Source organism: Eubalaena glacialis, chromosome 17 (assembly GCF_028564815.1).
Source record: "Eubalaena glacialis isolate mEubGla1 chromosome 17, mEubGla1.1.hap2.+ XY, whole genome shotgun sequence".
In the NCBI taxonomy this organism is placed as follows: Eukaryota; Metazoa; Chordata; class Mammalia; order Artiodactyla; family Balaenidae; genus Eubalaena; species Eubalaena glacialis.
Window position 1 is genome coordinate 1,358,165 of NC_083732.1, and position 144,179 is coordinate 1,502,343.

The 144,179-nt window shown below is 39.5% G+C and overlaps 1 pseudogene; it reads left to right on the forward strand.

Annotated features, from left to right (window-relative positions):
- Positions 1-31,738: 31,738 nt before the first annotated feature.
- On the forward strand, positions 31,739-31,808 carry LOC133077511 (U4 spliceosomal RNA; annotated as a pseudogene).
- Positions 31,809-144,179: the final 112,371 nt, after the last annotated feature.

Consider the following 144,179-nt stretch of genomic DNA (forward strand, 5'->3'; position numbering starts at 1 on the left):
AACAAATAAAGAAGAAAAATAGTATGAATTGATGAACATGAGAGCTACTCTATTTATCACACTTCAAATAGTGTTATGATAAAGTAAGCTATATACAGATTCTCAAATTAGCAATATTCAAAAATGTTGTAAAGGTATTGATACTGTCTTGTGCCTTCCTTTGATTTTTTGTAATTTTACTATTTTGAGACAAAATGACAAAGACATGAAGCACTCAAGAGTGTTCTTGCAAAATTGCTCTTGTCAGTCTGTGGCTGTTTTTCAAATTAAGAGACTTTTACAAGATATTTTATAGAGATAAGCCAGTCCATGCCATGTAGAGTTATAGACTTCATTTAGCGATATTGAATTCTATAGGCAATAAAAGTAGAAGATCACCCATGAAGCCGTATATAAATGATAGAGCTCTCTGAAAGACGTTTGCGTGTGTGTGTACGTATGTGAAGTGCCCACTCATCAGAGACTATAGCGATCTATCCCTGAGGAATGCTTGTTCTTTATATGTTAATTTCCAACTCACAAACAGCAAATGTTTATGAAAATCCATCTGTTCCTTTAAAGTCATCGCTTAAATTGTAAGATTTAAAGTTGTACATATTATCTAGCAGAAGATTGATTTTCAGAAATACTTACAATCTAAAACAGGTTAATCCTTTCTGAAAGAACACTTTTACCTAGTTTGAAATCTTTTCAAAGTTGTATTCAAAATAATTGAGAAACTTTTAAAATAAAGCTCTTTTTTTTCATATCAAATATACTATCCTCCTACTCAAGATGGTTTATGATACACACATTTTTAGCATGTTTCTCCCTCAATGTTTTATTGGAATAAATGACTACATATAAAAATAAAATTTAACTTATTTCACCGCTTTAAAACTAGGAGGAGGGCTACCAGCAGACTAGAGCAGTGAAGAATTAATGGACCCAATAAAACCAGTGAGAAAGAAAAGACATAAAAATAAGTTCACATTTAGTAAAGTCAGGAAATAGTATCAAGAAATGAAGCAGCAGAGTGTGAGAACCTGGGGGGAAGGCAGCCATGCTCCACTGGTCAGCGGACAAGGGAAGGGGCAAAGTGAAAAGTGCGTCCAGTCTTGTGGCAGGACAGAGATGGGGAGATTTCCCTGGATTGTCCCTACCGGCCTAATGTAATTATGGGTGTCCTTACGGTGGAAGGAGAAAGGACAGGAGAGTCAGGGGAGAGGTGATGACAAAGGCGGAGTCACGTGACCCTAAACTTGGTGGCCTCCAGAAACTGGAAAGGGTAAAAGACACTTTTTCCCTCGGCCCGCAGAAGGAACTCCCTCTGCCAACACCTTGATTTTAGCTCCATGAAACCCATTTCAGACTTCTGATCTCCAGAACTGTAAAATAGTAAGAGATAATAAATTTGCCTTGTTTTAAACTACTAAATATGCAGTAATTTTGTATAGCACCAATAAGAAACTAACACAAATCTCAAAAAAAAAAAAAAAAGGGAGCAAGAAAGGAATTTTTAATCTTTGCACTTGAGCAACAAAAGCATGGTTGAAGTTGGAGTCCTAACCCTAGAAAGTTCCATGTGTTTTGGTTTTGGTTTGTTTGGTTTGATCAGAGAAGCAGGATAGAGCTCTACTTATTTGAGGCATGTTTCGGTTGCCCGGACCAAAGATAATATCCTACTATTGCAAATCCAACCCTCCTACTCCACCTCCAGAGTTTAAAGAGGACACCAAGGCCCTGCATTAAAAGAAAACAACAATGTCTTTTTTGGAGGTAGCAAATAAGCCCAGATATCAGAGTTGTTCTTTAAGAAGTCTAGATTGGATCTGGTGTCTAGACTCTGGCCCAGAGCCATATGTGCAGAAAACGAACAACATGTAAGAGGCAACAAACACCAAGTCCAAGGCAGATCTCATTTCAAAGAAAACAGAATTAACGAAGGAGATCAATGAAAACAAAATTAAAGTTTTCCCCACACTCAGTTAAGATCATTACACTTGAGGATTTTTGTACTTCTGTTTCCTTTTTCCTGGAATCCTCTTGTTCCTCACCCTGATGTAGCAAAGTCTCTCATTTCATCTGGGTTTCAAATTCTACTTCTCAGAGAGGATATCCCGAGTATGGTAATAATAATGAAAAACCTCCTTGGCGGGGGAGGCAGCCCCTAGAAGGGGGGAGGCACTTCTCAGGAGCAGGGGCGGGTTTTGGACCAAGAGGGACATGAGGCACCCCCGTGATGGGGGAGGAGGAGGCCTCTGGGGTCCAGCACAGGCAAGTTCTCCCTCCCGGGGGATGACGGGAGAAAAAAACAAAAACCAAAAAACTTCCTTGTTAGATTTTTTTCTGTCAATCTGTCTTATTATTTTTTTAATTTGTTACTCTCCTCAACAAACTAGGAATAGAGGGAAACTTCTTCTACTTGTAAAAGGACATCTACAAAAAACCACAGCATACCTAATGGTGAAAGAAGTACATGTACTTAATGATGAAAAACAAGATAATTTCCCTGTGAGATCAGGAACAAGGCAAGGATGCCCCCTCACCTCTCCTATTCAGTGTTACATTGTAATTTTTAGATGGTTCAGTAAGACAAAAAAAAAAAAGGCAAGGGAAGGTACACAGATTGTGAAGGAAGATGTAAAACTGGATCTGTTCACAGATGATGTCATTGTCTATGTGGAAAATCCCAAAGACATAAAAAACTCTTGGAACTCATTAAGCAATTACAGCAAGGTTGCAGGATACAAGGTTAATATAGAAAATTCAATTGGTTTCCTGTACACCAGCAGTGAACAGTTGGAATCTGATTAAAAACACACACAATTGACCTGAGCACCAAGAAACGCTTAAGTGTAAATCTACCAAAACATGTCCAAGATCTAGATGTGGAAAGCTGAAAACTCTGATGAAAGAAATCAAGAATGATTTAAATAAGTGGAAAGATGTTCCAAGTTCATAAACAGGACTTCTCAATATTTTTAAGATATCAGTTCTTCCCAACTTGATCTAGAGATTCAATGCAACCCCAATCAAATTCCCACCAAGTGACTTTGGGATATTGACAAACTGATTCTAAAGTTTATATGGGAAGGGAAAATACCCAGAATAAGCAATGTAATAATTTGAATAGAATTGCAGTTGCTACTTTGCAGGTGTTCAATATTTGTTAAATATGTCATCATACTTCTAGTGAAATGACCGTAGTCATACAGGACTATTTTATTTTGCAACTTATAGATTTTGGGGCTAAGTTGAAAAAACAAGTATTTAGGGTCCAGATTGAGTGATGTCACTCTTCTCAGGCCCTGACCCCACTCCAAATGGTGGTGTTAATAAGGGCTAATTGCATAGGCTTTGATACATGGACCAAACAGAGAAACTCTAAAACAGAAAGACAGTGAAAATGATACGTCAAGATAAAGGATAAACTCTTAACTGACTAATAATCCCTATAATATTGAGAATTTCTACTTTTCTAGGGGAAAAAAAACACAAACTCTTCTGGATTTGCATTTAGTTGTTATTTAAACTTATTAACTGCTTCTCTTACTTGCTGTCCAAGCCTTCTCAATAATTTAATGCATCAAAAAACTTACATAATTTAAAAATTTGATTTATTATTTGAAAATGCATATTTCTCTCAAAGTCCAATATATTTCCCACAAACATTTTCTTAAATCAGACACAGTTGTAGTGATACAGTTGCAGATCGTTATCTTGTATTCATACTTTTTCTTACTAATAATGCTTCTCCCAGGCTCATGCTTTTTTGCTTTATTATATCACTGGACCAAGGAGCATTAACACAGCAGCCTGGAGAACATCAGTTAACAGGCTGTGTCTGTACTGAAAAAAAGAACTACTACCTACAGGGTCATAAGAGTGTGGTTTACAATAACATATTTTGGGTTGTATTGAAAGATATTGTAGAAATCTAAATAGACTTAAGAGTTGACAGCAACATTTTAGTTCACAGGTTTAGAGTTTTAGTGTAGTGTTTCTTAATGATAATCACACTCACCAGCTCAGTGGAGTTAAGAATCTGTGACAGAAGAAGACACTTCAAGGAACTAGCAATGACAATAAGGACCGTTACTAATATTTACTTAACCTGAACTTAACCTGGACAAGGCATTATTCTACATGATTTCCATACACTGACTATTTAATTTTCACAGTAACCCTATGGGATAAGTTATTTTTCTCCCTATTTTGCATAAGAAAACCAAGGTCCAGAGAATTTCGCAAGTTTCCTCAATGTTACAAAGCCAGTAAGTGGATAAGCCAAGATTGAAACGAGGCACCTTGAGTTTGCATTAAATGCTCTCAACATTCACACCATTCTTGGAAGTTTCTAAATACGATAAATGATGGCTGTGATCATTTGAAGTGGAAAAGAAGTAAGAGTAACACCAAATATACAGTAAACATTAAAATATTGTTACCATTATATAAGAAAGTGTGGTCTAAGATGACAGAATTGGAGTTTATAGTGATGTGTGGTTTACAGCCCAGACAACCAAAAACACCCACATGCTAACAGCAGCTGTGTTTGATGGTAGTTTATTGTACTATAAAGATGGAAACCAAAGTATTTTAAGAGCCATAGTGAAATTCCCATTGGCTAAGGTGTCATCCAGAATATTTTACAAGTGTGAATGCTTGTTGCCAAGGCAGAGTTATTTTAAAGGTAAATTAAAAGGATGGAACTCTTCAGATAGATTTTATAGGCAAATGCTAACCAAGAGCTGGAAAAATGAAAATATTTTCCTGATTTCAGAAATGTGTAGAAAGAAATCAAGCGAAGCAAAAAGATGACTGTATCAGTCAGGGCTCTCTGGAGAAACAGGCCAATAGAGAATATAATCGACACACACAGATGCGAGAGACTTACGTTGAGGAATTGGCTCACGTGGTCATGGGGGCTGGCAAGTTTGAAACTCACAGGTCGGGGTGGAAGCGCAAGCTTAGGAGAGCAGTCGTGACATAGGACGTTCTCTTCTCCAGGAAATCTCAGTATTTGCCTTCAAGGCCTTTCAACTGATTGGATGAGGCCCAGCCTCCTCACTGAGGATAATCTTTTATTTAATGTCAATTGATTGTAGTTATTATTACCCACGGCGACAACACACCTCCACAGCAACACCTAGGTTAGTGTTTGATTAAGTACCCGGGTAACCTAGCTTAGCCGGGTTAACACATAAAACTAACCATCACAAGTTCTAAACATACACGACAGTCCATGGATTCGTGATTAAACTGTGGTGGAAATAAAATAATGACTGGAATGGTCTAAACACCTCCAAAAAGGTGACAGTGTAACAGAAAATAAACTATGTACCAGAGAAAGAAATGAGGATGAATCTGAAGTTTGCACAATGGATGGAGAGAAGGGTAGAAGTGAGTCAAGTCCTGGAGAAAGACTGGAAACAAATAAGAAATTTTATTATCATTTAGAAAGAGATTTTATAATCAAGTGTTTGATTAATGAGATCTGCCCCTCAGCGAGAGAACAGCCTGTCGAATGCCTGGGTGGCTCAGGTTTTTCTGTATCAGAAGCATTTTTATGATATTTACTGCCTTCATAATTGATGTGCACTGTATAAAAATAACTACAATAATTTTACGCTCACATACAAAATGACAAGTTTGACAGTTATCTGTAAGATTGAGAAAATATAGATACTTTCGGGATTGAAAACAAAGAACAGAAGACTCAAGCCTAGTCTTTTTGTTAGGAATAATCCACACTACCCACTTTCTTATGACAGGATATCTGGTGGTTGTCATTTCTTTACAGGTCTCAGTGGAAAGATTTTAGTATTAGCACTATGTAAAAATTGTCTATAAAATAAAAACAAAATTAAACCCTCAAGAAATAAGTGAAGGAAGGAGCCTAGGCTCAGCCTTCCTGGTTATCACCTCCAGTTTATTCCTCACCACCTCTGTGACCTTGGACTCATTACTCAACTGTTCTGTACTGCAGTTTCCTCATCTGTAAATCTGGGATAAAGGCGTTTACTTCACAGAGTGGCTGTGAAGATGTAATGAGTCCATACCTAGCACACTCTAAAAGACCCTGGTGTCATCTGTGCTGTGTCAGGATTAGTAAGTATTGTTAATCTGAAGTAGTATTAGGAGGTTGAATTGATAAACCACATGTTAAAACAAAGGAAACACGCCAACCAGCCAACCACTCATCCACCTTCAGTGTCTCTGTTCTGGACTTTTCCTACACATGGAATCACACAACACGTGGTCTCTGTGATTGGCTTCTTTCACCTGCCATGATGTTTTCAAGATTCATCTATGATGTGGCACGTATCAGCATTTCATCCCTTTTCATGGCTGAAACATATTCCACTCTATGTATGTATTGATATCATATATTTTATTTACCTGTCCATCAGTTCATGAATATTTGGGTTGTTTCCACTCTGCAGCTCTCATGAACAATGCTGCTATGAATATTCACAAACAAGTGTTTAGGTGGGCCTGTGTGTTCATTCTCTCGGGTATATGACTGGGAGCAGAATTGCTGGGTCAGATCATAACTCTATGTTTAACATTTTGAGGAAATAAAACACTGTTTTCCAAGGTGGCTGCATCACTTACAATCTCACCACCATGTAAGTGTGTTCCAATTATTCCACAAACTTGTTATTAAGTATATTTTTTTAAACTTTTATCCCTTCTAGTTGGTGCAAAGTGGTATCTCATTTTTGTATTGAAATACACTTTCCTCATGACTAATGATGTTGAGTGTCTTTTCATCTGCTCATTGGCCATTCGTAGATCTTCCAAGAACTGTTTATTCAAACCCATCTTCCAATATATTTGGATTTTATCCTTTTATCGTTGAGTTATAAGAATTCTAAAAAAGGTGATTTGGACTATTTTTTCCAGTGTTCTTTGCCTTTATGGAGGAGAGGATTATTGGAGGTCTTACTTCCCTCTTTCTACTGATGCCACTTTGTCTCTTACTTTTGAATAATGTAAACACTAGAAGAAACGGCCCCGTGAGCACTAAGTGTCAGTGGTGCAAATGTACCGGCAGAGATGACTCTGTGTCCGTCACAGATCTTTCTGACTAGACGTGCATGGAGAGAGAAGTAGCAGTGCAGCCACCCTACTGCTCCAGGAGACAAGGGAACACACAGAGGGCCACCACGGGAAAGGCACCCACGGAGCCGGAGCCGCTGACGGCTCAGCCCTGTCAGGACCGTCTGGAGAGAAGGGGCTTTGAATTGATGTTTCAGTCGGATTGTGAGTTTAAGGTGAAGTGATCAAAATCAAAGACAACAACAAATGCCTGAGTTTGGAAATCTAAGGTCTCTTCTCCACTGGGCAGTGCAATGATCATCACACACGCCGGTGTTCTCGGTCCACAGCCTGAACCGAGAGGAGCCGCGGTCGGTAGCATTGTTGGGGAAAGAATGACAGTGCATCGCTGGAACAAATTCTCGAAGCAGCAAGAAAATGACTAGCATTATGTCATCTGCTTCAGCCCCAGTTATCTGGGTCCATCTGTGGACATTTTCAAATAAGAACAAATTCCTTTTCTTGGTGATACGTTAAGTCACTTCTCAGAGAATTTAGGTCGTTTGGCTCAGGGCTGAGGAAAAATGATCGTGGCATTCATTTTTAGAACTCAGTCTTAACTCACTTCAAACACCAGCAGAAAAATTAGACCTTCTCCGGAGACAGATGATAAAGACTAGGCTTGTCTACATGCACAATGATAAAGAAATTTTCTATGAATAGAGAAATCTTGTATGTACATAGTGTCTGAGCCACTTTTCAACACTGCCTCAAAATAAACTCTATCAAGTGATTTTGCAAACTCCATTCCAGGTAACAACAAAAATAACTAATATTCATTGTGCCTTTGACCTCTCCTGAGCCCTGAGCTGATTGCTTTGCCTATATTATTTCCTTTCACAGTCATATAAATTCTTCAAGGCTGATATTTCTTATTCAGATTTTATATATGGTGGTTCTTAAGTCTATAAAGGATAAGTGATCTGAGCAGACAATAAATATTCAATAATAGAATAAGGACTTGAATCCCAATCGTTTCTTTGTTACTCCGTGTTCCCCAAATTTCTGCTTTACTGTGGAGCACATCCTTGCCCCTGACATCATCTGTGAATGAAAACATGGTAAAGCAATTCTTTCCCAAAATAGTTACAGAGAAAAATATTCACCAGTATCTGCAGTCACCGAGTTTCCTAATCTAAGTGGCCGTGCCTACTATGTAGGACAGGACGTAGATCCCGTGTCCCGTGAGACGTGTGAGCCGGGCAGGGGCTGGATTCAATCTGGGTCACATTCCTGATCTGTATTTAGTAAAACACTCATCGCACAGGTGTGCCATCAAGATTAAAGAAGCAAATAAAGATGTATTCTGACATATTCTAGCTAGTTATCAATAAATGTTAAATTTTCTTATACTATAGCAGACTGGAGGAGCCTCTGAACTAATTCACTATAGAGGCTGAGGGATATAATTTAGACATGGGATGCCTTGGAAAAATTTATGAAGTTTATTTCATTTATCTGGGAAATAGTTGCTAACCTTATAACAACTCTGTCATTATGGCATGTATCTGAGTCTTTTTGACAATGATTCTTTCACTTCAAGAAATATTATTTGTAAAAATGGGATTTGGGGATTGCATTGAATAAAATAACTCTTTTAATGCATTCTTGATGCCTTAAAAGGGACTTGCATGGAAAAGGAGAAAGTAAACCTGACAGAGTATCCTTCTGAATGTCAGTGTACTCTTTGTATTGATTAAAAATTAGAACTTTGTATTATGATTAAAATTGAAAATGGGAGGAAGGTTTTAGAAGCATTTTGATTTATTCTACTTTTTCAGAGCTAAGATACCAAGATTTACCAACTTTTCCTTTCCAGAAATGCCTTATAAGATATAATTATAAAAAATTAAAGTGAGTGAGATACACAGTTTTGGAACAATACCCCTGTCCTTTGAAACATTCTTCCAAGTAGACAATCGGTCCGGCCCCAAACAGTCAATCGCTGTCTGAGATCAAGGACGTAGCGTGATCTGGGGAGGATGCCCAGCAGTGAGGATGCCTGGCAGTGAGGATGCCCGGCAGTGAGTCGGTGAGCTGAGCATCCACAGAGCACAAAGGCTGTCTTCTGAACTCTGGTGAGAATGTGGACCTGTCACAGGCTCAAGACTGTCCTCATTTCGGTGATGATCATCCCCTAAAAAAGGCTGCAAAGGAAATACAATGCAACGTGTAGGTATGTGACAAGACTCCCTGACGTCTCCTGTATTTTTCGTAGATGTGCTTCCAAATTCATTGACCAACACAGACAATTATACACGAGGAATGAGATAATGTGGAATTTTTAGCAGTTTCTCTATTAAATCACCAGACTAGGTAAAACACCATGCTAGCACTTAAAAAGTGTAACTACTGCCATATACGACATGTCACATTTTATTTTTGACTGTGCCATTTGACTACAGCAAGCCTAGTCACACCCACCAGTGGTAGTTTAGGGCTGCCTTTCAAAGATAAGAACATTCTTAAATAGATGTATATGATTTTGACTGATCCTTTAAACATGTACATTCTAAGAATGTCTACCTTACTACTGCTATATTTTCAGAAATTGGAAAAATTCCTGACACTCAATAATCAGTACAAATTTGTTGATTGACAAACTGGCTTTATGCCACTAATGATTCAGTAACTTCTTAAATTAACACATTGATCTAACTCACCTTTGTTTTGCTCTTTTGACCCATGGAAATTTAATTTAGAGGATGGTCTGTAGCGAAGAGATGAATGTCCTGAGTGCGACAGGCCTTAGGACCCGGTCCTTGCTAACGATTTCTAAATCTGTTCTACCTTCTGCCCAGTGCCGCTGTCCTAGCTTTTGTTAGTTTTGTTTTAATCTCTCATTTGGACTATGAAAGTACCCAGATAACTAATCTTATTTGACCTCAGGTTGTCTCCCAACCAAACTTTCTTCTATGAGCTTCTACAAGTTTCTTTTAAACTCTCATTGTTCTGCTCCAAAACCCTCTGTTTAGTCTAATTCCCTCAGTGAGGCATCCAAAGTTGTTTATAATGTGACACCCACCTACACAGAGCTTCTCTCATTATCAGACTTCATTCCCTTGTCCTGAATTCTGTGTTCTATCCGTACATCATCACTTGCAAATTTGCCCATTTTAGAGTATTTTTCTGAAAATCCTTCATGGATATTGCTGGTGTTGATTGCTTCTCATTGATAAAGTTCAAAAATTACTTCCTGCTTCAAGCCTCCCATGAATATTTGCTTAGAATTATTTACTCACCCGTCCCTCTAGAGTGAAAAAGACCAACAACCTCATGTAAGCCTTTTATGGCCTTTCTTGCCTGCATTGATTCATAAAAGTTGGAAATACATATATTATATTAAATATAGTAATGTATTAAACATTTAACATATTAAATATGTATATTAATCAATTTATATTAATTTGTGTTAATGAAGATTCAATATCATATTATATTAAACATATATTACATATTATATATTTATATAATATATATTTCTAACATTTATGTATATAAAATCTTACTAGGAAATGGAAATCATGGATTTTAAATCCAGGTCTGCTATTTACTGCTGTGAAAACTTGGGCACGATACAAGCTTTGAGTAGATCGTATCAGTTAACCACCTTATATATAAATGGTCCAGATACCCCAGTGGAAAGGCAGAGGTGTCACTCTGGATAAAAAGCTAAGAAGTAGCTGCGCACTGCCTACAGGGAGCCTTTTAGACAAAGACACAAAGATGTTAAAAGTAAAAGGATAAGAAAGACATATCTTAATCAAAGGCGCACCAGAGTGAATGCATTACTGTCAGAGAGGTAGATTTACCAGCAATACACATAACACAGACTATAAATACCAGATACCTCTTCCTTTAGTGCCAACCATGGCAGCAGGCTGAATCTGGCCCATGGCCTGTTTTTGTACAGCCCCCAAGATGAACATGATTTTACATGTTAACGGGTTGGTTGTTTTTAAAAAGAAAGTACAGTAGAGGCCTTTGTTGCCTGCAAAGCCTAAAATATTTCTGGCTTACCTTTTACAGAAAAAGCTTACCACCCTCTGCCTTAGAGCAAAAGAAGCCAAACAGACGAGGAAAGGAAACAAAAACATTCAAGCAGAGCTGCACGTGAGGACCATGAAAGTGTGGTTTCTGGTTTTTAGTCTAAGTGCAGCTCAATAGCGTGTGAAAAAGTAAGCCAAAGACACAGTAGAAGGCTCGCCTCTCACTCCATTGATTCTGTTGGCCAAAGGAAGTAGTTACAAATAATATATAAAAATTCCCAGTCCTTAGACCTGGGAACAGCAGAAATAGGGGTGAGTCCAATTTGACTTTCTACCTGTTGCCCTCGCTATCTCGACCGTCCCAGCCCCCCTTCCAATTCCTCCTGGGACATGTCGGGTCTCTACAACCCTGTCTCTGCATCCGCTTTGGGGAAACCCAGACTGAGACCCTCATATTCCTTAATTCAGCCCCGGCCATCAAAGAGAAACCAAAGCCAGAGGTTTGTAGTCTCAGGTAGCAGTTGTTGTTAAATATTGTCACTGAGATGCCCGGAAGAACAGGCAACACTGACACTGATGCTCTGAAACCCAGAGGCTGAGAGCCTGTTGCATCTTGTTATATGAAATTGGGTTAACATCATTTTATATACTTATTACCAGAAAAGTTGAGTTGTCTACAGTTATCCATTATCTTTGCATATTATAACTGATTTCCTGACTTGGTTCATGGAAGCTAGGGCTTTATTTTACTCTTTATCATATAAAACCTGTTTGACTTAACTTATTTAAATAATGATCTGTTTAAATAATATTTTTAGGTTTTTATTTTTGCCTAAAATATCATACCATGTAGCAAATATCATACCATGTAGGTGGTTAAAGGAATTAAAATAAATAAAGGGGTTAAAGGAAAAAACAATAAGTATTTGCTAATGAATAGCCCTGACACTCAAAAACCTTCATTATTATTATTATTGTTGTCATTGTTGTGATATTTTTGTTGTTGTTATTATTACTACTGAGTTTTCTTCATGTATAGCCAAATTGGAGTTAATACCAGACTAATAGAATTTATGAAATAACAGACAAAGCCAACAGGAAACAGTTTATAAGGGCTTAAAAACATATTTAACAATTTGTATTGCATTAATTAATGTGTATTTGTAAAGACCACATGACTAGAACATTGGCTACTGTTGTTGATAAAATAGATTTCTGGAATGAGAACAAGGGATGATTTCTCATCCTTCAGTAATGTTTTAGGCAGAACTGTTGCTAAGATGGTACTTTTAGTTGGGCACGTATATCAACCAGTATATATGTGTATATATATATATATACACACTCTCACTTTTCCAATGGCCTAGCTCTGTGCACATGCCTCCAGATAATATCCAGTGCCTGATAATCAATTAAACATTTACATTTGCCAAATTAATAACAGAAATAAATAGGAGACATAGATGAACCGGACCCCTCAGGTTCCCTCAATATACAAAACAGGTTCAGCCATAATGCAAATATTTCTTTGCAAACTAAAGATTTTGGAGACAAAAAGTTTGTGGGCTGAACGACTTGCGTTACAGAGATGAACTGGATTTGCAGCATCTACGTATGAAAGTGCCTCATTGCCTTTACAGCCTGTCCTCTTAGTTTTCGTCTGCTGGGGCTCCTTCAGGAACAATATGAGATCCTTAAAAATCAGGACAAAAAAGTGAAGCAGGAGGTCTGGGAACATGAAGAATGTGACAGTGTGACCAGGCGATGCTCCATCAAAATGAGGACCGTGAAGAAGGGTTTCTAATGGCTCCCTGCACAGACTTATGCGGTGACATAAAGTTCAAATGCCAAAGTGAAGATAAAAATTAGTCATTTCTCTAGTACTACTGCAACATTCATCTTATTGCATTTTGGTTTTACATTTCTGTATCCTCCACCGGATTTTGAGCTATTTGAGGACAAGCTCTGTGTGATCTTTTCACTCCTGTTTTTTTGTCCTGGTCATGCATTTCTAGTGAAACTAAAATTCATGAATTAAAGCTTCATAACCTGGTTACATCTACTTAACATTTAGAAGAATATGCAAACACACACAGGGCCTACAGATTCTTCATGAGGGGATGAACCTTGGCTGTTGCATTCTATCAGAGCAATCAGGTTTTACCAGCCCCAGTAACTACTCAGCTTAGACACTCTTGCATCCAACTCTTCATATTCTGCATGATTAGGAAGCAGCTGTTTCTAGCCCTTCTCTGATAGCAACTGTCAGCTGCAGATGGGATATTGATGAGCTCGGAAAATGACAGATTGCTAAATGCCAGCGACGGAAGACCACAGGGAGAAGTCTTGGAGACATACAATATCTATATTTTACATCTGAACCTTATAATTGGTTTATTTCTGCCAGATTTCAGCAAGTGGGCTTACAATTTCTTTTAGAATAAAACCAAATATGTGAATAAGCATATATGCAGTAATACCCCATGCTCTTTCTGTATCAAGATCAAATACTGAAAATCAAATGACTTGTTTAAAATAGAGTGAATTATTAATGAACAGATTTGTCAGATTCCTAACTCTACAGCTTCCTTTAATATTATAAAGCTATTCAAAATTAGTCAATGCATCATGAAGGTTTATACATCATGACTCCAGTCTAACTTCTAAATCAAGGAAGAGAATGCTTACGAGAGTTTTTCTTTAGAAAGTTACTTAATTTTGCCACTAAGAAGTATATGATATACAGAGGGAAGAGAAACTCTGGGACAGATATATGCTTGTTCTGATAATTATAAAAGCATCAATTGAGTATTTGATTTCAAATCATGTGTGAATTATTTAATTAACACTGAATTTCAAATTCAGGAAATATGAACTTAACAGAAACAATGATCTGTAAGTGCTAATTCCCCACAAGTTATATAATTTGATTTTTTTTTCTAGAGAGACCCAATGGCTTATTACACATGAAGTTAGAGAAGAAATAAAATAAAGTGGATAACATTCAACTTATAGATATGATAGTATGGGCAATATTTAATCAAAGCTGTTTAAGCTAAATCCCTGATTGTTTTTGTATCACTATATGAATTAATAATTTTGGAAACAAATGTGTTCAAAATCAATCACGGAAAAAATCAGAGCACAGTAACAGAAACCCTCTCCAAAAATAAACAGTTACACACAATACATTTTGGTTATCTTGAAAATGGAGAGAACAGTAGGGGAATTTATGTAAAAGGACACTACGACATACAGGGGACTGTTGTTAATAGATATTCATCATGTTAGACAATTTATTCAGTAATTCTATATTCGATTTTAATCATTGCAATCTCCTTCTCATTAGATTAAGTAGCATTCTTTTTCTACAATTTCCTGTGCATAATGAAACCTTTAAATAACTTTATAATATGCAAACAGAATTTGCTGTCCCCCAGACACTTCCACAATTCCAAACATTTCCATTACATTATCACAACATTTCCATAAGAATAGAAACTTGGCATTATCAGAAATTAAACTGGTATTACTAAGTTTTCCTTCTCATGGTGAGCAGATAGGTCTTTACTAGCTTTGTGTTTTGAGATTTGTTTTCTGTCAGAGTCAAAAATGAAGCAGGTATCTTAAAATTAAGCTGCTCATTTTTCTATCTCATATCATCATTTAAAAATAATGGTCATGCACAAATGAACCTATCTACAAAACAAAAACAGACTCACAGACATAGAGAACAGACTTGTGGTTGCCAAAGGGGAGGGATGGAGTAGGACTTTGGTGTTAGCAGGTGCAAGCTATTACATATAGGATGGATAAACAACAAGGTCCTACTGTATAGCACAGGGAACTATATTCAATATCCTGTGATGAACCATAATGGGAAAGAATATGAAAAGAATATATATATGTATAACGAGTCACTTTGTTGTACAGCAGAAATTAAACACAACGTTGTACATCAACTATACTTCAATAAAATTTTTTTAAAAAGAAGATAAAACAAAAATAAACAAATAAACAGATCCTAAAGAAAAAAAAATAATGGTCATAGAATAAAAATCTAGTTTTTAATGAGGTCTTTCTTAGACCATGAAATTCTACACTCACTCTTTCCCACTGAAATGACTTGTTCTCACTAAACTAGAACAAGCTCACCTATATATTTTTTTCAGATTAGACAAGATACTTCCTGACTTCGAGGACAAAACATCAATGGAACCAATCCAGAAAAAGGGTTCTCGTGGTCCAGGCCTCCTTGTTATACAACAACAACAAAAACTGGTGTTTATCTTCTCCCCTTAAGCTCAGGGGTCAGCAGCTCAATACATGAGGGCAGTCCTGGTCGTAAACCCGACTGCATTTGCACAGAACTGTAGACTTAGCCTGTCCCCTCCTGCCTTAAATCCTGGTGCTTGCTTCTCTTCCTTACTAGTAAATGCCCTCTGTGACATTTTCCCCCCAGAAAAGGGCACTTTCTTCTGCATTAAAATCCTGTTCAGGCAGATATCCTTTCTCATTGATGGTTTTCTTAATGGCATCTGGGAACCCGTCTGCTGTCTCTTGTGGACAGAAGGTGCTTCTCCTGTTATCGTGACATTTTTTAAGCGAAACCTCTTTCTAAAATCATCAACCCATCCTGTGCTGGCATTCCGTTCTCCAGCTTTAGACCCTTCATCTTCTTTTGCTTTAAGTTGTCATATAATGGCTTCACTTTATTGGAATCATATTAGAATCTACAGGTAAGTCTTTCTTACAGCCATCCTGCACCCACATAAAAGCTGCAAGTTCAATATGAGATAAAAAGGTATTTCACCAAAAGTGCAAGGTTTTTGCATCTGCTGGCATAGTTGCAGTGACAATTTCTCAAATTCCCTTTTCTTTTTGGACAATGGTCCTTACACTGGATTCATTTATCTTGAAGTGGCAGTACCTGCAGCTGCAGACCTCAAACCACGGTGCATATCAAGCAATTGAACTTTTTCTTGTCTTGTGCTGACTTTTTTCTGCTTCTTGGGAGAACTCTCAGCATCATTACTGGCACTTTGTGTGGTTTGCATGGTGTTATTCAAGGTTGACGGTATTGCTCTAAACACAATGGAAAATATGCAAGAATCAAGAGAGAGCACCTTTTACTGCGATATGCAATTTACTGGAGAGACAACTGCTCACCTGGTTTAAACAGATACTCGCACACCTGAGCTCACTGCAATAGCAACAGGAGGGGCTAGAGAATTATGACAGTAGCACAGTATGAACTACAGCTAAATGTAGGCAGTTACGACCTAAAACTGCAACTCTACGTTGGTTTACATCTCTCTGCATTGCAAGTCATCATGCAGGGTCTGTAAGTGTGTGTGTGTGTGTGTGCAAATTTTGATAAATTTTAACTTTTAAAATAGAATTGTGTATATTCTGTGGTAGCAAATGATAAAATAGACTAGTATCCACATGTATTTTATGCATTCATGACAAAATTTTTCTTAATTTTTTGGACATTTCTAGGCTATATATTTTGTCTGCTAGTTTTTTAAATTCCCACAAGTCTCAAAATTTTTTTCCAATATATTTAATGAAAAAAATCCACATAAAAGTGGACCTGTACAGTTCAACCCTGTGCTGTTCAAAAGTCAACTCTACATGTTAGAAATATAGGGAATTGAGTGTGGGGTTTGTGAGAACTCTGTATAGCATCTTTACAACTTTTCTGTACATCTAAAACTGTTCTAAAATAAAAGGTTTCAAAAAACATCTAGCAAAGCCTTTAGGCTGCACCCTTAGAGACTGTGCTTAGCGTTGGATCCCTGAATTTTCCGGGCCAGGTTGTTATAGGACAATTCTCATTATTATAGACAATTCTCAATTGTTATAGAACAATTCTCATTGTTATAGACAATTCTCAATTGTTATAGAACAATTCTCATTGTTCAGTGTCAACTATCAGGGTCACAGAATCTTGCCCCGTGGGATCCTGTCCTGTCAAACTCTTGTGACTCTTCCTGCAAGTGATGGTCAGAGCTAGTAAAAGAAAAGAGAACTTGAACTCTATAAACTTATATTGAAGGTTTTCTGAATTGCTCATGTGGGACTAGTCGCAAAAACAAGAAATAAACTGTTGCACTCAGTTGCTGAGATTCTGGGGTTGTTTTTCACAGTACAGCTTGATGAATCTTGACCAGTCCATTGGATGCATTGTGACATGGGAACACATGCACCACGGTAACAAGAATAGCTGTGGGTGGGTGAAGGGGATGTTAAGTCATGTCCATTTTGGAGATTTTCTGTATTATGTTTATGGAACATGCAAAATGATATTTCCAATAAGCATGTGACCATTCTGGTATGGAGTTTAGAGAGAAGTTTACACTGGAGAGAAAGGATTTGGGGTCTCTGTGTAAATTGCAAATATGTATATATATATATGTAAGTTGAAAGAAAAAGAATCTTCAGGAAAGGCATTTTTCCATCAGAACCAGCCAGAGTGGAGGGAGAGGTTGTGTGTGTAGGAGAGAAAAGAGACACGTGACAATGCTGGTCCTCCCCACCCCCAAAGGTGGTCCAAGCATGGCCCTAGGGGCTTGGCATTCACATGTCTATCAAGCCTTTGAATGGATCGACCAGGTTCATTTCCCCGAGACAAGTTGGACTACGGATACAAAACTCTGTTTTTCATTTTCTACTCCATTTCTCAACTTAGCAAATAGAAGCACTTTTCTAAATGCTTTTTTCTAAAATTTCACATTATCACCACAGGTACAGGAAATTAAAGTGTAGAAATAGTGAATTTCTGAGTACCTTATTAAAAGATAGGAGAGTAAATCTCTAAAATTCTTCATGGAACTTGTGGGGGAAGAAATTAATCAGCAACATGGAAGGAGTAGGATTCAATGTTTTCCAAAACTTTGCCCTTGTGTTCGATCTTGCTACAGACTTGCTGAGCTGGTGGTTAGAAATGTGTCTCTCAATTTAAAGTTGTCTTCTTCCAGATAAATGAAAATTGCTTCAAGTTTTAACGAGATCTTTTGTAACTATAAATGGAAACATAGTCCTGTACATTTTTAAAAGCCTGAAATGAAAATGAAATTGAAATTCCTATATTATAGATTTATAGCACCGCTTTGCTGATAATAATATTCAGTACATTTTTATTCACTCTACTTTTGGAAGTCTAATATGGTCTTTGTCTATTTACAAATATTTTCATAACAGTAAAATTCAAATAATATATACAACATCATTGGTTTATATAAAGTATTTTATATTGTTCTGTAAGATAGAAAGTTATTTTTATATTACCTGTTTTCAGAATAGTATCACAGTCTTTCTTTCAGAGCAGGACATGCTGGAGAAATGCTTACTACCATAAGAAATGACAACTCAGATATTTATCTTCATGGAAGATAAATGGGAAAGCTCATTCATTTAAACATTCATGCTGACAACTGATTTAAGACATGAGCAATGTAAATAATTCTTCCTCTATGCTTATGAGCACTTGGCTGAAGCCTTCCTGTAATAAAAGATTAAGAGGAGAAGAAAATTAATTATGTATGTACGTATGTATGTATGTATGAGAGTCCCATAAAGATATGACTCAGAAGGCAGCCAGATGACTGAGGCTTAGGTACCATCCGATCTAAGGAAAGGGATGGGGTCTGGGGATTCAAAGCAGGAAAGCAATTCCTGGGGAGGCGGGGAGGGGAGGTGTTAGTGAGACAAAGGTGCCCCAAGTGCAGACAGGCCTCTCAGGTGAAAGAGTTACCTCTGTGGCTCTTACCTCTTGGTACTCGCCGCTTTCTAATTTAATTTCCTTTATAATTATAGATTTCCCTTGCAAAAGGGGAACTTCTCTGTTTCCAGAGTTTCTCCTGTGTCTGCACTTTCTTAAAATTAATCAGCTCAAAATAACCCTCGTGTCCAGCAGTTATGTTTTGGGGTGGCTTATTCTCCTCCCCTTCACAGTGTACTGTCTTCTGTCTCCGGAACATTTTTGTCTTGAGTGTGGTAGATAGTGGTATATGGTAAGTTCACCCTATGGAGTTTCACCGTCTAATGTGATTAAATATTTTTAAAATGTTAAACTTTGGATCACAATCCAATTAACTATTACTTTCCAGATATATGAGGAAATACTGGAGTACTTAAACTTTCCATAAGTGATCAATGGAGAACAATTTTATGGAAAAATTAAGAAAGATTTAAAGTCTAATTAGAAACATTTCATTCATTAACATTTTCTATCTTTAGGTTATAAGAAAACCACTGATATTTGTTTCTTAAAATAATGTAATTTTCCATGTTATGCAAACTCAACCAGATAGAATTTCCTTTGTGTTTTAACACCTCCTGGCAGAAACCTTCAGAATTTTTAAAGAACTGATCTCACTCTTGCAATTTTATTTTTGGAATAGAATGGTCTTACGGAAATGTGTCCTAATGATATTCTGTCTAAATATAGCAACGAGGACAGAAATGAGCCTACAGAGAAATACGACCAAGTATGTTATAAAAAAAGATCCCTAAGTCTCATTTAAACACTTTAACAGAATTATTTTCTTTCCTCCTTTCATAAATCTTTATTACAATTAATTAATGTGTTTTAGACAACTGCTTCGTCAGAAGTACTGAGGTGACTTATGTCATAATCTATACCTAATTAGGAAATAAAATATACATTGCCGTCAATGTACAGAGTGGAGCTATAAATAGAAGAATGACCTCTTATCTACATGTTATGGATGCTCTAATGTAAGATATAATAGATACAACTTTTTAGCTGAGAATTAAATATGATGTGCATAATTCTATCTTGAATTTATTCCCTTGATTTTCTTACACATTTCAAAGATTGTGACAATCACATGACTATTTGTGTAAGTGGCATGACATTGACAAAGCTGTACAAAACTATAATTATTTTTCTTTTTAATCATCCAAAGGAATCAACTATTTAGGTTCTAGTAGGAGAACGAGTTTGCAAAACCAGTTGTTATCTTTTACACTACATTACTGATGAGAATAAAAGCAGAAGCCAAGAGGAAGAAGGACAACTGGGTGGCCCTGTTCTAGCGAGACGGTAAACACTGTAGTGGTCTGGAACTCTTTTCATATTTGGAGGTCAAAATTGCTCTAGAACACTTTTTTTCACATGTAAATCCAATTGTTTTTGCAATTTTCAAGATTTACTTCATGTAAACGTTTGGAAATCTGAAGATCTTAGCTCTTAGCACCTACCAGCAAAATGCCATGTTCAAGGGGGCGTGGAGCGTGGGTTGTGACAGCACACAGCACAGTGGGTCCAGCTTGGGTACGGGGTGCACTAGCTTGGCTCTGGGTGACCCCTGACAACATCACCCTCAGATTCCACCAGTGACAAAGGGCAGAGGATTCAGACCGTATCACCCCATGTGGTAGCTGGGAAAGAACTGTCCAAGCCTCCAAGTCTAGCTGGATCGGGTTTAAGAAAAAGAATCAAATCCTTATTGTGTTTAGGGTCGTGAAAAAAAATGAGAAGAATTGTGGAGGCCCAGGCTCTAATGCTGTAGGGGTGTTGAGAGTTTAGGGCTTAGTCCATAAATCTTCATGCTTCGCGCTGTTGCCTGGAGTTTGCTACATGTAGGAATCTCAGAGCTGCTCCTACAAGGAAGGACTCGATTCCTTCCCATCAGGATTCTCTCAGGAAGTAGCTCTTCTCTCTCTCTCTTCCCCAGTCTCTCTCAGCATCCTTCTCCAGAGGTGTTTGTCACTGCACGTGAAGCCTGAGTCATTTCTGCTTGAATTCTCTTCTGACCCTAAAATGACAGGGAGAAGAAAAAATAAGCTAGCCTCCCCGAGTCTCCAGCACTCACTGGTCCTCTAGGTGGCCCTTGCATGGCATGATTTTTGATTCAGGTAGGTGAGCTTTCTAGTAATTGGATGGATAAAAGAATTTTGCTGGAAGAGGAAAAAGCAGTGAAAATATTTTATGAATGTCTTTGGTATCCCCCCAAAAGCTATCTATTTCTTATCTTCTCTGACTTACAAGGAGACTAATTGATGATCCGGGATGAAAGTCTCCTGGAGTGTTTATGGATGAATTTCTCCTTTCAGAGCCCCCAGCAGTCCCAGAAGCAACTAAGGCAAAACTGATGTCAGATATTCAGGATCCTGAGAAAAAAAGGCAAATTGCATTTCAATACTGGCTTCAACATCAGCTAAAGTGCCTTATTAGAAAAATACCCTGTCCACACAGAATTTAGGATTTAACATATATCATTAATCAAATTAATGTTCTCTAGAAGTTGGCTTGAATTTTTCTAATGGATAGTAAAGAAAATGTAAAAGCTATTTCTTATCACCTTAATGTCTATTAACTGAAGGAGTAAGACAATTTGAGTCAATACGTAAGATTCTTTTGAAGCTGTTAGGTTAATCGTGGTTGCTGTGGCTTTATTAACCCATAGTCTAATCTTATTTACATATAAATGAACGTCTGTTCTAAGCTGCTTTAGTACCAAAACAACTGCTGGGGAGGAGGGAAGAGAGTCATCCCTGGAGTCGGGAGTTCTCACCTGTTTCCTCTGAACAGAGATTGAACCTGGTGTGGAACAAGGTACAACCATTATTGCTCAGCTTCCAGCACCAGAAAATGGAAAACTAAACCTGTATTTTACACAGCATTTTCAAACTGACCCCATGGAACCCCTCAGGGTTAATGTGAGGGATGAAGTAGGGAAGAGAGGGGGGAGCGTGGAGAGATAAAGGTTAGAGGGATACAGGAAGCTGAGGAGGGAGAAAGGGGGGAAGAAGAAAGGATGGAAGGAAAATCAAATACAGAAACATAATGGCTGAGTTACTGAAAACAAAGATAAAGAAATAATGTTAAGATCAGTCAGAGAAAAAAGACACATTACATACAGACATAAAATGATGCATATTTTAGTTGACTTCGTAGAGGACGTTCTCCAGTAGTTTTCCAATAAAAGGAGTTTGGGAGATGAAAAAAAATCAATAGAAACTATAAATGCCAGGCAATGGAATAACATCTTTAAAGTATTAAAGGAAAAAAAATCTGAATTCTATATGCATTAAAAGTGCACTTCAGTAGTGAGCGTTAAATAAAGACATTTTCTGATAAGCAAAAACTGATATCTTTTCAATGGTAAAATATGTTTTTAGGATTGAAAGAAATGGATTTATAGGAAGACAAAAGACCACCGGAGATATTGAAAATTTAGTAAATGTCAAAGATGTGCGGTTTTTTTTCCCTTTTAAAAGATATCTGACTATTTAAAGCATGAAACAACAGCACTGTATGCTGCCAGTTACAACGCATATAGAAGCAGAAGATACGCCAAATAGAATTCAGTATGGAGAATGGAATTGTGTTGTTGGAAAATTGTAACGGACAGGAGATTGAAGTATCAAATATGAAATTTGGGGTGTGAGGTGGTAACACAAGGTAGCCTGTAATCAGGAAAAATGTATGTGGTTTGCAGCAGGTCTCCCTTTAGAGCAAATACCGCTCACTGCCTGATCTACAAATGCTGCAGGCTTGACAAAACACAGATGCTGCTGAGATGAGAAAGTTCTCTTTGGAGGATGCACGAGTCCTGGGTCAGCTGATGGCTCAGTGTGATCAAGGTATCCACGCGGCACCTCTCTACGGGCATTTTAGAGCAGAAAGTATTTTCCGATCAACACTGATGCTTTGAGACACAGAGACTTAATCACAGACAGGCACAGCTCACGTTGACTGTGCTGTCAGGGTCATCGCTGCTGCAGCTGCTGGTGTATTCGAAGCTAGTCTCTCCAGGACCGTGCTGGCCCATGAGAAGGCCCTCTGGATTCCACAGAGGATGGCAAACGTCTAATTGCTGGCGTGGGCAAAATGGATTCCACTGAGCCACTGGACAGTCGTAGAGCTACAAGGAACTTATAGAGAAGTCAGAATCCACATCAAGAAACATGGTGGCAACACTACCACAGTAGCATCTGTGCCAATTTCTGTCTAAAATGGTATTGTCTAAAACACGCTGATGCCAACGCTAAGCCTTGGTTCAAGGGTGGCAAGTCACCCACGCGGGGGGCGGAGCCTGTAGCCCCGCACTGTCTCACTCAGTAGCCAGACCGCCTGCAGGGCTGGGAATCAGCCGGCGTGGATGTCTCCCGTGGTGACGTATCACAGGCTCCCTACAGGCTGCGTGGGGCTGAACCGGTGGCTTTTGTGTGTTCAACGCTGAAGCTTCCCAGAGAATTGCTTAGACAACAGATTGAAGTGCAGGAGTCTCCCCCAATCTAGTTCTGAGGTGCCCTCTGCTGAAGCCTGGAGATGAGAATTTGATATTTCAAGGTTAACTGAAAGTTCAGGGCAGGAATCCAGGTGTTTTCACCTGTGTCTATGTGAAGGGGAGGAATAACCCCTAAGAATTGCTTTAAATATTGAGTGAAAGGCCAGGGGAGTTGTCTGTCACTGGTAATACATGGCTTAGGACAAAAAAGCAAGAGTAACTTATGATCTTATGTGAGCTATGATCGGAGGACTTTCCAAAGTTCCATCACGGTAATGGCCGTATGTTGCCTGTAGAATTTTATTTTGTGTAGTTCTGTCAACATTGAGTGAATTTGTTGGTATAACTACTTCAACTTAGTTTGCCTGTTCTCAAACCCATTTTTCCATTTACAAGTGATGTAATGTAGTTTGTTGAAATAAAAGAACCTGGAGTTTAAAGTATTGAGAAGCGGCCTGCTTTTAAGAGTTAATTGTATCTGGTTTCTAGGAAAAAGAAAGATGGTGGAAATTGAAAGAAAAAAAACAGTAAAGGGAATAATAGACAAACAGTTATTCATTATTAAAGATTTTAACAAACTTCCATCAGCAAGCATTGGGAAAAGTGGCTGAAATATAACCTGAAGTTACGGCAGACTTGAAGAACACTATCAATCATCTTGACCTGATTTATATTTATAAAGCACTTCACCCATCAACTTTATATATACATTAGCTAGAAGTAGAACATTCACCAAGAGAAATAAAATGCTTGGCTATAAAGCTCTGTAACTTTCAAAGTTCTGAAATACTTTTTCTGGTAGCTTTTCAACAATCTTATTAAGGTATAATTGACATACATTAAATTGTCCATATTTAAATTTTACAGTTTGATATTTTAACATATGTATATACCCATAAAATTATCCCCTAATAAAAATAATGAACACTACCATCTTTCTCAAAAGTTTCTCTGTAACCCTTGCAATTCTTCCCTCCCAGCTGTCCTCGTTCCCCTCAAGCCCGGTCCAGGCGACCGAGAGACTTGCTTTTGCCACTGCAGGTTAGTTAGCATCTTCTAGAATTGATTATACATCCCTGATGCTGCCTGTATCAATACTTCATTCTTTTTTATTGGCAAGTACTATTCTATTGTGGGATATACCACAATCTTTTTATCCATTAATCTATTGAAGGGTATTTTGGTTGTTTCTAGTTTTGAGCTGTGGACATTTATCTGCAAAACATGTAGGAACTTATACTTTTATTTCTCTTGGGTGAATAATTAGGAGTGGGATGGTGGGTCATAGGGTATGTGCATGTTATCATCTTAGGAAACTGACAGGCTGTTTGCCATTTACCTTCCATGTGTGAGAATCTCAGTTGCTTCACATTCTTGCCAGTGTGTAGTCTGGTCTCCTTTTAAACTTAGACTCTCTATTAGGTGAGTCGTGGAATGCCACTGTGGTTTTCATTTGCATTTTCTTAGTACCCACCTATGTTGAACATCTTTTATGCACATATTTGCCATTCAAATATTTTCTTTTGTGAATTGTCTGTTCAAACATTTTGTCCAATATTTTACTTGGCTGCTTGCTTTCTTAAGTTTGAGTGGGCTTTTTGTTTTTTTTACATTTTGATAATAAGCCTTCTATCATATATATGAGCTGCAAGTATATTCTTTCTATGTGTGGCTTGTCTTTCATTCTTTTAAAAGTATCTTTGAAACAACAGGAAATTTAAAATTCTAATTAAGTCCAATTCATCATTTCCTTTTATGCATTGTGCTTTTGGTATTAAATAAAGTATTTGATTAACTCAAGCTTGCTAAGATTTTCTGTTTTCTTCAAGTATTTTACCTCTTTAGGTTTTGCCTTTAGATCTATAAGCCATGTTGAGTTAAATTTTTTTTTTAATATTTATTTATTTATTTATTTTTATTTTTGCCTGCATCGGGTCTTAGTTGCGGCATGTGGGCTCCAGAGTGCATGGGCTCTGTAGTTGTGGCACGCAGGCTCTCTAGTTGTGGCTCGCCTGCTCAGTAGTTGCGGCACTTGGGCTTAGTTCCCCCGCAGCATGTGGGATCTTAGTTCCCTGACCGGTGATCAAACCCGCATCCGCTGCATTGGAAGGTGGATTCTTAACCACTGGACCACCAGGGAAGTCCCTGAGTTAATGTTTTAACTGGTGTTAAGAATACATTTTTTTGCATATGGATATCCAATTATTTCAATACTATTTGTCGAAAATGATATAATTTCTCCAACTAATTGCCTTTGCACCTTTACTGAAAATAATTAGACTATGTTTATATAGCATGTTTCCATATTCATATTCTTTTCATATAGAATCATGCTAATATTGCAATAAAATAATTAAAAAGAGCAGAAATCAGTAAAATAAAACTCAGGAACTGAATTGAGAAAACAAAAAGGTTGTTATTTGAAAATATTGATCAAATTAATAAACACCTAGCAAGAATAATGCAAACACAAAGAGATAAAACACAAATATTCCAAAAATCAAGAATGAAACAGGGATATCCCCCAAATTCCTGGAGAAACTAGAAGAATAATAAGGAAATATTAGAATAGTTATATATTAATACCTTTGATCATTTAAATAAAATTGACAAATGGCTTTAAAAATGGGAAATCTTAACAGCCCTTTATCTAGTAAATAAAATGAATTTTTAATTTAAAAGCTTCCCACAAAAAAGTCTAGGTCCAGACATACTGAATGCAATCAAACATTTTCAGAAAAATAAATAACAATTTTATGCAAACCCTGTCAGAATGGATGAGTTGGTGAGCCTGTGCTCTCCAGGCCTCTGAGTGCAGGCGGGGCAGTGGACTCGGGGCCCCAGTACCACACCATGGGGTCCACTGATGATGTGCACAACTCTGGTCCCATGGGCTCTTCCAACCAGTCACCCTGCAGCTGAGCTGGCTGGTTGCTGTGGGATACTTGTTGCTAGGAGACTCGGGGATGCCTGAGAACTCACATGGGGTGGGTGCTTCCCTCAACGTTCTGTCCCTTTTCACTCTGTTCTGATTGCTCCCCCAGTCTCTTGCAGTTCCTTCACCATTTTCTCTGACATTTCCCCACATAAACCGTGTGCTTAATCCTTTCTACTTCTTGCCTCGAAGAAACTAAAGAAAATGGATGGCACTAGGAGTGGTCTGAGAAAACAAGTGGTTTTCAGTCCAATTGCCCCATCAAAGGAGACAGAGCTGCTCTCACAGCCTGGGGCAGGAAGGAGTGTGTGTGGACACCTCCTGGTCATCTCTTGACCCATTTTAACTGGAAACTGACATCTCCACCTAACTTGGACCCATATCAAGCTGATCAAGGGATCAGCTTCTGAGACCTGCCCAGATGGTAGATGAAGTTGAGGAGACTTAGAATGAAAGCGGAGGAGGAGAGGATGACAGCCAATAGCAGCCCTAGCACCAGTTGCAGTGACTGGACATAATGGGACCCATCACCTCCATCTGCTGGTTCCCTCTGAAAGAGATGCACAGCAGCCATGTAGATGCTGCCTGCGCTGGTGATGCTACCTGCCATGATGCTGCTGCCTTTCTTTCTATATATTAGCAAGAAACTAGCAGAAACTGAAAATTTAAAATAACACTATTTACAATAGCCTCAAAGATATTAAATATTTAGACTAAATTCGACAAAAATGCCAGACCTGTCGATTGACAAATTTAAAAAAAAAAAATGCTAAGAGACAGCAAAAGAGGCTCAAACGAATGGGAGATTCCCTTTGTACACAGACGAAGAGATCCAATACTGTTAAGATGTCAGTTCTCTCCAAAATGATATATATTCAATGCTACCCCAGTCAAAATGCCAGGCATGTTTTGTTGAAGCTGATTCTAAAATTTATATGGAAACGCAGAGGATCTAGAATAGCCGTAACAACTTTGCATAAAAAAGAAAAAAATTGGAGAAATTATACTAATTGGAGGATTTCAAGGGTTATTGCAAATCTACAATAATTAAGACAGTGTGGTATAGAATGAAGATAGACTAATAATTCAACAAAACACAATAGAGAGTCCAAAAATAAACACACACATGTGTTCAATTAATTTTCAGAAAGGCTGTGAGGACAGTTCCAATTCTAGGACATTCTCTACAAATGTGTCAGAATCATCATCTATCCCTGTGCAAACACTATGAACTTTAATTCATATATTGCATCACACTCAAAAATTAACTCAAATAAATCATAGCCTAAATGTGAAACCTATGAGAAAACACAGAAGACAATCTTTGTGAATTTGAGTTGAACAAAGATTTCTTAGTTTTGGTATTGAAACGCAATCCATATGAGAAAAATATGATAAATTAAACTTTTTCAAAGTTAAAAACTTCTGCTGTTCAAAATGCACTATTAAGAGAAACTAAAGGCAAGCCACGGACAGATAAAATGTTTTCAAATTACGTACCTGTTACAGAAATTGTATTCAGAATAGATAAAGATCTTTCAAAACTCAATACTAAGAAAACAAACAACCCAGTTTCTAAAAAAGGGGCAGAAGCTTTGAGAAGGTACTTGATAAAGATATTTGAATGGTAAATAAGCACATGAGGAGATGCTCAATATTATTAGCCATTAGGGAAATGTGAATTAAAACGGCACTGAGACATCACCGCACACCATTTAGAATGGGTTAAAATTAACATGACTGCCCACACCAGGTCAAAGGAGGATGACGGGGTGCAACTGAAATTCTCATACACTCTTGTTGGGAAATGAGAACACAGTCGTTTTGGAAGACAGTTTAGCAATTTCATAAAATGTTGAACACACACCTGTCGTAGCGGATTGGATGGCGGCCCCCCAAAACATATGTCCCCATCCTAATCCCAGGAACTGGTGAATATGACCTTACAAGGCAAAATCCTCAGGACCTGGAGGAACTAAGGTTACTCAGGACCTTGAGGAACGGAGCACGTCCTGGGTAACCCAGGAGGGTCGCGGCTGATGTCAGCATCCTTAGGAGACGGAAGCAGGGAGGAGGAAGAAGGACCGCGGAAGCAGAGACTGGGGGTGTGGACGCAGGGCACGGGATGCTGAGGGACAGCAGGAGTGGGAGGGGCCAGAAGGGTCCTCCCCAGAGCCTCTGAGACGCCTCGACTTTGCACTTCCAGCCTGAGAACTCTGAGAAAGTACATTTTTGTTGTTTTAAGGCACTGGCTCTCTGGGGGTTTGTTACAGCTGCCCTAGGAAAGTAAGCCACCTACCACGGGAGCCAGCCACCCACTCTTATGTATTTTCCCAAGAGAAATGGAAGTCCAGAGCCACAAAAGGTCTTGTATGTGAATGTTCAGAGCAGCTTTATTGAAAGTCATCATGACAATGAGAATTTTGGGGGTGATAAGTGTGTTCATCATCGTGATGGTGATGATGAACTCACGGTGTTTACTTATGTCAAAATTTAGGAAATTGTCCTGTTTATCACATGTCAAAATATCAGAGTAAAGCTGTTTACAGATATTTTTAAAAATCTCAAAATACAACATCTTAGTTTTGTGAATAAATTACAGATAAAAACAGGGAGAATAGTAATGGGGTATGTGTCCTGGATGTAATAATAATACATAGTATAAAATTGTTTGTTTTGTTAACAAATTAGTACATTAAGTTCTTTAGAAATATATGTCCCAGCTTTGGGTGCAGGAATCTTTGATCTCCTCCCACTAAGTCATTAAACTTTTATGCTTGCCTAGCTTATCTCTACTTTAATTTCTATTGCAGGAAATAAAGAAGGACGAGACCACTGAATTTTATTTAGAACGAATACAGGGACACTGGTAAAGAAATGCAAAATGCTGCAGAAATGTTTCTGTTGTGGCTAGTTTCCTGCTCATCCACTGAATGATGGTTGTAAAGAGTATCTACAATGGAAAAGAAAACGTACTTCAGTTTGATATTATACTTTTTCAAACCACTAAACATCCTGATATTAATCAGTATGTAACTGAATAAAATATTCATAAACATTCAAAACTAATCTATCCCATAGTGTATGAAACAAAAAAAAGACAAAATTAAACAAGAAAACAACTTTTGTATGAATAACCTTCAAGAATTATCCATGCTTAAAGAAGATGTGGCACATATATACAATGGAATATTACTCAGCCACAAAAGGAAATGAAATTGAGTTATTTGTAGTGAGGTGGATGGACCTAGAGTCTGTCATACAGAGTGAAGTAAGTCAGAAAGAGAAAAACAAATACCGTATGCTAACACATATATATGGAATCTTAAAAAAAAAAAAAAATGGTTCTGAAGAACCTAGGGGCAGGACAGGAATAAAGACGCAGACGTAGAGAATGGATTTGAGGACACGGGGAGGGGGAAGGGTAAGCTGGGACGAAGTGAGAGAGTGGCATGGACATATATACACTACCAAATGTAAAATAGATAGCTAGTGGAAAGCAGCCGCATAGCACAGGGAGATCAGCTGGGTGCTTTGTGACCACCTAGAGGGGTGGGATAGGGAGGAGGGAAAGGAGACACAAGAGGGAGGAGATATGGGGATGTATGTATATGTATAGGTGATTCACTTTGTTATAAAGCAGAAATTAAATTAACACACCATTGTAAAGCAATTATACCCCAATAAAGATGTTAAAAAAAAAAAAGAATTATCCATGCTTAAGTAAAGTGGTGTATATATATGATTACACAGACTCTTGTTTACTTTCCTGTTCTTGTAAACTCATTTTACTAATACTGCCTGCAATTGGGATTAGAAAGATGTTTGGAAAAGATTAAGAGGTTAATATTTGCAAATCTCCTTAATGGCATAAAATGTCATATAAATGCTAATTTTCTTGGGTATTTACTAATTCTAAAGCAAATCTCAATAACTCCTTGCATTTTAAAAAAGCTTCTTAACACAGAAATTCAGTGCACATTTTCAACATTAATGGAATCTGCAAGTGTGCCTAAGAGTAGAAAATGAGTGTATTAAACCCGTTCTCGCAGTGCCTGGAGCACGCTGTGTAGCTAACAAGGCAGCTTTGGGGATTATTAATCCCTATAAGTTATAAATGTATCATTCACTATGTCGGTAAAGGAACGTACTTATTTATGCTCTAGAAAATCAGAATGATTAATGCACCGTCCTCGACTGCAGAACTAGACTTTGCATGATCTTGATTTATTATTTTATTCTGTGATATAGTTTATGTTAGTGGTTAGGCAGAAATTTAGACTTCATTGATTCAAGCCATTCCATTGGTGTTATTTTTATAAAGTTACTTGCTTTTGGTGATGTTTACTTGTTTAATTCATTACTAAAAAAGTAAGTGGATATATTTTGTGCATGTGTATGTATTACATTGTGTGTATTATGTAATATCCACAAGGCACAATGTGCTGAAAATAAGCCTTTTCCTATTCCCTGTTCCCTAATCATGGCTTCCTTTCTCCTCTGATTCCCCATACAAATGGTCATTTGCTGCACACTTGGTTCTCCACTTTGGTTGTGTGCCTGACAATGTATCTTGTGTATCTTTCCTTATTACCATATACAGAACAGCCTCATTCTTTTTAAGTGGCATTATATGGATCGTAACATAATTTATTTAATTAGTTCCTGATTGATGGGCATTAATGTTGTTTCACATAATTTGCCAGCACCGCAATGCAGCCAAGAATATCCTGTGTGTAGGTGCTTTTTCTGCATGCTTCAGCGTTTCTGGGCTATAAATACCTAGGAGTTCTGCTAGCTTGTCTGTCTTGGGTTTTGATGGCTCTGACCAACCCCCAAGAAACTAGAGAGGAAAAGGGAGTGAACTGAGAAACATATGGAAAACTGGAGGTGTTTCTTTGGCCTGAAAGAGAAGGCAGCCCGTGGCCGTGGGTGGAGGGTCAGACGGGAACAGCCTGGGGGGCCTGAGCCCTCATCCCTGGCAGGGCCTGGGGACAAGCAGTGCCCTTCTCCACACCTGCTGGAAGCCTGGGCCTGGGTCTGTGTTCAACCACTGTCCCCATGATGTTTTGAAAGCATAACTACTGTGCAGATGGATAGACCTGTGGTTGCCAAATACAGATACTGCCACGGAAATACCTCTGCTCTACACATGCCTCAGTTTTAAGTCTGACACTTCTTCGTATCACGATGAATTGCACCTTAGGACCCTTTCCTGCCAGCAAAATGAGGACGTGTTCCGATAACACTGAACCTCACAATGGAAAGAGTCAGGGTCCCGCCTCTTTTTTCCCCCAAATGTTCCTAGAACCACCTTCCGGTATGCTATGTCCACCATCCCTGCTCTGCCCCCTAAGGGCTCTTAGGCAAAGCAGCTCTGCCCAGGGGTGAAGACCTGTGCCATCCTACCCAACTCAAATCCGCAAAATTAAAGGTGAACACACAAGTGTGACTCTTCTTCAAGCTTTGTGCAGTGGCAGGATAGTAGCCAGTGAGGTTTATCCGAGGTGCGATTATTGCTAATTGAAAAGACAGGAATCAAGGAAGAAACAAAAAGAGACAGACAGAGAGAGAGAGAAGGAAGCAAAGGGGGAGGTGAAGGAGGTGAGGGGGGAGGGAGGGAGAATTCCAAGGTGATTTTCTCCTTCTACAGATTCAGAGAAACGTAGGACACCTTTGGTAAACTCTCTACCAATCTTTTCTAGCCCTGGAGGAACTTTGTACAGAAGTTTCATGCTGATTCTGAAAATGTACTTCTTCTTGTTCTCTTTGGTCTACTTTTATATCCTATAATTTGAGTATTCACTTAATTACATATAAAGTAGATGTTTTCATAGTGAATTCAAAGTCCATCATACAAAGAACATAACCCAAACTGAGAAGGTCACAGAGGGCTTCTCTTGGCACAAATAAAAATTGACCCAGTCATGCATTTGACAGAGAGAGGCATCACTGATAAAGGTCTTTGCTCCAAAGATCATGGGACAAAGAAATTCAGCCGGAGCGGTGGGGAGGAGGCGTTTCCTACCCCAGAGACGACAGCTGCCCAGAGAGGAGAAAGGCAGCTGATGGCCACGATGCTGGGAAGATTCAGCAGCCCCACAAGTGAGCGCGTCTCGTCCGAAATGGGTGAGGCTTGGAACCAAAGAAGCACACACCTTTGTTTAGATCTTTCTGACAGGTTTTCACTTATCAGCTCTCCAGGGTGGCGTTGACTGGTTTTCCAGCGTCCCAGCCCAGCCCGGCTCTTCAGTGTCGTGCGTGCCTGTTCCCAGTCAGCTGGCTGTACCGGATTCCTCTCCATTTACTAGGTTCTGTGCAGTTGTTGTACACCTCAAGGGGTGGCTTGAATACCTATCCATATTTTATGGTTTTCCCCACAAATACTAGAGGTCTTTCTAAAACTGAGATAAAACAAATGACCTTTGGCTGTTTTTTGTTTTTTTTTTTTTTTGGTGAAAAGGATAAATACTGAGGATTATGGTGACCTCTGACATTGATGTAGAGATTGTTTTTAATGAGAGAGGTACAGCATCCTGCCTTAGTTATTACTCCTGGCATCTCAGTAAATGAGTTAAACTGAAATCTTCATTTGAAATGAAGGTGGGAAATCTGAATTGTACAGATTAGCAATTAGTGCAAACTCATGCAGCAAATTGGTGAAACAGCTGAAATTCAAACCGGGCTCTGAATAAAACCACTTTGAATTTCCCAATAAGTTACATAAGCTGCACAAATAAAGAACACGTAGATATTCTTTATGTAGATAGATAGATAGGTAGATAGATGATAGGTAGTTTGAGAGATAGATAACAGATGTTGGAAACAGGCAGATGAGAGGTAGATACATAGATGATAGATAGATAGATAACATAAAATAGATAGATGGATAGATGGATAGATAGATAGATAGATAACATAAGATAGATGGATAGATAGATAGATAGATAGATAGATAGATAGATAGAAGATATATACAGAGACAGAGAGAGAGAGAGAGAGGGAGAGAGAAAGAGAGAAAGATAGTGTAACAAATTCAGCTGTGGTAGTCCTCGTTACTAACGTGAATTATAAAAGTGGATCTCAGGTAGTTTGCCCTGTGATTTAGCTCTAAGGAGAATTAAATCTCTACTAAACAGTGACGTGCATGAGTTCCTCAATGCCAGCATCTGCAATTATTTTTCTCTTTTTTGTTTTAACCCTATATTTTCAAATATTCCATGAGAACTAAAAAATCAACTATAAGTAATTCAGGATTTTCTTTGTGGCATATTAAACCCACAAAGACAGTACAATCATTTTAAGTTTCGTAATAACTATATTCAAAAGTACTAATTTTGTTCTAAGTTACATTTTAACGTGTAGAATTTTCATTATTATTCCGTGGTTATATTTCAAATATTCTTCTTGATTCTGTTAACTCAAGGTGACTTAATAAAATGCTATTTAGGTTCAAACCTCTTGAATTTGTTCAGTTTTACTTTGTTGTTAATGTTTAATTTTATTGCATCTTTTCACCACTTCCTTGGCTATGTTCACTGTTTCCCCACCCACCACCTTCGACAACCAAAAATTAATTTTCTGTTCCTGAGTTCAGTTTTTTTAGATTTCACACATAAGCATTATGGCCCTGAACACTGATTCTTTGGAATCTGTTGAGAGTCCCTATGTTCTATAACAGCCATAGAGATATTCTTGTAAATATTCCATTCTGCTCAAAAAGAATATGTGTTCTCCGAAATCTAATAGCTTGAATATAATATTCATCTTACTTAGTCTCCAATATCTCTAATGGTGGTTTGCCCAACTGATGTCTTTCTTGTAAGGGTGAGTTAACATCATCATGAATTTATTATTTGTCTATTTCCTCCTATATTTCTTTTCGATGGTGTTTGATATATTTTTAGGCTATATTTTTAGGTGGATATGTGTTTAAGACAGGCCACCTGTGATTTAGTATACACACACACACGTCTCTACCTTGTTTCTAATGACAAGGATCATTATAAAAAACATTTTATTGTTTTAAAGATTTCAGTTATATAGTGTTCTAGGAAGAAGCTGGTACCATACATGCAGAAACTGTTTTCTCATATGTACCACGTTGAATAACTCAGTCTCTTTTAATGACAAATATTTTAAAGCCAGGCTCCATTTTTGCAACTATAGCCACAAGTAGGATTTCAGATGTTCCGTAGTTCTTGACTGCTAAAATTTTCACTTCCAGGTACTTAAAGATGTGAGATGGGTGATGTTTTCTTGTAACCAGGTTTTGATTTAATAAAAGATTTACCAAATGTTTTTCTACCAATATAAGTAAATAAAGCAATAAAACTCCTGTTTTCACAAAAGTCTTATTTCCAGGAAGAAGAAATAAAATGAGCATTGTGAAATTAGATTCAATAAATGTTGTTCTACAATAAAGTCTTTTTACTGAGGCTTGTGTGAGACCTCCAGACACTTGTCAAACCTGCCACCCTAAGTATCACCAGCATGACCTGCAGATGAGACACAGCTGAGGTTATGATTCTATTTCCTGCCGTAAAGGAGAACACCATCCCACAGAGCGTGGTGAGAGCCTCAGAGTGGGAAGGTTAAGTGCAGAATTCATTGAGAATTGAAAGTCTGATTTACAGCACACCCTTCACAGGGGTCACTTGATTAGGGTTGGGTAAGGACCATGATACTACAGTCGAGGATTGGTGGAAACAGAAAAGCCAGGTCTCTGAGATGAGAGATTCAAAGTCTTAAAAGGCACAAATTGCCTACTGATGCTTCCCTTGAAGAGTTTTATGGGTCTTGCTGCAAGTTACTGGAATGAACAGTCAAACCATTTGCTAGAGTTACGGTTTCTGGAAAGAAGTGCCGTTGAAGACAGTCTAACAGCAAAGTCACACCAATGCAAAGTAAGTTGTGTGCAGGCTGAGTGTACGAGGGGATGGTTTACATCTCCAAGTTTGCTCCCTTACTACCCTCTATATTCATGTCTTTTCATGACAATCTACCTGGAATTCATTTCAGACAATATTAAACCCACTCATCCACCACTTTGGTTCTTTCGTGACACAGGAGATCTTAACTTCAATCAGCAAGTTTCCCTTTGAACTTATGCTTAGAGACCCATGACTTCTATGTGCCTGGTCACCAGAGCCACACACGGAAGTACCCCTAGACTAAGACACGTGTGAGGGCGTCGTCTTTTTATTCTTCTTCTTGGTGCAGATCCCCTGCTGCACACCTGGGGCTCTCGTACACCTGTCCCTTTATTACCGAGTCCAAGCTCGCTCCGCTCGCTGCACGACAGGCCAATAAATCGGAGACGAGGTGTTGAGGCAAGGAACACAACTTTATTCAGAAAGCCTGCGACCAAGAAGATGGCAGACTAAAGTCTCAAAATACCATCTTCTCGGGGTTTGGATGCCAGTTTCTTTGATAGCACAGAGAGGGGGAGGAGATGAGGATGCAAAGTAAAAAGGCCGTAAGTTTTGCAAGTATCCCCTGGAATGGCCAGCCTCGGGGAGGGGATGTGTTAGTTTCTTCTTTCTTGCAGCCATCCACAGGTGGACAAGGTCTGGATGTTTCCCTGAACAAAGGCACTTTGGTTTAACATTCAGGCAGAGGGCCAGGGTTCCCCGAGGCAGGCCATTCTGTAGAGACAGTATCCTCTCAGTGAACAAAAACAGCGGAGAGTGAAACTTAAAGTAAAAGAAACAGATCCAACATGGAGTCAGATTTGGCTCTTCCCTGTTACCCCTTCACTTGCCCCTGATACTCTGACCTCATGCGGGTTCCCCATGTGACCTCCTCTCCTCACTCAGAGCCCACGTCCCAGGACCCACCAGTGACCCCTCTTCTCTCCCCTGAACTTCCCACGTTTATGCCTCGATTTGCTCCTTTGATCTCCCGTGTTTCATTGTCCACCATGTGTTCTCTTCCATTGTAATCCAGATACACCCACCATATCCATATAAAATCCAGGATAATTATCATCTGTTTTTTCACCCTAATTCTCTGGATCCTGAGGCTTATCTCACACTTTGAACAAGTGCTGATTTAAGAAAGACGTTATCAGCAGATCAGATGAAGTTTTTAGTGGGGGAGACTAGTGTGTTTAGAGTTTTTGTGTTTTTAGTGCTGTTGAAATGAAACATTTGGCTTAAAAAACTTTTCAGCTTTTCAACTAGTCACACTATTCTGTCAATAAATATCAGATGTAAGTGTGACCATTTCCTTATTCAGCTTTTACACTTTCTACTTAATAAAATCCCAAAACACATTGTTGGGGTTCTTAAATCCATCATTCTGAATTGCTCAGAAAGTAATGTAGGGCTTCCCTGATGGCGCAGTGGTTAAGAATCCACCTGCCAATGCAGGGGACACGGGTTCAAGCCCTGGCCCGGGAATATCCCACATGCCGTGGAGCAACGAAGCCCGTGCACCACAACTACTGAGCCTGTGCTCTAGAGCCTGTGAGCCACAACTACTGAGCCCGTGAGCCACCATTACTGAAGCCCGCGCACCTAGAGCCCGTGCTCTGCAACGAGAGAGGCGACCACAATGAGAAGCCCGTGCACCACAAAAGAGTGGCCCCCGCTCACTACAACTAGAGAAAGCCCCACACACAACAACGACAACCCAAAGCAGCCAAAAATAAATAAAATAAATTTTTTAAAAAGAAATTAATGTAAATATTTTATTTTTATAGAGAAGACAGGAAAAATTGTTCCTTATACTCTGCATCAAGAAGGTGTTGATTCATAAAAGAGTTCAGGTTTATGGGAGCTGCATGCAACTTAGCTCCTCTGACCCCCATGGCAGCCAAGTGGAGAAGGTCAAGGCCATGATGATCTCTTCATGTGACAACTCCACACACAAATACAGCTTGGCACCTGAGCCACTAAGTGATTCGCCCAAATTCCCACAATAAATATTTCCCAAATGAGGACTGTATAATAAATACTTGTTTAACAAATTAAACACTGTACAGGATCAGGACCGTATATTCTTCTCATTGGAAAACTGTTCTCCAAGTTTCAAGAATTTCCCTTCACAGGCAAAAAAATCCAAAGGAGGAATATAATCTATGTTTCAGGATTTAGATTACTTTGAGAGGCTTAGAAGATGTTTGGAGAAGAATATTTTCCCCTCAATTTAATATGGCTTGGTTTCTTCAAATATACTCAAGTGTATATATATATATACACATAATTTCTCTTTGTTAGATGAATGGCTCCATTAACATCCTAAATATTAGGCAAATGTCTTCAATTCTGTGAAATTGTAATGAATAAAACAATTAAGCTCTTTAATCTGCTGCCAAGCCAGAATGTAACATAAGATTTTTTTAAATTCTACCATTGTTTACTGTCATGCATCTATGTGTCTTCACGTCTAATTGCTATTGCCTCATTCAGAATGCATTACTCACTTTATGTCCGGACATAATCAGCCTGGCATTTTCCCCGGATGTGCTGGGTCACATTAAAAAACAATGATAGCAACTCTGTGATAAATATTTGATATTCCAGGATCATGTATTCATAGCATTGATCCAAAAAGCTGTTATAAAAATAAACTTATGCCTCCAAAAGTATATCACTTACAGTTTCAAAAGAGTAGCCATTATCCCCCATCCATTTATTATTTATAGTAGCTGTGTGCACACCACTCTGAAATTACTAGAAGGTAAGTGCAACCGTTAATGACTCAAGATGCTTAAAAATATCTCTGCAGAAGTTAAACCACTTAAGTGTTTTTTCCTTGAAAACTTGTAAATATATCTTTAGAGTAAGATTGATTATGTGTAGCTAAAATTGTGGATTATGATAAAGAAATGGCATCACCTATCAACATCACAATGCAGAGGCGGTATTAAGAGTGCCAGCCGTGGAAGAGAAGCCGTGTGTCTCCAGAGGATGACCTGGCATCACCTGTGGTTCCACAGAGGAAAGGTCTGGCGGGCATTTGAGGATGAGGAAGCTGGCACCAGGCGGGGAACTCGCCCGGCCGCCTGCACCGCCCTCCTGCCAGGGAACCTGCTGGTCCTGACACAGAAAAGCCGCCTGTGCAGGAAATGAAACAGGCACCCAGGAACGTACTAGTGGATCTGACACTTTGGGGCCTGGTGAGAGTGAAACTTGTGGTCCAAAGGGGAAAAAAGCTGGTTTTCAGTTCACCAGAATTATCACCCGTTTCTTCCCAGGGATCTGCCCCCGGGTCACCTGTGGGCAGGGTTGTCAGGGAGGGAGGGGGAAGGACACAGGCAGAGAAGGCGCCGGGCCTGGGCTGTGTCTGATGGAAGCAGTGCCTGGCGTTAAGGCGTTATTTCTGCTTGTCCCCTCCTCGCCCCCCCCCCCATTCAACTAATCTGCTTCCCGAGCATCTACTGGATATCAAAGTCGCGACTCAGCCACCAAAGGAAAGGGACCAAGGAGGCTCTCACTCAGGTTTATGCCTCCACCCTAATTTTATGTCTAATAACGTTATCTTTTACTCACAGAGCAAATGTCTTATTGATTCTCTTGAGCAATTTTCGGCCTTGAGTTTCCTTCACCGGTTTCTACAGATGAGTCTGAACATAAAGTCGTTATGACTCAGGCCGCGTGGGACTGGATGGGGCTCTGATGCTCAGACGTGATCCACGGGAAGTAAAGTCATCTCAGCAGACAGAGAAAGAGAAATATCACATGATACCACTTATACGTGGAATCTAAAAAAATGATACAGCTGAACTTACTTACAAAACAGAAACAGACTTACAGACACAGAAAACAAATTTATGGTACCAAAGGGGAAAAGGGATGAGAGAGGGCTAAATTAGGAAGTTAGGGTGAACGTACACACCCTACTGCACATAAAATAGACAACAAGGACCATCTGTACAGCACAGGGAACTCTGCTCAATATTATGTAACAACCTAAATAGGAAAAGAATTTGAAAAAGAATAGATACGTGTATATGTATAACTGAATCACTTTGTTGTACACCTGAAACACAACATTGTAAATCAACTATACTCCAATATAAAATAAATTTTTTTTTAATTTAAAAAAATAAAATGATCTCTTCTTCCCTGAGTCCCTGTGAAATGGTCATAACAAAGCTCCAGGTACCAGGTATGCTGCTGTCAATATTTGTTAATACATTTGGAGAGCGCAAATTCTGTTCTGACCGGTTCCCGAGACTGTGTTTGGGTGTCTCCTCTGAGATCTCAGGACTGCCTCCACTTCGTGTAGGATGTGCTGCTCTTTCTGTATCACAAAGTAAAGTTCCTGGGCGGCCAGGGCCACCCAGCAATGTGTGACTCACGACCCTCCCGTCCCACCTCACTTCTCTCAGGCCACTGCGGCCCCTTTTCCCTTTGCACCTAATCTTCTTTCTTCCAGGGAAACGTTTCTCTAACCTTGTTGTATGTGTGTCCTCATTTTTACTCTTAGCTCAGAGGCGTCTAGAGAAGCTCTCCAAAGACGCCCAGGCTGCAGCCCATTTCAGATGACTCACTAATACTTAGCATCAACTTGTTTACTTGACTTTGCTTCCCTCTCCCATGAGGATACAAGCACCATCACTGCAGAAGCATATTTGTCTTATAATCCCTGCAAGACTGTCTCTTTATTCAACTGGGTGCTGGGCTTTTATCACTGAGAGAGATCTTGACGGACTTATTTCTTTCAGTCTGGAATCTAGGACAGGGCCTGTCCCGTTCTTCGCACTCTCTTTAGTCTTATCCGTTGCTTTATGAAAGCTGCCCTATCCTTGCTGGAGTTCATTTCTCTCTTGCAGTGTGTTTTTAGAAATGGCCTATGTTTGCCGCACACACAAGGACTCTCACTCTTTCCAGCCACGTTTCCAAGCTTATAGAAAGAATATCCTCACAGCAGGTGGGCGGCCTTGCTCTGGTTATTTCAGCAACAGATTACCCCGTGTTTCCACGCTGCGTAGACACACCTGCTGCTTCCAGTCTGTGGTAGCTGCTCCTTTTCTACCCTCTGAACCCTCCCTAAGCCAGTGCTGCATATTTGCACTTACATAGCAATGAATCTGTCATCTTTTCATGTGATATATTCTTGTCATTGACCGGGGATGAGTTTAAAGACATACCCAAAGAAGGAATTTTTATTCTTTAGGGAATTGTCATTGCCTTATATAAATGTTCCTTTATTTTGAACTGAGATAATGAAATTAATGGAGAGACACTGTATTTATTTATATTTTTAATACCACAACCATATATTTAAATCATATTTTAAAAGATATACAGTAAAATACCTTTTTGACTAATTGAAGGATGCAAAATAAGGTCCAACAAACCAAACAAATACCAATCAATTACGCCTATATTACTTCAACTCTTTTATTCTACTTATTTTTCCCCAGAAAAAGGCGTGTGTGTGTGTGTATGTGTGTGTGTGTGTATGTGTGTGTGTGTGTGTGTGTGTGGCGTGTTTTGCTTTACTATACGTCTAATGCTCCAGTATATCAATGCACCACGTTTCATTTACCCATCTGCATAGTGGCCAACTCTTTACTAGTTGATCACTTACTTCTTTACTTTTTTGTTCTTATTGCTGCAACAAACAGCCTCTGGATTCCCGTGCACCCTCATCCTTCCGCAGGGTGGCTCTAAGGTAGACACTAGAATTATAACTGTGGAGTTTTAGGATATGTCCAGTTTCAGTTTTACTGCCTTCTTCCAAATTGTCCTTCAAAGTGATATTCCAATTTACACCACAGGCAGAAATACCCATTTTTTCCCTTTACTATCACCAACAATTACTATTCTTAAGGGGTTCATTTATGTCAACAATAGAAAATGTTGGCTCATTACAATCTTACTGTCTAATATTCTGTGTATAATGAAATTGAGCAACTTTTTACTATTGTATCTGCCGTTTGAGAGCCGTTCTCTGTGAACTGCCTCTTCATAACGCTTGTCCAGTTCTCAGCTTCTTTTTATTTGATTGTTTCTAATTAACTTGAAATGCTATAAGACAGACTTATGATTATTTTGAAGTGTTTGTGTTACTGTTTTGTCTTTAATGCATGTTTCTGTGTATAGACAAATTTCATATATTTAGTGTGTATGTATATGGTATATTTAACCCTTTTCAATGTAGTTCTATATATAGGGAATTCAATTGGTCCCAAATGATTTATTGGCGATTCTGTTTCTTTGAATATATCCTCATTCCTGCTGCAGCAGACGGGGTTGTTAAATCACTCACATACTTTGAATGCAGCTTATCCAGAACGGGTGGAGTATTTGGCTGCATAATCCTAGTGGGATCAAAGCTAAGAAAAAAACAGAGCTGCAAAATAGTAATGACAACGATAGTGCTGATAATAGTTCTTTGAAGCAATCCTATTGCTAGAGCTGGCGTTGGTACTTTTACTCTCATTCTTTGATTTCTGAGGTTGGGAGAGGACCCCCCCCTTGGCCCTGCCCCTGCTCCACCTGCACCAGGTGTGGCACGGAGCAGCTCCACCCCCTGGCCCCCAAAGAGCCTGCTTTCTCTCTGTCCAGGGTGAGCTCACAGGTCCAGATAAGGTAACACAAGCAGAGCACCGAGAAGGGTCCTGGCACCGAGGGCTCGGTCACGCCGGCTTTCTGGCTGCGGCTATGACGGAAGTGGAAGAAGCAGCACCGGGTTCTGACCTTTGTAAAGAAAATCGGGATCCAGCAGAGATCATGACCTCTGAGTATCAGAGGGAAAGAGTAAACTTGTCAGTAACGAAAATAAATCGCGGTGGTATTCTTATATGTTACATTCATTCGAGAATCCCTTTTCATTCAGTAACTTTACGAAGTCATGGAATTTTTCGAGTCTATTTTATTGACCCCTTACCTTTGCGTTTGACAGACTGACCTGACGGATGACTCCCTGCATTGAAGGAACGAGCTTCACACCTTGGCTGTCTGGAGAAGCACGGGGAGCATTTTGGACTAAATGAAAATGGTGCAGTTACGGTAAGCTTCGAATAAAATTTAAAAAACAACTGGGGAAAATTATGAAAGCTAATTAGAAGAAAGAGCTACAGAGTAAGAGGGGTGAATGCTCAGTCTGACATTGGCTGGTGGGTCAGAGTCGGGTTGCACCTGAAAACCTTCTCAAGATAGAAAAGGAAGCTGCCGAAGAGAAAAACTGCTTTTCCTAGCAGGACACTAAGTGCCCTGTGCCTTGGCAACAGTGCTCTGTGTGCCACGGGAGCAGATGCTTTCGTCAGAAAGGCCTTCCAGTTACAAATCACATGCTCCTGTGTTTTAAAGAACCCCGAGCCGGCTTCGTGGGCTCGTGTGGGGAAAAGGAAATAGAAGTTTGCTTAACTTACCCTTCAGCCTAATGATTCAAGGGCCACAAGCCTGGACTCATAAGCTCTGCAAATGAGAGAGAATCAAATATACAGTGTACAATAAAGATAAATGGACATGATGCTAATTTTCTCCAGTTTTACCAATGTCACTTGTCAAAGGCAGATATAATATTTGTAGGTTTAGCAATGGCAGAGTCATTAATTTTCTGCAGGTAATTTATATATACTAGTTAAACAGAGAAAAAAAGCTATTATTTTCTTTGATGAAAAATCTCCTAAAGTCAATATTATACCCTTTACAAAATTAAATTAAAAAATTTGAATGAGCCAAGTTCAAACATGGAATGGAATATTACTGCTCATATTAAGTAGAGCTGTAATCGTCTTTTCCACCAATTAATAGACACACAAAAATACTTGTATCTGACATGCCTGCGTACTGTCACTGACCGTTAATTTTGAGAGTCTGACAACTACTGAAGACCCTGGTCTCTATAGGGTCTTTAGCACAGACATTATTATCCCAAGACGTGGATTGTGTCTGTGCAAGAGAAAAAGTCTGCCTCCTCAATTCAAATTAAAATCCCTCACACACCATTTAACTGCATGATAGACTTAGGAGTAATACAGTAAATTTTGGTGTGGTTTGGTAGTCCAGTATGCTATAAATTGTTGTGAATCGTGTTTTCAGTTAATAAGACAAGAATGCTTTATGCAACTGATACAGATCGAATGTAGTAGTAAATGTAAGTGGGTAGCATTTACACTCACACACCTGTACGTACACACCCACGAGAATCAAACCACAAGGAACTTGAAGTCCTTTTGAAAAGACAAAAGATACGTAATTTTCAAGTATTGAAAGAATCAAATAATCAATTTGATACTGTTTTTTCTATACGATTTCATTTAGGTTTGACCTTCAAACAAAATAGTAAAGAATCTACTACCAACACTTTATGTATGAAAAATATTATTTCATTGAAAATACAATCAAATAGCAGATGTCTAAAATAGATGCATCGTCTGTTTTATTTACTTATATTTCCATTTTAATCTCTGTAGCGTAACCAGTTACCTTCTGGTTGTGAGGATTATCAAGAAACCCAATTTTAGTCATGATTCATTTTGGTTCTTCTTGCTAAAGGTATTAGTTTTGAAGAGATGTGTGCCAGCCCTGGCCATGTCATGAAAATCAGTATTTCACCTTCTAATGTACAATTTTTGGTGTCGTGGCATGTCAGGATCACAAAACCTGTCTCCTACTTCTGCTCCAGATCATCACAGGCCCCCAGTCCCTGGGCTGGGAAGGAGGGTACAACCTGCAGAGGCGGGGACACACCTGTCAGGGATGCGGGGATGGCAGTACCCGCATGGCTGGACTTCTGTTGTGCTCTGACACTGGCACTTGCTACTCTCTGTCCTCGAGTTCATCTCTCAGCATCTGTAAACTTCAGTTATTTTCATCTGTGGATCTGAAATGACCCCCACCTGCTCTCTTCTCAGGGGTGTGACCATCAGAGCACAGACATCGATGTTACTGAGATTAGTCTGTCCTTCTCAGCAGACTGTGACCCTCAAATATGCACAGCATGTGTGTGGAGCATACATGTTGAATTGTCAACTCATTAAAACTTGAGTCATATGGGAGAGTGAACTAAAATATCTTCAGATGATGTAAGGTCGTCAATTTAGTTTAGAACAGGAATGCCCACCAGACATCTAAGTGGAAGAGTAGAATTTTCTCAGTAAGCAATTGTATTTGTGTGCCTGTGAGTGTGGGGGAGGGGGGGAGGATTTCTGTATATATATTTTTAATTTTCAGAACTCGAGGCAGACATTGGAGAGTTTTTTGCTTGTAAATGATGATGAGAGCCATTGAATGATTTGAGAGAAAGACATGGCACAGAACCTTGAAAAGCATGAACAGTTATGGGATAGATGAAGAGAAAAATATGTGCAGGAATGATAAAATATAATGTAATCAGAAACAATGAATAATTAGAGTTTTGCATGAAAAGACTGGTCTGCAATGTTGAATTTTGCTGGCGTTGTATCAGTGAGGACAAGCCAGGCTGTGCTGTGGTAACAAACAGCCCCAAAGCTCAGTGGTGTAAACAGCAGGTGCAATATTCCAGAAACCAAGGACTGCGATTGTAAGAATCGTGTCCATCACGTGAACTGGTGTGTGAAATACTGACCTGTCCTCACAATGTTCAAACTTACCTTCATGGAGCACGGTATGCTGTATACTTGTTCGATTTCTTGCAGTTACTTTTAAAAGTTGTCTTCATGTCTGTTTCGACAATATTTAGAAAGTTATTGCAAGTGTGTTTATCGGCTCTTATTCTGTTGTCAATAAGACCATTTTATCGTTACATTTTCTTCCTGGCAATTTTGGTATATGACCCAATTCAACTTTTCATTGAAGATAAATATATCAGATCAAATTATATTGATTAATTCTAAGGTTTTTAAACAATTCTTTTAAGGTATTTGGGACAACAGTGATCATCTACAACTTATAATTGTGCCTCCTTTCTGATGGATATGCCTTTTATTTCTATGTCATAATCTATTGTATTGCCTGAAATTCTAGGCCAGTATTAAATCATTATTTTGATAGAATGTATATGCTTATTCTGATAGTTATTAGAATGTCTCCATTAGTTCAGTTAATTTTTAAGTATCAGTTTGAGGATGTATCATTCTATCCTTGGTAGTCATGCTTTTTTAATCAACATGAGTTTCAACCTCCATTAAGTTCTTTCAGGAGCTGTTGAGATATCCATAGTTTTTGTTTATTTTAATTTTAATTTTACTTTATTTTACTTGTTACAGTTTACTTTTTTTATTGAAGTACAGTTGCTGTACAATATTATATAATTTATAGGTGTCCAATACAGTGATTTGATTCACAATTCTTAAAGTTTATATGCCATTTATAGTTATTATAAAATATTGGCTATATTCCCGGTGTTGTACAATATATCCCTGTAGATTATTTTGTTTGTACCTAATAGTTTGTACCTCTTAATCCCCTACCCCTATTCTGCCCCTCCCCACGTCCCTCAGTTTTTTTAATCCTTTGATTTATTGAAGTCACATCACATTTCTTTCCCGTTAATTTTTCAACCTGAGGACAATATTTCTTTGTATATGAATATTTAAAAATTAGTGTTTCAATCTCCTTTGCTAGTGGGAAGTTTACATTATTAACAATTTTCTTTAGCGACAAGCAGGAGTTACAGTATCTTATTCTGTCTTCTTGGTTGTTTCCTCAGCATTTATTACTGTCATTGACAATGCAGACTAGATTTTATTGCCTTCAGCTCATCTCTGATGGTTTATATACATGTAAACACTTCTCATAGTTCTAAATTCTAATATTATTTAAATATGTATTACTCAAACTTTACATATAGACATGTATCTTTTTGTAATTTCTTAGAATTTTTTGAATATGAACCAAAACTCTCTTCCTCTCTGAAATACAAGAAATAATTTTGGGGCTCCTCTCAATCTCCCAAATTCCTTAAATTCTACTTTTTATTGACAGAGATTTTTAGATTCCTTCCCCAACCCCCATCTCTCCTTCTTTCTCTCTCATTCTAAAGATGCCCTTTTCAGATTTAACTTTGACTTTTACCTCCCAAGTTTTCTTTAATAGCTAAAATTATGTATTCAATATCTTCCAAGTGTATTAACAGAAACAGTTTTTGTCAACATGTCACTACAATTGTCAGGATATAAGATGATTCAAAATAAATGTCTCATATCCAATTTTATAAAAACACTTACATAATAATGACATTCATTATTACTATGACATTTGTGCTGCTTGGTTCACCACAAGAGGGTAGCATTTTTGCACAGCTGAGTAAAAAATGAAATTTACAAGTTGACAAATAGTATAAGGAAGTATTATGTTAAAACCAGAAAGGGGTCCTTTGGTCAAGAATTTTGGGAAACACTGGAGGAAGCAAAGTTAAACAGGATACTTCATTGTGGAACTTCTTAAACCCCTTATATACCAAGGTGAGTCTTCAGGAAAAAAAATAGACCACAGTGCTTGCCAACTCTATTTAGATGTACTTTTTTTTTTTTTTTTTTTAACAGAACATCTTGAAGGAACAATGTGCTGTGGAATCCACTTAAAATAATTAAAACAAACATTTTTGTTGATATTTAGCTATTTTTGTTATTGACTATCAGTTTTTAACCAAGTTCTCATTATTGAATCCTTAACATTTATTGACTTTTAATAGCCATTATTTTAATCATTTTAAGAGTTTAATTTTTATTTTCGGAATGTTACGTTTGAAAATGAATTTCAACAAGACTGAATTTTTGAGAGACTACCTTTCTATAACTGCAACTTATTATTACAATCTTTTTGGCACTAAATTTCTGTGTTTTTTGGTCACAGATTTGTTGGCAAAAATACTTTTTCCTTTTCCTAGTGATTAGGGTTCTGCAAATTAACTGACAATAGACAGATTAAGAGGAGAAAAGACAAAGTTTGCTCGGCAATGAGTAACTCACAGAATAGCCCAAGTGTAAGGTTTATGTATTGAATTAACAAAAGAGGGGGATAAGGACTTCAGTGGGACAGTATGAAGGTTCTGGTGGGCTTTCTGATACTAACGGGCAGCTGATTTCACAATTCCGGATGTGAAGGGTCAGTCTTTCCCCAAATCACGAAACTCCCTCAGAGGGGGGGTCAATGGCAGCTGTATTTTCATCAGATTCTTCTTAAGTTTAAAGTTTCTTTCTGTAGCTGCTGATTGTTTAGATGTTTTTACTTTAATTTTAATCCCACTTTGATGGGTTATAAATCCCTTTGGGTTTCAGATTCTTGTTCTTTTTATTTTTTTAATGACTCACATGGCATAAAAGGAACCAATAATGAATCACTTTGCTGTACATCTGAAACTAACACAACATTGTTAATCACCTATACTCCAATATAAAATAAAAAGTTTAAAAAATTGCATGTCAACTATACATAAATATAAATGCATACATATGCTGGTTCAGAGGGTAAATTTTGTTATGCGTATTTTACCACAGTAAAAAAAAAAAAAGGAACCAGTAATGAAATGAAATAAACACATGCCAAAAGAAGAACAAATGCAGGACTGAATAAGTCCCTAACAAGTTCACAGTTGATCTCGGTAGATTTACCTCGTCAGACTGAGTTCTGGGTGGAGATGGATTGCCTTGGATGTACCAAAGACTCTTCTGCCCGCATCAGTGGGTTTGAGACAGCTGTTCTGCCCTCACTGCCAGGTGCCTTGACATGAGGAAGATGTTATCCGTCCTGGAAAATCCAGGCAGTTTGCTGTTGTCACCCCCACCCAACACTGAGGTGCCTCTGCAAATCCCATCCTCAGAGTCCGAAGAGCTTCGTTCCTCGGTCCCTGCTATGGTGGCAGAATTCTAACATGCTCCCAGGATAACTGTGCCCTAGTGTACACGCCCTGGTAATTTCCTAACAGTGTGTGTAGGCAGGATTCATAAATAATATGGATCCCACACCTATGGTTATGTTCCATTGTTTGGCGGAAGGGATCCTGCAGATATAATTAAGGTCCTGTATCAGTTGACTTTGAATTAATCAAAATGAGATTATCCTGGATGGGACTGACCTAATCACACGAGCCCTTAAAGGAGGTTGAAGATAGACTCTCCTGCTGGTTTGGGAAAAACAAACAGCCGGGTTGTGAGAGGGAGGGGCATGTGGCTAGGGCCTGGGGGCAGTCCGGGGAGATGAGAGGGGTTCCTGGGCTACAGTCGCATGAAAACAAGGACACAACTGCAAGGCGAGGGATTCCGCCAACAGCCAGCAAGTCAGAGAAGACCCCAAGACTGAAGGAGGTTCCCCGGTCCACCAACAGCTTGGTTTCAGGTAAGACCCTGAGGAGTTGCCTCAGCGAAGCCTCGTCCAGACCTCAGACCCAGGAGAGCTCTGGGGTGATACATGTGTGTGTCTTGAGAGGTGGGGTCTGTGGTGATTTGTAACAGCGATGGACACGGAACACACTTGCTCTGACATGGTCACTGAGAACTCCTTGTGTGGCTGCACTCACTTACCCTTGAATCCTCCAAAATGTAGCTTTCAAAGTCAGATTGTGTCCGCACCTAATTGCCGTGGTTGGGGGTTATAGGGAGGCCAGATGCTGACATTTATTGTTACAGATTTTCAGTCACTAACCAGTGACACCACAGGGTTGAGTTTTCTCTTTTCTTTTTCTCCCAACTGTTTTCTTCCCACTTAAGATGGTGATTATCTCATTTGTTACCCATCATTTTCCTGAATGTGAGCAAAGTGAGGGCAGGACGAGACATAGTCCCTCTGCATTTCTGTTTCCACTGTGGTGCTTGTGCACACCTGTGTGGGTCTTTGTATGTGTGTGTATTTCTGTTTTTATAGATAATCCATGTAACCACTTTAGCTTGTTTATTATTAGTGTTTACATGCTATACCATTTTTCCATTTTTAAATTTTTGAATGCATCTTTGTCTTTACATGTAAAATGAAATGCTTTATGCCACACTTCTATCCATCCTGACAACCTTGCCTTTCAGCCTGGTCTGTAGGATGTCTGCATTTAAAAGTTATTGCTGGGGCTTCCCTGGTGGCGCAGTGGTTAAGAATATGCCTGCCAATGCAGGGGACACGGGTTCGAGCCCTGGTCCGGGAAGATCCCACATGCCACGGAGCAACTAAGCCCGTGCGCCACGACTACTGAGCCTGCGCTCTAGAGCCCACAAGCCACAACTACTGAGTCCACGCACCTAGAGCCCGTGCTCCACAGCAAAAGAAACCACCGCAATGAGAAGCCCGTGCACCGCAACGAAGAGTAGCCCCCGCTCGCCACAACTAGAGAAAGCCCATGCGCAGCAACAAAGACCCAACACAGCCAAAAAAAAGTTATTGCTGTCATTGGCTTCATATAAACCATTTTGACATTTGCATTTTATTTGTCCCAGGTGCACTTTGCTTCCGTTTTTCTCTTTGGAATAATAAGTTTTGTCTCCACTATTGGAATGCTACCTAAACCTCTCTTTTGTCTGTTCTCTGGGGTAACCCTAGTTTTTACAACAGGTGATTTAACTGATTATGTTTTACTTTCACCTAACATTTCATGGTATCATGATTTAATGTATAATGTAAGAACTTTTTAACAGCAGATTATTCGATTTCCCACCCCTGTTTTTTGTGCTACTATTATCATACATTTTACTTTTCAGTTAATACAAAGTCCACAATACATTTCATTTATTTTTGCCTTAAATATTTGACCATCACTTTAAAAAATAAGAAAATATTTTTCTTTATATTTACTTATATAGTCAACATTTTCAGCCCTTTTAATTGTTTTTGTGTTTTTCGTTTTGTTTTGTTTTTGTTTTAATATATTCAAGGTTTTATACAAAAGCATTTTCTTCTGCTTGAAGGCCTTTCTGTAGCGCCTTAATTCCCTCAACTTTGTTTTCTGAAAAATGTTTTTCTTTTTTCTATTTTTCAAAGATATTTTCACATGGCATAGATCTAAATGACAGATTTTTTCCTTGTGGTACTTTAGAGCTGCCATTTCATTGTCATCAGGCTTCTATTGTTTCTGCTAATAACTTTGTAAATATTGTTACATTCGTCCTTCTACATGTGATGGATATTTTTCTTCTAGCTGTCTTTAGTTTTTTTCTCTTTATTACTGGTTTTCAGAAAATTAATTACAGTGTGTCTTGATATGTGTTCTTTTTTTGTCTTTTGAATTTTGATGAGCTGTGATTTCATAGTTTTCATCAAATTTGGACAATTTTCTATCATTTTATCTGCACATTTTTTTCAGCACTTCCTGCCCTCTGCTGGGACTCCAGTTCCACACGTCACTGAGTCCCTGTTCATTTTTAAATTTACTAATCCTCTAAGCTTTTCTTTTTCAGTATCTAATCTGTTGTCCCTTAAAGTACATTTTTCTTTACTTCAAATATTGTACTATTTATCTCTAGACATTTTATTTAACATCTTCAGTCTCTCTTCTCATTATGTTCATATTTTTCTTTAAACTTTTGAGCATTTAAACAATATTTATTACAGCTATTTTTAAATCCTTATCTTCTAGTTCCATCTTGCTTGTCCTTTATTTAGTTATTTATTTTTTGTTTCTATTAATTGCTTTCTCTCCTGCTTCTGGGTCATGGATCCTGCTGCTTGGAATGTCTAGTCATTTTTTATTGGATGTGGGACTTTTTGTTTTTTTTAATTTTGAGTCCTTTCTTTGTTGTATTTACTTACAGAGTGTTTAACTTGTTCTGGCCTGCCGCCGTTAAGTCACTCGTGTAACAGCTAAATGTTTTTCAGGCAAGCTATTAAGCTAAATCGAAAATAGTCTTTAGGCCTGCTAAGCACTACTACTAAGTATAAGCCTTCCGGTTTCTACTAAAAGTTCCCCGTATTCAGTGAGGTTTCTCCACTCTGTTTGGTGGGAGTTGAATTTTTTTCAGCCTTTTGTGAGCTCTAAAAATTGTTCACCTACTAGATCCTTGGTTATGCTTCCTTTGACAGATTTTTCTCTGCCAAGACTTGTCATTTTCCTCTCCACATTTACAGACTGGGATTCAGCCGGGGACTTAAAGGGCACCCCATGGGGGCTGCTGGAGTTTTCTCTGCAGAGCCTCCTTTTCCCCTTCACTTTATCCCACAAAAGCTGGACACCTTGGGCTCCACGGAATGTCATCTCTACTCCTCAGCTCAGAAGGAATGCTCCCTTTTTAAATCTCTGTCTGCCATTCTGTCTAGACAGAAATCTGTCCTTGTGATGGTTAATTCCTTTCTCTTTGGAAGCACAGGTCTGTACTGTTTGTGGTCTTAATATCCAAAAACAGTAATTTCATATAACTTGTCTAATTTTATGCTTTTGTGAGATGGCAAGTCAAAACATTTACTCTTTCACAGACAGAAACAAATTATTATCTTTTTATTTATTTTCTTCCTAATGTCAAAATAATGAGGGAATATTTATTTCATATTTACTCTCAACAGGGCAATGTTTTGTGTTTTATATGTTTCAAAGTTATTTAATATTATTTTCTCCATTTTCCAAACAAAATGACAAAACTTAGGCGTATAGCGCTTAAGTGCATTTTCTCTAGACCACATGATAAGAAAAAGTGGTGCCCCAGGATCTGATCCAAGGCAATCTGACTCCAGGGCCTTTACTCTGTCCCTCTGCTTACGTTTATGTAAATTCCTGTCATATTATATATATTTAAATCCCATAGCTACCCTCTGAGGTTTATGAAGCAGAAGTATATAACATTATGCCCGTTTTAAAAACAAGTAAACTAAGCCTCAGAGTGATTTAGGGAATGTGTTATGTGAGTGGCTTGACTTTCAAGAGACTGACCTTTGTCATCCTCTGGTCACAACCTTTTTTTTCAGCTACCAGCCTGGTCCCCATTCCTCACTGAAGCTGCTGGTCACCAACATCAAGGACTTCAGTTCCCTGCCTTCGTCCCAATCTCGAAATCCCAGGGAAATAGTGGGGTGATGATGTGGTTAGTCCAGAGATGCCTTATTGGTTCCCTAAACTTTTCCTACACTTTTATAATAGAGACTTCATTAAATTGCAGCTGAGGGTGACTTTTGTATCCTGCTGGGGGCTCTGACGGACAGATCAGACCAAAACCCAACAAGAAGCAAGTAGAATAACCTTTAGCAGTTTCCCAGAACTCGGCAAGGGATTGTGGTCATGAGTCCAGCTTGTGTGGGAGAAGAATCCGTATGTTTCAGGGTATAAACCACAAGCTGCAGGTGTACAGAGATCTCCAGCCTGCGAGGAAGAGCTGGTAATTCCAAGGCTTATCTTCAGACCTACCAGGTGACCAGGGCATCAGTCATAACTAGCGAAATGAGAATCTCAAAACATGGAATAAAACTGAACAACTGCGCTAGGTGAAAGAAAAGCAACAGCAAACATATAAACAAAATAAAACTCAAATCACTGAAAGCAGAAAATCACTGAGGGACTGAATAGGCAAACATTGAGAAGGGCAGAGTAAGAGATGCCCTGTGTCAGTAGCAGGATTTGGGGACTTGGCTCAACTGTGTTGATATTGGGGCAAGCAGGGTGGTCCTGGGACTGCCCCAGTTTCTTCAGTTTGTAATGTTCATGCCCACATCATAACGGCACTCCGTTTCACTCTCAACATCACTCTAAAACAAACAAACAAACAAACAAAACGTCACTCTGTATTTAATGATTGATTCCCAGGTCCTGTGTGTTTCTTGTTCTCAAGAGAGAGACAGTTACTGGTTCAGGCTGGTCGGTTCTCTGGACCATCAAGTGTCAGAAGGACAAGGTCAGAGAGCAGGGGTTTAGTCCTTGGACATTCAGAAGCCACTCTAACCAGTGGTGACCATGGCTTTGCAAGCCACCACAGAAATATTAAATGTTATCCTTCGGTAGACAGTACTGAAGACACATTGAGCATGAGTGCGGTGTGATCCAATTCTGATTCTGAGAAGCTCCCATAGTAGTTGGGGGATGACGGATTGCTGCATGGAGAGACCCCTGCAAGGAGAAGAAGACAGCACAGAAATTTGGGGATGAGATCAAACAAGTCTACCTTTAGAAACTGGAAACAGAGAGAAAGAAAGCAGAAATATATTTGAACAAAATCAGCAATATTTTGAATGTAAGGATGAAAGACGTGGAGAGAGGCAGTCAGATGCAACTCTAGGTTTCCAGGCTAAATGACTGAGTGCATATTTGTACCACGAAGACCAATAAAGTGAGAGGAGACACATCTCAGGGCAAAAGAAAACATGCTCGGTATTGGACATGATAGAACTGAATGTTTTAGTAGACTTCAAGTTTTAGCTCAGGGAGAATTAGACCAGGTAAGAGCATAGTTCCCACCCCACAGTAAGAAAGAAGCTGGACTACATACAATTGATGACCAACTCAAAGACCAGGCTGCAGAGCAAACAAATAACAGGTAAGGTGGAGAGAGGCTGGTTCCTGCAGAGGGAAATGCAGCGTATCACATAGGCAGACATGCTGCTGAGCGTCATGTCAGCCAGTGGGAAGACTGGCCTGGACGTTTTTCATAAATCGCTCAACACTGAGTGAACACGTTAACCCCCTGGCTGTAGACACTGGGTAGCTCTTCCCCGGGGAAGCCTGGGAGGAGCTGGGCCCTGGAGGGTCACAGAGAATCCCAAGCAGCTCCGCCCAGCGTGCAGGCTGAGGGGAGACAGAGCAGCTACTGCCGGGTCTCCTCCATCCACCACTGAGACCTCTGCCTCCAGCGAGCAGGGAAAGGCTTAATTCATGGGAGATGCACAAGAAAAGCTAGAGCCTGAGGATCACGGGTGAAGACGCACCGCCCAGGGGGGAGGGAAGAGAGCAGAAACAGTCACTCGTCCGGCCTGACATCCAGAGAAGGGGCAGGGATGCGTGCCAGCGCCACACCCCGTTTCACAGCATCTGCGAAGACACGGGCTTAATCGGAACATTGGAAACAACCCCTGCGCCTCCCCTCCCACTGTCCCCGTCAGTACGGACACAAAGAGCAGCTGAGAGGGCTGGACCGTCCCCCTGGGGAGCAGGGCAAAGGGAGACCCGCAGCCCGGTGGAAGGACCCACAGGCAAACCAGGAGCAAACACTGGGAAAACCTGCTGTGGGAGTAGCTTCTTCCACGGACAAGATAGCAGCAGGGCAGCCTGCCAGCTCCGGTGCCGGACCCCGCCCCGGCCCGCTGCTGGTGCGCTGGCACAGCTCCCATGCTGCGGTCCTCGCAGAAGGAACGGCTCCCTCATCTGCGAGCCTGAAAACAGTAAACCCCTCAGCATCGACGGTCCTGCATCCCACGCATGGCTTTCAACCCAAAATAATGCGGCACATCCCAAGAGAAGACAAACGTACACTCTGAAGACAAAGCAGTTCCAAAATCAGAATTAAATAACACAGATGGTGAAAAAACAGAGAGGGAGTTTAAAATAACGGTGGTTATGATGCAAAGGCTCTAATGGAGAAGGTAGAGCGTACGCAAGATCAAATAAAGGTAACTTGAATTATGAAAACGAGAGGAATGATTGAAATGAAATGTTCGGAACAAAGTTTTAAACATAGAAATAAAGAATGCCTTTAATAAGCTTATCAGGAGACTCTACACAGTTCAGGAAATAATCAGTTAACTTGAAGGCAGGTTAATACAATTTTACAAACTAAAATGCAAAGGACAAAAAAGAATGAGAAAAGAGAGAGAGAGAGAGAACCCAAGAGCCATGAAACAATATTAACAGTTTAACAAATAGGATTCTTAGCTGGAGAAGAGGGAAAGAATAAAGCATAAGAAATAGATAAGGAAAAAATGGCTCAGGAATTGAAAATTAGTGACAGACACCAAATCCCAGAAGCTCAGAAAACATCAAAAAGGATAAGTACAAAACAAACCACACTCTCTCCAAGGCATATTATATTTAAACTTCTGCAAATTAAAGACGAAGAGAAAATCTTGAAGGGGAGCTGGTGGAGGAGTGGGCATTACCACTGGGGTTATTATTTTCAGAGGAAGGAAGATACAAATTATGGGAGACGTCTCTTCAGAAAACCATGTGAAGAAATAAAGACATCCTCAGGCAAACAAAATGAGAGCATTGATTGCCAACAGACATATTCTATAAGAAGACTTAAAGGGATTTCTTCAGGAGGAAGCAGTAAGAAAAAGGGGTACAAACGCTTCAGTGACTGCTGGAAGTTCAGGAAGACGGGGTGCTTGATGACAAAGATACAGAGTGGACTTTTGAGGGTGATGGCACTGAGTGGTACCCAGGTGATGCAGATGTACATCACAAGCAGAGAACATTACTGCAGGTAGTTTTTTAAATAATCAACCAGAATGTTGGGATTTTGACTAGATATCTTTTTTTTAATTAATTAATTAATTTTTGGCTGCGTTGGGTCTTCGTTGTTGCGCAGGCTTTCTCTAGTTATGGAGAGTGGGGGCTACTCTTCATTGCGGTGTGCAGGCTCTAGGCACGTGGGCTTCGGTAGTTGTGGCACGTGGGCTCAGTAGTTGTGGCTCATGGGCTCTAGAGCGCAGGCTCAATAGTTGTGGTGCACAGGCTTAGTTGCTCCGCGGCATGTGGGATCTTCCCGGACCAGGGATCGAACCCGTGTCCCCTGCATTGGCAGGCGGATTCTTAAACACTGCGCCACAAGGGAAGTCCCTGGACTAGATATCTTAAGGCTAAAGTAAAAGAAAAAAATGTGTACATAGGCTGTGCACTCAACTCTATTTGGTAGAGTCCCATACTACTTTACCCTGTAGAACACATAAGTCAATACAGTACAGAGGATGGGATCCCAGTTTTTCAGTGTCAGAGAAACAAGTTTAAAAAGAACAAAGAGGGAAGAGATGCTAGAAGGAGCCCTGTGGAACTGGATTAGAGTCAGATGTATCAGTATGAACCCATGTTTATCTTAATATGTAAAAAGACAGATAGATACAAAAATAATTACAGACATATGTGGGTTAGTATACATGCCTATACTTTTAGCTCTGTCACTGTTTAAGCCCAAAGAAGTGACACCACAGAAAAAATTAAAACTCCTAGAGCCCAGTTACTGTTTTCTAATGCCATTCTTCAGTTAAAACAAAGAGGGATCCTTGGAGAAATGCTGATTCTAAGACCAGGGAAGGCAAAATAGAAGATGTGCCTGGAGCATGTTATACTGCAAGAAATTCAGGAGATGCCAAAAAATAACAGCAGGTGATGGGGCCACACCAAAAGGACACAGAATCAATATGAAAGAGCCCTCAATGGCCAATGCTCTACGAATTTGAGCAACAAAATAAATGATGATATTAGATTACAACCCAAAGGGTAAAATAAATATTCTTGAGTCCATACTGATATGAATAAATGATTGAATAAATAAATGAGGGAGAAGGGACAAGTTTTCCTTACAGGAGAATTGTAAATATTAACTTTGGAAGGAATAAGAGAAATAGAAAATCACTATTAGAAGCCCATCATCATAACAGCTGCAGCCAAGATCGACTAATAAATGCTAACACTGGCCGGCAAACCCTTAAGGAGAAAAAGGGTAGCTGGGTAGTATCAAAGCATCTCCCTCAAATGTGTATTGTGTATTGCATATTGGGGTGGTTTTAACATAGGTAAACAGATTCTTTGATGTCGCTCTTTCCAGGAGGTGGGTCTTAATCCACCTTGGCTATGGCTGGAGATAATGACTCACTTCTAAGGAATAATGTCAGGAAAGAAGAAAAAATTACTAACTTTACAATGGAGGAACCAGGAGATGCCACGTCAGCCAAGTGTGTGTCCAGCGCAACAAGCAATAACTCATGCTGGCACCACACCCCTGAAAGCATGTAGGATCCTTGACCTTTGTGGTACGCGTCCCAAAGTTTATAACCCCGGTCCAACTGTGAAAAACATAAGACACATCAAATCGAGGGGTATGCTTCAAATTATTTTGCCAATACTCTTCACAAGTATCTTCATGAAAAACATGAAAATTTTTTGAAAAAACTGCTTTGCTGAGTCTGCTAATATATCATTACATACTGCCCGTTGACAGTGAGGTCTGATAACAAATTCTGCTTCTTTAATGTCTTGAGATGAAAAAAGGGAGGCCTTACACCCTGAAGCGTTTATAAGGAGCACAGAAAAAAGTCTAGTTAATGAATTCCTGGAAAGTGTAAAAATAGGGATAGTGAGCAAATATATTTTCCTTACATAGGTATTAGTTTTGTGATAATTAAAAATTAAATTATCTGGCTAAAATTTTCCATTCTTCACCAGTGCATTTAATTTGTTTTTATAGTTATAGAATATGAAAGAGGTTGGTGTTGATTTTCCTTAAATAATAGCGTAGTTCTCTACTCTCAGGTTAATCCTATGGGACTTTGTAAGTAGGTAACAAATTGAACCTGAGGGAGCAAATTTGAACCTAATATTACAAATAGTCTTAAGAAATTAGTCCTATAATTATGAAACTTCCAGAGAATGAAATAAAATTTTAATGCATAAACCGTAATTCTGCACAGACAATAATTCTATAAAATTAAGCCTATTATTGGTCTGTCTATAAGACCTTAACTGGAGCCTGAAAAACTTTTCATAGAATAAACAAAGCCTTCATGAGTACACAAAATCTGTGATTGTTCATAGCATCCACATAAGTAATAGCCACGTCACCATTCTTGAAGTCGCAAAGTTAAGGAGATGGGAACCAGAATAGTAGTTTCCGGTGGTTAGGAATGGTGCATGAGAAAGGGGTGCTTCTAACCACAAAGGGGCAACAAGAGGGAGAGGTAAGTGGTGACGGAATAATTCTGTGTGTTGCTTGTGGTGGTGGTTACACAAATCCATACATGTGATAAAACGGCACAGAACTACCACGCACGTTCTACCAATGTCAGTTTCCTGATTTTGATATCGTAATTATGTAAGATGTGGCCATCGGGAGAAACTGGGTAAACGTGTACAAGACCTCTCTGTATAAGATTGCAATGTCTGTGAATCTATACATATTCCAAAATAAAAATATCAAAAAATAACCTAATCTGCACATTGCCACAGTTTTAAATTTTATCATTGATGACAACTTTCACACACTGAGTACAGAAAATGAAGCCTTTTTTAATCAGCGGGTATTTGTATAATGTTGATATCTATCATCCTGTTTCTTCTTTGTTTCAATTCTTTCATTCCACAGATAAATGGAGAGTTCAAGGCATGACATTCAAAATTGTTATTGGCTAAACAATATTGGTTTAGTGAAAATCCAACTTTGAGTACCTACTTAGAGCAGCGACCAGCAACAGATACACGAGGAGACCCTCACGTCCTTGAGATTCAGGGTGTCTCCTGCTTACAGCGCTTTCAGCTCAGATCAGCCACGTGTCAGGGGCTCAAAAGCAGGGTGCGGGCAGCGGCTGCCACCCTGGACAAAACAGATGAGACCCTCCATGAATGTTGCCACCTTCCCCTGGCAAATGTTTCATGTCTGATTAAGAATAGCTACGTTTCTTCAGAAAGGATGATAAGCACTTAGCTTCTGCATCACAGCCCATGCCCGGCAGGCATGGGTCACAGCCCTCTTCCTGCTGGGCCAGGGTTTGGTCTTAGAACCTTCTCGACTCCCCTGCAGCAAGTTGTATGGAGGAGAGACCTTCCCGTGAGGCAAGAGGAGCAGCCTGAGGACCCTCTCCCTCCCCGGCCTTGAACGGGCTGGAGACCTGCCCGCAGGGTCAAGTCTCCCAACGCCGTGCAGAAGGATGCTTTAACTACGATTGGTTCAGACAGCTGTCTGTTCCCATTCTTTTCTCCTCTCTCACGCTTCCCTCCATGTTGGATGTTGCAGAGGCCAGCGGCTTCCAGGGGAGCTAGAGGAGCAGAGTCTGGGCTTCCTGGGACATGTTTATATGATTCGGTCACTTCCACTGATAGCCTTTGGTGGACTCTGCCATTAGAGTGTGAAGTACGTGAAGACCCACGTTTCATACAACGCAAGTGTAAATCATGAGAGAGAAATTGCGCTCCATCACGCTGGAGGAAAATCTGAGTTACCAGTCGGTTCCCTCCATGTGCAGAAGGATAGTGCAAAGTCGTGGTCATATGAGAAAACAGTGAGAGTGTCTGCAGTGAAAAGTTGTAGGAGGACATAGAGGTATATCAGGCCCTTCATGAATAAATACTTATTCTACTTCTCTGGACTTGGATGTTTCTACTGGTTAGCTTTTTAAAATTTGTAATTTGTTATGATTTCCTTTTTATTCTAAGTAGATATTCACTTTTCGATTTACCTTTGTAATCTCAATTTTGCTTCATTTTCCTTAGTGAAGGCCCTCCAAAGTGCATAAGCCACAAAACCTAGATCTCTCCCACTGTCCATGTAAAATATTAAATTTGCAGTATCTCTTTCAGTACGTTTTTAACCAAAACTTTACTGTGGAGAAACAGACAGACAAACCAAAAGAGCTCTTGCCATTAGTCACTAATCACAATTCGTTTCTGGATTTTTCTCTCTATTAAAATTGCCTTTGTGACTAATAGAAATGTCCACAGTTATTTAGAAAGAAGTAAAAGGGTGTCTAGAGTTGCAGTGTGTCTTCATGATTGTACTCATGCTGTAGCAGCTAATGAGCTCAGACAGTGGTGAGCTGGTCAATGGTCTCCTATAAAAAAACCTTAATGTGTAACGTGAGCAGATTTCCATCGTGCAGATTCTCCCATGTGGCAGCCCCCAAGCTGTAAGCTTAATCAGCTTTCTGCTTTCCGGAGAACTGCTTGTCTCTTTCTAGGTATGCACTCCTGACTCTGTGGTTTTGAGCGTAAAAAAGGAAATGGCTGGAGGCCAGTTTCGTTCCAGGAGCCTGCTCTGGATCTAAAGAGCCCCTGGTTGTTCCCCAGAAGAAGGATGTGCTGCCCTGAAGGGAAAGTCTGTAACTCCAAAGAATGGCCCATAAGGCATGCTGACGCATAGACAGGTGGCGACAGGATTATGTGGAAAACAAGGTTTACTGATTTATTGCCTTCTTTCTGTTCCTTAACTAACCTATATATGTGATCATGTTCTTTGAATAAACTTGCCTTGCAACCATCAGTTGTCTTGGCCCTTCTGATCCCATACTGGTGCTTTTCAGTTCCTTACCCCTCACCGCCAGGAACTCCCAGCTTTCTGCAGCCGGTCTGCGGCACTCCCACAAGGGCCCATTGTGCGTGCTAGCTATCGAGTGAGCTCTTGACTCTCCGTGGTCTGGTCCAGCTCCAGGACACCAGCGCTGTCGGGCTTCATGGAAACTGCTGTTTGCAATGATGGAGAGACAGAATGATCAAGTCCCTTACCGCCAGCATCCCTGCAATCATCCCCACTTGCATCTGTAGGGCCCACACTCACTGGCTGGCCTTCAGTTTATGTCTCTGTTCTGTGTACAACATAAGAAAGTCAAAAATAGTAAATTCCTTTGAACAGCTGAATAGGAAAAATCCTCTTTGAGTGTGGAATATCCACGTTACAACGTGTGTGGTCACAGGTAGTAAATCCCCCCCGAACCGCTTGTGCTTCAGCTGAGAAAACACATCTCCCACCGCAGGCAGCCTGGAGACCACCCCACCTTTGAGCACCACGATTGTCTGGACACCAAACATCAATTAAATATTTATTTTATTATTTTTTTCCAGTCATTTTTTAAAATTGAAGTGTAGTTGATTGACAATGTTGTGCTAATTTCTGCTGTACAGCAAAGTGATTCACTTATACATATATATATATATTCTTTTTTTTAATATTCTGTTCCATTATGGTTTAGAGTAGAAAGCGAGTCAGTGATTTCCAATCCATAAGGAAACTTGAAACTAGAGGTGGTACATAGAAAGTACATAAGCACACATAAATATTTGCACCCTAAATTCAAAGCATTGTATGAGGACTGTTGACATTTTCTGTGGATCAGTTTATGTCCAGCACAAATGGCCTTTCCTCTCCATTCTTACCACACTGTTTGCAGCACTCACGGAGTCTAAGTCAGCTCCCTAAATTGTTTTCCTGTCTCTGATCTCCCACTTGCTTCCACCCCTGAGTACGGCATCCTCCAGACCTCCAGAGGGATGTGAGATGATTTCATGCCATGACCTCAGTTAAAATTCTTAAGGAATTCTCTTCTGAAATATGTAGATTGAACAGCTAATCATTGTAGAAAAAGCCTCAATAATCCAGCCCTAAATTTCCTTTTCAGTTTCTCTTCTAAGTTCTCAGTCATATAACTGTATGCTTCACTTAAACAGAATTACCGCTAACTTAAAAAAAAAAAGCAAAGAGTTGTCACTGATATCTCTGTGCTTTTACCTGTCTTCCCCTTAACCTTTCCAGCCTATAGAACTCATCCTACTGTGACCGAGTATAATACCTCACAAAGCATTTCTGAGCGAACGTAGTTAAAACTTTCTCTCTCCTCGTTTGCACTGTGTGCTCCCCAATCCTTTATAGTTACCGTGTAAGGACAATTTCACCATTTAATGAGGTATTTGAATTCCTCTGCACTGAACGCTAGTACCGCGTAGGTCATGTCTATTCATATTTTATGCCCATCACCCAGGTGTCCTGGTCAGTAAATATTGGCCAAATGAGTCAATGAATGTTGAATATGCCTGGCTGTCGACGTGACTTATACATTTCGCTCTAAAACAATATGTAAAAATGACCCTAAGCAATGAATCCAAGGCCAATAAATGGTGATTTAAGCTAGGACATGTTATTTATCTCTTCCAGGACTGATGTCTTTGCTTCTTTTTATCTACATTGTGATTCATTTATATGCAATCATATGTTCTATAAATCTTACTAGATCTCTGAAGTTCATGCATTGTATCAGATCATGGTCTCCAACTTTGAATATTTTCACTGTTTGTCCTTACGGAAACAGAATTCAAATTGTCTCTTAAGAACGCTTAACTTTGAAGAGGAAAATACTTCTTGTGTTATTAGAAGATCATTATTAGAAATACAGTAGCTTTCGTTAATCAGTCTCAGATCTTTTATGAATGAACAACTGTCCCTGCCCGTCAAATTTTTATGATCCAATCATTTCATAACTTTGAAAATTTAAACTTGACCACCAATACACACACACACACAAATTTTGGTATAAATTTAAGGTCGCTTCTTATACTAATTTTAAGGGATAGTTAAATTATTTCACAGCATAAATTTATTATTTGTTTCTGGGAAAATTATGATTCCCATTCCATCATTTTGAGAGCAGGTAGATGCTTTGGGATAGATTGCTAGTGCACATGTCTACTTATCAAAGAAGGAACACTGACTAACGCATCAGAGTTGAGAGCAAATCCAACGTCCTTCAGTGATTTTTGGAAATAAACACAGAAATTTAAAAGTATAAGGTAATATAGAAAGTCAGGAGGCAAAGATTCACTTAGTTAAAGATACAAAACCACAAAATAATTCAAAGGACATCAGAGGCTTCAAGAGACAATATGAAAAGAGGATTTGTAAACACACTTTACAGTGTTGACTCACTTGATATTAGTTCCTAGATTACTTTCCATGAGATGACATATGCTTCGTAGTTTTAAATAGAGTGCATTCATGGTCTCTGATAATTACGTTGGATGCATTCTCTGTTTCAATTGTATTTTAAATGATCAAAGTCCAATTTTTCCCCATGTGACTGGCAGGACTTTTCCATCCCTTCCTCAGTCTGGACCAGGCACTTGAGCTCCTCCACTGTTTTCACTTCCACTGAGTTTGCTCACGTCTCTGTTGTGGCTCCTACACATTCTACTGTAATTTATCTCTCTGCAATTTATACTTCTCTCTTCACCACTGGAATGTAAGGCTCTTTAAGCTTAGGGATTGGACGTCAATTTACAAAACAAAAAAAAAACAATCCTCGCTCTCTCTGTGTTGTTACCATGCTGGTGCTTGGTTCTCAGTAACTCTGTAATGAGGAGCCAATTAGCAAGTACCTTGTCACTTCCTGGAAGCAAAGTCCAGACTGAACACTGCAAAGGCCACATGTGGTCAACACTCAGCTTTGCACTGGAAGTGAAAACGACACAAGTTAGCCGCTAGAAACCCTGAATACAACGTCCCAGGCACAGTTGAATGCCAGGCTCACATTTACACCCTAATGGTGTTAGACATTCTTCTAAAAAAATGTCACTTCTGGTTTGTGTTAAGCTGCATATAGTAGAAAAGCACGGAGCTGGAAAGGGTTTGAATACTAGGAAACCTACCAGAAAGCAAGATCAGCAGAGCATGTTCCCTCGAGGTCACCGCAGTTTGAGGCATAAAAATGTGAAACACAAAGTGAGCCCTACACACACCTGAAAGCTTCCTGACACTAAGGAACGTTGTAACGAGAGGTTCCTTTCTTTTGCTATAAAGTGATAAATAATCACTTTTGAAATTAAATGTGAGAACATACTAGAAGAAACATACCTGGATTTTTCTGAGAAATTTCTCAATAAGAATGCGTTATAGGGGCTTCCCTGGTTATGCAGTGGTTAAGAATCCGCCTGCCAATGCAGGGGACACGGGTTCGATCCCTGGTCCGGGAAGATCCCACATGTCGCGGAGCAACTAAGCCCGTGCACCACAACTACTGAGCCTGCGCTCTAGAGCCCGCGAGCCACAACTACTGAACCCACACGCCTAGAGCCTGTGCTCCGCAACAAGAGAAGCCACCGCAATGAGAAGCCCATGCACCGCAGCGAAGAGTAGCCCCCGCTCAACGCAATTAGAGGAAAGCATGGGCACAGCAACAAAGACCCAACACAGCCATACATAAATAAATAAATAAATAAATTTATTTAAAAAAAAAAAGAATGCGTTATGCAAGGACATTAATGGCAAGTGTAGACCGAGATACCAAAATTCAAAGAATGTGAAAGTTCAAAGGGAGGTTTAAGACCACCTGGCAGAAATTTCAAAGTAATTGAACAAGAACCATTTCAAGGGCTATAAAATTCAAAAGGGAGATATAAAGTGGTGAGGAGTACAAACTGAAGGTCTGTTTTTGAAAGCATTTCTCTGGAGAAAAAAATATTCCATACTCACCACAGGGAAGGATTAGAGGTTCTGTTTGTCTCACTTTATATCTAGAAGGACCACTAGTGGCTTAGCCCTGCATCTGTGGCTGCGCTGGACTAAGGTCTGACCCACACAGGACAGATCCAAGAGATCGGAGCTGGGCGTTTTCTCCAACTTCAGGGAAGACAGACAGATTCGTTGGGATCCTTTTGCACTCCAGAAGTCGAGGGCCAGGCATGCACGGGGCAAGTGGTATGTGGGACAGAGCCCATGGACACCGTGTTAGTTTGTCCAGGAGGGCTGCCCAGAAGTGTGATGGGACTGGGACCGAGGGAAATGTAGCCCCAGAGGATAGAATTCAGAGGAAGGGTGGTGAGAGGGATCCAGCAAGGGAGCCTCAGGAAAAAAAACAGAAAAGCCATTCTTGTACCCGTGAGGGAAATAATCAGCTTTACACTTCTGCAGACTGGTGAGAGTAGGGAGTCATCTTATGACAGGACCAGTCAGGGCAGAGTATTCTGACCCTTTATCCAAAGTGAGCGGCTCATTTGGGATGGAGGAGCATGAGAATAAGGAAATGAGTGATGATGCTTGCTTCTGGAATCACTGCACACTCCAAGGTGGAAGAAGGGCGTCTATTGAGACAATGAGAGTACCTTAAAGTTACAATAGGGCTTTTTTTACTTGGAAGTGAGCAGAAAAGTAATTTATGCCACCCCCAGGAGCAGGTTAAATAAAGACAAAAAATAAAATTAATTTCTAATTACATTTCTCAAGTTGTGCTTATTGACCATAGTACGTACAGTAAGCTTTAATGATTAGCTAACTCAGTGATTGTTTAAATAATATTCAATAATTTAATATGAGATGTTTTATATTACACAGAAAATGGTAATTCAGTTAATCATGTGATTTTGCAATACAAATTAAATCCAGACGAGCAAGGGCATTTCACAAAGCAAGCGTGTGTTCGTGGGTTTTTAACCTGATTCTTTCGACTCTGAGCTCGGGAGCTGGTGTGAAGATGCTGCTGGGCTCCCTGAGACTGTCTCCTGCTGCACTGTTTTCTCTGGACTCCATAGATAAGAGGGAGAGGAAAAAAACCTTCTCATTTTCCTTAATTTAAATGGAGATACAGTTTATATGAGTGAAATTCAGCGATTCTAGGTGTACACTTCAAACAGAAGCAGTTTTGACAAATTCAAGTAAAGAAGAAATTAATCTCATCTCTGCTGTGTAGGCTGTTTTGCCCCGTATCATTCAGTGTTTGGATTTGTTGTTTTCCTCATCAATTTCTCCCAGAATTCACTGTATTTGCATCTGCAACAGCTCAAAGTACCTTAATTAGCAAATCTGTGTCATCTTAATACATCAGGACAGTATTTTCTTGTCAACATGGGTGTTGGTATTGGATACGACCAGCCTACCTTTTTCTATTTCTGTCTAGAATGTTAGTGGCATAAGTCAAACTGAAATCTCAATGCTTTATTACAGGAGAAATTTCTTTATTAGAACTGAAGTACAAACAAGTTTTCTTCCATCAGGCAAAGATGTCATTGTTACAACAAATTCTGCTTTGTGGAAACTTAGAAATTAGGCTGATTTATTTTAATTCAGCTCTCACTTTACTTGGCACTCTTTAATAACGAACATTTAATTAATAATTTTTGAGAAGACCTGAAGTAGAGAGTGCCTTTGTTTAAACAGACCAGGAAAAATTTAAACAGACCCTAGCAGTTTAAATTTAAGATATTGATCTTTTTCATTTTAATTTTTCTACCTCTCCTCCAGGGAGAGGTGTAGGGATGGAGAAGGAGGGAGATGTCTTGGTGGGAGGGACCTAATTACACTTGGGGTGAGTGGTAACAGGTGTATGAAGCAACAATCCCCATTGCAAAGAACAGAACTTGAAGTAATGGAATAGAGTCCAACAGTAGAGAAGACTCCATACATCAGGAAGATTCCAAATGGACAGCAAGGATAACTGTTGCTTATGAGGTTCTAACTGCTGAATTTTGAGTACGTAAAAGTAATTTGGAGTACAGAGTATGTGTAAACAATAATATATTTCTATTTGCACTTCCATCTCAGTAGTACTTCTTCACATTTTTCTGCCCAAAACATCAGGTATTTTAAAACCTCTTTCAATAAAACAGGAGTGAGTGAGGAATGCGTCAGGCACATTTTCCTGATGAGATTATTCTAAGAGATGGTAGAAGCTACTGAGAAATTCAACATAGGATTCCAATAGGCGCCCTCCCCCTGAAACAAAGGAAACTAATGATTTGAGAATACACTCAATTAAGCTCCTTGAAAAGAACAAAAGTTGTAATAAGTCAGATCACACAAACTCTTCCCCAGAGAATAAGATGGATAAGAATACATGCTGTAGGACCCCACTCAGAAAAAGTTTTATGTGTGTGTGATTGATTGGGATACGAGTGATTAAATCATGGGGCAGGAATGTTTATTGGCTGGGAATGGACGTAAGAAAAGCCTCTGTGATGCTAGAATGTTTTCTGTCTTAGAATATTACACCTGTGTAACTAGGTAATGATTACATAGGTATATCCATACATAAAAATTTATCCATACAAAAATTCACTAAGTATAGCAGTACTTAGTATACGTTGCTCTAAGTATGTCAGGGTACAATACATAGTTTTAAAAGGGTAGAGAAATAACAAATGCTATATTTTCCATATGCAAAAACAAGGGGAATATGTTACCTCACATTTTACACAAAATCAGAGACCTAAACTTGAAGGTCAAAGCTTTAAATATTTAGAAGAAAATGTATAAAATTCTGTTTATAATCTCAGGAGAAGGAAGTTACATTATGCTACAAAATGGCAAAATATATTTGTAATACTACGATTAATTAATATTCAGAATATATAAAAATTCCTAAAAACAAAGAAAAGAAAAATAACCACTATTAAAATGGGTAATATACATGAGTTGACATTTTTCAGCAAAAAAAATGGTGTCATCATATAAACATATGAAGTTACTGCCCGACATCAACTGTATTCAGGGACGTGAAACTACAAACAATGTAACATATTATTTTATGACCAATATTTTGGCAAAAATTACTACCTATGGTAGGAGTGTAAGTATAAAAAACAATTTAGATAGAATTTGGCCCGCTTTGTAAAGCACGTACAAAAATGTTCTTAAGAGTATTCTTTGTAAATACCAAGAATGGAGAACAACTCTATATAAATTGCTAGTCCAATGTATAAATAATTTATGATATCGTTACCAGAAAGAATTGTACAGAGAAATAAACATTGCAGAGCAGAAAAGTAAACAAAGTACAATTACAGAATAACCACACAGATAAATCTTAAACATCACAGTATTTAAACAAAAACGAAAGCTACAGAAAGGTACATTCAATATGACACTATTTATTTAATGCTCAAATACAAGGTAAAGTGAAAAATATATGCTTTGGAATATATACATACATGACAAATATTTTTGAACAAGGCAAGGAGGTGATAAACACAAAATCAAGATAGGGTACCTTGGAAGGAAAGATTGAGACCTGAAGTAGAGAAGACATAGGTAGATGGTAACCTTCTACTTCTTCAATTGGTAGTGAGTCAATACAGGCTTATTTCTTTATATGTAAATGATGATAGATAGATACTATTCTATACATATACACATACACACACACACAACATGAGATAGATAGATGATAGGTAGATAGATAGATAGATGATAGATAATATTATCCACATCTAACTATCTATCTATTACATACTGTGAGTGTGCATTTGTGTCTGTGTGTCTGTGTAAATGTTATGAAGGAAAATACCATGTATAAAATTTGTGTCTATGTATCAATTTAGCAAAATGATTTTACAGAAGGTTTTTTCCTAAGCCGATTGCCTTTTTCAAAAGAGGAGGAAGCAGAGAAGAGAATTCTGAAAGCGCTGTAACAATAGCAGGGAACCAGAGCTTTAAGGTAAACCACTATTCCACTTGGAAGGAAGAAGTTTATCATCAGGATGGACCAGGACCAGTGTCACACACTGGCTTCATTTTATCTCCCTTCTCTGGTCAGAGAGAAGAAAAGCCCTGGCAGGATGCCTCCTCCAGTCTGTTAGCTTCCCCAGCCGCTGGCTGGACTTACAGGGGGTCCCAGATGAGCAGGAACGTGGGCTAAGGTGCGTGGGAAGATGGTACCTGGTGGAAAGGCTGGAGCTTTGGAGTTTGTAGCAGGGGTGAAGCCAGCCCACAGGCAGCAGTGGTTCTAAACGTCTAAGAAGAAACAAAGCAGCTTGAGGCCGTGCACCCTCCAAGCTCTTCCAGTGAAGGGGCTTTCAAATGCGGAAGGACAGCCACAGTTCCGCAGGAAGAAACATGCAGTAAAAAAATATAACCAGGCTGGGGCTTCCCCGGTGGCGCAGTGGTTGAGAATCTGCCTGCCAATGCAGGGGACACGGGTTCGTGCCCTGGTCTGGGAAGATCCCACATGCCGCGGAGCAACTAGGCCCGTGAGCCACAACTACTGAGCCTGCGCGTCTGGAGCTTGTGCTCCGCAACAAGAGAGGCCGCGACAGTGAGAGGCCCGCGCACCGCGATGAAGAGTGGCCCCCACTCGCCGCAACTAGAGAAAGCCCTCGCACAGAAACGAAGACCCAACACAGCCAAAAATAAATTAATTAATTAATTAATTAAAAAATATATGTATATATAACCAGGCTGAAGGTGTCCCATGGGTTTAATTTCAAAACAGAATTGACACAAATTTGCATTTGCCACTTTTGATATCTTTTTTGACTTTGGCTTTCTTCATCAAATAAGAAATTTCCTCTGAAATGTTAAAGAAGTTTGAGTTATATATTATATAGTACAAAGAAATAGGCAGGCTATAAAAACTCATTTAAGATTCACTCTATATTCTGTGAAAGGTTATAGAATTTCTAACTCTCTGGGATGATTAGTACAGTACACCAAAATGTCATTGTGTGGCAGAAATCGTAAATTACGTCCTTAGAGCCCACAGATTCTTGGAAGTAGTCTGGGGGGTTAACCCACCCAAAGTGAGAGTGATTTTTCCACCCTACCATTCACCACACACTTTTTTTCCTCTCTTCAAATTACTTATCTGAGGAGCCAGGTGTAAGGGTGTAAGGACAGTGACAAACCTGGGCTCTCCAGAGAAATGACATCAGCATTCATTCATTCCTTCAGTGTAATCATTCAAGTTTTTACGAACTATATAGCATATGTTAGGCAAGCTATCGGGAGCCAGAGATAAACTGGAAAGTGTGACACCTGCGAATGTAAATGTCATGTTATCACTTCATACAGATGCACGTTATCACTGTGTCTGCAGAAGGGACATATACTGCCCTGAGTTAATTTTCCATTATGGTTTTGAAAGATGGCTATGATTAAACACCACTACCGCCCCCCCCCGCCCCCCCCCCCCCGACGGTGGGATCATAATAAAGATAAAGGATACTTAAAATTGTATCAGTTTTAGGCATCATCACAGTAATGAATCAGTTTCCAAGGTGGGGAGTAATTGGGGGAGATAATGGAAAGGACGGGCTTGAAGGAAACTTTCAAGAAAAGGAGTCACTTTGCAATTACTTAAAAACAACTCTATGGAGATAATTCAATACTTAGAATGAAATAAGACTCGACTATTCAGCAGGAAGACAGAGACAATGTTGTGCATGCAATGCGCGTGCAGGTGCAGTGAGTTAGTTGGGGAGTGTTGGCAACACTGTACATCTGGTTAAAGAAAACCAACCAGAACCGCTGTAGCCTGACGGTGACGTGAGCGCTCTGAGTGCTCGCGATGAGACTGGGTAACCGGGACATCTGACTTCATGTTCAAGGCCGCAGGACAGAACACACTAGCGTGGCTGGAAATGGATCAGAGCACGCCCGTGCTGTGAAAGGGCAGCCCTGCCCCCGTCTCCGCCCCGTGTGAGCTGTGCACATCTCAGGGCCTCACGTAAATCTGATTGGACGGAAACATACTGCTAGCACATCTTCATCTGTCTGCTCTTGCATATACTTGGTGATTTGCTGGAAAACATCTCCAGGCTTATTCCCAATATTTCTGAAGGCTAAGAATAGTAAGCAGTCAGCTAAATTCAGAGAGACCTACGTTAGAGCAGCTTTGATGATCCTCCACTTTAGAAAATATCGGGGCAAGTGAGTAAATGACGTGAATGGATCCAGGGGATCTTTGTTTACACCACTTGACACGTGTGCAGTGAAAATGTACACAAATGGCCCAGTTGAGATTGTCGGCCTCATAAACAAGCCTGCCTGTCCTGACAACAGTGTAGATGGTGCCTTTGGGCTCAGAAAGATGAATGACAGAAGTGGATACATAATTAGAAAAACTTTAGGATGAGGAGACTTAAGAAGATCAAGGAAGAAAAAGAAGACAGTATCTATTTCTAATAGTGTCAGAGAGGAAAAGATACAAGGTATTAGAAAACACTGACCCGTGAGAAAGCTTTCTGGGCAATGCGGGAAACGTGTGCTGGGGAGGAGAGTTAAGGCCACCATCCCTGATGAAGGCCAGGCTCCCTCGGGGACAGAACCGTGAGGGTTGGACTGGGGGCCCTGGGTGCCCCACCTACATCATGAGGAAATGCACAACTCCACAAAACTGGAGGACGGGAAGGATGGCCAGAGGGTCGGGGAAAGGTCGTCTCCCCAAAGAGAAGGTTTCATGACAGGAAAAAAAAGGAGCTTTAGATGCAGAGAGTGAAACCAGGGAGGACCCACAGTGGAAGATTTGAGTGTGTGTCTGTGTATGTGTGTGTGTGTGTGTGTGCGCGCGTGTGTAGAAGCCACCAGATACCCACTGGTGCCAAAATAAAGGGGACGTCTGACCGATGATACATCGGCCTGGAGGCACTCTGGAACCTTCTGGAGATAGAACCTCGGCTGAGGCGCTGACCACTCATTCCTGAAGGACCAGGGCCGAGAAGAGATGGACTAGTTACCCATCTGTCCCTTCGGTGCCCTCGTTGAGTTAACAAATGCAAACATCACCAGAAGGTGAATCTGTACATGAAGTCAATCCTCTACATGTACACGATCTTACCGTTAGGACTGTTCTCAGAATCAAACACCATCCGATCCCCCCTCAAAAAGAAAAATAAATAGAAAAAAGTCATTCAAAACCAAATCCAAACAAATAATAAAATTGTCAAATAGAAACAGTAAATCAAAATCTAAATAGGAGACAGTAGTAATACGTGTGGTGTAGTCTTTGATAATGTTACACAGGGGAGAACTAGGAATTTGTTTTTTTGTTTATTTTAGCGTTTTTAGGCACTCTTGATATTATGTAAGATCGTTGCCCCATATTTAGTTATTATGGAGAAAGTGATGAGTCTTTCGACTTGTTAAGCAAAATAGATTCCCATGCACAGACTGGATAAATTAGAATTGCTTAATTTAATTTTAAGCAGAGAAATTTTGTTCTTGATTTAATAGCAATGTAACGTGCAAAAGAATTAATTATGAGAAAACTGTTTTTTCTCCAACTTTCCAAAGAACAAACACATAAAACAAGGTGGAGGTAATCTTGGCTTTATCTCTGTGGATGGCTGTGTTAATCCCCTTGGACCAGGGTGTGCTGCAGTCACAGATAAAACTCCGAAGAGCAATGGCTGAATATAGTAAAGGCTTATTTCTGATTCAGATCACAGTCTGGGTGGGTCAGAGACAGTTGCTCTCTCCAGGTGACTACTCTTTTCTGCAAAGCCTTCCTCTCGAGTGTTTCGGTTCCAGCTGTGCAGATCCGAAGCCGAGTATGTGTGAATGGACACCCACTTCAAATGGCCTTATTCTGAAAGTAACACACATCCCTTTGCTCACATCCTATTGGCCCAAGGGCTGAAGCTAAATGTAAAACAATCTGGGAAATGTAAGAAAACACAAGAGGACACTGGAGCATTTTCTCTGCAGCCAGTCCAGAGAACAATGAACTTAATCTCCCCCTTTGGCTAGAGATAACAATTAGCAGTAAGAGATTTTCATGACATAATTATGTATTCTTCTTGTATTATTTTCTTAAGAATGGCTTTTTCCCCCATCACTGTTTTTTCATGAGGTGACATCTGAAAGAGTAATCTGTTTTTTAGTTGTGTGTGTATATGTGAATTATATATCATTATTAAAGTATACACACACGCACATTCCATATATATGAATGGAATGTATCCATGTAAATATAAGGTAAAAAGTAGAAAGAAAATAAAACATAATTTTGGCTTGACTTATTTAATTGATTTCAAAACCCGGATGCTTTTCTAAAAATATAATTCTAGTTTTAAAGTTACAACTCTATAATTTATTGAGAAATTGGTTTTAGGGTAAATGAATGAATAACTATGAACAAGGTCAAGTTTGGGGGCTTTGTTTTGTTTTTGTTTTTATTTTAATCTTAATTTTAATATTATATGCATAATTTAACACAATCAATGTGTATTTTCTAAAAATAGTTATAATTTGGCATTTTACATTTAGATGCCTCAATAAGATATACTGCCCATAATTATATGATTCACTTTATTCTGTGATGAAGTATTTGTTTAAAGTAATATTTACATATTGATAGTTCTTAAATTAGTCCTTACCAATTAGTCACAATCATTAAAGAATTTGAAATTGGTTTATTCAAAATATTTTCCAAAAGAATAAAATTTTACCCATTCATTATTTACAACTTATACATCTTTATAATGTTAATTAAACTATACAAGGTAGTAAATTAAATTTCTTAATAGCTAGAATATTTTACATATTAAAATATATTTTTTAAGGCGTGGCTATTTTAATATGTTTGCAGTATGCATATTAGTCATGCATTCAGGATTTTAAAAAGGTCTAGTTTCTAATTTCATAATTTGTTCCTATCCAATACAAAATTATTTTTGGCATGACCTTGTCTTTTTTATATTTCTCACTGCTCGAAATGTTTTAGCTCCATGAATGTAAGAACTTGTACTTTTAATTCATAAATCCTTATTGCGTGCTCCGTATGAGATTCTTGTGTTGTGAAGCAAATGTTCATTACCTCTCTTGAGCATCAATTTCTTCCGGTAGATGGGACTCTGGAAGAACTAAAACAATTATTCAGTACCTCCAGGTGTTCTTTTCCCCTTCTGTGATTATTGATCAAGGGAAGGACCAGGCTGCATCTGTGGCAAAGTCAGAACCTACTTAGATGTTCTGTTTTTGTTCAGATAATTACATAGTAGCGAGAGACCACATATTACATTGAGTTGATATTAGATATTTCTTTTCATGCTCTTAGCATGTGTTGTCTTCTATTAAAAGACACAGCAATCCTACACTTCCAGCAGAGCAAACATAACCTGTTTATATATTTGAATTTTTCTCTTCTTTACCCACAAGGATTCTTTCATGCTGAACATCTGTAAGCAATTACCATGCCAAGGGGGACTGCTGAAACTTTAAAATTGCACAAAGCATCGGGTAGACCGTGCTTCGGGGGTGTGTGTGCAAGGCCTGGCTTCTGTCAAGTATCTGTATATTAGGGTATAAGATGCCAAAACACCTGGACACTTGGAAACAGCAGAGAATATAAATCTTCTCAATGTGCCAAGAGAGAAAACCACGAGGAATTGTATAAAAATAATTGAGAGAGTGTTTTAGAAAACTCTACAGAGCTCTGGATTTCACTGCCTGTCATTTTATAAGGTCCTCAAAAGTTGATATGTAGTAGCATCTCCTAGAAGAGCTATAGGAACAGAGACCCAGGCTTGTGGGAGGACCAGGGTTTGCATCTTCCAAACTCCCGAGGTGACCCTGAGACCCACCACAGCTTGAACTATTGAACTATTTCGCACAGCTTAGGTGCTAAAGACTAGACATACAATAGTGAAAAACACAGTAGCGTCAGAGTTTTATGATAAAGGCAATCCTCTCAAAGAGTCCATGAAATAGAGTAAGACCGTTGCTGTTTGGCTAAAATCTGCTGGATGAAGATGGACAGGTTGTGTGACGTTGGCCTGCAGTGAGTTAGCAGATGCTAACGCTTTTCTCCGTAAAGCCGCCCAGCTTTATTGCTTCTGTAGGTGTCGGAGTCTATGATTCTTGTAGGTTCTGTGAAGGTATCTAGGGTGTAAATGTTAACTTGGCTTCAGGAGTTACACAAATGATCACATTTGGACCGGGAGGGGGTGGATGGGGAGACGGGCCTCCTGGAGACTCTCTATGGGAGACTTGTCTTCAGAGCTGCCGGGAGAGCGGGCAGTGCTGCCGAAACATCGGCTTCCCTGGGCACCGAGGCCGAACCGAAATACGGAGACAGGATTTTGGAGGAAGAGAGAGATGGCTTTATTCTTCTGCCAGGCAGCAGGGAAGACACAGCAGGCTAGCGCCTCAAGAACTGTACCCACCCTCCTCCTTCGGGAATCAGGGAAGATTTTATACGTGGGGCTCGCAGTCCGGGTATAAGATAAGGATCAAAGTAGTGAAGGTCTTGCATTCTTCTTCTCGTGTTATTTCAAAAGTCACAGCTGGCGCCAGCCAGCCCGGTAATTGGGTCTTTTTTTCTGAAATGCAAATGATACAAGGGGTGATTTGCTACAAGGGAGTGCAGGATGTAATTCACATAGTGTTAAAGAAAATAAGTTAGCTTTGTGGAGTACAAATCTAGCTACAGACTCTACAGATTAGTAACAGTTGAAAAAAAAAACAAACTAGGCCTGATTAACTCTTTCAGGCCAGGTTATGTTTCTTCTCCAGCCTGTTCGCTGTTCCCTTTGTTTTCCTTGTTCTCAGGGGAGGGGAAACTTCATTTCTATTTTTGCTGCAACAGCAGTAGACTGTCTTGGGTCAGCTGCAGAGGCTGCAGCCCAGAGACAGGTACCACGCCTGAGGACTGATGGATGCCCGCCTGAGTTTACAGGGCTGGAGCAGGGCAGCCCCTGGGGCGGCTGAGGCAGACATGGGCCCCACGGCAGCTCAACTTCCCTTTCCGGCTGCCCCAAATGCCTCCTCTCTCCCCTCCAACCATCTAATCCCAAGGATGCTCCGTGATAAACACCTGGCCTTCCAAACGCCAACTCAGGGTGTCTTGCTATGGATCTTGGAATTAGGAAGAGGACAGTTAGGGTCTAAAGAAGGCCTTAATCTATTTCCACACACAGTGAGAGTTTTTTGTTTGGCTTTACTTTGTTTTGTTTTTAAAGAAAATTTAACTGATAGCTATGTGCAAGACGAAGTAAGTTGAGAAATAGAAGATGGCAAACAAGGCAAATTATGGAGATGATGAGAACCTGGCAAAGTCACAGCAAAGATGATCAACAAAAAGTCATAAAAGAAAAATAACTGGACTCTAAATAAACAAAGGAAAGGGAAGATTTTAAAACTCTCACCAAATTCCTACTCTGAGAAAAAATTAAAAACAACTACTCTTTCTCTGACAGAAAAATAACAAGGGAAGTGAAAACTTTGTGGCCATGATCATTATTTAAATAAATGTATTCATGGTAGGTATATGCTCAGAGGTATATACTCAAAAATATTTTACTTTAAGCATATATAATCAAAAAGTTTGAGATAGATAGTTTAAAGGAGTTTAAATATCAGACAAATTAGTATTTCTCAATTGCATCAGAATCACCTAAGTTGCCTGGAAAAGAAAATGTAGACTTCTGGATCTTACCTCGAAACCTACGATTTTTTAAAGAAACAAGCTGCTCTAGGTTCCTTACTTAAAACAAAGTTGGAGAATCACTGTTGAAGAAAATGGGGAAACGCTTGTTGTAGCTTGTCCTGGAAACTGTCTCGTGTCTTTGCTCTCAGTTCTCCATAGAGTATATGAGTTACATTTGCAGGGAGGCCTACTGTGTGTAAATCAGTGCTTTACAAAAGCAGTTAACTAGGAAAAAAGGAGAATTGGAGAGCAGTAATGAGACCCTTAGAATCTGCTGGCCACCTTGGTGGAGGTGGGTTGTGTGTAAATAAGCCATTACCTTAAAAAGTACTGAAAAACAAAGGGAGGAAGAACCTTTTTAGTTTAGGAAGCCAGTTATTGAGGGAACCTCCTAGTGTGGAGACTAAGGAAGCTGGGTGTTTATTCTGTTGAAAGAAGTGTGCCTGTTACACATTGAGAGGGTGTTTTCCTCTCTTTTCCAAGAGTCTAACATGAAAATGAAAATGAGCTCGTACTTGTAAATTTTCGAAAAATTGTATAATATTATTTTGGTTTTTAAAAGCAAAGAGAAATACAGATGTTATGGCTATCAGAAATCTTGTAAAACAAAAGTTAAAAAATTAAAAGGGATACAAGAAATTAAAGAATCTTGGTTGATGATGTTAAAATTATCACCAAAGCAACTCCTGGAAAGACAGTACTGAGGGTTCAGTCCCAGTAGCTTGTCAGAGGGGGTGGGGCTAAATTGGGATGCTTATTTGGATTTCATTGTGTGGTTTAAGGTGAATCTTCCATTGTGGGGTGTAGCTGTGATTGCACAGTGCACACAGCACTGTGAAGAGTTGCTGGTTCTTTACAAAAAGTTGCCAGAATGATCAAGAACATTATTTGCAATGTCCTCCTTCCCAGGCAATGTATTTACTATTTTTTGGAATCGTAAAGTTATATTGGTGAAGGCAGCGGAAGAGCAAAATCACGTTAATATAGAGTAGACAAGAAACAGAGCAGGTTACAGAAGTGTTTGGGTTTCACAGTGCCTAAGAAATTTCGAGCTCTAGAATTCACCAATCTTTCAGTAATTCACTCTGTTGACAGGGAACAGTATGCAAATGAAATAACAATGCCAATTAGCTGTGAAAGAGGCAAATGATCAAATGAAGAATTATCTGATTGAATAGAATTCATTGTCAATTTAAAACTATATCCAATGCCACGTCGACATGCTGCTGGGAGTTCTGATAGACAAAGCATATCGGACAGTAAGGAGAAGATAATGAAGGCTCCTCCAGTCTACATTCATTCGTGAGGAACACCTCAAAGAAAAGGAAGGGGCCTGGGTCTTAGAGGAGCAGGTGGGCAAGGGAGTCATCCAGGTGGGAGTCCTGAGAAAGGACAAGACTCTGGGTTTATCTGGGAATATTCAGGGCAGGGAGGCCTTTGTAGTCAGTCATTTCCTGGAACACAGAAGGGTGGGAGGATTCGTCAACACTTGCTGTTTTCCGGGAGCACCGAGATCAGGTAAAGGTCAACATTCTGGGTACATAGCGTACTTATAAGTGGGGAAGCAGAACATCAGTATTTTGTGATCGGTATTTTGAGAGCCAAGTAATTTAGTGAATCATACACTGCGGTTCTATATCAGAAGGCTGAATCCTGGTGCTGACTGCAACATATAATCAAATTCTGGAATCAGAAGCAGAGATGATAGATCTCACTGAACTTTAGTTTGCTACATGGAACTGCTCACGAGCCTGGCACAGAATGGCTGCAAAATAAATTACTATTAGCGCCTTCATAGAACAGATAGAAGAGGGAGCAACAAAAACAGTATAAAGTAGATTTTTTTTAAATCAAAGAGACAGAAACAATGAATAAAGGGGAAAATAGGAGGAAAAGTGTGGATGCTAGGAAATTACAGGGCATACCAGGCATGTCTCTGATACCCATCAGACGAGCAGGATTCCTGCTGATTTAAATGGGTTTATGAACTCTCAGTAGGACTGGAAATGTCTCTCATAGATTCACGTAGCCCTACGCTTGACAAAAGTCATCTCAGAGAGGCAGCTGTGAGTGGTGGCGTGAAGCGAGATCTTGATTCCCTGCCCAGGAACTGAACCTGGGGAGCCTGGATGAAAACCAGGAATCCTAGCCACCACCCCCCCTAGCTCTTGCCCCCAGTGAAAAATGCATTTCTCATGGAGACAAAACTGTAAAAACAGGTACAAAGATTATTATTAGAGACACAGCACAACACGTGGGAGAACACACAGAGAAACAGTTTGTTTAGTTAAGACAGAAGTAAGGCAGAGATGCACGCCCGGAGAGGAAGGGTGTGGGCGTCCCCCCAATGAGGAGGAGGGCAGTAAAGAGGCGGTGAAGTCATTCATATAGGGCAGATCTTCCGGGTCTCTGTCTACCTCTGACCAATTATCTGGTTTCTTTTTCCACACCTGCCCTGCCCTAGGACCCTCCCCATCATGCGTGTGCAACTTTTTTCCAAGATGGATTACAGCCCAGAGGCCTATGGGACGGCCTTAGCATCACCTATTATGGGGTGGTGCCCCCTCCTTTTTGACCCCCAAGGAGCCTTTCTGCACATGTGCAATGTCTCCCTTGCCCCAAGGATGGGAAATGTATGACCTCTTGATCTTTTAACAGGGTTTAGTCCCACTCTGTCCCTGCCATAAAAATGTCCAATGTCTGGTTATTTACCCTATTTCTGTTGCTGGTTTTTATATCGAGGAGCAGATCTCGAAATATAGACAGGAGTCCGGTCATAAGCATGTAGCCCTGAAGCCCGTTTGTCTCTTGCTTCAGCAAATGTAAACAGGGAGCTGGTAATGAATGTCCGGCCTGCAGCCCATCTTCTTCTCACCCCAGGAAGTGTGAACAGGAGGCCAGGAGTAAATGTCTAGCCTGGAGCCCATCTATCTCCTGCCTCAAATGAGCTTCCCTGGTTTCTTTTCTTTTCTTTTCTTTTTTCTGGCCTTGCTGCACGGCTTGCAGGATCTTAGTTCCCCAACCAGAGGTCGAACCCGGGCCCCCTGCAGTGGAAGCGTGGAGTCTTAGCCACTGCACCACCAGGGAAGTCCCTTCCCTGATTTCTTACATGTAATTCCTAGACATACTGCATCACCTCCTTCGGGCACTGAAAGGCTAGCTACAAAAATAAGCGCCGAAGAACAATAGAATCACCTGCACTCAGACCTGGAAGAGAGGTGAGATTTCCCCAGCAAAAGTCGAAGGCTTTAATAAAAAACAGAAGGAATTCCCTAGAACGGCTTTCTCCTCTAACTGAAACGCCTCCCTATCAAGCAGGTCGGTTTTAACAGTGGTCAGTTCTGTAGAAACAAGCAAAGACCACTCAAATGAGAACCAAAAAAAGACTATTTATTCAGAGCTTGCTATAGCCCAGGAGTCAGTGGTCACCTGTGTTCTGGCAGAGACTCAGAGACAGGCAGAGGAGTAGGCGAGCTCTAGAAAGGAAAAGGGAAAGGCTGCAATGCCCATGGTGCTAACTGTGGGAGTCGGGGGTGTCTGGAGAGGGGCCGACCAGGAGGGGCGCCTATGGGGGTGGTTTCCTCTGTCTGGTCCTCAGGTAAAACACCGGGGCCCCAAAAATAAATAAATAAATAAGGAAGCCACAGTCCTTGACCTTGCTGTTGAGGCCAAGGGTCAGAGGTCTCTTGTCATACATGGTCTGTTCATTGCCTGTATGTTCAGTCTCTCAATATATTAGAGGGAAAAACAACCTGCTTTATGACCAAATACCCAATATAAAGTTTAATTTTCTGTCTAGGTGTCTTTGTAGAGATCACTTAACTTTTTAAATACACATCTATACTTAATCCCCTTGTAGCAACAGAAGCAGTATTTTTGCTAAGCAAGAGTTGTTCACTACTGAAAGGGCTAGTTATTTATACCTACTTTTTTATAACCAAACTTAACCTCAGACTCATATGCACATACAACTAAAACACAGTGGTTTTCTTCTGTTTGATATTCATATATATAAATTAATTTAAAATTAATATTTAAACATACTCTGTTTTTAAAAAATATGACAGATAAATTAGATGCCCCTTTGACAAGCACCCCTGGTCTAGAAAACATTCTAGAGAAAATAAGTGTCATATATAATTCACGGCATATTATATAGAGCTCATTATATCTTATAGAGAGTTCATTGTTTGTTGACTATTCTTCTAAAAACCTTAAAAGGTAGGGCTATTATTATCCTCATTTTACTGATGAGAAAATTGATAAAGAGAGAGGTTTTAACTTCGTTCACCAAGTCAAGAGCTAGTCAGTAGTAGCGTCAAGATTCAAACTCAGGGAAAAAAGGAAGATTCTCGCTGCCTTCAGATCACAAGCTCACTCCCTCCGGGTAACTGCCATCCTGTCTTCTAAAAGTATAGATTCATTCTACCTGGTTCTATATTTTATATAATCCCATAGTAAAACGTGTTTATGCTCGTCATATTTTTCTCAGTGTTTTATTTCGAAACTCGTTCCCGTGTGTTGCGTGAAGTTGCAGGTGACTCTTCTCAACGCGGGACGCCACTGCGTGAACACACCTGAGCTCTACTCAGCACGTAAGTGCTGATGCGCGTGGGGGGACGTTTAAGTTTGGGGCAATTATGAATAGCGCAACCATGAACATCCTCACACATGTTTTTGGTGGACATATGTATCAGCGTCTATTGGGTATTTTCCTAGTAATGGAATTCCTGCATTAGATCATAAAGAATTTTCAGCCTCAGTAGATACTACCAGCTAGTTTTCTAAAGTCTGTTACCAATTTACACTCCCACCAGCAGCATGTTAGACAGGACTGTGCGTCTATAGCGGACACACTTAACAGAGGACACGGACATTTGCCAGAGAATTTTCATTTCTCGTTTTACGCATTAGCTACGGATGGCTTTGTTGTTAACTTCTGAAGGGGATGATTGCTTCTGTGATTTCTGCATGTGTCAGAACCCCCTAAAACACCCCTTGCGTATATTGTACACAGGATTGTGACCTCTAAAATAACCCTTGTATTAAAAAATAATTACATTTATTTTTCACACTTTCAAAAACATACTGACATGCATTATAACAGGTGATTTTCAAAACAAGGCTTTGGTGCATATTCACGGCTGCACAACCGATCATGTGTAGGGGGCTCACAGGGAGGGGTGGCAGCCACCACCCCCCGGGGGCAGGTTCGGGACACGTGGACACATCACTACGGCGAGCCCCACCAGTCCGTCTAGTACACAAACTTCTTTTTTTTTTTTTAATTTTATTGGAGTATAGTTGATTTACAAAGTTGTGTTAGTTTCAGGTGTACAGCAAAGTGACTCAGTTATACATATACATATAACTATTCTTTTTCAGATGCTTTTCCCATATAGCTTATTACAGAGTATTGAGTAGAGTTCCCTGTGCTACACAGTAGGTCCTTGTTGGTTCTCTATTTTATATATAGTAGTGTGTGTACAAACTTCTTACAAAATGGAAGACAATAATAAATTCCAACAATTAAGCAGGAGATAATACCTTAAAAAAGGCACTGACTAAACATATAGCCAAATAGGTCTATGCAAATATTAAAAAGAATGATAAACATTGCCATAGACTATCTCGACCAGTTTAAACATTATGCATATTTTTGAACAATAAATAAATAATTTTTGGAGAATTTATTTAGATTTCTGAAAAAAATAAAAGTATTTTTTACCTGGCCGAAAAGATCCTTTTAGATACTGATATATTTTAAGTTGTGAAGGCTTTTGTAAAGTGAGATCAATTTACTTTTTTCTATTCGAAGCCCAAAATAGATCCACAAGGGAGCATGAATCATTTAAATCAGCCATAACTACAATCCAAAACTGTTGAAGTACCCTTGAGACATGTTTCTTGAAGACTAAATTACCTTAGATACAGATATTTCTCTGTTCATCATTTATGTTAAGAGAAAAATTTTATTTCTTTCACTTCTTTTCCTTGAGGGACAGTTGACAATTATCTATAGGAATCCCCAGTCTGATATCAAAACCAAAATGGTAGCCGAAGGATGCAGCCTGAAATCCTTTGATGATTTGGAATATTAACATCAAGGATCTAAGGTTTCAAACTCTAAAGCGAATTGGAATGTTTAAGCATCAAACTGTGTATGACTTTTTAGAAGTCACAAAGGCACCTCTCGATATTTAATGACTGACAATTCAGAAACAGGCTCTGTAGAGAGAAAAGTTTGAGATTAACATTTTTTTATCATTCATTGATAAAGAAGTCAACTGAAAAGCATTGTTCTTTCATCCTCGAATTTGCTTTTGAAAGTCTGCTGAGCATCTGCCATAAATGCAGGAATTGTGCTTGTGAGAAGAACCCCTCGGCCAGGGTGCTCTGAGGGACGTGGGCTCCCCCCAGATGCTGGGTGTCCCTGGTCAGGGCAGGGTCCTGGGACCTTTCAATAATATCGAGGGACCAGGCAAGCTGGGAGTCTCTTTAAAATTCCCTGTTGAGAGCCCCAAACACCAAATGCTGCTGGAAAGGGATCAGGAGCAGCAAAGCCTGAGGCAGAATCTAGGGTGTCCACATCTGCGGTCACAGCCTTTACCCTAGATCTGCACTGGACCAGTTTATGCTGAGCTAGGGCACATGAGATGTTTGCTAAGGCAATTGGCCTCACAATAGTCACTGTTTGCCAGTCTAAAAGTAAGCATTGAATTCTTTATTTTGTATTTAGATAGAACATGGATACTCATTAATGAACTTATAATCACTCCATGGAAATCCACCTTAAAAACTATCTAAGAAAGAGACCCCCTTTATCATTACCCTGTATGTATTTTGTCATATTTTTCTATAATTTTCAGTTGAGTTATTTATAATTTCCTTATTAATAACTTCCTTAATTTCTTGCATGACTACTTTTTATATACTGGATAATAGCCCCAGTAAAAAATTTAAGAAGAAAAAAAGAAAAAACAAGAGACCCCCCAGGATACATATGAGGACATTCTAGATACTACTCTGAAGTGGGCAGGCACGTCTTCAGAATCTGCTCTCTGCACTTGTTTGTTTCCCATTAAGACAGCACTTTGTATGGACATTTGTCAGCATGACTTTCAACAGACCAACTGTGGTTCTAAACCATCGATCTGCACTGCATCAGGCTGAGTGCAGAAAAATATCCCCCCTCCATGAATGGGGCACAGAGGGGCAGATGAGCCTGGGATGAAACCACAGTGACGAGCTTTAAGGAGGCAGCCTGTAAAGATGATGACAGACTCCTGGGAACTCAGGTTTTATGAGTTTTATTCGTAGTCGATTACTTCATACAATTCCAAACATCTAGATGTGACAAGGACCGTCACAATTTCCTAGCCTGGTCTCTGTATAGGAAGACAGTGTCCTGGCCATTCCAGGCTTTGTTCAAGGTCACAGCTGAGTAGGAGGGCGCAAAGCCTGCTGAATGGTTCTGGGTCAGGGATCAGGTAGCTACAAACTTCCTGATAACTAGCTTATTCTACCGAACAGAGGGGAAAGACTGGTTACTTCTGATGTTATGTCACAGGCATCCTGCTGTGAGAAAGGAAAGCTGGATGCAGCCACACTGGGCATGATAATGGTAATAAATGTTTATCATGTCAGGATCTATGTTCCATCCTCTAATTATGATCGTATGTAACCCTTATGCTCTCTCTGCCAATTTTACAGGGCGGGGTGGTGGGTAGGGGACAAAGGCACTAAGCGGTGCTCCTGAGATGGCACAGCTGTGACGGGCAGACCAGGAACTCAGCCCAGTGCGACCCCAATTCCTTCCTTCCAACCCACTGCACTATTACTGGTTCTTTTCTATCTGTTGAAATTAAATAAAATACTCAAAGGGCACAGAATGGGAAAGACTATGTAAGGATTAAAGTTTAGCGCATTTCATTTCAGGCCATCTGTATGTCTTCATTGAAAAATATGTCTGTTCAGGTCCTCTGCCCATTTTTTAATCAGATTATTTGATTTTATGCTATTGAGTTGTATTGATTCCTTATATATTTTGGATATTAACCACTTATCAGATATATGATTTGCAAATATTTTCTCCCATTCTGTAGATTGACTCTTCATTCTATTGATTGTATATGTGTGTGTGTGTTTTCCTGTGCAAAGGCTTTTTAATCTGATGTAACCCTTCTTGTTTATTTTTATTTGTTGCCTGTGCTTTTGATGTGATATTCAAAAAATTTTGGCCAAGACCAATGTTAAGGAGATTTTTCCCCATTTTCTTCTAGGAGTTTTATGGTTTCAGGTCTTATGTTTAAGTCTTTAATCCATTTCTAGCTAATTTCTGTGAGTCATGCAAGATAGGGGTTCAATTTTGTATGTGGCTGTCCAGTTTTCCCAGCACCATTTATTGAAGAGGCTGTCTTCTCTAACTGAGTACTCTTGGTTCCATGTCAAATTAGTTGACTGTATATGTGAGTTTATTTCTGGATCTCTGTTCTGTTGCATTAACCTATATGTTCTCTTTAGCATTTCTTGTAAGGCACATCTGGGGTGATGAACTCCCTTAGCTTTTGCTTATCTGGGAATGTTTTTATATCTCCTTTATTTCTGAAGGACAGTTTTACTGGGTATAGTATTCTTGGTTGGCACATTTTTTTTCTTCTAGCACTTTGAATATATCATTCCTCTTGGCCTGTGAGTTTTCTGCAGAGAAATCCACTGACAGCCTTATGGGGGTTGCCTTTATGAGTTGTTTTTCTCTTGCTGCTTTTGAAATTCTCTCCTTGTTTTTGACTTTTAACATTTTGATTGTAATATGTCTTGAAGTAATTTTCTTTGGGTTATTCTTGTTAGTAGTCCTGTGAGCTTCCTGTATCTAGATGTCCATATCTCTCCATGATTTGTGAAGTTTTTACTTATTATTTATTTTTATAGTTTTCCTCCCTTTTTTCTCTCTTCTCCTTCTGGGACTCCCATGATGTTCATTTGCTTGATGGTGTCTCATAATTCACATAGTCTTTACTCATTCTTTCATTCTTTTTGTTTCTCTAATGGGCTAATTTCATGTGATTTGTCTGCAAGTTTGCTGACTCTTTGTTCTTCATGATCAGGTTTGTTGTCAAAGCTCTCTTTTGAACTCTTTAGGTTTGTTATTGTATTCTTCAATTCCAGGACTTCCATTTTGGGTTTTTTTTATGGTTTCTAGTTTTTTATTAAAGTTATCATTTTGTCTATGCACTACTGTCTTGATTTTGCTTAATTGTCTATCAAATACATACTTTTGAATAAATAGAGACTATACAAGAAACGGTAAATAAAATCACTTTTTCTTCTTTTTTACTTCACCCATCTCTCATCTAGAAAAGGAGTATAAAAAGTGACATTTAAAAAACCCAGTCAGGTGAAAATATTGGAGGTATAGCTACCATATACTTTTTATTCACATGAGAATACTTTTGAAGATAAAAAAGGAGGCACCATTGACAATTTGTCAACTATCAGTTTAGTTATAAACTGCAGCAGGCCAGGATCTGGTTACTAATTGCAGGATAAAAGTTCATTTCATAAGTAATGATAAATGAAAGTAGATCAGGAGAAAAAGCACAGGCTTTATCTACATTGGATTGTTTTTATCTGGCTGGTTACATCAAGGTAGAAATCCTTCAGGTATACTTGGTAGTCAGTATCCAGCAATGATTTCTTTTCCAGAACTTGATTCTCTCCTACGTGCTTAGAGAAAGAAAATATATTTTGGGACCTACCGTGGGCGACTGCCCTCCTTTCCATAGTCCCTTTCACTCTCAGTTACAGCCAACAGACAAAGGACTGGATCTAAAGAAGGGGCACCTCACCTTCTGTCCACTCACTGACCATGAAGCAGCCCCAGTTTTATCACCATCAGCAAGGGGTGTCCTCACACCAAAGCAGCATCAGGTCTTCCCTGAGCACTGGCTGTGGAGGAGACATGGTAGTACTAAGACCCCTTCCTCAATCGACCCTTCCGAAGACTCATAATTGATTAAGTTATTATTAGTAAAGTCCCTGATGAATTTAAATATCCATCTCCATTTCCATCAAATCCTCCACAGCAGTGGCACCAACAGAGAATTTCATGTGAATTCTAGCAAGTGAGCAACACATTCTATCTTGATTACTGAACAGATTTTCTTCTCCTTTCAAGAATCTTTCCTGAATTTACTGAGTGGCCTTTTTTTAATTTCAAAGAAGATTTTATTGGAGGCAGTCATTTTTCAACATATTCTCTCAGAAATAAACAGTTTTCTAGTTTTGCTTCTGACTATTGTGTAGCTCACTCCGTACATAGTGTGGCCCTGGGAATAAATTTATTTATCCCAAATGTCAGTGTTTAGTGAAGAGAAAAATTTTAGAGACTTATTATAGTCCATGATGATAAAGTTTACTGGTTTTGAGTTAAGAAAAGTATTTCTTTATCTCTCTTAGTTTCACACACAAGCATATAAACACGTATATAACAAATAAATGCGTTAGTGAGGAACCCAGGTAGACTTGAGGGACTCTATTCTTTGCGTGATTTTAATGTCTAGACAAGAAAGGCCAATTTTATTTTATTTTTTCCTTGAGGCAAACACAGAAATATTTTTAATTTTTCTAAGGCAGACTTTCAAAACAATTTCCCCATTCTTAGACACATAATCTTTTCCCCAACTTTTTTCATATGCCTTCCCTAATCAAAGGCTTCAGAGAATTCCTCTTAAGAATGATAAATGTATTTATTCTAGGATGCTGTGGAGACCGCTACAAAGTGGTGGGGATTGGTTTAGACTTTTAAAATGGTTGCACAATTGCATCCCAGCAAAGAAAATTCTGCACAGAAGTAAACAGCTTCATAGCTTCTACAGCAAGTGATCTCAGCCTGGAAGTTTCCAGGTGGCATATGCTGGAAGGTTAACCAAAGGTTTCCTTGTTTGTAATATGGAACCAGGTGTCTGCAATTGCTCAGACAGGACTCCACCTCTCATGGATGGAAGAGAAACCCAAGCTTCTGGCTGAGCTAGAAATACTGGGCATTAGGTATCTTTTATAACTATGGACTTGAACCCTTTTTCTAATTTTATTGTTATTTTTAAAATTTTATTTACTTGAGATGTAATTGACATATAACCTTGCATTAGTCTCGTGTGTACAACGGAATGATTTGATATTTGTATACATTACAAAACGATCATCACAATACTTTTAGTTATCACCCATCGCAACACATAGTTACAGCTTTTTTTTCTTGTGATGAGAACTTTTACGATCTACTGTCTTTGCAACCAGATAATTTTAAGTGATTAAAAATCCTCGATTCACTGTCCTACCTCATATGAATATTTCATAGTAAATTCAGGTACTTGCTTGTAGTGTGACTTAGTTCTAGTTAGTTCCATCTGAAGGGACGTTAAGAACCATGTTGAAGTCCCGAATGTACAGATGGCTAATCAATGGTGCCGGCCCCCAGTTAACCATTCTTTTAACTTGCATTTATTGAGCAAATCCAAGATGCAAATTGAGGACCCAAAATAAGGGCTCAGAAATAAGCAACAATGCACGATTACCAAATCTAGGAAAGGATGCATCTATGCACACGTGGTAAGGTTCATAAAATAGAGTCATGGGAAGATGTACAAACGTTTGCCTAAGAGTAAATAATGCTTCAGGAACATCTCAAAAAGAATGGCAATGCCTAATCTGAATGGAAAAACATTAATTTCTATTTTGGAAGTGGAGAAATCAAAAAAAAGAAAGAAAAGTTGTTTGATAAATATGGTGAGTAGCCGGGATGAAGCTCAGACATCTGACCATGAAGATACTCCCAGGCCACGTCCAGGAGTTTGGAGTTTGTTTGTGTGTTAGGGCACCAGGGCCACCAAACAAAGTGCCACAGCCTGGGACCGGGCGGCTTAAACAGGAGGAATATTACTCCTCACAGTTCAGGAAGCTAGAGGTCTGAGGTCAAGGTGTCAGCAGGACCGGTGTCTTCTGAGGCCTCCTTGGCTCCCAGAGGCTGTTCTCACTCTGTCTGCCCATGGCCTTCCCTCTGTGTGGGTCAGTGTCCTAATCTCCTTGCAAGGACAATCTCACTGGATTAGGGCCCACCCGAATGACCTCATTTTACCTTTGTAAAGTCCCTCCCTCCAAATACCATCACATTCTGAGGTACTTGGCATTACTACTTCAACATATGAACTTTGGGGGGACACAGTTCAGCCCCAAACCGCCTGAGAATAGAATTAGAAAATGAAAGTACTATGAAGTGATTAGAAACTCAGAACGTGTGGCCTCATAGTGCTAAGGAGGGTGTGACAGAGACCAGGAAACCAAAACACTAATGCTGAGATCCAGGCAAAAATAAAATAAAGAAAAAACAGGGATCTGAAGCAGTGTAGGTAGGCGTAAGTTGAGACTTATTTTGATAGTTAGTTAGTATGACCTGATAATTCTTCAGATGTGGGGTGGGATTGAAGAGAGTTAGCCAGTAAATAAATCACTGAGTCCAGTGCACGCAAAAAATCCCATGGGATGTGGGAAGATAAGAGGATTCCTTGAGGAAATCGTGTTAAGAAACACCAGATTTAGATTCATTAAACAGTTACTCTGTACTATGTAATTTTCGGTTAATGAGAACTCTCAGAAATTGAATACCTTTATTCACGTGTGATATTTCCTGTGTGTAGTAGTCTGAAAACTAACTGGAGATGGGTTTATCATGATGGAATCGCTTTGTTTTGGCCAGGAAGCTTTTCATGGTAATTTGCACGACATTTTATGCATATTTCAGTTGAGTAGAAATCAACACAGCAGCTGCTATAGGACGGTCTCAAAGATATCTGGTTATTGTTTCTTAAGGAATTCAGTTTCCTGGAGGAATATGGAACTATTATCCAAAAGCAAAACATTGTATTTGTTATTTCCTCTACTACAGGGGATATGGTTCCTCTAATTATCGACCACTGTTTATATTTTTATGAGAAAAAAACAGGATGACGGGTTGTTGAAATCACTTCACACTAAGCCTTTAGCACAGAATAAAGTGCAATTTATATACCCCAAAAGTATAGGCTAGAGATGTATGCCCGTGTGTGAAACTATGAATGTTCAGCTCATAGTGCCATTCCTGGTTATTAACATTGCCCTCTAGCAAGTGGTTATTCCATTTCTAGTAATTATGCTTTTAAAAAGGAATTTCTTCTCTAATCCTGAGAACAAGGGTTTATGCTTTCATTGTGTCATGGTTGGCATATTGATAAAATATCATGAAAGTTTAGCTGCTGAGTCTATTTGAATTAACTGTAATGACAAAGAAGCAAAATCTTTTTTTCTTCTCCTCTCCAGGAGATGATAAACGTACAGTTCCATAAATATATTATTTTCTATAGATATTTAAGTGCCATCATCTTTAGGCACAAGATATTGTACCTAATATTTTGCATGGTTGTGAGTGTTGGTGAAAAGTTACATCACCTTTAAAGGAGGGAGTTAATTGTCCCGTATCTCTTTAAAGGCTAAGCATAAGAATTGAAGGAAAATAATAAAAAGAGTTAACAGCAAATAAACCATAAATTATAGAACAATTGCTGTCTGGCAAGCTGTTCTCTCCCCAGAACACAAAAGAAATCCTTGAAGAATAATGTTAAACTCTCTCAAAACGGTAACTTTAATTCTGAAAACAGGTAATTGGACTTCGTGAGAGCATCCATAATATTGTGATTTAACGTCTGTGCCTGAAACATAAGCATAAACATAAGCTGGTCACACCAGTTGTCAGCAGCCAAATTGTGATGCTGGATTTTATTTTATTAGCTAATGTTAAAAGCCACGTGATTTATCTGTAAGCTTTCAAAGCCAATGACATAACCGATCATGGAGCAAGAGAAAGTGAGGGCTGCGAGGTGGTATAGTTGCCCATTTGTTCTCCAAGCTCAGCTCGAACACAGTGCTCCTGCAAACACTCGCTCACCAGGCTAGAGATCGCCACCCTGTCTGCTGACCTCACAGAATCGCTAGGCCCTCCTATAGACACGTGCGTTGCACACACGCATGCACGAATGTTGCAGACCCTGAGATACATACACCACTCAGATTCCTTTCGGCAAAGCCTGTGCTGCCCAGCCCGGCAGTGGCTTCGGGAGACGGCCTCAGCTCTCAGCTACCTGGGGGCCTGCCTGGGTTGCAGAGAGCTGTTCCCGAAGCTGAGGTCCTCCCCTGAGCAGCCTGCACCAAGTGACCCAGAGGGGCAGGGCAAGTGCCCGGCTGCTTTGGTCCCATAAGGTCATTCAGATGGGCCACGCTCACTGCAGACCGGCCTGCCAGGCTGGCCAGGCTCTTGTCGGGCTGCCCTGCAGACTGACTCTGCCTTCACTCCTCCTTCTGCCCTGCGTTCCTCGGCCTTTGGTGCCCAGTAGACATCTTGTAGCCTCAACTCCAGATGGGCAACTGCTTCCAGAGAAACCAACGTGCAACCCACATGGCCAAATAACCATAAAAATACTGAATGATAAGCCATTGTTTTAACCTTTAAGGTTAAAAATGATATCTGGGGGACTTCCCTGGCGGTCCAGAGGTTAAGACTCCGCACTTCCACTGCAGGGGGCACGGGTTCGATCCCTGGTCAGGGAACTAGGATCCCACATGCCACTTGGCATAGCCAAAAAAAAAAAAAAATCATATTTGGAAGAGTCAGTTGAACTAAGGGCGACAACTTAACAAAACCAGAAGAATAATGGACACATTTATACAGAACACGGTCGACCAACAAGGTATATACACGCGAAGAACTTACAAGGTCTAGTTGGACCAAAAAGTGAAGTCTGTTACCATCCTGGACAAATGTATAATGTAGGGGAAAGTCATAAAGTAGAAAATTTGGGGGCGTGGATCACTGGCTAGGCTTCTCCAGAGATGGAGCCTAAAAAGTAGCAGTTGTTTGTGTACAAGAGAAATATGTGTGGTCACAAGCAAGTTTCCACACCCAAAAGCCCTGCATTTAAGTTATTGAGTCAGTGGGCTTCTGCGGGTGTGTTACATACACTAAGCCGATTTAAGCATGTTTAAGCGTGCACACATGTAGCGTGTGTCTCTGTTATCGTTAGAATACGGAAACTGTAAAGCCATAGTTGCGGAGTTAGAAGTAATGACAGGATGCTGCAGCAGCAAACAGGACCGACACCTGAAGTGGATGAACTCACTCAGAAAAGGGTTCTTTGAGGAGATTGTGTCTGAACTGAAGTTTGAATCACGGGTGTGTTCCTTAGAGCTGGATCATGAAAGGTGGGGAATGACTTCAGGCAGGTTAATTTAGCCTAGCTCTTGTCTCATAACTGACTATGAAGGAAAAGAAAGATGGAGAGTAAAATAAAAACACACCTTTAAATATCAAATTGTTACGTTGAAGACAAAGACTGGAAAGTAGAGGGGAGACGTAAAATATAGGAGACGTGGAAGAGGGTATTATCTACAAAAAACTAGTGGGAAGCGTTGGCTTACAGAATAATGAGGAGTAGTCTTCTCAGAAATCACTTTAAACTATTTGGGAATAGACGTCTTTTATGAATATTTTTACATACATTTCCCCTGAAGAGTGGGCGGGTTAGGTAGGATTAATATAAATGCAGTAGTTGAGCAGAGAGGGAGCTGGATTTTGAGGGGACAGATGTTTTAATAGAAATAAAATAGTGTGATATTTGGAAATATAGCTATTTGTGGTGAGAAAAGAGGATATTGTCATTTAAGATTTTAGAACACTAAGGGGGTGACCCCATTTGTATGTTTTAGGATAGTTGGCATTGGAATTAAAGTAAGACACTGAGGTAGGGTGATCGAATGAATTGGACCACAAAGACCATCCTCACTTCCAATACTGACCTTTTTCCTTGAGAAAAAGAAGGATTAAGTATGGCAGGGCCCATAATCTACAGCAGGCTTCATACCATGGGGGGTAAAAAAAGACCCTGCTGCCCTGCAAACAGATGAATCCCCAACTGTCTGGAATTTTAAAAAATATATTTCTAAACAATCCATATATCAAAGAAGAAATCACAAAGATATTTGGAAATTATGAGTTATAGGACAATGATAATATTATACAACAAAATTTGTATGTGAACTGCAGCTAAAAATATCTGTGTTTAGAGACAAATGTCTATCCATACACAAACATACTAAAGAAAAAACAGGATGAAAATCAATCATTTTAGATCCTAAACACAAATTAAGAATAGATAATATAAGAGAGAGCTTCTGGAATGGAGGCCTGACATGCTTCATGGACCCTCTTCCCAGAAAAACAACCGTAGCAGTTAAAAAACAATTTGTAGGTAGATGATAAATAGAGAGATGGATAGGTAAGTTAGTAGAGGTATAAACCAAGCATTTAAAGTCTCCAGAAATTGTCTTAAGAGCATAGAGCAAACGAAGAAACATTTACTCGGGAAAATCTACTAAGTCTCACATAAACTGCAAGAGTCTGTGCCATTTAAGCCAGAATCGGCTCCGTCCTTCCGCCTGCAGCCCCGCGGAACAGAAGCTGCGCTCAGACTGCGCACAGCGTGGACGCAGGGCTCCCACTCCTGCCGGTTCCCTGTTGAGGGCGGTGGTGACCCCACGGGGGGAGCAGGCCGCTAAACTTCTCGGCCCCCAGGTCACGCTGGAGGGACTCGCTCCGCGAGAGCAGCTGGCAAGTGTGGCTCTCTCCTGCCAGCCGACACCGCGCCCAGGGCCGTGGTCGTGCACAGCACGCGGGACCAGAAACAGTGAGGCCCCAGCCGTCCTGGCTCCAGGGCAAGCAAGGCTCCCAGCACAATGACCCGCTCGTAAAGCAAGAGGGTCCCTCTGAGAGACGCAGCCCGTGGTCCCCCTCAGCTCTGCAGCAGCGATGTACAGGGAGAGGCAGGCAAAGAGGAGGGCTCCACACTCACCTCAAGCGAGCTGACTTATCTGAAACGGGATGTGGCAAAGTTGACATATAAGGGCGCTCTTGCAAAAAATGGAGATTGTGGTGTTAAAGTATTAGGAGGAGCCATGAAAGCAACAAGGCGCAACATAAACCACGTAGAAAATGAACAGGAAGCGCTAGGAAAAGAGATAGCTAGGGGCGGAAACAAACCTCAAGGAAAGACTTCAAGCATGACTCATGCAAATAGGCCCAGATTTAATGGCAGCAGACTGTGAAACAATGTATGTCCCAGAAAATTACTGAAAACAGTAGAGCAATCAGTTGAAAATTAGTGGAGCGTAACAGCTGGTGTGATACCACCAGGCAGACAGCTTAACAGAGAGACTGGAGAGAAGACAGACCTTGTAAACACACTCTCACTCCAAGAGGACGCTGCGTCCACTGAGGGGAAACATCAGAGCTGCACACTGTCCAGGAAACAGACGCCACTGAAGTATGCCAGCCACATCACTGACCAAACAAGCAAGCAAATGACAACACAAAAAGCCCTGGAGGAGGGGGCTCAGAATCCAGACAACCATGCAGACCAGCATTTAAAGAATATGTTCTCTAAAATGTCCAGTCATCAACAAGACATGCAAAGAAACAGAAAGTGTGTTCCATAAACAGGAAAAAAGCAGGAGACCAAAACAGTCTTAGAAAGGGCTCAAGTGTCAGACTTCTCATGCTCTTCGACACAGCCATTCTCACTATGTCCCAGGAACTAAAGGAAACCCAGTTTATGTTAATAGAGCAAGGCATGATGACAAGGGCTCATCAGAGAATATCAATAAAGACACAGAAATCATAAAAAAGAACCAAATAACAACTCCGTAGTTGAAAAATATATCTGAAATTTTTAAAGAGTCACAGAGGGATTCAACAGTAGAAGAAAAACTCACCTCATGTGAAGGTAGAATGATAGATATTATGCAATGTGAAGAATAGAAAAAAATAATAGTTAATAAAAATGAACAGAACCTTGGAGAAATGGGGAGAAAGAAGAGCAAACTAAATCTAAAGGAAGCAGAACGGTGGAAATAAAGGTCAGAGCAGAAGTTAATAGGGGCTAGAAAAACAATAAAGTAAACTAATGAAGCTAAAAACTACTTCCTTGAAAAGATCAACAAAAGTGAAAATTTTTTATCTAGTTTGACCCAGAAAGAGAGAGAGAGAAAGAATGAGAACTCAATTATAAAAATCAGAAATGAGGGACTTCCCTGGCAGTCCAGTGGTTAAGACTCTGAGCTCCCAATGCAGGAGCATGGGTTCGATCCCTGGTCGGGGAACAAGGACCCTGCATGCCTCACAATGTGGCCAAAAAAAAAAAAAAAAACAGAAATGAAAGGACAATAAACATCACAGTAAAAATGCTAAAAATCAAAACCAAGAAGGAATGCTTTAAAAACAAACAGGTCAATTGTATAAAACAATATGCATATGTTTATATTGTTAGGATATAACATAGAGAAATTAAATGTATTTGACAACAAGAGCACAACACCATGGGTGGGAACAAAAATGTATTGGAACAAGAAAATGACACCAGAGGGTAACTCAAATCCACAAAACAGATGGGAGTAATATTTGCATCAAAAAGAATTAAAGTAAAATGTAATTTTGTGATTTTTTTTTCTTATAGGTAGTAAGAACAAGAAATATCATTATTTCTTAATATTACTTCATCTTGGTAATTGATATCAGATTAAATCACTAGCTCATACTCTTGAATTCCCACTGAAAGAGACACCAATAGATGATACATTATCCTTGTTTTGCAGCTGAATAAATTAAAATCGAGAATAGAAATGACATGGTCATGGTCAAACAAAAATTTACGGTTAAACTTGGAGTAGGACCCAGATGTTCCAACTTCTCAGAATTGTCACTTTGCTCTTAAAGTCAAGCTCTCGTGCTTTCCCTGTTGTAGATTTTATTGGCCAATTATTTATTTTTATTTATGTATTGACAAAAAATGCTATCTAATATATAGTTAGGATCAATCATTTCTTAGGATTTAGTCAGGATTTTTTAATTATTTCAAATAAAATCGATGAAACATATTTCTCCACAAGTAGGTGTCAGTTTAGCATTCATTGATATTTCACTAATGCTAAAATATATGAATATTTTTCCGTTTGTTTTTCAAAGGAAATTTTAGGTAAAGAAACACACACACTGAATTTAAAATTTCACTATAGTTATTTTTGCTTATGTCCCGAATATGAAGCAAGGGCTCGTGGTAGTTTTGAGATTAAGAGGGGAGAGGTAACATGCCCAAGGTCACATAGCAGTAGTCAGGACAGAATTTGAACTACTCTCTGAATGATTCCAAAATTCTGAAGTTTTCATCTTGTTATGCTTTTCCTTGAAGCAATTACATCCCCCAGATTAGAGAATATTCAAATGCAACCAAGATCACAGCGGAAGTACCCCATTGTGCCCGGAGCATCTAGTTACTCCAGAAAGCAAGGAAGTGCTCAAAAATGTTTGGACATATTTGTGTATATGCATTGCTACTTTCACTACTGTAATAAAATAATCCAGATTCATTCATAGTAAGTGAGAATGCAAATAAGCAGGTGGGAGTTTGATTGCTAATGATGCTATTAAAATATTGTAGAAGGATTATATACTGTATTATCAATAGAATATATAGACCTATCCATATGAAAATGCAATAAAAGTTAAGTACCATTTTGTTTGCCATAATTTTTACAATAAGCTAAGAAAATAGCAAGTAAATCATTATAAGTATGTTGGTTTTAATATTCTTGATGAAGTGGTAAGTGAAGGTATTCTTTCAAACTAGCGCTGGTGCTGAGAATGATGTAAGTATCCTAAGACCATGGAGAAGCTTAGCAGTATTCTCCCATCACAGTGAACTCTGACACTTAGAAAACTGGATGAACATATATCTATCAGAGACGTCCCATTTAGCTGCCATCATCATCATCACCATTATCATCGTCATCATCATCTTCACCATCATATTTAATGATTTATATTTAAATGTTTACATAATAAGTTAAACAATGTTTAAATAATTTTCTAAAGATCATTGTGGGTAATTTACCTTAGTAATTAGCAAAGTTCAAGTCAAGCTGAATACATTTAGAAATTAAGTGTTCTTTAGTTTGTGTATTACTTGAGCAAAATATTTATTGATGATCGTAACATTACAGAGTTAAGGCACAAAGCCTTGTTTCTAACTTTAGAAGTAGAGTATAAGGACTACTGAAAAACTGAGCCGTGGAATAGGATGGTGTCTCTGTGACGATGTATTTTATTTTTTCTTATTTGAATGGCATTTGGAGATCAAGTTCTGCTGCTAGCCTTTCCCCAGAGTGAGAGCCTGTGGTAATGACACAGCAGTAGACAAGCTGCCATCCAAGAAAAGCTACCCACATCATACCCATTATTTGTTCTTTTCAACTTGGTGAAGAATGACTAGACCATGATTTCATCTATTCTGTGACCAAATTTTGGGGAACAAAAGGGACTGTTTACCATTTTCTTCTTAACACTACTTAAAATAAAAAAAGCTTTCTTCAAGAAAAAAAAAAAAAGAAAGAATGATTGGGACACATCAAAAGAACATGGTACCCAAGTGAAAGAGCTCCAAGTGAAAGAGCAAGAGATGGAAAATTTAACCAAGGAAATATACAATGTAGTAAACCCAAAGTATGAAATAAATATCCATGTGTATATACTGATGTAAATAAATGACTAAATAAATAAATGAAGGAGACAAATCTCCTGTGCAGAATTCCAAATAACGTACACATTCCATTTTCAAGGAGGTAGAGTATAACCCCTCACCTCTTAATGTGGGCTGAGCATAAAGACTTTATTCAATAGGGTAAGCTGTGGGAAAGAAGGGGTTGAGGAAGAGAACTTTACCTGAAGAAAGCTGACAAACACTATCTCAGCCAGGTGACCAAGGTCAGCATCAACAGTAAGTCATGTTGGTAATTGGTACCTTTTATAGAACATGATGAGACTGGCATTTTATCTCTATGATCCTCCTCTGAAGAGTCTCTGAGTTTAGTCTAATCATGAGAAAAACATCAGACAAATATCAATTGAAAAACAGTTTACAAAATACCTGACGGTGCTCCTAAAAACTGTCGACAAAACAAGGAAAGCCTGAGAAACTGTCACAGTGTAGGGGAGGCCTAAGGAGACATGAATAAATGAAATATGCTATCTTAGATGGGACAGGGAAAAGGACATTAGGTAAAAACTGAGGAAATCTGAATAAAGTATGGACTTTAGAATATTGTATCAATGTATGTTTATTAATCGTGACAAATCACTATTGTAATATGAGATTTTTTTTATAATGGAAATTGTGTGTGGGGTATACAGGAAGTCTTTGCGCTGTCCTTACGACTTTCTGTAAATCTAAAACTATTTTAAAATGTTAAACATTCATTTTTAAAAGTGAGCATAACAAAAAAGCACACGCTCACATATATGGTCAAATAATCTTTAACAAGGGTGCCAAGACTACACAGTGGGTAGAGGACTGTCTCTTGTACAAATGGTGTTGGGAAAACTGGATATTCTCATGCAAAAGAATGAAGTTCGACCTTTACCTTATACCATACACAATGATTAACTCAAATGGATTAGAGAAATAAATATGAGACCTAAAACTATAAATCTTCCAGAAGAAACATGGGGAAAAGATTCATGACATTGAATTTGGCAATGATTTCTTGGCTATGAAACCAAAAGCACAGGCAACAAAAACATAAATAGATAAACGGGACCACAGCAAAGTTAAAACCTTCTGTGCATCAAAAGAAGCTATCAACAGAGTGAAAGGGCAACCTACTGAATGGGAAAAATATTTGCAAATCATACTTCTGATAAGAAATAAATATCCAGAATGTATTAAAAACAAACTCCTATAATTCTATACAATGAAGAAAGCAAGCAACCAGATTTAAAAATGGGGAGAGGTCTTGAATAGACATCTCTCCAAAAAATACATACACATAATCAACACGCATATGAAAATGTGCTTGTCATCCCTAATCATCAAGGAAATGCAAGTCAAAACTCAGTGAGATATCACCTCGCAGCAGCCAAGATAACCACTAACACTGACACCATCACCAATGACAACAAAAAGCAGAAAATAACAAGTGTTGGTAAAGATGTGAAGAAATTGGAACCCTTGTGAACCGTCCACGGGAATGTAAAATGGTGCAACTCTTATAGAAAAAGTATGGAGATTCCATAATTTAAAAGTAGAACTATCATTTGATCCAGCAATCCCACTTCTGGGTATTTATCTAAAAGAAATGAAAACTGGATCTCAAGGGGATATTTTCACACTTGTGTTCATTGCAGCATTATTCATAACAGCCAAAGGGTAGACAAAAACCTCAGTGTCTATTGACAGATGAATGGATAAAGAAAATGTGGTATATTCATACAATGGAATACTATGCAGCTTTAAAAAGAAGGAAATCCTGTTATATGCTACGACATGGGTGAACTTTGAGGACACTATGTTAAGTGAAATAAGCTGGACACAAAAAGGTGAATACTGCATGATTCCATTTATGCGAGGTGTCCACTAGAGTCCAGCTCTTAGAAACCCTGCAGAAAGTAGAATGGTGGTTGCCAAGAATTAGGAAGAGGGCAGAATGATAAGCTGTTCAATGGGTTTAGCAGTTTTTCAAGATGGAAACGTTCTAGAGATTTTTTGTACAACAATGTGGATATATTTATTACTGAACGGTACACTGAAAAAGAATGGTTAAGATGGTACATTGTATGTTATGTGTTTTTACCCCAACTGTAAGCCAAACAATCAGTAAAACACATGCTTTTGAAATAAACATGAAGGATACAAAATATTGGCATTATTTTACAAATCTACACTCCACTCACTGAATTCAAAGGCGTTTACAATAAAGTTCACAGCCTTAAACAAAATCTCTTGTTTTTCTTAATGTCTTTCCTACATGTGTAAATTTCCCTAACCCGGTATCGGTTTTGAACTTTTAATGGTGCTCTAAGGCATATATTTTTCTGGGCCTTGATTTTCTTGCTCAAAATTTTGTTGTAAGATTTGTGTTTGTTGAGGCACTAACAGCAGTTCATCATTTCAGCAAGGGAGTGGCTTTTGAGGGTCCCTCCACATCTGAAAAATCTATTCTGACTTCCCATCCTGCATGAACTTAAGACCTGTGTCTTGTTCCAGCCACAGGGGTAAACGAGGAAGCTCTGCTTGCCTGGCTGGTCTCAGCACCTCCTGTTAAACTGAGCGCTGCATCACAAACTGTGCCTCTCATCGAATTTCTATTTTTAATATCTGAGCACATTCCTTACTATCTTTCAAGCTCAGCTATGATGAATATTTTATTTGATCTGAAATTTTTAGTTATTTCTGCTGTGAAAGTTTTCTAGCTACCCAGAAGAGCCCACGTTGCCAGAAATATGCCTCATTTGAGGGCCTAGTCTTCATCAAGTTATTTTCAACCATTTTTCTCACTTTCTTAATTTCTTCTCCTCTTCACAGCATTTGATTGGAACCCAAGATGGGCAGCTCTTGGCATGTCTATGAATTTTCATTTTTACATTGATTGTGTTTAGATTATGAGAACTACTAACTCATTATGGTAATCAGTATTTTAATTTGGGTTTCATATTTATTTTAAAATAGTAAATATATGTTTGTGTTATATATCTAAAAAATAACACAGAAAAGCAGTCCTGTATTTGCAAGTGTCAGGCAGAGCCACCACAGCCACCAGAGCCACAGTTCTGTAACTGTGGAAAGTTGAAGTCAGAATGAGCTTCCATTGAATTATAAAGTGAATCAAAATTGATTTAATGATAATTCTTTAAAAAGCACCTGGAAAACTGAATAGAGCAGAATTGTTGAGTTTGGGTGGAAAGCAAATGAAGAATATGTAAGATTTTTTGTTTACCCTATTTAACCAACACTAATATAGCATGATGCCAGTCAGTTTTTTATATAATTTCTAAATATTAAGTAAATGGTTACTTGTAACAACCCAGTGATAAAACTAAGTCTCAGAGAGGTCCTGCAGCTTTGCCCAAAATCCGAGATCAAGCAGGATTTGAGTCAGTCTAGTCTGGCTCTAAGGTCTGTATCCTTCACCCCTATGAAACTTTTATCCAGTCTAATTCTTGAATTTTCATCTTTTCCTTATGAAAGTACTTTTACTGTTTAGAACAAATACATTTTTATTTCATTCACGTTATATTTAAGAAGGTTTGTCTTTAGGCTTTATAACCACATTTTAGCTTTGTTGTAAACAGGAAATGACTAACAATGAATATGATATCTTCCAACATTCAAACCTTCAGAAAGGCTAGCAAAGAACAGCTTATAAAGCAGCTGTTGGATTGCCTAAGGTAAAACTCACGGACGTATAATATTCTCTCCTGTAAGATTACATATAAGAGAAATAGTGCTAGGGAAAATAGGTAGATGCAATGAAAAACAAATTAGGACTCAAAGTGAAACATGTAAAAATTTAAACAGCCTGATATTTTAAAATTTCTGTATAATAAGGCGGCTTCGTTGACAACTCTATGTGTGTGTGTGTGTGTGTGTGTGTGTCTAACAAGCAACACTGCCCAGTTGGGTGATGGTGGTCCAACGGTGTGGAAGAATTGACACTGATACGCCATCAAACAAACACCTTTCTCAAGACATTTTCATTTGCTCCATCCCTAAGGTTACAAATTACTTGGCAATTATGACACATGGGAGATGACAAACTGTTATTAAAATGTCAAATATTCTCCTAAAGCAGAAGGTTCTTTCAGACAAGAATGGAAGCCATTTTTAAATGAGACTTTTTTTTTTAATGAAAGATTTTTTATGGCTTAATGAAGGAAAGCATTTCAGTTCAGTATGAGAAATCTGGAACATGATGACAGAAAATAACAATTATTCAGTCACTGAGAGGCAAAAGAATAATTTTTAATAAAAATGTTGAGAGGTGTGGAAGTAAAATCTGTTCCTCTAGAAACGCTGTAAAAACAATGAGCCTGTATATAAACCAAATGCATTATCACTCCTAAAATTAGTTTGATGTTTGAAATTTTTCCAGAAAAGCTCTGCTTTGTAGTTGAAAAAATGATTGAGTTGAGTTTTCTTTAAAAATTACACTTCTGAAACTACTATATTTTCTGTGACTTCTGTAGTTTTCTTCTCAAATATATCAGTGGATTTCCTCTAAGGGGAGTCCTATCAACAAACCCTGATAACTTAGAAAGGGAAGACTTCCCCTCTTGCAATACAATTCTCCCTGTTAGTACAGAAATTGATATTTTATTCCTGATACTGTTTGATTTATTATGTGATGCAAATTATGTACTGATTATCTTTATTCTAAGAGGATTTTAACCTCATATTCAATGAATATCTTCATTAAATATAGTGTTTCACATATGTATTCTCTGTGTCTGGATGTATAGTTTAACCCAAATTGACATTAACTTTCTAAAAATTTTGGACTAGATTAGACATTTTTTCAATGACTCTTGAAATTCTACCATTGCTATTCTCACTCTATACCCCACTCTCAGTAATGAAGGAACAACACAATAAAACAACTAGATCTAACAGATGTATACAGAACACTCTCTGCAGCAACATTATCCTCAAGTGCACATAAGACTCCCTCCAGATCTCCAGACCATGTGTTAGGCTATAAATTAAGTCTCAATAGATTTTAAAAGATAAATATCATACAAAGCATCTTCTCTGATCACCCTGGTTTGAATTAAAAAATCAGTTATAGAAGAAAAACTAGAAACTTCACAAACTGATGGAAATTGAATCACATGCTCTTAATCAATAAATGAAAGGATCAAAGAAGAAATCAGAATGGAAATTAGAAAATACCTAGAGATGAGGGAAAATGAAAACATACTAAAACTTATGGGAACAGTGAAAGCAGTGCTAAGGGGTAAACTTATATCTTTAAACATCTTAGCGTTATTTACAATAGCAACAAGGTGGAAGAAATCCAAGAGTCCATCAACAGATGAATGAATGAGCAAACTGTGGTATATGCACACAATGGAATATTATTCAGTCTTAAAAAGGAAGTAAATTCTAATTTATGTTACAACATGGATGAACCTTGAGGACATTATGCTAAGTGAAATAATCCAGTTACAAAAAGAAAAATACTGTATGCTTCCATTTATACAAGGTACCTAGAGTAGTCAAACTCATAGAAACAGCAAGTAGAATGGTGGTTGACAAAGGCTGGAAGGAGGGGTGATGGAGAGTTATTGTTTGATGAGGACAGGGCTTCAGTTTTGCAAGATTAAGAGTTCTGGAGGTGGATGGTGGGGATTGTTGCACAGCAATGCAAATGTACTTAATACTACTGAACTGTACCCTTAAAATGGTTACAATGAGACATTTTATGCTTTGTGTATTTTACCACAATAAAAAATGTTTGGAGCAAAAGAAAGAAAGAGAGGGAGGGAGGGAGGAAGGAAGGAAGAAAGAAAGAAAGAAAGAGAGAGAAAGAAAGAAAGGAGAGAAAGAAAGAGAGAGAAAGGCAGAAAGGAAGAAAGAAAGAAGGAAAGAAAGAAAGAAAGAAAGAAAGAGAAAGGAAGAAAAAGAAAGAAAGAAAAAGAGAGAAAGGGAGGGAGAGAGAAGGTGGGAGGGAGGGAGAGGAAGGAAGAAAGAAAAATAGAAAGAAAGAGAAATTTGAGCAGATTGGATTGTTTTAAAGTCCTCAAGCAAGTAGGTAATGCCTGAAAATCAAGTTAGAAAGATCGGGGAGTTACCAGGTGAGCCCTTTAGGTAGATGATGTGACTATGTCAATATCCATCTCAATCCGGGCACCATTTCCCACAGCCTGTTCCTGCGTTAAGCTTTAGTAACACAGTGCCCGGGAGCATATGTTTATAGGGGTCTAGGGGGAAAAATCAGGCTCCAAAATATAAATTTAAAGCTGCCAAAAGTGAATACATATTTAAGTAAGTGTCTATATGATGTCTCCTTATGTCAACTAGTCATTGCAACTCACTTCGACTCTTATAAATAACACTGTATAAATCATAGTTTAAAGAGAGAAGGCATGAATTTAAATAATTTGATATCACAGGGATGACACTTTCTAGAGTAAGAACACCAAAGGTTTACAAAGTTCTAACCTGTACCAGCTGAGACATTAACTTCCTCATGCTTGGTCCTGCTGGGATTTTTTACAGGCACTTTCAAATCTAGCTCTTTGTAAATAATAATAATAAGACAAAGATGAACATGAAGAAGAAGGGGAAATAATACTTAATCTTATTGTATATAAATCAATTCATCACATTTGTACAACATAAAGTTTCCAGATCCATTAGTGTTCCTTCCAACCACGGAAGATAACTTAAAATTGGAATTTCGTATTTTTGGCATTATTAGAAAGCTTTTAAAGTATACTTTGTACAAAAAGACTCACATGTAAATCAGAAAGTCAAGCCAACTTCCCTTATTTCCTGATGGAAGGCCCAGGTGAAAACCACAGAGGGGAAGCAGTGAGAAAGGACCAGGGTTGTCTGTGTGAAGGTAAAACAAAGAAAGAAGGTAGTTGAATGAGCGCTGATTGTCCAGCAGGACAGCTATATTGTTCATGTGAGAACTCGTGCAGAATGTGTTTGCCTTTGAAATGTTTTAAAATTTCTGGCAGCTGAAGCTTCTGTTTCTTACCTCTAATCCCAAGTATTTGAATATGATGTCATTTAAAGATGGAGCCAAGATAAAACAGGCATCTTTGGGATAAAAATGAACCAGCTGCCAGGAAGTAGGGCGTTTGCAGCAAACAATGGGGACGGTTACCCCTTCACAGCCTGGATACGTCTCAGCAATGTCACCTTCCTTCATCTCCGAGACAGTTCCTCTGTCCAGGGTGGCCACCCACGACCTCTCTGTAAAGTCCAACAGGATGATGCAGGGGCTTTGTGTTAAAAGTGTTAGGGTTTCCATCAAATCATATTAATTAAAGGTGTAGCATTTAATATCACTATGATACTTGGTTGGGAAAGGAATCAGTAGTATTACTTGACATAATACAATGAATATAGTGGCACTAGTAAAGTGCCAGTGAAATAATGTGACATCTGTGAAAATACTTCAAGAACTATAAATTATTCTTTAAAAATTTCTCAATATGTAGCCTACACATAAAAGTAATTTTTTCATATTAATAGAAAGGATTGGGACTTCCCTGGCGGTCCAGCAGTTGAGACTCTGTGCTTCTACTGCAGGGGACGTGGGTTCGATCCCTGGTTGGGGAACTAAGATCCCGCGTGCCACAAGGTGCGGCCAAAAAAATAAAAATTAAATTAAAAATTTTCAAAGAAAGGATCAACAACTGTACGTGGCACAAGCCTGGGCTCTGTTTTCACTTTCCTTATTTTTTTTTAATTGATTTTAATTGGAGTATAGTTGCTTTACAATGTTGTGTTAGTTTCTGCTGTACAGCAAAGTGTCAGTTTCATTATTTGATTTGCATCTACATCTGTCACAGATCACAGTCAGCATGAGTTAAAAGGCAGAACTAAAATAAACCATGACAGTGAAGACCACAATAATAGAATGCAAGAAGTACTTTCCCGAGAAGGAGAAATAGATATTCTAAAATGGAAGCATTAAGAGTTACCAGATAAAATATTAAATTACCCCTCCCCCCAAAATAACAGGAAAATTCCCTAATTTTGATTGACATAATTTCCAACAGAAAAAACATTTTACCATGCAACCCAGAAATCCTACTCTGAGGTATTAACTCAAGAGGATTGAAAACACACAAGTGTGTGCAGATTACAGACACGCACACACACACACACCACTTGTAAATGAGCATTTGTAGGAGTGTTAGGAATAATCAGCCAGAACTGGAAACAACACAAACGTTCATCAACAGATGAACAAATAAGGAAAAGTGTGGAATGGTCATAAAGTAGAATATTGCTCAGTGATAGATAGGGATGAACCACTAATACACATACATGGATGAATCTCAGAACATAATGCTTAAGGAGAGATGTCAGATCCAAAAGAACACAAACTATGATTTCATCTATATGAAGTTCTGAACAGTCAAAACTAACCCACAGTGAGAGGAAGCAGCTGGGGTCTGCATGCGGGCACAGAAGAGGGGCTGATTACAGAGGCACACAGGAACTTGCCGTGTGATGCAAATGTTCACCTCTTAACTAAAGCGATGCTACTTAGTTACATGGGTGCACATTAGTATATTGGTGTGAATAACCCTAAGAGTAAAGTTTCAGTAGTTCCATCAACAGTTGGCTTTGTCGGTTTTAAAAGCTCCTTGGGAGCTTGGGAAGCTTCCCTTGCTAACTTGAACTTTCTAGTCTGCACACCTGACACCACCCTGTGGCAAGTACCCACTGTGTCCTTCAGTCACCCGGATATGCTTGGGAAACGCAGCACATTCTAATTTTTTCAGGAAAACTCCTACCCTTGAATTAAAAATGATTTTCAATCAAGATTTAAGGAAATACAGCATTAAAATGGAAATGAACAAGACTTCTGGCTTTTATAATTATACAACAATAATTAATAAAATCCAATCGTTAAAAAATATAGAGTTTTAAAAGCAACATTTCAACTTAAATGACATTTTCCCAACCTAATTCTTCATCTTACTGTCCACAATGCATGGTGCTTGCAAAGCCACTTTGATAGTCTGTCAGATAATAGAGTCAATGTATATGTTTTCTTAATGCGTAAATTAATCCTGATGTGCTCAAATTAGGAAACTTAATAGCACAGAACTTCAAAAGAAGGCATGACATTTTCAGGTTGTACTCATACTATTTGAAAAACGTCAGCTACAACTCAGTTACATGGATCAAAGCAAAGACAGCTCTACATGCATGTGAAACATTTACCACACCGGAAATTACACGGCTGTACTAATAACCCATGGTTCACATCATTTACTTTTTAAAATATTGTAATGTTTAAAAATATAGATTAAATTATTTTTAAGAAGTCCACATTTTTAATCAGTAAAGGTTTCCAGGTGTAAATAATACATGTAATGGTTCTGTTCACCTCCCAGACATTAAGAATAGCTTCTGATATGTTTTTACCAATATATCATGTATTTCTTACATATATGATCAGATTTTCCACTGAATCATCAAAGAGTAAATCTAGAAAAAAATTGCTGTTTTTTATTAAAAGGAGCAAATCTGTAAATAATTCTCCAGGGAATTCAAATCTTATTATGAGTATTGCATTTGCTGAATTTAACCTATTTTGGGTGACCGTAGTCCAGTCCTGGTAAGATCAGGACGGAGAAGAGAGCATCCCTCCCCTCTGCACGATGCCAAACATCGTAAAATTTCATGACCCCAGAACCTGGCTTTTCGTTCCTTTCCAGCAGCCTGGGATTACCAGGCTACCATGACAACATGGGGAACCGGATAAAATGCCCTCGATAAATATTGTGCCTCTGAATATCTTATGGCTAATTCTGTGTGACTTGATAAAAACAAAATGGTTACAGAATGAAGAATTTCAGAGCTTTATCTTAGGTATTATGAAAACCTAGTATTGAATCTACAATCACCGCTATTTGAATAACCCCAGCTTCTCACCACTCCGGGCATGCAGTTCCTTCACATCCAGATTATGTTCTTCTGATGGCTGATGAGAATGAACTGTGGCCAGGACACACAACAAAACATTCACTATGATCCAGAAGCGGATTTCAAGAGACACGTTGACCTTTCGAAATATCACTGGCTTCGTAACTTTTAAGATACTTTAAGCTCACAGATTTGTTCACAACGTATAAGGGCCAAAATATTGATGACTGTCACCACTGTGTGTCTGTCACCAGCATACCTGAAGCTGAGGTATCTGGGCTGTGGGCAGTGAGACTGCCTGTCTAAATAAGATTTCAAAACATATCATGGAGAGCAAGTCTGTATTGTTTAAAAGCTGTTTTCCCAATTGCCTGTTTTCAGATACAGGCACTGGCTTGCTGTGAAGTGTGATAACATGGGAAAGCCTTTAAGGATATTCTGCCAGGAGCAACCCCAAGTCCAGACTCTTGCCCGGACTCCACGCGCCGGGTAGCACGTAACAGCGTACGTCTCAGCACAGCTGTGCTGAGGTGTTTCCCCTGCACGCCTGCCTCTCGTGCAGCAGTATCTGTTACCTTTTATTTTTAACTCTTTAAAGACAAGGCCCATATTTCGAACTGTTAGCTCTGCCAAACTGAGTGTCACACGACAGAGCAGAGCTTCTCAAAGCCTGTCTCCTGTCCAGAAGTATCAGCATCAGCCGGGACTCTGGAAAGACAAGTTCTCCTGTCCCACCGCCCAACTACTGAATCAGGAAATGGCTGGCACGGCGAAGTGCACGTGTACCTGCTATCCAGGTGGGGTGACCAACCGTCCAGGTGATCCTGATAGACGCCGACCTTTGACAGTCACCGGACTACAGCGTTGTGTGAGCCTCAGGATACGGGGACCCCATCCGATGCTGGAGTTCTTTCAGGGCAATTCGACCCCCTCACCATCTCTGAAATCTTCAGGGATGTGGAACTCAAACTCTCTTCAAAGGAACTCACTGAATCTTTGGAAAGTCATTAGCAACTTAAAACAGCTTCTTATCTCGAGCCTAAAGTCTTGAGGACTCAAGTGAGGACCTAGTCATTACAATTCCATTCTTAGGTGCTTAATTTTAAACAATACATTCTTAACTCTAGTTGAAAATGATTACCAAACCCACCATTTTATTCAAATTACCCTTCTTCTCTTTGAAAATGATTCTCCTATTATTCTTTATAAGCATGTCAGAAATTCACTCCATTCATTTGCAAATGATTCTTGGTCCTCACCTTGACCCTTGGTTGACCTGCGACATAACAGCCCCGGTGCTTCCTTGGACAGGACAGTGGACGCACAACTTTCAAGGTCATCGTGAGGGCAACGGGCAGGACTACTCAGGCAAGTGGTTTAATTCCTGCCAGTAGCCCCAGCCTCTTTATCCTTCACGCCATTACTTTCCCCTCAGCATTTCTCACCAGCTCCAAGAAAACCTTTCCTTTCTTACCTCTTGCTGGCAACCTCAATTTGAAAACCTCTCCTTAGCATTTTGGGAAAGTGTAAACTCATTTTATTCTAGTATTTCTGAGAGCTTTCTGACAGTGGGATACCATGACCTGTACTTGTTCTGGGTTATATATGCTTATTTTCATAATATGTATATGCCCTTTAAAATGAAAGAGAAATTCTGACACAGGTTACAACGTAGATGAACCTTGAAGATATTATGCTAAGTGAGATAAGATACTCACAGAAAGCACAGATACTGTCTAATTCCACTTACATAAGGTCTACAGAGAAGTCAAGTTCATAAAGACAGGGAGTAGAATGGTGGTTTCAGGGGCTGGAGTGGGTGGGGAGTTAGAGTTTACTGGGTACAGATCTTCAGTTTGGAAAGATAGAAAAAGTTCTGGAGACGTCTGTGGGTAACGGCTGCACATCAATGTGAATGTACTTCATGCCAACGAACTGAACACTTAAAAATGGTCAAAATAGTAAATTTTATGTTATGTATATTTTACCAAAATAAAAAAGTTTTAAAAATTCAAGAGAATATAACTAATGCATTTCAAGCAAATGTCTGTAAAATACGCTCACTTGTAGGAAATACCACTTGTAGGAAACAGCTACATTTTAAGGAGAAAATGGTATTGATATTTGATACAATCACCTGCCGAAACAACTGAGGTGAAGAAAAAGCAGGTCATTATAGCTTTTTCCAGCAGTTTGTACACGTAGATTTTTTTTAGTGTGCCTGCAAAATCCGCGTGTTTATTAACTCTGCAAAGAGACAGCATTTGCAGGTAAGTATTCTAGCTTGTAGCTTTTCTTCTCGTACGTGTAAATACCAGTGTAAAGAAAATGTTAGGCTCAGATCAAGGGCCTTGTATGTTCCATTTTTTTAGGCGACACCCCTTCTGTCTCACAAGCACTCCAGCATGAGTTTGCCCTGCTCACTCACCAGACCACCGGCTCTGCCAACGCCCAGGCTCCCTCACCAGCTCAGTCCTTGTTCTGTTGCATTTCAAACAGCTCTCCTTTTCCTGCTCCTGTTACTAAGAAAAATGTTTTTTAAATTGAAATAATTTTTAAAGCATTTACCGACATCAAACGCTTTAGAACAGTTTTACTGGTTTCAAGAAAAATATACATTGATACAGAGGAGGAATCAGCTGGAAATCCAAAAAAGAAATAAAATTTTTTTTTTTGGCTGCGTTTTTTTTGGGGGGGGTCTCCGTGGCTGTGCGTGGGCTTTCTCTATTTGCAGCGAGCAGGGGCTATTCTTCATTGCAGTGCGCGGGCTTCTCACTGCGGTGGCTTCTCTCATTGCAGAGCACAGGCTCTAGGCGCATGGGCTTTAGTAGTTGCGGCACGCGGGCTCAGTAGTTGTGGCTCGCGGGCTCTAGAGCGCAGACTCAGTAGTTGTGGCACACAGGCTTAGTTGCTCCATGGCATGTGGGATCTTCCCGGACCAGGGCTCGAACCTGTGTCCCCTGCATTGGCAAGTGGATTCATAACCACTGCACCAAGGGGGAAGCCCAAAAATGTTAAGTTTTGGTGACTTTCCATAAACCAAGAATAAGTGGGACCCTGAGTGAGCAGGTGGCCTTTAACCTGGCAAGTCTACTCTGAGGTTAGGTCACTGTCACTCCAAGTGAGTTAGTTTATGTTTTTCATCAAGAATTTATTTTCCATTTTCTACATCAATTAGATCTCCCCACGTCCATTTTCTCCAAAAAAAATACATACATATATATATTTAGCCCATAACTGTGATGCTTATAGGTAAGCTAGAAGGAGCTACAAACATAAAAACACTTCTATAAGCACGATGAGTGGAAGTAATTTAAATATTTAGCTTTTGGACAGACTATTACGCAGTTCTTAGCAGGAAACCTAGCAATGCGTTGTTTAATTTAGATATTTATATAAAATGTATACAATTATTTGTTGAAAAAATAGAGCCAAACACTCTGTAGACCAGCTCTGATTACAACACTTTATGTAAATGGAACTTGAATGTATAGACAAAAATTGAAAAAAAAAAGTCTGGGGTTAATTAAAAAGTATTTATTGGGGCAGTGAAACTGGGATTGAACTTCTTTTTGAAAAAATAAAAAAGCACCGTCCCAGCACTGTCCTGAGGCCCTCGGTGAGTTCTGGAGCCCCGGTGCCCCGTGTTCCTGCAGCCCCTCCACGGTCAGATGCTCGGAGCAGACAGGATGCGAGGATGCAGAGGAAGGAGGCTAAGAGCCCAGCCACCTGACTTCTGAGGAGCACCGAGGGGCCCACGCGCACCAGAAGGCACAGGGAAGGCTGTCCCCTGGGAAACGAGGCCCAATTTGCAATCTCTCTCATGTCACAGTTTCATTCGCACAACGGACTTTCACGTGCTGTGTGTTACCACCCTTAGCACATTTTCTCACATCAGATTAAATGTTGTAGCATCTTATAGGAAGCTTAATTTGTGTGAAGGCAGGACTGCATACCCTTGGAAAGGTCTCTGTTGACTGCCTCTGTAGCATTTCAGTCAGCTACTCATTACGAGTCTTGAATACCTAAACTGTCAGGAAGCCCTTTTGGGTGTAACAGCCATGTATCCCTAGACCAATGTCCTCCTTCTAATTCTGTGATTTCAGTGCCTATTTTGGGTGGCTTTGATCTGCATTGTGAAACTTGCTTGGCTGACAGCCATCAGAACATGCATTCCATCCACAGCTTCAAGTGAATTTGCTGGAAAGGATGTCCCCTCTGCCCAGCCTAGCCCTCCAGCACTTTCTATCTTTGTAGGCAAGGCAACTACCTCCACAGCTGCCCAGCTTTGATCTCCCTCGAAGCTGACACTGAATCACTAGTGAAGTGCAGTGAAGTGTGTCTCCCTAACTGATTCAGTGTATTCCACTCTTTCCATTTTGATGAACACCTCCTAAGTTCAGACACTAATTATCTCTTTCCTAGATAGTCAAATACCCAGAAAAGGGAAAATAGTGGTCTTTTCCATGAACGGCATTGGAGGAAATGGTTTTCCATATGGGAGAACATAAAACTTAATCCAGACCTCACATGAAACTTAATAATTAATTGACTAATTACTAATTAATTCAAGATGGACTATAGACTACAATGTTCAAGGTAAAACCATAATGTTTCTACAAGACAGTGTAAGAAAATATTGCCATGACTTCCCTGCTCTTAAACAAGACCAAACAATGGACACCATTAAAATTAAGAAATTCTGTTCCTAAAAAGATACTATTGAGAGGGTTAAAAAAGACAAGCCACAGGCTGAGAGAACATATTTGCAATATCAATCCAAGAAATTGTGTCCAGACTGTATATCTCAAAATCAATACGAAAAAGGCAAAAAAAGATTTGAATAGGCACTGTAGAAAGGAGATATCTAAATGGCCAGTAAGCATAAGAACAGGTGTTCAGCACAGTAGCTCATGAGGGAAATGCAAACTGCAGCCATGGGGAGAGATGAGCATCACCCACCCTGGGCTAGAATGGTGGGAATGTAAACTGGTGCAGCCCCGATGGAGAACAGTATGGAGGTTCCTTAAAAAACTAAAACTAGAGATATTTTATGATTCAACAATTCCACTCGTGGGCATATACCCGGAGAAAACCATAATCCAAAAAAGTTCATTGCAGCATTATTTACAATAGCCAAGACATGGAAGCAACCTAAATGTCCATCAACAGATGAATGAATAAAGAAGACGTGGTACATATATACAATGGAATACTACTCAGCCATAAAAAAGAATGAAATAATGCCATTTGCAACAACATGGATGGACCTAGAGATTATCATACTAAGTGAAGTAAGTCAGACAGAGAAAGACAAATATCATATGATATCATTCATATGTGGAATCTAATTTTTAAAAAATTACACAAATGAACTTATTTACAGAACAGAAACAGACTTACAGATCTCGAAAACAAACTTATGGTTACCAAAGGGGAAAGGGGGGGAGGGATAAATTAGGGGGTTGGGATTAACATATTCACACTACTATATATAAAATAGATAACAAGCAAGGACCTACTGCATAGGACAGGGAACTCTACTCAATATTCTGTAATAACCTATATGAGAAAAGAATGTGAAAAAGAATGAATATATGTATACATATCACTGAATCACTTTGCTGTACACTGGAAACTAACACAACATTGTAAATCAACTATATTCCAATAAAATTTAAAAACAAAAGAAAGAATGGTTAAAGTTCACAAAACTATCAATATCCGGTGTTGACAAGGATGCAGAATTTTCACACATGGTTGGTGAGGTGTACCTTGATTGAAATATTTCAGACAACTCTTTGGTTATATTTATTAAAGCTAAGAAGTTGCCTTTTTTATAATCTGGCAATCTTATTCCTAGTTTTATACCCGAGAAATATGCACATATTTGCCCATCCAAAGATAGGTCCAAAAATATTTGTCGCAGTTTTATTGATAACAGCCCCCAGATGGAAATACTGTAACTAAAATGACCATGCACAGAATAATCGATTAAAAAATGATGGTTTACCTTAAAATAAGACAGGGAAAGAGAATTACTGCTACATGCACAGATGAGTTCCCCAAGTGTCACTGGGAGCAAAAGAAGCCAGACCTAAAATAACATGTACAGATTCCTACATTTACATGACATTCAAGGTCAGGTATGGAGACTAGAAGTCAGAAGGGCAGGTGTCACTCGTAGCGGGAAGGGTGTGGCCTGGGAAGGCATGAGGCAGCTTGTGAGTCTGGGCCCCCCTGCTCAGTCTGGTTGGTGGAGACCCTTGTGTACGTGTGTCAAAGTCAACACACTGTACGTAAGATGTGTGCAGTCAACTGTACACATGTGATAGCTTAGCAGAAGTTATAACACTATACGTAAATACAGTTTTATTTATTTATTTTTATTGAAGTATAGTTGATGTACGATGTTGTGCCGATCTCTGCTGTACAGCAAAGTGACTCACTTATACATATATATACATTATTTTTTAAAATATTCTTTTCCATCATGGTTTATCCCAGGAGATTGGATATAGTTCCCTGTGCTACAGAGTAGGACCTTGTTGTTTATCCACTCTCTGTGTTATAGTTTCCATCTGTTCATCCCTACTTCCCAATCCTTCCCTCCCCGACCCTCCCTCCCCTTGGCAACCACCAGTCTGTTCTCTCTGTCTGTGAGTCTGTTTCTGTTTTGTAGAGCCGTTCATTTGTGTCATATGTTAGATTCCACCTATAAATACACTTTTAAACCCTCTTGCTCGTTCCCCTTTCTGTCACCAGAGAAACATTTCTAAAAGTCACATCTCATGATGCTGCCCCGTGATCATCTCCTTTGATCCTCCTCCATTGCCTTCAGGTGGAACCTTCCAGGGATTGGCCTCTGTCTCCATTTCCAAACTTCTCTCTCCCTCCTCCCCCTTCGAAGCCCACCAGGCAGCTCTAGTGGAGTGAGTATAGGACCTTTCCTTTCTCCCGAATCCTTCTGTGCCTTCCCCAAAACTGCCTCTGCTTCGGGCAATTTTCAATTCCTCTGTTCACATGGATGACGCCCACCTACGCTCACACTCAGCTCAGGTGTGACTCTCTCCACACGGCCCACTGTTCACCCTCCCCGACTGACGTCCAACTAACTGTAAAGGTAAGGGTCCACCATTAGCTTCAGTCTGCAAAGCGAGCACACAGGAGGGCGCTGAGGACAGTGGGAGCAGGTAGAGAAACAGTGACTTGGTTTTTTTGTTTTGTTCTTTGTTTTGTTTTTTTGTGACTTTAAAGATATTTTCAGCTAGTGGTCCTGCAATTCTTACTATGAACTTAGAAAGCATTTTGATAAATGTCAGAGACGGCAATTAGAGTAAGAGAAGTAAGCTTGTTATTACATTGAGTTATCAATAATGATGTACACTATTTATACTTCCTATTTTGTCTTTTTCCTTTGGTCCTTTCCAATAATTTAATAATTAATTTTAAAATTTAGACTCATCTACCGTAAGAAAACGGAAGTCTGATGGTTACTGACCCCAGTGTTGATAGAATTTAGGAAGTATTTATATGGATCAAAACCTATCATTTTCATTTTTTAACCTAAAATAAGTCATGCTAATAACAGGACAGCTGATCATTTTCTTCTTACATGTCTTTCTTCCCAATAAGCCTAATTTTCATTTCATCAGTTAGGGAGATTTTTAAATCTATAAGAAAGTGACCTGTTTCTACTGCCACAAATGTCTTGACCCTTTCCCCATCCTTCACACAGAATTGCCTGGCATTTGTCTCTGGTGGGGCTGGCATACGGGCAGTAGACTGCTGGCCTCCAGTGCTATCACCTGCTCCTTCTGGGGGGCGTCACCTCGGCCTCTCGGCCGTGGGAGCGCCCAGGGCTCCACGGTACCCGATGCTGAAGGGCCTGTCCAAGCGCACACAGGGAGGGGATGTGCACCGAGGTTCTCCAGCACCTGTCCACCCTCACACCCAGGCATCGCCCAGCATTTTAACTCAAACACTCTCAGGTGATGAACCAAGTCAAATCACTGACTTACTCATCTTCTTCCAGAGAACAGAAAGCACAGTTGAACCATGTGCTGTAGCCGGGAGAGGTTTCTTACAGAACAATTGGCTTCAGGGCAACCTCAGTCCCAAAGAACCTTAATCATCTGACTAACACAACTTGGGTGGAATCAGTAGATGCGAAGAACGTCATAAGATTGCTTCATACTTTTGAAAAGGGCTAGTGATACCAAGAATCACACGTGTCAGTCTATCAAGTAAACTCATTGCCAGGGAGGCAAAGCCATTATGTATTCTGCTTGCAGCTCTATCTTTCCAACAGGAAGCATATTATAAGATGAAATACTTTCAAATCATATTTTACAAGGTCCCTGGTTATTAAAGCCCCAGTAGCCATTTAGCAAACTTCTCAAATTTAATGTACTCCCTGCAAACTAATAATTGAAGTCGTAACATATGTGATACTATTTATTCCCTAGAGCCAAACCAACTTTCCTAAGGGCATCTGCTTCTGTCCTCATGCATAAATAAACAGACTTTGTGAGTGGATTACAGACGTTCCGGGGATCTGGAAATGCTATTTGGGGATGTTGTCAGGCGTACAACTTTGTGCTGACTCCCAAAGTACTGAGGCAATTTTAAGGACCAGACAGACAGAGACGGCAGTGCAGGCGGTGAGCTGGGATCCCGACCAGACCCCAACCGGCTCTGGTCACGTCCATGCTTCTGCCCGACGACTCTGAATATCCTCTTTAACCTCTCTAGACACTCAGGTGCTTAATCTTTAACATGAAGGTGTTGAACTGGATTATGACCCCTTTGACTTCAAAACAATAATAGTACTATCAGTAATAATAATGATCATAGCAAGAATTGCTCAGTGATCCTAAATTATTTGCTAAAATAAATGTGAAACTTTTAGAACAACTTTAGATATTAGTTAAATTAGTTCTGTTTTTAAAGCAAACTGACATGTTTTAATTAGGCATTCCTTACTTCCAAAAAGATTTGTTTTGGCTGACTGATAATCTAGCATATATTAAGTTAAATTATTTAGTGTATTAAAATATTTGATCCCATTCTATTGGAGACATAAAAGAATTTTGCCAACAGAAGATCCCTCCAAATCAATATAGAAGAGAAAGAGAACAGAGTTTATTACTGAGCCGTTATCAACAGATTTACATGTATATATGGTAGCAGGAAAGTGAATGCTAATTGAGGACAGAATCTCACACTTTTGATACAAGAAAGCAGAGGAAAGAACACAGCTCCTGTTGTCCTGTCTCCTCATGTATATGTCTTGCAAATCTCTTGAAAGACCTCCAAGCTAATTCCTGAATTACACTTTTCCATATCTAGAGGTTATTTGGCCTGTGACCTTGGAGATATCTTTAAATCATAAAAACTGAACACTGGGCATAATCCTGGACCCTCCATACTGTTTACCACAGTGGCTGCACCAACTTACATTCCCACCAACAGTGTGGGAGGGTTCCCTTTTCTCCACACCCTCTCCAGCACTTATAATTTGTAGACTTTTACATGAAGATTCACTATTCCTCTAAGGAACACCTGAATAAAGGGGGAGGGGGAAAGTCATCTCTTTGCCATTTATAAATGGAGAAAATAATTTTTACCCTTAATCCTCCACAGTAGTTTCCTTAATTTTTTCCAGAATGTTGAAAAGTGTTGCTTCCTATACCTGTTTTTTGCTTCTATAAAAGTTAAAAAAACACAGAATTTTAAAAAGTTATGTATATCTCAGTCCGGTTATACTTCTAAGATGACCAGTGTTAAGAGTTGTGTTTTCACGTATGTAAAAGTTATTTTACTTCTCAAGAAAAAGTCAATACTTTATTGGAACTGATGATTAACTGAGATAAGAGTATGGATTTTTTTCATGTTATTTTTCTGTAAATGAGTACTCAGTTTAAGACCATCACAATATTGAGTCCCTTGTTTGCTGTTAGTCACACTGTTTCAGGTTTAAGTGCAGGTTTTGGTGATCAGCAAAAAAATTCAATTCTAGGCCTAAATTAATCTTATAAGGCTTAGAGAAAAGATTTATTTTTAGGTTGCCTGAAGGATTCTAGTTTTTCTTTTGATCAAGTGTGTAAGTTTAAGGCATGATTAGAGCCCATCTTATTTCTCTTGTGCTTTCACACTGGGAAACAGAATAGTACAAACAAGAAATGAAAATTTCTCTCATCTCCTCTATCCTCTTACACAACAAATATAAAGAAGAATAATTTAACAAATTATTGATCTTGAGGTAGAAGTATTAGGTATATAACCAAACCTCTTCCACTAATTTTCCCTTTATTCATTTATTCACCCCAATTCAGTTTTTTTTTTTAATTAATTAATTAATTTATTTATGGTTGTGTTGGGTCTTCGTTTCTGTGCAAAGGCTTTCTCTAGTTGCGGCAAGCGGGGGCCACTCCTCATCGTGGTGCGCGGGCCTCTCACTACCGCGGCCTCTCTTGTTGTGGAGCACAGGTTCCAGATGCACAGGCTCAGTAGTTGTGGCTCACAGGCCTAATCGCTCCGCGGCATGTGGGATCTTCCCGGACCAGGGCTCGAACCCGTGTCCCCTGCATTGGCAGGCAGATTCTCAACCACTGCGCCACCAGGGAAGCCCCCCAATTCAGTTTTAAGAAGAATAATCACACACACACACACACACACACACACACACACACACACACACACACACACTATCACACTGTCCTGGTCTTATCTGCAGCAAAATCCAATATGCTTCTGTTATCAGAATATTCATTAAAGTGAAGTCAGAAAGGGGGATCTCAAGGACTGGAAACTTAGGAAACTTCTAGAATCTGGGATGGGTAAATTTATACTGGAAAATATTTTATGTGTGCAAATGTGAAAACACTGTATGTGGACCTGGCCCACATGCTCTAAGTGGAACATCTTGTTCAGGTGTGGGACACAGGTGCTGGGTGTCTGCAGGTGTGTGTGTGAGTGAGTTTGGGTCGGGGAAGCTAGTCCCAAGACAGGTGTGCACTGACTGTCATCTGTGTGTTAATTTAGGACATGACGTTTGCTGTGTCAATTCTATCTAGATTTCAAATTTATTTTCTTTACTTTAATTAATGATCATTGTTTAATATAATCTACCTTACAATTTATTAGCTATGGTGACTGCGTATTCCCTTCCTCATTTTTCTTTTTATTATGTCCACAGTATACTCAGTCTCCATCTACACAAAGTTTTCTCTTGATTGATTGTAGAATTTTATCTGCATTAAATATGAAAGTGAAAGAGATCTCCAATCTCTCCTCCACTAGTTAGGAAAATTACTGACTATTTTATAACTGACGTATCTAACACTCATATTTAACTAAACTTAGTTTGATTTATAGCATATTTTACTTGATAAAGTGCACCATAGCTATTTTATAGCACAACACAAAAGAGTTATTAAAGAAAGGACACTATCAAAGACTCAAGGACAATGACCAATATTTTATTGTTTTTATAACTCAAGCGAGAAAATATAGACTGAATTCAGAACAGATCTGCTATGCAGAAAAAGATAAGAAGTTTCTACCGCACAGTTTAATACCCTGTGAAATATAATGGTGCTGGTGGAATTGATCGTTATAAGGTAATGATCTATTTTTTCAGGGAAATTTTCATAAATATATATAAATAAAAGTTTAAAAACATTTACATAAACTATAGGCTCATAAATATATATATTTACATATAAATAAAGGTTCATAAACTAATATAAACACGATAAAGAGATAGATATAGATAGATGATAGATAGATAAATTATGCCTGTATATATATGTATCTCCAGCCTTTAGGAGAGGCACATTTTATTCAGTTGCTGTTGCATTAAGGAGAAACCCCATGTCTGTAGACTTTGTGATATCTTAGGGAACAGACATAAGCTCAGACTGTAGGGAAAAGGAATATGCTTGTCTGTGTAGTTTGGGTGATTCTTGGAGTCAGTTAAAATGTCTCAGGGGAAGAAGGAATATTCTGGTTTACTTGCTGAAATTCATACTAAAGTTTGTTTGAAGCTCAAGGGGCCTGGTGACTTGCCCAAGACCCAGCTGAATTTTGGTTAAGGTCTTGTCATATTATATATATATGTGTGTATATATATATATACACACACATTCTCTTTTGAGTTAAGGTTCTAGATTTAATATTTGTTAACCTAAGGAAGAGACAGAATAACAGAGTCAGAATCCAAACTTTTTGGAGGCTAGAGATGCAGACAAAATGCTAACTTTTAAGTCGATATTCTATAATACTAAGGCCTCTAAAACTCACTTTGCAAATCCAAACCCAAGAGGTAGGAGAATATCGTGGGTTAAAACACTTAGTGGTTTTAGTATGTAACAAGCTCGAGATAAAACAGCAGTGTGATCTCCCTGCCAAAAGCTAAAGTGACTATAAGTGACATCAGTAGATGGACAGGCGATTTCTATTATTCGCAGCAGTTTTATTCTACAAAGCGACGGTGAACTCTGAACCCTCGTCCTCGGGGAAAGCAGAGGATCAGTTTCCTGCGAGCCGCTGGTCACAACCCTCCTCAACTGACCAGTGCCTACTCTTGTTTTATGTGTGTTTCTCCTTAAAGACACCTTCTTTAGTGTATTCATTGGTGATTAATTCACGTCGACCTCATGCCCAGCAGCCCTTAGCTCTTCCCTGAACAAAGCTCATCTAACCACGTATTTTCTCTGTGAAGCAGGGCACAGCCTTCTTGTGCTTTGGACACTAGAATACTGACTTCTGCACTATAATTAAGGGCCCTTGTAAACAGCAAAACCGTTAAGAAGAAGCACAAAAATGGGAAAAACACGGCACTAAGTAGACCCTGAAAAGGACATTGTTTACCATGTGAGCTGAAACAGGAAAGTAGATGTTCTCCTTGTTCAGCCTCAGCTGGGAACATGCGCGTCAAACAGGTGAGCTCGAATTTTTGTCCCTGTGCACATGTCCGCAAATGATCATGAAAATGACATGAGTATTAAACGTTTTAAAAAGTTAACATTTATCATAATAAACAGTTTTTAAAAAAATGTATTTGGGGTTGCAAATACATTTTGGCTATTAGGAGAATTCACAAGCACAGAATCTGTGAATAATGAGGAAGAATGTATGTCTAATAGGCCTGTTGTACTCGCTTGGTTCCGAGTTAAGAAGGATGTAAAGTGCAGTGAGAGGAGAATGCGTAAGATGGCGCACATTCTGTCTCACATCCCCAATGCAGACACCTGAGGGAACTAGGGATGTTTAATCTGGTAGGAGAAAAAAGAAGGAAACACGGATCTGTCTTCAAATGTTAACGTCACTTGAGTGCTTCCTTACCGTTCCCTGTGCCCGCATCACCTGCGGTCTCCCGGCAACTGTCCCATCACGTACCACCGAGTGTCTGTAGTCCGGCTGTGCTCCTTCCTCCTGCCCCTCTCCTCTGTCCACAAAGAGCAGGACCCCTGCCCCATCAGGCAGCCAGGACACGTGCCTTCTTCTCTAACAATTCATTGCAAAGTTCACGGCATTATTCCTAACTGGAAAATCATCTATCTGCTTCTTGATGATATTTTATTGCAGTTATCACTTGCATTCCATTTGATAAACTCCTTCTGGATACATTAAAAAACATATTATAAAATTATAATGATAAATTCATAATTTTAAGTTATATTTTTCTGATTATGGAAGCAAATGTATTTATTACAGAAAAATTGGGAAAGAGAGAAAAATCTAAAAAACAAAATAGTTCCCCTTGATCTCACCACATAGAAATAGAAATTGTTTACATTTATTTTATTTTTTAAAATTGTAGTTAAATTATACATAACATAAAATTCGCTATCTCTACCAATTTTATGTGTACAGTTCAGTGGTGTTCAGTACATTCACTTTGTTGTGCAACCATCACCACTATTCATCTCCACAACTCTGTTCATCTTGCAAAACTGAAGTTTGTTCCCATTTAAAAAACAATTTCCCATTTCCTTCCCCCGCCAGCCCCTGGCAACCACCGTTCTGAAAAACAGCAAATTTTAACACGTTGCTTTTTGCCATGCTGCGTCATGATATGCCCAGGTACGCTCCTTCTGTATTATTGTTGGAATACCCATAAAATGACTTGATTTTTAATACTGATCTTCTTTTTATAACCATACTTGCATTTAGCAGAATAGCATGCTGAAACAAATTTGAGAGTAGGTTTCAGGAAATCTATCACTGGAAGAAAGAAAGGGTTTAACACCGGAAAAGCCAATGTAGCATTTCGGAATGTTAACATTCAGAAATTGGATTACATTAGGGTCTCCAAACTACACTAACCACACACTCCTTTAGATGAAAAAGTCTCCTAAAATATGTACATTTATTTATGAATTATATATGTATCTATACAGTTATACTAAAATGCCGTGTATGTTATAGAGCAATAAAAATATAACATCATATATATTTGATATGTCCTTTGATTTAGTATATTTTATTATCTTTTACAATCCTGCTCTAAACTTTGCTATATAGTCTATTTTTTAAAGCTATTTTATTTATTTAACATGTACCAGACAGTTGTCACACACACTACAGTCTTTAGAAGTTCTGGTAATAAGCTTAATATATTTTAGTACTTGGCATTGATGGTTCTTAGTGCTGAAAAAAGATTTCTCATGTTACAGAAGGATCCAAATGGGAGGAATACATCCTTGACTGTGAGGATACCTGTGGTTAAATTCCACCTCTCAATTATGCAAAAGTTATTATTGACATTCAGCTTGAGAATTTTCATAATACCTGATGTCATTGAGTTGTTTTTGAAAACTAATAGGAGAATGTTACATATTTATAGGTTTAACAAATGTGTTCAAACTATCTGAAACTCCTCATTTAGAAGAATTTAAAGAGATTAAGAAGTTCCATTTACAAGTTTTATTATTTCAAAGATATGAAAGGTTTGTTTTTTGTGTGTGAAACACATCATTTACAGAGCAAATAATCATATAATGATGGAAACATTTCTAAATCTCTGTAATTAAAATGTTTCTCCATATCATGACTTTCTTTCAAAAGCAGCAATCTTCTCAGTGTTAAAAGGTCACCCTTACCCTGAAGGGATTGATTTGCTGTCATTACTTTTCAGTGATTGCTACATGGCATACTTTTAAGTTCCATTTGTTATCACAGAAAAGATCAGCAAATTAAGTCACTTATTTTCTTTTTGTCTAAAATAATCGTAAATTGTTTGTTTAGCAACATGTTTAAGAAAAAAAGTAAAAACGTATGTAGTCTAATGATTTCCATAGTCAATCCTACACAGATTCAAAACTTCATATAATCCATACTCTAATTTATCTGGTCAAAGTAAACTTCAGTAGCCTGTAAGTTAGTGAAAGGCTGAGTCTACCTTGATGGAATCCTCATTTTTCCTTCCGGTTACTCCTGTAAATTATGAGACATGAGAACGTCTGACATGTATACATCAGGCTTCTGGGACCCTGGTCTTCTTGCATCAACTATTTTTACCCTTGATTATGTTCTTCCTTTATTCTTCCGTATCTGTTTTGTGGAGTCCACATTTCTCTTTACTTTTAGTTTGTGACCCTGAAACCATCAACCTCAGTCACAGTGTTTCCCACCTCCTCCACTCCTTCCTCCCCTCCCCCTCCCCTTTCTCCCCCCCATCACCCTGCTCTCGAGGTACCTAAAATGTGTTCATGTTGGTCCTACAGACACACTGATGACACCTCTAAAAGGGAAATGTTATTATTCGGGTCTTAGACCTCGGAGTGGAAGGAAATTGCACAGGTGACCAGATCATGGGGGCCGGGATGTGAACCCAAGCTGATCTAACACAAATCTCATTCTCTTCCCCACAGGCCACCATTCTTGACTAATATCTAGTAATGGATTAAAGATGAACAAGGTTCAAATGTCAACAAATTGAGGTTTTCAATATTAAAGCACGGGCTATTCATTCATATTTAAGAACACCCAAAAATCTCACAATGGCCATTTGCATTTTAGACAGCTAGAAGGATATGTTTAATTTAAGTACGTTTATATGATCACGTAAGAAAAATTGAGCTCTGTGGCTCAGAGCGCTCCGCGGGGTTATCTGACTTTGGTTCTGAGTCTTTGGGGGCTCGGTGCCTTTCCTTGCCTTGCAGCTGCTTTGCAACTCCACACATTACAGAGATTTGAAGGAAATGCAAATGAGGCTTGTCTACTTGACATGCAAATAAATTCTGCCTGGATGAGCTTCTTTGACCGTCTTCCCCCACCCCAATCCCTGGAAATGCCAGTTTTCTTTCCATTTGCAAATTCATTTCAGGGTTTTGATCTCTAACTATAGCTCTTCTTCGGTTTCTCCTTTGAACTAGCTGTCACATCCTATCGATTTTCTTGTTAATAACTAGTTAAGTAAAATATTGAACATGTGTTAGTTTTACATCTATATGAGATTTATAATTTTATCCTTTAACAATAAAATTATAGAGAGGGAATCCTATTTAAAAACACTTTTGTATTGATACAATTAGGAGAGACTTGAGAGATTTATTTAATCTTCCTTCAGATTAATAAACTCAGACATATTGAAATTGGTCTGTCCACAGCTAATACCATAACTGCAACTGAATACAGATTCCTTGACTGGAGACTCAAATCCAGTGTTTTTCCCCTGATTGTTACAAACTATTTTATTATGAAATAATTTCTTTAATGAGTCTGCCTTGAGTTAAAGTAATGATAAACTGCCAATTCATGAAATAAAGACATTGATAGCAAGTAGAAAGTAATCTATTTTTTACTTAATTATTTGTAATTAATTTTTAATGAACAGTCCCTAGGAAGGAGCAAGAATTGCAGAATTATTTACATCACTGAGGGCAGCAGCTACATAAGAATATGATTATATATCAGAAAATAGACTTTGTAAAGTCTATCAAAAAACTTAATATGGTCACAAGAGGAAACACTAACAAAAAGACAATACTATTTTAGTATCACTTAGGCATCTACATATCATTTTATAGATCATGTTGATGAATAATTTGTGACCAGGAAGAAGATGAGTCTGGGTTCATCCCTTTTCCTCTAGCTTACTAGCTGTATAATCTTATATCAGGGATGTAGAAAAAAAGTCTTCTGGCTGGTCTAAGAATTACACTGACATGAGACAGATTAACAGGAGAAACTCAAAGAAAAGTTTCATAACATGAATATGAACCCGCGGGCGAGACCCAGGAAAACTAAGTAATGCACCGAAATGGTTGGAGTCTTCACCTTAATAACATCTTCAGCTCAAGGCTAAAGGGATGTCGGAGGTTTGGGACCTCGCAGGGGAGGAAGGCGAGTGACGTGGAGACGCAGAAGCAAACGTTTGGTGAACACGTGTGTACTGGGCCAGTGGACACAAGGGACCCAGAGAGGGCTTTTAACACACAGACTCTGCTTGCTGCCCCCTGTCTCCACACCTGGCCTTGCCTGGCTCCCTGCGGTGACAGCTCCTTCCTGGAACGGGTCCCCCATCTACATCGACAGGCAGCTGGAGAAAGGCCAAACGTTCTTCCTGAGTCTTTTGGACCTTGAACACGATCAGCCTAAATTAATCCTCATGCCAAAGAGGCACATTGTGGGGAAGCAAATTTTTTTCCCCTACAAATTCTTCCACTCGAGGAAAACCAATTTTATCCATTTTGCAGTTGGTCCCGGCATTCCTTTACTGCATGTGAGTTTGTGTGTTTTTTACTTTTCCTTCTAATAGTCTATAACATCTGCCTGGTACCTTCATGTCATATGAGTAAATAAATTCTCTAACATAAGCTTGTTTTTCTATCTCTATGTGATCATGATTTTACTTTTTCCTGAAAATTTTCTTTAACAGTTTCTTACTCTATAAGGTTTGGGAACTGTTAAGTTAGATAATACATTCTATGTCCTTGGCACATAATGTATTTTGTGTTTGTGGCTTATGTTATATAACATTCAATGTTTCCCTTACAATTAACTGGAGATGTCTAATATTTACCTGCTCATATTAATCAGCAGAAAGGCCTTTCATGAGTGGGCAAAACGTAACATGAGATTTAATCTAAGTGAATCACGTTCTCTCTTAGCAGATCAGTTTATCAAATGGATTTATATGTTGTTCCTTCCCACTGGCTTTGAGCTATGTGTTGTTAATTTTAACAGGAAGCTCTCTCTTTGATTATCAGAGCAGACAGTAAAATATAATGCCAGTAAAGTCCACATTCCTTTAAGAAACGCAAATTCTAAGAAAAAGGCTTTCCATGGCATGCCTTAAGTTCGCAGACTTTGGACCTCTGGACATCAGTGGCTAACAACACCAGGCTTTAAGCCAATTCCAAAGCATTGGTCAATTCCAGGAAGTGATGGTTGTTTCCAACCCCTTCAGTATGTTTTCCATTGTCAATCCTTTGGCTCAATCAGTTGGGGAAAACCACACTAAAAATTTACAATGACATCAAGAAAGCAAATAAAATCTTTTTCAATGGCCTTTCACGACCATGGAACATCAGAAGAATTCCTGAATTCTTCTCCACTCTAGAAGATTCTTGTTAGGTTTACTTTCCTCCCAAAATGTTAATCACCAAGACCCATTCTGTGTCATGAAGATTTCCCTTGATGCTTGAGAAATGCTTTGTTCTTAAGCGTAGCTGAAGTTTCCACATTCTATTATCGTGCTCAGCAATTTAAAAGAAAAGCATTTATTCTTAAATTGAAAATCAGTGATAAGAAAAGATAATGGTTAATTCAGAAATGTTGAGAAGTCCTCCAGATATTATTCTCAGTCTCAAGTCATAAAAAGAGAAATAAAATAAAATTTCTACAACATCATATATACACGTAGACCAATAATTGCAGCAAGTTATAAAAAGGAATGTAGTGCAAGTGATTCAAAGAGGTGTTCTTAGAAAAAGGGAGGGGTGGGTAACCCATGGAGGAAGCCCCCTGGACTGCTGCTGAGGTCCCCTCTGCAAGTGGGAGACAGTGTGGGGATGGGGTTAGATCAGGATTGGGAAAGTCATTTCAAGGGTGAGGTGAGGGCACAGAATAAGGGGGAGGGGGGTGACTGAGGTTCGAATTGCCGTAAATGCTCCTAATACATGTCCACAGGGTGCAGAAAGATCTTTTCAAAAGCAGTAAGAGTTTTGAATCATCAAACACTTGCTGGAGAATGAAATTCAAGGCCCAGACACGTGCTCAAGCCAGAAGGGTCATCAAGGAGTGGGTCTGACAAGGCCCCAGGCACTCCTCAGAGAGCGGAGGTGAGTGGCAGCCCGGGTGGTGCTGTGGTCAGAGGAGGGTTGCGGGCGTTTCCTCCTCAGCAGTTGGAAGGAGGGTGTTAAGTCAAGGCAGGAAGATTCGGGAGAGTCTGATGCAAGTTTTCTGACAAGGCATCTGTGAAGTCAAATCCAGCCTCTGTCCCCTGACACCAAATTAAATCTCAGAGACAGAGTTTTGGGTGAAGTAGAAAAGAGTAGCTTTATTGCCTTGCCAGGCAAAGGCGGCCACAGCGGGCTAGTGCCCTCGAAACTGTGTGTCCCACCCTGGAGGGGGTAGTGAGGAGTTTTACAGGAATGGTTCAAAGAGGACATTACCAGCCCATGGACCTTCTTCTGATTGGTTGCTGGTGAGGTAATCGGCAGTCGGCATCATCAACCTTCTGGTTCCAACCGGTCTGGGGTCTGCGTGCTTGTGGGCAGCACACAGCTAACTTCTCCCACCTGGTGTGGGTTTCAGTGTCTGCAAAACAGCTCAAAGATACTGTGATGTGTATCCCTTGAGGAGTGACCGGGCCCCTGCCCCCAGGCTGCACTATTGTTTCCTGACTGCTCCTCCCTTGTCTCCGCATCCCCTCTCTTCCCTAATTAGCAACTGTCTGAACCTGCCCATTGGAACTCAGGGAAGGTCATGGAGGCTGAATGAAGCCTATTTCCTGTAATCAAGAAACGGGGGACACAGAAAGGCTTTTGTGCACAGGAGCCCCACAGGGTCCTGCTCAGTTTCAGTATTGGTGACGGAGGTTGTGTGTGTGTGTGTGTGTGTGTGTGTGTGTGTGTGTATGTAAGAAGGTCCCCTGCTTTCCTGAGAATAAAGAAAAGGACAGAAGACTTTTGAGGACCCCATGGACCATTCAGTGGAGATGCTCCAAAAGGCCTTGAATCTAAATTCTGAAGGTCATGCCTGGGATGGTGGGTCTGGGCATCATCACCATGCTGTCATTTATTAAACCCAAAGATTCAATGAGATTATTTAGAAGGGACCAAGTCTGTAACTCTGAAGGAGAAATATAGGTTCCAAAATCTAATGCCTAAGAGTTAGACTTTTCCCTCAGATGAAATGTCATTCAGCCAAAGCCTTTAAAAGTCAACTTGAAAAGTTTTATTGAGTTAGCCATCAATTTAGTGAAAAACTGTCATTATTGTTACAAAAACTTTGAGATTAGATTCCTCACATTTTAATACAAGATCAGTAATCAAGTTCACACTCAGCGCACTTGTCAATTACAGTGACTGTTAAACTTTTGTGAATTTAGCTGTTGAAGCACCTTGAAAAACAAGAGACAGAGAACACCTAGCCCATTGGGGGACTGTTAAACTTTTCAAGTGCTTCAAGTAGCCCCCTGTGGAGACACTTACTGAAATACCATAAAAATGTTCTATGTGAAAGACTAATTTTCCTGCTGGTTAGAAAATAATTGTGCGTGTGACGAATATTTTTCCTGCCATGGTACATAGAATGGTTTTATTTCACTCCTGACAGTAACCTAAGTAATAATATTAGGATGATAGAATATTAATTCTGAAGATTGGGTGTTTAAAAAATTTTATATTGAGATGAATGTCAGTGATTTGTATTTTTCCTGAATTGACTCTGCATTAAAGAAAGCCATTTTTCACAGCAAGCACCTGTATTTAATGATGTGGGTGATTATGGTAAATTGTTTGTGTTGTGGCTTTGTCCTTTTTCCTCATGTAATTTTTTTTTCCCGTAATTAATTCCCTGATCTGTTGAAGCCTTGGGTAATGATTTCTATCATGTACTGGTAATTAACTTGCGACACAACTTTGAAGAAAGACAACTGATTTTCACTTCACGTTTGTAGCAGTTCCTCACTAATAATTTGAGACTTTGTTATATTCTGTAAACATTTATTAGACATTTAGTGCCTACTCAGGAGTATGTCTCAGTGGCTTGTGTCTCTGTTCCCGTTTCAGAGGTGAGAGAACTGAGGGGCATCGAGAGTACGGCACAAGGTCCTGGTAAAGCCCACTTTCCTTTACACACTTACGACTCTTCCTGTGCACAGAGATTCCACTTAAATCTGCCCTCCTGGGAGCCTGAGATACTCTACCCATGTGTCCTCCTACATGAAACCAAAAAGCACAGCATCACTCCCTGTCTACAAGAAAGACATTGGGATTGATTAATTTGAGCAAGATGGTGGAATAGTGATGCTGAAAGCTCAGCTTCTCTGTACACCAGTGACGAATTGAATTTCAGAGACAGAGTTTTGGGTGAGGTAGAAAAGGAAAGCTTTATTACTTTGCCAGGCAAGGGGGGACACGGTGGGCTCCTGCCTCGAAAAACTATGTGTCTCCCCTTGGAGAGGATAGTGAGGAGATTTACAGTAATGGTTCAAAGAGGGCGTGGTCAGCTCATGGACATTCCTCTGACTGGTTGGTGGTGAGGTCATCGGGAGTCGGCCTCATCAACCTTCGGGTTCCAACCGGTCTGGGGTCTATGTGATGGTGGGCAGCATACCGTTAACTTCTCCCACCTGGAGGGGGTTTCAGTATCTGCAAAACAGCTCAAAGATATGGTTGTGTGTATCCTTTGATGGGGAACCAGGACCTTGCCCCAAGGCTGCTCTTGACCTTTTCTCCCTGGTCTGGCATCCCCTCCCTTCCCTAGTTAACAACTGCTTGAATCTGCTGTTGGAACTCAGGGAAGGTCATGGAGGCTGAATGAAGGCTATTTCCTGTAATCAAAGAAATGGGGGACACAGAAAAGCTTTGTTCCCAGGAGCCCCACAGGGTCCTGCTTGGTATCAATAGGAAGCTCCCAACCTGGTCCCCCTCAGAGACATGACTTAATGACAACCAACAAGCATACAAATGAACTTATTTGCAAAACAGAAACAGACTCACAGACATAGAAGACAAACTTATGGTTACCTGAAGGGAAAGCGGGGGAGGGATAAATTAGGAGCTTGGGATTAACATAGACACACTACTATATATAAAATGGATAATCAACAAGGACCTACTGTACAGCATGGGGAACTCTACTCAATATTCTGTAATAACCTAAATGGGAAAAGAATTTGAAAAAGAATAGATACATGTACATGTATAACTGAATCATTTTGCTGTACACCTGAAACTAACACAACGTTGTAAATCAACTACGCTCCAATATAAAATAAAATGTTTTAAAAAGTGAAACCAACAAGCCTTTATGAGAATTCCAGAAATAAGTTAGGAAGTCGCTATGCTCCAGGGATGTGCACAACTGCACTGAAATGTGTTGTATTTCACAACACTCATCCCTCCCCAGGCTGGAACAGCTCAAGAAAATCAGGAGGAAACACCCAAACCCTGGCTTCTCCCCGGAGGGAAGAGGGCTGGGACGCACATCCACATTCTGGCTTTGCGGGGGGACCCAAGGGGCTGTTTCCATCTCACCTGGCTCTGAGTTTTGGGAACCAGCATATTTTGAAAGCCTTGGGGCCTTGAGAACAAGTAGAGTTCACTGGATTAATGCAGCTTCAGAGAAGCTAAAGCACAGCAGACACCAGAAAGAGCAAGCGATTAGGAGCCCCTAACAAAACAAAAATTAGCAAATCTCGACAACTAGGAAATTGCACACACGAGCCCAGAGAAGACACATCTTCAGAATTTCCAGCCAGGCTGATTCATGAATGTCTTCCCTGTACAAAGAAATCCTTACAGACTAGGAGGGGTGATTGTTTTTCAAATGCCCAAATCCTAGCAAGAAATATGGAGAGACAGGAAAACAGGGTCAAAGGAACAAAATAAATCTCCAGAAACGACCCTACAGAAATGGAAATTTATGAATTACCTGACAAAGAATTCAAAATAATTGTTGGGAATTCCCTGGCGGTCCAGTGGTTAGGGCTCAGCACTTTCACTGCTGGGGCCCGAGTTCGATCCCTGGTCGGGGAACTAAGATCCTGCAAGCCTCGCCGCACGGCCAAAAAATTTAAAAAAATAAAAAAATTTTTAAAAAATCATCTTAAATAAACTCAGTGAGCTACACGTTAACACTGACCAAGCTTTCTTCTAAATCATGCTAAATACAGCTCTGAATATACACTTGTTCTAACCTCTCAACTTGAAAGGCATTTTTTTTTAATACATTTTATTTATTTATTATTATTATTAATTTTTGGCTGTGTTGGGTCTTCGTTTCTGCGCGAGGGCTTCCCCTAGCCGCGGCAAGCGGGGGCCACTCTTCATCGCGGTGCGCGGGCCTCTCACTACCGCGGCCTCTCTTGTTGCGGAGCACAGGCTCCAGATGCGCAGACTCAGTAGCTGTGGCTCACGGGCCCAGTTGCTCCGTGGCATGTGGGATCCTCCCAGACCAGGGCTCGAACCCGTGTCCCCTGCATTGGCAGGCAGATTCTCAACCACTGCGCCACCAGGGAAGCCCTGCAAGGCATTTTTGATTCATAGGAAATTCTTTGAAAACTCCACCACAAAGAGATAATAAGGCTACCTAAAACTTTATATGTTACCTTATGCACATTTAATTTAATTAGGCCAATATAATTTGGGTCTGATTTATCCCTTCTAGCTATCCTTACGTGTCAATTTAATAAGTGTCAAGTGCCCATGTCATTATATACCAACAGAACATCAAGTTATTTTTTTCCCTTTATATTCATTCTTCTAAAAAAATTCTTATGTGAGTATTGGGATTCAAAGCGTCAGTGAAGGTGGTCAACACCATGCAAGTGAAAGGAGATTAAACATAATATTATAGAAAGTGTCAAAATATCACTTATCTGATTAGAAAGCTGTTCCCTCTAAAGACATAGAGCACAAGTTAGAGAATGAGTCAACACGCTCATTTTAATATGTTCTGAGCACGTTTTCCTGGTGTTCTTTGGCCCGTTGGGTACTGCTTGAATTGAACCTCCCCAATTCATAGTGGCATTTTCTCAGTAAGTGTAGACTTTTTACCTCTAAGTTTCAGTGGTCATAGTAGCAAACTATCTCTACAAGTCCACGGGGACAACTCCAACTGCATTGAAATTACAAAATGAAAAAGTCCCTTTGTACATAATCTTTATAACAATCTAGCTCTGAGTTATTAGTTGATTTAATATATCAGTTGATTTATATATAAATAGTTGATTTAATATAAATTGTAATCACAGTCACAGGGGAGAAGATGGCCAAAGCATAGTTTATCTGTTGGGGGTAGGCACTCTCGCCATCAGATTAGCTTCTCTTATTTGTTATGAATCGTTAACATATGATATTGCTCTTTCGATAATCCATGCAACTTGTACAATAGCTAGTTAACTAATTAGCATTTGTACCACAAGTTTTGTTCACACATGTGGAAAATTTGAACTTTCTGGAGCAGCAATGCCTTAACCTTTCCTGTTTCCTAATTTATGGACAGTCACCTCTCTGTCAGCATCTCTAACCTTAGCAGAGTCATAGGTCCACGTGTGTGTACGAGTCTGTAACGTAGATACACAACCCAGAGTTGGCACGTGTCTCTCGGCCTCCTCCGTTGGTGGGTATAATTACATTCATATTTCAAGGAAGTGGAATTCTACTGGCCTTTGCCCCAACATTCACCCAAGACTCCCCCAGAGTTTCTCTGGTCGTCCAGCAACAGCAGCACTCAGGGACGCAGCCTCTCCAGGAGGACGTGGGCCCGTGGACTCGGGCTCCCTGAGGTCCGCGGTTCCGAGCAGCCCTTCCCCCAGGTGCCCCTGACCCTGGCCAGTGACCTAGGCACTCTGGCTCTGGCTCTGTCTCCGTTTCCGAGCCCCGTGACCTCTGTCTGTGGCCCTGAGGTAGCCTGCGGGCAAGGCTGCCCGCACTTTGGTTTTCGATGAGTGTCAGTGCAGCGGTCCTGGGCGCAGGTGCGGGGGGCCTGTTCCTTGGCCGCTGTGCCGCGCACCCAGCAGGACTGCTGGGGCTTTGCTGGAGCAGCTCTTGCGTCATCCGCTTGCCGCAGAGTTAGGACACGACTCTGAGCCAGCTGTGCTCTGGGCCCCTCTCTCCCGGGCTCAGTCTCTTCCTGGACACGAGTCATTTGTGTATCTGCTCAGCTTCCTGGAATGTCCAGGCACATACGAACCCAAGTTTAAACATGCTAGGACCTGCTGGGCACCTAGCTGTCTGTATTTAAAGACAGACTACCCGGGTTTTCTCCCTTCTCTCTTCACCATGATTCTCAGTCCCCTCTGTTCTCTACTTTAAAAGAAAGGGAAGAAAGAAAAAAGAAAGAATGAAACACACACACACACACAAGCGTTTGGAATAGTGGCTTATAAAAGCTCAGAACGCTGTAACTTGCTATGAACATATTCAAACACAGCAGCGTGTTCTGGGGACTCTAAATTGAGCCTTTCTGTCTAATCTGATTACGTTCTACTGTTTCACCAGCTGGATCGACATCACAGTTATTTGACTGGAAATTTTACGTGGGGTTTATGCAAACCAGTAAATAAAGATAAAGAAAGCAGAATAAATCTAACCCCAATATAAAAATATTCTGAAGTTGTAGTACTTTAATTAGTCTAAGTAACTTTATTTTCTATATACAGGCAACACATGTTGTAAACTCGATGGTTCTAATGGGATGATGATCTATTTGTCCATGGTCAGTGCAGGATAGTCTTGGATGGGCTGCTGTAACAGCCAATTCAACCATCTCAGAGGCTTCACAGATGAAGGGTGTGTCTCCCTCCAGCTGTTGGCCGTCCTGGCAGAGCTTCCCCGATCTGAGAGTCACCGTGGCAGAGAGAGAGTGGGTTTAGCAAATTATGCAGTTACTCCTAAAACGTACGTACAAGCAAGCCTAAAGGCAAGGGTGGAGGAGACTGGACTCCTAGCGGATCAGTGCACAACCTCCAGCCTCCACACTTTGCCATCAAGGTCATCATACAACTCGGGAGCACTTAACTCTCAATACAGTCAGCTCCCCGCTCCCCATCTTATGAGAGTGTCTCTAGATCCTTTTATGGAAAAGAAAAAGGGCTGCAGTCACTTGCCTAAAGCATGAGATACACAAGGACCACCCAAATGAGAAACGCCACCGGCACGTGCATTTTAGCAGAGACTGGAAGGCAGCAGCGCAGTGGGAGAGCTTTCGGGTGGACGCGGGACGCTGGCGGTGGTGAGCTAGGAGACAGCCTATATGATGGGTTAGGGGAGCCCATTGGGTTTTCTCCGGTGGACGCAGAAGTTGAAGGAGGTGCAAAGCCAGAGAAGCCAGCAGTTACTAACAAAATCCTGACTATGGTGGGCGCACCCCTGGAGAGGCTGTGGCTGGGCTTCCTGGACTGGTCACGGCAAAGGCAGTGGGTCCGACTTCTCTCGTGATACAGAGCTGGCGTTTCTCCATTTTTATATTCAGCCTCTCAGTGTGTTTCACTTATTTTCATTGACTAATGAAAGTCGCGTGTCTTTGAATGAGTTTACGATGGAGGAGAACTTCTGTATTGACTCATGACGACCACAGTCAGTGATTAAGATGCAGGAATAGCCTTTAAAAGCGTAATATATCTTTACATAAATTCCTTAACAAGAGACGGTCCCGGCAGTCGTCGGCATATAAACTCATGTTGATCTACTTCTCGGCACAGCAGATGTTTTTATCCCTCATCTCCATTTTTGGGGGATAGGCACAGAGAAATGTCCATTCCATACTTCACAGTCAGTATGAAACCTTCTTCACAAGCAAAAATCTGCAAATATTCTCTGTGGTAAATATACAGATATATATACATAAAAGCACATGTACACATGTATGCACATACACATATTTATATACATATCCACACACGTGCATACATGATCATATCAAGGACGATCAACCATGCAGATATTCCTAACCATTCATCCATCATTTTGCCTCTTGAGTTTAGACTATTACATAGATCATCTGAAATAGACTACATGAACATGAACTAGTCCATTTATAGGAAACGGGTATTCTAGTATAATGTAAAAATTATCTTTCATAATATAAATTCATTGTCTTCAGTAAAAAAAAAAAAAAAAAATCCAGAGTCTGATGTTTTGCTTTTCTCTTATAAAGTCAATAAAGAACACAGAAAATTTTTATGTATAATTTTTTTATGAATTAGCCCATGTATATAACATGGCTTATGGAATCTGATACAAATCGCAGATCAGAAAATGAAGAGCAAAACTTTTTATAAGTAAATAGCCAATTAAATTGTTCATTGGCAAATGACTCACATTTTAAAGAGGAGCTTAGTTTTAAGAAAGTTGTCTAAGTATGAAATAATGACATAATTATTTGAATAGAGTGTAACTTTTACAGGGTACTGATAACACACCTCTGAGGCTATTTCTACGCCCATCATCCCCGAAGATGCACGGGGATGCATCTGTTCTCTCTCCTGTCCTACTTGCCCATCACTGGGCCTCCTGGCTCTGCGCCCTGCTGCTGACCACACCTCTCGCTGAGGTGCTCTCCCTGGGCTCCAAGCAGCTGTCCCCTCCTGACCCCACTCCCCACCTGCTGTGGTGCCACACATGCCCAGGCACAACACTGGCCATCTCTGATCCTTTTTCCTCCTAGTCATTCTCTTCTTGGAGAGCTTCAGCTCTTCCATGCTTTTGACTGTAATCTCCACAGCCACAGACCCTGTCCTGGTGAGCTTGGGATGCTACAGCAAATTAACACAGGCCGTGTGACTTAAACAAGTTCCTCTCTCACAGTTCCAGAGGCAGGGAAGTCTGAGATCAAGATGCTGGCACAGTCAGGTTCCTGGGGAAGGCCCTCTTTCCAAATTACAGATGACCATCTGTCCTGTCCTCATGTGGCAACAAGAGGAAGGAGAAGCAGCAGGCTTTCATGTCTCTTCCTCATGCCTCTTATGAGGGCGCTGATCCCATTCACGGGGGCTCCACCCCCAAGACCTAGTTACCTCCCAAAGGCTCCACTTCCTAAGACCATCACCCTGGGGATTAGGATTTCAACATATGAACTGGGCAGGGGGGGCCCAAACATACAGTTCACAACAGTTCCCAAACTGTAATAGCACAAGAATCACCTGGGAAACTTGGTAGACGTGTACACACCTTGGCCGGAGATGCTAATGGATCCAGCCTTGATCTATGGTCCACAATTGCCCGAGTCACCGAAGCCCAAGCTGACCGTCTCCTCTGATTTGGAAACTCTCTCACCCCCTGTGTATTGATATGTCTCCTTGGTATTTAACAGACAACTCAAATGAAGCACGTGCAAAACAGGACTCCTCACCGCATCAGGACGTTCACACGCTCTGGCCCCCTTTCCTCTCTAGATTCATTTCAGCCCTCCTTCCCCTCCTTCACTGTGTCCCATGTGCTATTTTCTTGATCCACATTCCTCATGATCGGCAGATCCTTCCAACCACTGGACTCTTGCCACTGTTTCTTCTGCTTGCATCCCCTTCCACCAGGGCTTTCTCTGGTTCTTTTCAAAAGCCACCTCTTTGGAGAGGTCTTTGCCACCCGCTTTCTCTAGGGAGCTCCCGACTGCAGCCCACAACACCCTAGCTGTTCAGTATCTCTTCACAACGAGGCTCTGTTCACAGCTGTGCTCATGACCTGTGCTAACATCATTTGTTACCTGTTTACTGCCTTTGTGCCAATGACAGGTGTACAAGCATCAGATAGCAAAGACTGCCTGTCTCTCCATGATAGACCCAGAGCTGGGCACAAGGAAGGTGTTAAACAGTAATGTCGGAAAAGAAGATGGAACGAAGGAAGGAAGGAAGGAAGGGAAGAAGGAAGGAAAGAAAGAAGAGGGGGAGGGAGGGAGGGAGAGAAGGAAGGGAAAGAAAAAGAAAGGAAAGGAAGGGAGTGAGGGAGGGAGGGACATGTCTTTAATATGCAGCCAGTTCCCAAAAGTCATTCTGTGTTTTCACATCCTTCATGCACCTTTCTTTTTTTCATTTTTTCATCCGACTTTTTTCTAGCCCCTTAGCAGCTTAAACTTTCAGAGCGAAATAATTTCTTCAGATACAGTGGCTTTCATGTTTTCTATGCAGTAACACATAAAAAGAAAAGGAAGGGCTGTTCCCAGGGTATGTGGCAGAATTAGTACCTTTCCTTATTGGAATCCTTCCTGAATGCGGTCTCTAGTGAGGGTATGGTGGGGTGAGCCTGAGAGTTCATTTCAACCTGGTGGATAGAGATAAAGCGAAATTTAATTAAGCTAAAAATATGATGGCCTTGTCCTTGGCTAACATAGAGGAAATCTGTATCCATGGCCACATACGAGCAATTAGCTTTCTGGAAGATCTTCTTGCCTCTGGCAATTACACATGTACAACTAACAAAATAACCAGCTCCTTGACTTTTCCAAGGTGGGAAAGCCACGAGATGTCCTGGGAGCTGCTCTGGACGGGAGTCTGAAGCTTAACGGGAGGGCGGGACTGAGATTTGGGAAGCCCACACAGAGGCGTCCTGCACACTTTACCACCTCAGTTTCTTCCTGCCTAGAATGGGAATAAAATAGCACTTACCTCATATGACTATTATGATAATTTAATTAGTGACTATATGAAAAGCGTTTAGGAAGTGCTCATTAAATGTTCATTTTCATAACCCAATTTAGGATTCTTGATTCTCTATACCTGACTCTAGCCGTGTTTATTTTGTTTCCTAATTCCTCTTACACAGCATTGATCTTGCTCTCAGTTTTGTTATTATTCATTATACTACATCATTTTCCATGTTAAATAGTAATTATTATTGTGATTATAATTGTAATATTCTAATTATATGCAAATCATGGCTTTCTATAAGTCCCCTAAAGCCTTCTTATTAAACAAGTCATAATGTCAATTAGATTTGTTGATTACAATTTACATTTATTGTCAGTTTTATGCCTGGTAGCGTTTGCCTTAAACTACAAAGCCTTTTAAAACTCTAGGTAGGAATGCAACCTCAACTACTTGGACTCCTTGCCACCCATGTGAGCATCAGGGCCAGGGAATTTGGTATTTTATGATTTTATCCTTCTAAATCAAGTGAACGTTTATCAATAAATCAAAAATGAACCAGACAATAAGTAATGGAAAAGATCTTCCAAGTGACTATTCCCAAAATAAATATTAATTTAATGAGATAAACATGACATAAGATAATATTTAAATTATTCTAGACTATATAGATAGCTATTTTAAACTATTTTTATATGTGTGTCAATTGTGTAATATTTCTATAAAATCTTTTTTATTTTTCAGTGTTATTAGGTACCTAACACATAATACTTAGTGAGAGACTGCTGGCAGAATTCAGAAGAGTATTCATACCTACCCCCTCAGTGTACAGCCTCCAGCCTTGTTGAGTACATATTTACACAGATGAACTAAAGCTATTGCTTTTTTTGGTTGAAATCAATTTCTAGCCCAGTTATACACAGTTTGATATTGTTGTGATTTTTCTAACAGACACATCTCTAAAGTATGATCTCATTTATTGATACTAATCTTAATCAAAACATACACAACTCTAAATCGTGTCCTCTTTTCCTGGTTTTCATTATTTTAACCTATTTTATTTCTTTTCTTTTGTCTTTTCCAAATTAGCAAAGTAGAAATAAGATGGACAGTGGCCTCAGAATCACGGCACCAGCACTTGCTCAGCGGGTCATCCTGGGTAAGCTACCAGGCTTCTCCTTACTCACTTTCCTCCCCTGTAAGATGGGGATAATTCTCTCTTCCTTCCAGAAGCACTGCAGCGTTCTCCAAAAGAGAACATGGCATGATTGTTCATATTCTCTCATGATTGTTATGTTTACATCCATTTCAACCCAATAACTGTCAATTGTTAGCATTTAGAGGGGGGATAATAAATGCTTGGTAATCATGTAAAGGCTACTGCTTGGATATTATTGGGTGTTATTGAAAGATGTCTAGCGATTCTTTGAACTTCTGTAATTTAGAGCATTACTTTTATGTTGAATTGTCCTAAGTTAGTGCCATTGCCCCACAAATCACAGCCAGGAGAATGAGGTCTCTGACCTCCACCTGTGTTGTATCCACCTGTTTTCAGTCCGGTTCCACAGATATTCACTGGCGGGGGAGAATCTATGTTCCAGAACCCCTCTGATAACACAGGTGGGCCAGGCAGGGTGTCCCCACGGAGAACAGTAAACTCTTAGAGGAAGAGAAGAGGGTAGAAGAAAAGTAAACAGGCAGAATTTTCTTTCAATTCCATATGATAAGTACAACAATAGGGGAAAGAGGTTTGGGAGGAGAAAAAGGCTGAAGGGGGGTGTTAATGATGGGGGCTTTCCAGGGCTTTACACCAGCACACTCGCCTGGGGAGAGGTGGAGAAAGATTCACCAGGACACTGAGACGAGGTTAACGCAATAGAGTTGGGGGCTGTAGAAGGTCTATTCTCACACACACAAAAGAGTGACCCTAGCATCTCACTGCACTGTAGCTTATTTTTCTGGATTAAACAATTATATATGCCTGTCTATACTATAACTGATTAACCCAGAAAAATAAGCTATGGTACAGTGAGATTTATGGGTTGTTATTTTGTTTGTGTGAGAATGCAGATGGGCATTGCTTCCGGGGGTCACTGTTAAATTAGAAATTTGTCACATTGAAAGTGAGAGTCATCTCTGGTTGATGAGAGGCCCTTTCTTTTTAGTCAGTGTTGGGTTAGGTTTTCAGATCAGCTCCATGGAATGCCCAGAACACTTGGGGAAATGGACCTCACAGCCCATGAACGCCCATGAGTCAAGGAGCAGATCAACCTAAGAAGCCTGTGGTGATTGGTCCATCACTTGACAGTCTAAGCACAGTACAGATGCTTGAGGAATCCAGAGAGAATTGGGAAGAGGAGAGTATGAATAAGGGACCAAATCCTTCAAATGCATGATGCTATTGGCACAATCTACTTGAAACCCGCTTGATTTTTATCATTCTACCGCTTTCTCCTCACACCTATTATAACATCCAGAATTCAAATACGTGTGCAAAAGGAAAAACTTACGTGGTGGTGGACTTGCTCATAAATTATATTCACTAATCTCTGTGAACGTTTCTACTGTTCTTGTATATAAGTCCTATGGATTTGCCATGGAGGATATTAATGTCTACTGAAAAGAATGACAATTGTGCTGAATGCTAACCTGAAAAAATGTAATTCATGTATCTCTTTTCTCTGCGGTATGTAATTCTAGACAATATAATCTCCTTGAAATTGTTTGAAAGCTAGCAGAAGAAAATTCGTGGCTGTTCGGTATAGAATGGGAATAATGGGATACCTCGGTCCATCTTATTTCAGACTCAAGAGGTCCACAGCAGCAAAAAGAAGGAGCTATATTGGGAAAAAGCAAATGGAGAGACACATTTTTTTAAAGACTTTCAATAAGGTTTATGTTCTGCTCTCTATTCCTCTCAATGTAAGCCTCTTTTAAAAATAAGGGGCGGGGAGAAAAATTACACATAACGGTCAAGGCCTTTAATTTTCAAGGAAAGTCTAAAGATTAGAGTCAATCTTACTGTTTTCCAAAAATGGTCTCCTAGACCTCCTATGACATATGCAATTTTAAGGAGGATTTGTGTTCTGTTAAAGTAAAATAAATGTATTAACTTTAAAAATAGAATCTTTAGAAAGATTGTAATGAGTTTCCAGGACAGAGTTGAACAGACACCCTTTATAGGTACACACCTGTATAGAAACAGAGAGACTGTGAGCTGGGGTCAGTTTTCAATATTTTATAGCCTTCTTTGTCTACGTGCCCCTCACTTTCCTTATTGACTGGTCCCTACCCATCCATGTCACCACTTCAGGGACGGTTCGCCCAGGAAGTCTCTGCTGGCACGTGTGTCCCTGTCTCTGCTGTGCCTGTGTATGTGTTGTCATCTGACATACGGGACCCTCCCTTGGTTGTGATGCCACGTAAATGAATTACCTGATACAGAGTCCAGAGCAGGCAGTAACACACGTGCTAACTGAAACCAGGGAAAGCGTGGAGAAACTTTAAGTTTTGGAATCCACAGTGGCTAGTACATAATGAACCCTCAGGATCACATACATGAAACAAATGGGTAGATGGACCGCTCTAATTCAAGGGGAGATGAGACATACTCTACGTTGAGGAAAAAATGGAACTTTAGTGAGGTAGGGTCAGGTAGGACAATAAATCAGTTTTTAATGAGGAATCCGACCAGCATTGTTGAGGCTATGCTTCTGCCTACATGGCTGACAGCAAAGCAGAAGAACAGGCTTCATAGCCAAGGTGAGTTTTGCTATTTGTTGGTTTTCCACATTACTTAAAACAGGAAGTTGTGACAGAGACGCAGGTTCAACGCCCAGAATGTCATATGAAAAGGGTATTTGTTGCCCAGAAAAGGGTATTTGTTGTTCTAGCTCAGCTTATTTCTTATCTATTTTCTATATTATATAGATCTGCTTTATTTTTAGTTAAAATATTACATTTATTTTAGAATCTCATGTAGCTCTAAAGGAATGTAAAAGTTTAAAAAGTTTTCAAATAACTCCCTTGAACATTTTGTCTTCTGACTGTCGAAGCAGCAGGTCAAGGAGCTTGCACCATCTCGGGGGTGCCGTGGAGGGGGGACGAGCACTCCTCTCTCTTCCCTTCCTTATTATTTTTATATATTTTACTTTAATATATTTTATTAACCTGACAATATAGTTACTAATTTTTGCTTTAATCATTTGTCTCCTAAAGAAATCTTTGAAAATGAGAAAATTGTATTTACCCATTTCTTTCCATTTTCAGCCTTTTTGTAAATCAAAGTACCCATCTGGCATCATTTACTTCAGTCTGATGAATTTCCTTTAACATTTTTTTTGTAACTCATGTTTGCTGATGAAGATTTTTCTTAGCTTTTATTCAGCTGAAAAAGTCTTTATTTTGCCTGCATCTCTTTTCAATCAGATGTAAAATTCTCAGTTGACAACTGAAATAAGCCAGAAGTTTCCACTCAAGACTGAAAAAATGACATTTGTACCTAGAATCGCAGTTTTCCAATTTTTGAAAGTCCTTTTTGGGGCTTTTGCTTTCTCCTTCAAGATATAGGTCTTTGAAGAAATTATCTGTTCATGGAAACAATTTTATCAAAACCAAAATTGTAATTTATTAATAATTTTTATTGACGCAACCTGCAATGTCCTTGCAGCTTCTTCATCTGCATTTGTGACTTTGACACAAAGCTTAACAGTGAAAGATGGAGAAGTCCATGAAGACATGAAGTCAGACACTTTTTAACCAAAGGGAGACATTTCCCAGGCATTTCAGATTCTATTTAAAAGGTCTTCACATGTCACCAACACTGTTCTTAATGGCGTGGCAGTTTGGGCTTTTCCACTTCTGTAGGCGTTCTAAGAAACTACGCGAACAAGCAGCATCTTTCCTCACACTGACCTCACTTCTGTATTTGCCCTGATTAGGTAAGCTCCAGCTGTAGCAGAACCAACTCCAGTGGACAAAGACACATTTTCCAGGAAAATGAAAGACGAAAAGACTGTAGGGCATATCTTATTTTCCTATTCTTTTTCCTTTAAAGGGGAAGAAGTCCTGGGCCAGCTGTCATTACGATGCCTGGTCCCTGTGTTCACCATGAGGAGACCGTCATCAGAAGACAAACAGCCCACAGGGGTCTTGCCTGGTCCGCGGTGTGCCAGAGGGTCCTCTTCTCACAGTCGAAGTTCTCAGCACTCAGGTGCATCCTCCCCACATTTCCTCTCTCTCTCCATCTTTCCCTCATCTGTCCATCCTCTCTCTGCCCTTTCTATTTTCCCTCCATATTTCACTCCTTTCTAGTAAACCATGAACTGAAATAAGCAAATAAAACAACAACAACAAACAGATTTTAAAAAAAGGAACAGAGATTTGGCACAATGACTCAATTCATCCTAAAATTTTGGCAAATATTACAAAATTCAAAACTGTGGCCAAGTTGCTTAAATCACAATGTCTATCTTAATACAATACCAGGCATTTTATATGTATACATATATATACATTGTGATGTGTAAGAAATAATAATTATGTGCCCTGATGGAGGTGTTAGCTAACACTAAGGCAGCAATCATATTGCAACATAGAAGTGCATCAAATCAACACTTTGTACACCTTAAACATACACAATGGCATACATTAATTATATCTCAATTTTTAAAAAAATTCTAATTATAAATAATTGAATGTTTTCCCTAATTTGCAATGACTACCCATTCTCCTAAGATCATGCCATACTTATTAACTTACTAGCAACTTAATTTTATTTTTCAGTGTTGATTTTCAGTGTTGATCTTTTTTTTTTACATATTAAAATATTTCACAGATTGTGTAGATACTATTCTTACATGAGTACATTTTTATGCCACCCAGAAAAAATGTAATAATTGTTATTTAGCAACAGAACTGATCTAAATCTATATGTGTAACCATGGGAAAGTATGGGTATTTATTATTAGAGACATATAAACATATTATAATATTATATATATTACATATATGTATAATGTTTCAAGTGCCCTTGAATATTGTAGAAGAAAGTATTGAGTACTTGTAAAAATCCCTGGACAGTTTTCACATGTTTCATTTCCGAAATCTAATCAGGACAGTTAATATTTGCTATCTGTGTTTTTAATATACTAAATCACATTTTATAAAAGCAGATGGTTTATAATAGTCTATGAACCAGGCTATTATTTCAGAATGCCTCTTTCTTCTCATTAAAAGTAATTAGTGGCAAAGGGAACTTCTTTTGTATTCTGATTTTCCCTTATTTCTTTGTTTCCTCAGTGTCTTGACATTTTGTGTTTTCCTAGTCCCCTTGGTAGCTAAAAAAAGCTCAGTTTGCACAAGCAGTAGAATATGAAATTGTGTTAAGCCTCACGAGCTCAGCTTTTTATGTCTTCTACGAGTGAACTTTGCTGGTTAGAGAAACAAAGCAATCCATCTCCTTATCTTCTCTCATCTTTTCCAGATCCAAATTTATCAAACCCAACTTTCTTATACATAAATCAGTATAATGTGGGATGTTATTTATTGTCAATAATAAAGTGGAGTGGAGTGTGTAGTATGGATTAGAACGTGGTCAGAAGATACAGTTGACATTTGAATACGAGCCTTCCTACTCCGTGGTAATGCAACACTTCCTGTTCAGGGGAAGACATCCCAGGTCGGACGGCTCTACAAGGTTTTGGGGGCAAGACGTGGAATTTACAGATGCAAGGACAGGTTCTGGATTATTTTCAGGTAAGATAGAATCATCAATTCAGTTTTTAACAGAAAAGTAGAATTTTGTTTTCAAACATATGATTTACTACTGTTTGGTCACAAAATGTAATTTTCCCCTGGAGAGCTGGTTCATTTATTCTCACGTATTCTCCTTTCCTGCATGAGGCCCAGGGTCACATTTCCAAGACGCCATGGCTGTGATTTGTGAGGAACAGGGCAGGGCATGGAGGGTGCAGGACTGCTGTATGCATTTGAATATTTTCTGCAGCATCTGACCTCCAACTGTATGCAAGTGTTAATTTGATCAAAATTAATTTTACATAATGTTTTCCTATTATTAGTCTATGATAAAGCTGCTATATATCTACTAACAGGAGAAAATAAATTATTCAGTGAACGTGGTTAACGTATAATTTGCTGAATATTTGAAAAAATAAAGTTAGTTATAGATTCCTACATCCTGATATCAAAATAAATCCCAGCTAAATAAAAATTTCTATAAAAACCAAACTGTATAATACATTTAAGCAAGGATTTTTTCCCATAAAATACCTAAGTTTAAATGGGGGGAAAATGATCAACAGAATTAAATATGTAATTATTTTAAAATCTGGATATTACAAATTGATAACAAGTAAAATCCAAACTAAATCAAAATCTGTAAAAAAACAGTTGAATACTGTAAGACAAAGAAAGGGTTACCAGGCTTCTGAATAAAGACGGTTTTTAAAAAATCAATAAGACATAGTTGCGGACAACTGGGCAACATTTTTGAAAGCTAATTTGTGGGAAAGTACATTCAATTATTGGTAAATATGTAGAGAAAATTAACTGGCAAAACTTGAAGTTGAAAAATTTCAAAACAAGATAATAATAGAGTCTTTATTGCTTATGGAATTGCAAATAATGCCTAGTTTTGATAAGTGTTTTAGGAGTTTTGGATGTTTTTCTATGAAATACATCATAAATACAAATAACGCATGAAACGAATACTGATCATTTAAGGAATAATCAGATTGGCACCCATCACCCAGGTTAACAAACACAACAGTCTGGGTACGGTCCCACCAACCACACCTTCCTCTGCTTCCCCCAGACTAACCTGTATCTTGAATTTTGTGTTGTGAAAACCCCTGTTTTAAAAGCGGTTCTACTGCTAACACATGTATACATCTACATTTTATCATTTATTGTATATCAGTGTACAATCTAT